At 41.4% G+C, this 110,525-nt stretch overlaps 1 protein-coding gene across 14 annotated transcripts; it reads right to left on the reverse strand.

Annotated features, from left to right (window-relative positions):
* Positions 1-3,440: 3,440 nt before the first annotated feature.
* Positions 3,441-96,813, reverse strand: NIN (ninein). Of its 14 annotated transcripts, XM_032481992.1 has the most exons (33): positions 96,374-96,813; positions 95,842-95,895; positions 87,026-87,229; positions 76,528-76,609; positions 66,842-66,931; positions 65,099-65,268; positions 52,637-52,676; positions 51,140-51,330; positions 46,971-47,117; positions 46,047-46,214; positions 45,414-45,550; positions 44,955-45,095; positions 44,546-44,720; positions 41,549-41,659; positions 41,077-41,166; positions 38,907-39,045; positions 36,973-37,094; positions 35,360-35,865; positions 32,305-34,449; positions 30,869-30,994; positions 30,688-30,757; positions 28,945-29,160; positions 26,054-26,167; positions 23,206-23,328; positions 22,153-22,266; positions 21,192-21,338; positions 19,797-19,976; positions 18,540-18,689; positions 17,970-18,017; positions 17,080-17,181; positions 12,857-13,057; positions 9,311-9,424; positions 3,441-7,297 (listed from the first exon to the last, which is right to left on the reverse strand). In XM_032481992.1, exons 3-33 carry the CDS (start codon positions 87,206-87,208, stop codon positions 7,088-7,090), a joined length of 6,552 nt encoding a protein of 2,183 aa, XP_032337883.1. In that variant the 5' UTR covers positions 87,209-87,229; positions 95,842-95,895; positions 96,374-96,813; the 3' UTR covers positions 3,441-7,087. The 14 variants fall into 14 exon arrangements, with proteins under 14 accessions (XP_032337883.1, XP_032337884.1, XP_032337894.1 ...); XM_032481993.1 differs by lacking the exon at positions 66,842-66,931 and having other exon boundaries at positions 96,374-96,450; XM_032482003.1 differs by lacking the exon at positions 32,305-34,449 and having other exon boundaries at positions 96,374-96,450.
* Between the last annotated feature and the right edge of the window lie 13,712 nt (positions 96,814-110,525).

Below are 110,525 nucleotides of genomic sequence, written 5' to 3' on the forward strand. Positions count from 1 at the left end.
TCATTTGTGTCATATTTTATTTTTTTAATGGAGGTACTGGGGATTGAACCCAGGACCTTGTGCATGCTAAGCATACACTTTACCACTGAGCTGTTATTCCCCCACCCACCTAGGTGGCATTTAAAAATGGTGCTTTGGTTTGAATAGGCAGTACACATCTATAAAAATATGAGTAAACAGGAAAATCTGTCTTTGAGATCCTACCTTTTAAAGCCATCTTTATCCACTGTTTACACATCTTTAGTCCAAATTTCCCTCACTAAATCTTCTAACCTCTTATCTGTGGGCATATTCTCTGTGTTGTAGTGGCCTGTGCAGGTTGTACCCCAAGACCCTGACCCTTGCTGGCCATAGTTGATTGGATTATGCAAAGACTCCTCCTGGACAATCAGATTCCTTAAGAATTTGGAATTGTGACTTGGAAGTAATTGTTGGATTCTATTTGGCACTTAAACAAGAAAGTGATATAAAGCAGGAAAAACAAACACCCTCCTCTACCACCCCTCACCAAGGGTGCAGAGAAGCAAAAAAAGAGACCATGTGATGAGAAATAGGGATAGAGAAGGAGGGGGAGGGTAGGGGAGCGCACCAAAGGCTTTGTTTTAATACCTCATGAACACTATATTTCCTGCCCTCTGGTTCCATGAACCAAATATGATCCCTTATGGTAATCTCCTTTTACTTAAACTAGCCAGTGTAGGTTTCTGGTTGAGTCAGATTCTTCTTAAGGCAGCAAGAAAGTAAAAGCATTTGTAGACACGGATAAAGGGTGTCTTTTACCTCAGGAAAAATAAATCCTTGTATGCTATCAAGTGTAGAGACAGAGGAGGGGGCACTATACACTAGACATATCCTGAGCCTCCACTGGATCTTTATGTGTTGCTTCATGACTGTCATTTCTGTATGTGTGTGATTCGTTTGCTTAACAGCCCTTCCTGTAACTTAATGGGTCCCCTTGGTGCTTCCTTCTGGCTTATACCTTTTCTGCCAACTGCCTCAGTCGTCTCCATTTCCCCATTTTCTGTATGCCTGGGGAAATAGGAAAAATTTCTGATTATGCTTAACTTTTCATACTAGACCACAGGCATATGGATAGGCTGCCATAAATGGATTCTAGTTAGTTTCCTCTTCTGTACCATTGAAATACTGTCTACTCTTCAGAGTTGCAATGAGGGTAAGGAAGGTAAAGTGCCTAGTACCACACTTTGTTCCTGTATAAAACATTTTAAATGTTTTATTTGGAAACGTTTCAAACTCAAGTTTGCAAGAATAATGCAAACAATGCTTTTTCTCATTATCTATTTGTTAAAACATTTTGCTTCATTGATTTCTCTTTCTTGATGTAATTTTGTATTTCTGAATCATTTGAGAATAATTTGCATACGTTATGGTTCTTTACCTCCAAATACTTCAGTGTGTATTTCCTTAGAATATATTCTTACATAAGCACAGTATTTATAAACTTCAGTAAATTCAACACTGATAAAATACTATTTTCTAATCTATCATCCATATATTATTTTTTGAAATTTATTAACAAATATTAGACTTTATCAATTTTTTTTTAAATGGAGGTACTGGGGATTGAACCCAGGACCTCATGCATGCTAAGCATGCACTCTACCACTGAGCAATACTCACCCTCCCCATATTCTAATTTTTTCAATTGACCCAGTGTCCTTAATAGCATGTTTTCTTCTCTAGTATATATAGAATCTGGTCTAGAGTTAGATATTGCATTTAGTTGTCATGTCTATTTAGTCTCCTTTAATTTAGAACATTTATACAGGCTTAAAAAAATCGTTTTATAACATTGTCACTTTTGAAGAATAGTCCCTTTTTATTGTCCATAGCCTTTTAATACTGGATAACATAATTCCTGGCATGGGATTCATGCTTATTTAAATCTTAAAGACAATCTCCAAATGGGAAAGACAAATGATTGGTAAATGCTCATCTGGGCTGCAGACTGTTCAGAGCTGTTTACTTTGCCTTAACCAGTAAAGCATATATCATGTAATCATTTCTCAGAATTAAATATTATTTTTAACATAAAGATATCTAGCTCTATTTTACATTCTTGCCTACTCTTATTTCACTGATGTACTGATTCACTTTTATAGTTCCTCTTTTGAAGTTTTAATTTTTAAACACGTCTATTTGTCAAAATTAGCCATTTTTCCTGATTTGCAAATGAGGCAAAACCAAACAATAAACACTTTTGTGACTTATAACATACTTTCTATATTAAATTTAACTTTTCAATCCACAGAATATAGACATTTTGCATTTAGGTCAAAATTCTGGTCCTCTGGACAAAATTTAACCATTATGGGAAAGTGGATATCAGTTATATATTAGAAAAATAAGACTTTTTCGTTGCAAAATGAGTAAGAGACTACAAAACAGGTTACATTAATCTCAATGAAGTACAGAATTACATTTAATACTATGTTAAGAACTTTCCGCATTTTCTGTATTAAAATACCAGAGGATACTAATCTTTCTTATTTTAGTGCACATAGCACTGAGTCCATCAACAAAACTTGATTGTCTTGTTTCAGTGTACTTTTTTCTAATTTTTTTATGCATAAATCTTACTACTATACCCCAGATTGTAAACAGAAAACCAAGAATTTTTTTGTATTTTTCTCTAGAGTACAGTGCACATGATAGGTATTCAATCAACTCAGATTAAGTGTTGTTTGCCAGAAGTAGAAATTGATACCTGTTGCAACATATTAATACAGACAAACCTGCGTGGAGTCTTGAGTCCCCTACTTAGCTGGCTGTGGCCTTGAGTAAGTCTTAACTTTCCTAATTATCAGTTTTCTCATCTGTAAAGCAGGGATAATAATAGTTCCTGCCTCATAAAAAGCAGCATGAGATTGGTATAGAAGCTTTGCAAATAGAACAAGCCTTGTGAGATGAATCTAGTTTGGCCAGTATTTCCATTCTACATTTCAGTACTCAGCATATTAACTTAATGTGCTTTTAGGTTAACTTTTTGTGCTAATAGTTGCATATATCTTATTATTCATAAGCAGCGCAAATAAAAAATTTTGAGTCACCATAAATATGACAGAGTGAAATAATGCCACCTCTGAAGCACCCAAAATCTGAAGCACAGCCTCACGTGAGGTTGTCAGGATTTTAAAAGTAAATTATGAACCATCACAGGGTACAGGGATCTCAAAATGGCTGGTGTGAAAGTCATCAATTCTGTGACAGAAGTAGAATCCTGGCACTCTAAATTGCACACAAATCATTTGGGGATTTTTTAAAACTGCAGAATCTGATTCAGTAAGTCTGGAGTGGGGCTGAGATTCTGCATTTGTAGAATGTGTTTAGTGCAATGTTTTGATGCTTTCACTTCAAAGACCAATGGTAAACATACTGAAACTGTTTATAAATGTTTAGGGTGTATAGAAAAAAAGAGCCATGTTTACAAAATTATTTATTTACATTTTAAGCTCATGGTAAAATATATCTAGGACAGAATGACTAATAGGAAATATACAAAGTTGGTATAAACACATACACATTAATCTTTACATGAAAAGAATCCTAGTGATGGCTTTAGATAAACTCAGGTTTTCCTTCACAAAATCAATGTCCCCAATGTGATAATGTCTTACCATAAGAATAGATATAACTTATTCAAAAAAAGCTAAGAAACAAAAAGCTAACTTGTATTTATTAATAAACAGCTATACATATGTCATAAAACCAAAACTATTTTAGAGTGCTGAGGTGTTCAAATAAGTCCAAACATGATACAGTGAATAAATTTTAAATAAGGAATGCTTCGGTTATTAGGCTTTGACTTAGTTTTGGCATTACTTACATATCATTCCAATGAATTATTAGGTTATCTGTTCAAAACAAAGCTTGCTTAATACTATTACAAAGCACTTAGCCTTGCCTTGAAAATGCTGACAATATCAACACATTTATTTCTCTTTTCCTTCGCTCAGAAAAAAAAAAATCACAAAAATGAAAAATTCATTTTCACATGTTAAATCCATCATAAAGTCTTATTCATTCTTCAAAAAACAGAAATCCTGCCCTGGGTATTTGTACATTATTGAAATACTAGACCTGTGAGAACTCCTCCTATACTTGGAAAGCCTATGACTTTGTGATCTATTTATGTAAAATATGTTTAAGGTTAAATACATGAACAATGCATTTGAAGCTTCTGGGAAGAATTCATATTTAAAATAGTTTTTAAAATCTGGGTTTATTAAATTTTAGAAAAATAAATAAAATACTATGTTTGGTTCTACCCCTCTCCTTCTACTTCTCTCCCTTCACAGATTTGAGCGTAAGAGTTCAGGCTTCTAAAAAGCAGAAGAAAGCAAATAGAACAATGTAGGTTTTATCTACATTTTCCTTTTCTAAGGGTAACATATTATCACAAAGGCAAACTTGATTCTCTTTCCTTGAAATGAAGATTCTATCTTCTAAGACTAAGTAACTGTTCTTAAGAAATGAAGAGAATTTAAGGAACCAGTACTTTTAATAAACAAGGAGTTAAATGCCTATGAAATAATACATAACTTGTGATTTTAAAGAGTTCTATTATAAAGTCTGAAAGCAAAATCTAAACATTTAATAGTTTAATTTCTTTAAAAGGTCTTTAAAAAGCTGTAAGCTATGTTCTAAGTTGCCAGTTAAATTCCCACTCTCAACTAGTCTACAAAAGTAATCTGCTGCACAAATGTATAAATTTAAGGTAACTATTTCTCATGTTGATCTTTTTCCCAATCTTATGAGTGCAGTAAAGCAAGAAGCAAGCACCGAGATGTTAGTTAAATTAACTTTCATTTGAGCAGCATTTTGCTTTTGGATAAAGGGACTCTAAATGTAGTCTAACTTTCCAGAAGTCATATTTACATTTATTGTACAACATCTTATATACACATAAATACAAATTTATAAGAAATAAAGAAATTAACCTACACTTTTCATAATGTAAAAAATAAAAATAAAAAATATATGATCATAGGCTAAGCCATCTATTTGAGAAATACGCTTGATGTTCAGTTCTGACGGCAAAAACCTCAAGTAACTTAAAGCATATCACATAAGTACAGTACAGATAATTTAGTTTATTTATGATCTTAACCTAGGCATATTGAGTTTTAAGTGAAAAAGATTCTCTGTTAAAGTCAATGCCACACAAGTAGTTGAGGTTACTAGTAATGTTTGCACTGGAGAAGAAAGATCAGGGAAGGCATGATAGCAGACAACAAATGTTTGGAAGTGTAATTATAGGAAAGGGTTAAAATTAGTTCTTTTCCAGGGGAAAATCTGGAATTTCTGATAATGGAACTGTCCAAAAATGAAAAAGTCTGATTCTTGATTATGATCTCCCAGTCCCACAAATGATCATGCCTTGTCAGGGCCCTGGTAGCAAGGACTCCTGTGTTGGCGGGTGGGACTAATAGATGTTTAGGCCTGAGGAATTCTAAAGTTCCTTAGTGCAAATTATTTTGTAGAGAGAGTTTTTGACATGACTTCTTAAGCAGTTTGCTTCTTTTGTTCCTGCCCATACAGCAGTGTTTGATTTTGCTGTTATACCTCTTACCAGCCGATGCGCTTGGCTTTCCTGGAATGCATCAAAGTGAAGTTTTGTGATTAATTACTCTTCCACCAAAACAAATAGGTGGCTGTGATAAGCTCTGTTTGTGTCCCACACATAGTAAGTACTCTACCAACTGCTGGCTGTGGTAGGCTAGAGGACGAGATTTTATTTGGGGGAAAAAAAAGTTATCCAAATGTTTACTGTTCTGTAACATTTTGGGAGACTGAATGGAAGATCCCATTTGGGACTCCTTTACCTCAGATGGCATGCCAGTGCTTATCACAGTTAGAAATTCTTATCAGATCTGAGGTGCAGAGGAATAGGAAGCATGGAAATCTTGACCCATATTAAACAAACAAGCAAATAATAATTCTTCTATATTTTAGAACAGCTTTTAAACTCTTTAGAGTTTAATCAAGGCTTTTTTCCAGAAGATTAAATTCACTAAAAATTTAGAAATAAAAATCCCACTATGGCTCTAAATATAAGACAAATAAATAAGGTCACATGGTTTATAGATTTCAAATTCTTTAAAGAGGCCCTACAGTATTTCAGGAAGACAGCTTAAAGTATTGTTCCCTGAGTTGTTGAGGTAACCCCAAATGTAAGTTCATGAACTCCAAGACTTTAGAGAGAGAAAAACCCACATGGTTTGCTTCTCTCTTTTCTAGGAGTAGCTGTTTACTCCAAAGCAGTTTGTTCAGTGCTTACCCTGTAGTTCAAATGCTTTAAGAATGTGGCTTTATCCATTTCTGAGAAGACAAACTCCCAAATGAAATTTCTAGGAAGGGGGGAAAAAAGGCTATGTAAAGAAAGTAAAGTTTTAACATTAGTTAACAGTGCAGCTGAGCAAATCGGTTTTATATCTGTAATACATCAAGAGTGGTAATACTGTCATTGGTGCTAGCGGGTAGAGTTCTGTGGGCTCCGGCTTTTCTGATCTCAGTGGTTATTGAGCCCAGCTTCTGTTACCAAACAGAAAGTCTACCAATTAACTCAAAAAACCAAAACTATTAGAAACAGAATGACTTTTCCATGTTTAAATACATGAGAAGACAACGTTTGGTTTTAGAATAAAGATTAAAACAACCAACTAATAATACCTCAAATTTAAAGTATCTGCAATTTGCAGATGATAAATTTGTACATAAGAGTGATTTTTTAAAAACTCATTCAAAACTAGGGTTTTAATATTCTTGAGTTCTTTTCATATCACCTTCTTGGATGGCTATTAGAATATCTTTTAAAATTCAAAGCTTGGGAATAATTCAAACAGTGAAATATGTATTTATTTGCAACTCCCATTATAGTCTATTTAGGAAAACTAATTACAGTGAATAGAGGCTTTAATTCTGTTGCTGGAAGTTTTAGGTCAGGCTTAACTTTAAGCCATCAAAGTTCTTAAAAAAAAAAAAAAAAGAAGTTTGAAAGAACATACTGAAATGTTCCATCCATTTCAGTAAAGTGCACAACTCTTGAGTATATCCTTTGGCTTGGCTATGACCTCAAGGGAGGTGTAGAAGTCAGTGGTGCTGGTGTCAGATTCCTGACTATATTACTGAGGCTGGCAATCTTCTCTTCTAGGAGGTAATTTCTCTTTTCTGCTGTTTTTTGTCGCTGTTCAGTCATTTCCAGAGCTTTCAACAACTGGGCATTTTCAACATACAGATCCTTCACCATCGCATCTGCTTTAGTATTCTTGCAGAGCTAGAAACAGAACCAGAAACATCTTGACTCCATTTCTGTAATTCTTTTAAATTTAAGTTCTGACATAAGGACAGTTGTTTATAAAGGGAAATGGCTGATATCAATTATAGTCTTTATGTTTGTAAAAGTCACTAATAAAAAGGACAGATTGATATTTGAGGGCTCAAAAATGAAGATATTTTTTGACCTAAATAAATTAGGTATTATTCATTTATTCATTTTCTAAAAATACCAAAATAAATTTCTGAGGTGTAGGATGTGAACTATGTTTTAACTCTGTTTCTTAACAACAGATGCTTGAGCCTCCCATTCATAACTGCATACAACCTACTGATTATTTTAAAATTTGGCTCATGTATTACAACAAAGAGAGAAGATTTGGGCAATTACTTTTCCTAAACTCTTCTCTTTGCATAGAACCTTCTCTAGAAAATATATTCTAATCTTCATGGTTAGATTATATAGTTTAAGTTGAGGTGGGAAAACCTGTCAGCAGTCTTGGGATAATTTTATTATTGCTCCTGTTAATATCTTCCAATCTCCCTTCCTTCTTTATACCTTTAACTCCTCATTTGACACCCAATTTCAAGCAGGGCATCTACAAGTATAAAGGTTTAAGGGAATAGAGAAAACTAAGGAGTGGATAATTAATTTACATAATAGCATTTCAGAGGGCAATGACAAAGGCTTTCAAGCTGAAGCCCAGAACCTAGATGACTGGCAAGTGTAACATAATACTAACCTACTCTCTACTGAACTGCTTTAATACAACCTTTCCTCCCTTATTAAAAAACACTTTGATGACTCAGTAATGACCAGTAATGATGACCTGTAATATATCTACTACAGAATGAAATTCAAACTCTAGCTTAGCACATAAGACCCTCTACTGTTCACTCTTCTCTCACTCTCATTTCTTTTGCTTCTCCCAGGACAGGATGAACTGTTAATGCCAAAGTGTTTATAGATGTCCACACCCCATATGTTACGCATTTTCTATATTTTTGAAAGTACTACCTGGCCAAATGCTCAGTACCTTGTAGGTGAACTACACTCCGTATAGGCAGGGGTTTTGTTTTGTTCACTGATCTGTCTCTAGTGCTTAAAACAGGAACTGGCATGTAGTAACTACATGTTGAATAAATGATTAAAGGGTTGACTCAGTAAATGCTTGTTGTATAGGACTTTCTCTCTATTCTGTGTATTACGATACAGTGCAAAGAACTGTATCTACCTCTGCATTAAGACTTTCTCTTGGGGTTATTATTCTTGGGTTTTATGAATCTAAAAAAACCAGGTTGGGCAATTTCCACCCCACCCCCACCCCTTGCCATAGTTCATCTCAATCTCAGATTCCAAAGAAGTTATAAAACTTTCCTAAAAAGTAGTCCTTTTTGCATGTCTCTTCAGTGGATACACACAAAATTTCTAAACACTGAGGCCACACCTGCTGCCAGCATGAGAAAAGGAGCAAGGTACTACTTAGTGATCCTGGAATTCAGAGTCGGATTCTAATTCAAAACACAGCGTTTTGGAGTCTGGCTGTAACCATAAGGTAGTTTTTGAGGTTGTCATAGTTGTTGCAAATAGGAAAGCTAAAGTTATATCTATTACCCCTAATTTTTTTTTTTTACTAATGTAAACTTTCTATTTATTTAAATGGGAATATTTCTTCTCTTGGGAAAAAAAAAACTATAAAAATTCAATTTGAGTTGAACCTCATTAGAAATGCTTCAGGCCCATGTGAATCACTGTTAGCAAATATACATGTTTTAAAATTGCAGACTAACATATGACTCAAAAGAGCTTTGGAAAAAATAATGTAGAATACAGAATTCTTATTTTTGAAGTGGTATGGGAGAGAGTGAATCCTAAGTTCTTCTAAACATTTATAATAGGATTTGCCCTTATTAGACAATGAAAGTTAACAAGTTAATAGCAATAAAGGAATGTAAAACTGGAGTTAAAAATGGAATGTGAGGTGGGTGGGTAGAGATGACCTGTGAGGCTCACTTGTTCTTTGAGCTGATTCACTTTCTCCTGAAGAAGTCTTTTCACCAGTTTCAACTTCTGTTCAACTTCCATCATTCGTTCCTCCATGACAGTTACCAGGTGTTCCTGGTTTTCCTGAAGGAGAGAAAGAAAAGTATATTCTTATTTGAAAATCATCGCACACAAAAACACTAGTAGATAATTTTCCCCACAAGATACCTAGAGAAAGGACAGCAAATGTTTGCCTTTGTAACAGGAAGGGTGGATTTCTGATGAAATGGGAGTTCTGAACACTGCATGGGTTGCACGTGTGAGAATAGTAACCCTATCAGAGAAAGAATCAAAATTAAAAAAAAAAAATCTTACCTGTGTTACTATCTTCCCCTGAGATAAAGCAAAATTCTTAAAACCCATAATTTAAGACCTATGTGTACTTCTTATAGTAAAACAGGTATTATCAAAAGTTAATTAAAAAATGGTTGTCAACCTTTCATCTGTGATTTGGGTATTTGCAATACTGTGGGCCTTTCAACAACAAAGTAAACAAAAATTAAGTTTATTCAGGATCACCTAACATTTTCAATCAGTAGCAGTGTGTATCTTTTTCCTTTGAAATTGCTGATTACTGTGAGGGTGTTAGTAATTTATTCTTCATAATAATGAGCCTCTTCCTGCTAGTTATTCTAGTTATGAGTTTCCCAAATTGACTTGTCAATTGAAGCAAATATCTGGATTGAAGGATGGGTTTATCATTGGAATAGATTTAAAAATGAAAATCTTCTCCCCATAAACAACTCCTAGATAAAATATAGGGAAAAAACAAAAAACAGCTTGTCCTTCTCCCCTCACACAGCAGTGCTAGATTAAGGAGTTTGTGGGTTTTGGAGAGCAGAGGGACCTAGAAGATTTAGAGTGGGACTGAATGCCCCTTCTCCCAGTCCACCAAAATGTTCATGTAAGGAATTTCAGATTTTAAAATGTTCTTCAAATGTTTAAGCAAAACTCAGGTGTTAATGGCTGATGGCATAACCTGTCCTTAAAAATACTTTCAAAAAGGTGTCCTTTAAATAAGCACATAGAATGATCAAATGTAAGTTGAAAGCTAACATTTGTTTGGATATTAAATAATAGCATTTATTCAGACATAAAAGAAACTAAACTGTGCAACTAATTTGAAGACAAAAATTGTAGTAAGCAGACTAATGCACAAAGTAAATTTCAAGAAACAGGCCTCCAGAACATCTAAAAATCCTACGTTTTAAAAGATATAATGGCTTTTTAAAGTTCAAACATAAATGGAAAATGCCCAATTTCCAGTTGCCTTAAAAAAAAAAAAGGCAAAACAAAAAATAACAGACAATTCAAAGAACACAGGGCATGGCAAGAGAGTAGAGAAAGGAAAAACAAAAGCAGTCATATATTTAAAATTTATTTTATTTCATCAAAAATTTCCTTTTTCCTGTCAAAAAAGTATTATACATCTTATAAAACAGTATAAATAACCCTGATTTTCTTCAAATTCCATATATAAAAGTAATAATTTGTTAAAAATAGTTACAACATATGGAATGAGAAAATATATAGACTACATCCTTTCAAGAATCTCAAATCCACACTCTTTAAATGGTATAAATAATTATAACAAACTGAAATTCGTGAATTTGATTCACAGAATCTCATTTCTACATAAATAAGAAACATAATACTGCAAAGGCATAATAATAATAATAAATAATAATAATAATAATAACAACAACAACAACAACAGTAATAAACTTAAAAGATCACTTGATTCCAAAATATTTCTCAGCTTATGGCTCTGTGTTTGTGTGGTGTGTGTGAGTGTGTGCATTTGAGTGTCTGCCATGGTAAGAAATGCCATCAATAACAGCCCAGTTTTCACAGGTGCCCAATCCTTCTGTAGGAATCTGCATGCACCGCTCGCTGCTCCGGTAGCAAGGCCTAGAGAAAGAAGGCAAGTGGTACACTTCACCCTGATGTCAAGATTATGTTTTTTAGGGGGGAGTCTAAATTCACACATTTATAATGCAAACAATTTTTAAAAGCACACATCAATACTACATACGCAAGCGAAGGAACACAAAGGCAGAGGAAATCACATCACACACAGACAACGTACAGATTCTAATAATGTTCCATATTCTTAAAATTAGTGTCAGCTTAGTTATCGGAATCAGGAGAGCCTGCTGTGGTCTAGTGAGAGCAATAAGCAGTCCACCCTGCCATCTCACTGCAGGAATTTTTTTTTTTAGCATAAAAGTCTTGCCAGTTTTTATCTATCAAATCCTGAAGTAATTAGAGTAAAAGGCTATTTTTTACTTTGAAACATTGGTGGGTGGTGTGGGAAAAGCACACTTTGAAAACAGTGCAGACGAGAAAGCAGTGTGTAGGATCTTAGCCTAAACATTTGGTTTAATATTCCGTTAAAAACTGAGGTCAGGTTTATAATTCAGTTCTGTAAGGAAGACTTGAAGCATCTAACACCCACCATCACAATTCCTGATTAAATCTGAGTATTTGGAAATTGAATTGAAATATAGGAAGCTTCCAAAAACATGGATTTTAAACCTCTGTTAGAAAGAAGACAGAAGTACATCATGCAAAAGCATAGATATATTAAAAGGAGAAGAAAACAGAATTGCTCCAGTATACAATTATGGTGCTAATGTGACTTGGCAAAGCCACTTTGAAGGGTTTACAGAAAGAGTTGAGAAATTCCTTGTCAAATGTCAGCTGAGAGGCAAGGTATTTGAAAAAAGAAGAATAGCCAAACTAGAACGAATTATTTTAGAATTCTACAAACTAAGGAGTATTTTTTATTTTATTCCTAATTCTGAATAGACAAAATGGGCAAGACTAAAGAGTTGAGACTTGAAAAAGGAGGATCATGAATGAAACACTAAAGAGAAAGAACTATTCGAAAACCTTGGTAATAAAAGATTGTGTCTGGTAGTGAGCTGGGATGATGCTAATTCTAAGGGAAGGGGAAGAAGATCTTTATTTTCTTTAAAAAAGTTTTTCAAGCTAGAGCATTAAAAATTAAGTTAAATAAACTATGTCAACTAAAAAAGTCACTAATCACACATTCTACTTTGTTAGTTGTGAAAAGTCCCCATTTATGCATTCCATGGAACTCAGCAGGCTGCACTCTCTCTAGTACAGGAAAACCCAGGATGCTTTGTTAGTAATACATAGCCTAGAGCTGCACTTGAATTCTGTAACGTTTTTGGCATCAGACAAGAGTGTTAGGTCAAGTGTGCAGAGCTCAAGTGATCCTGATACTTCATCATCAATTACAAATGTGCAAAGGAGACCCAGAACACTTAATTACACAGCACAGAGGCTGAGAGCTCAAAAGCAGCACTGAAGACACCAAAACCAGAGCAGCACTGCAGTTCTGTGGATTTGTAATACAGGCAAGGTGTAAAAGTCTAGAGAGAAGATTTAGCTTCTTCATCCCCACGTTTGAACTGGTATAACTTTCAAACAAACAGGTAAAATTAAACTAGGTGATCTGAGTATACTATTAGAGAAAGATCCTCATACCTGTGGTGTGTTGGTTTCAGAAGTCCTGTTTTCAAGTTCCTCCTGCAGGCATTGGTTTATCCTTTCTGCCTGCAGCAGCTGGTGTTGAAGCTGCAGAAACTGCTCCCTGGGAACCATCGGACAGACTTGCTGCTGGAGCAGCGGCAGATCCCGAGCATGAGGGGATGGGCTAAGCATCGCAGTGGACCTCAGGCGCTGCATCTGGAGGGTAAGGGCAAAGGCCTGATCAGCTGCAGTACCTTCAACCACAGAGCTGCCCTCTAAGGTGGCAAGCAGAGAGTAAGGAAGCCTATGAATTCATTAAATAACTTGAAAACAGGACAGCACGTGATCCTGAGTAAGAATAAAGAATCATTTTGTTTAGGAGACAATATATTTAATGAATAAGCAGGCCTTCTTAAAAGCTTTAGACTTAAAAAATTGTACTTCCTCACTCATGAGTGACCATAAGGACATGAGGTACACGATGTGCATATGTCTGAATTCTACTTCATTTTTTTCCTTACACTAGAACATTTAATTATGCCTCTCTTAAAAATTTTTTTTAAAAAACAGTTTGGAATAGGCTAAGGGGAGAAAGTGGTTATGCTCTAGGGTTTTGCCACTTTACTTATCATTCTTAAAGATTCTCATAAGCAAATATTCAATGGCTACATTTTTTCCAAGTTAGCTTTTTTTTTTGAAGAATCTCAAATCTAAAATTATTTTAGCCTACCTTAGTTTATCATACAGGCAATTCTAGGGTATAATGTGATACCCTAGAACATCTGGGCTTTGAAGTACATGGGATAAAAGTATTTGTTCAAGACAGTGAGGAAATGGTATATGTATCACATGCCAATCAAAGTTGGGGCGAGGGAAAGGAGAATGCGCTGCATTTGGCTGGTGCAGCATGCCACTTCCCAGCTGTCAACACATTAAGCAGACAGACGGCTCAATGGAAGTCATGCAACAAACTTGACCAAATACCAAAGTCAAGAAGAAGTACCCCCAGGCTTGTGAGAAGGGGAAAAGGCTCTCTAGGACACAACTACAATTAAAATGTTACCATGAAACTTCAGAGCCACTATTCATTTCCTTAAATCTGAATTTCTTTCTGAGGTGGGGTGTTACCCATTTTGAAATATTTCTATTTAGAGATTCAGAAAACCCACCACTTTATTTTCAAGAATAAAGAATATGGAGAATTATGATCCCTTGACTTTATATCAGTGGGATGATTTTCTTCACACATCTTTAAATACTGAGGAAAATCCTGATATAAATGTAAACAGAGACATTCCACAGTTAAAGCAAAGTGAAAATGAATATTGGCTCTTAAGTTTTTATTAACTGTTACAGTCAGTAGAAATGACTACATGAACAAGGAGTTTAATGAGATGTTGGCATGCTATGAAATTCATTGAAAGAGATTGTTCTACCTTCACACACTATCTCAGGCAGAGAACTGCACCCTTCTCTGCTAGTTCCAACCACAGAGTTCTAGGTACAGGTTAGCCACAGATAAAACAAAAAACAAAAGAAAATTACAGGAGTTACAAAAGAGGAAGAAAAGTTCGAGTTATAAAGAGAAAGAACAGTACAAATTGGGTATATTATATACCTGAACAATGTGCTCTAGTCAGTAGGCACTCATAAAGGACCAACATTTACATTTCTCTGTATATAAATTTTATAGATACTAAAATATCTTATAGCTCCAATTCTGCAGTCACTTTCTCACCTATTGCAATTTAGTTGGTTTTTGAACTTGCTACCTTTGCCTCTGCCCATCCCAATATAATTATTCAGAAGATTCCAAGTCCAGTATGGAATGGATCTGATGTTAAACAAACCTTGCCATTTGGAAATGCAGAATATAAGCTATAAAACATTTTTGTTGTTCAAGCGTCTGAACTGTTGGCTATCAGAGGTACACAACAGACTTTGAGAACTGCTGATAGTCTATAACCCCCTTTTTTTTTTTTTTGGAGTGTTCAAAATGAATTGTTTATAGAACATTTCCTCATAGAGTTGAAAAAAATCCTGGAGTAGGAGTCAAATTCTTCCATTTCCTTGTCTAGTGATTCAGTATCTTTAATTACACTGTGGTAGGAGTATTATATTACATCAGTGACTTTTAAACTGGCACATAGGGACAAGGAGAAACCCCTTCCCCCCAAGGGAATGCATACATCAGATCAGAATCACGTAGAAAGTTTTTCCTAAATTCCTTGATCCCAAAGATTCTGCTGTAGGAGCATCTCTGCCTGCCTACTGTCCCTCCCCTGAACCTGCTGAGAATCCATCCCAGAGCAAGAGGAAGGTACCTATCCCTTAGGTGAGTTGGACACAAAAAACAATGTGAAAACCATTGTTCATCACCAAATTTGGCCTAAGCTATAGATACCATGACATAAAAATGCAATTTGTAGGGCTAGTGGGAAGGAGGAAATGGAGAGTTACTGCTTAATGGTTAGAGTTTCTATTTGGGATAATGAAAAAATTTTAGAAGCAGTGGTGATGGTTGTGGAACATTATAAATGTAATTAGTGCCACTGAATGCCACCTCACAAAATTTGCCATTTTAACCATTTTTATGTTTATACTTACCACAATTTAAAAAGATAACGTTATATACCCACACTCACTGAATTAGACACTTTAAACGGGTGACCTGTGTAGTATGTGAATTACATTTAACAAAGCTGCTAAAGAATAGAATTTGTATGTCTGTACAGAGTTAATAGCTCAGTCTTATTTCCTGATGAAAGTTTCGTTAGAATAGTGTATGAGATGTTCTTTTCAGTGTTCCAATTGAAAATTCATGCTTTTTCTTTAGTTATTCAGCTCCAGTGCCAAAAACACTCAATTTCTCTCATCCATTAGTAAGTATTTACTCCTAGATCATGGAGAAAGGTCATGAGGGGAAATTGTTTTTGATGACTAATAATGTAAGAGTAGGACCTGGAGAGAAGGGGGCTTCTGAGGCCAGAGAGCAGGTGGAAGAAGAACTGGCCTGTTGGCAGAGCACGTGGAGAGGCTCTAACAGTGCTTAAGTACACCCTGCTACTTGTTACTTTGGTACCAGACATGTCACACTTAGCTTCAGATATTTTATTCATTAGAGCATATAATTATTTTATCAGAAAAGCATATCTACATCTAAACACAGCCTGCAGCTCAAGGTTTTGAACACATTTATTATATGCTGTCAGAGAAAGAAAAAAATAGTTTGGATTTCATTCTTTATAGTTCCACTAATCTCCCTATTAGCGGATAATCAGAGAACATAAAATTGACATTTAAATGTCAATGTGATGTGTTTGCCCATATTTCATATTTAAAAACTAAGCATCTACTGAAACTTACCTTTGCATGTTTCCAGCTTCATAAAAGAAAGTATTTAAATATCTCATTTCTCTCCTATAATTCTGGTTTAAAAATATTTGTATACATAATACTTTTTAAGAACACAAAAAGACATTTTCTACCCATGCCTCTCTACCTTATATAAATTTTACAGGTCACTAAACGTTGGGTTAATATTTTCACCTACCCAAAGCCAAGTAACTCAATGAAATTTTTACTTAATAAGGAGGATTTAACATAGGTTGTTTTATATCGTATATTTGTAACTCAGTATTCAGAAAGCAGTCTATTAGACGGGAAACTCAGTGTCCAAGCTGCCAAGTTTTACAAATCCATTTTCATATTTAACAGATGTCCCTCTCACAAGGTGGTGCTGAGTTACAAACGTAGTTATGAACAATGGCAACACTTGAAAATTAAACCTCTAAATGCTAATGCTCTTAATTCCCTGCATGCATTTCCTAACTAAGCAGGTTGTTAGAGGGCAATCATATCTATAAAACATGACATTATGGGAGGTATCAGGAAAACTATTACAACCACAGCAATAGAGCAAGAGCTCTCAGCCTCTTGGTCAGTACTGGACTGAGCCTTTGCCACTTGAATTTGTTGAAGTGCAGGTCCTTGCATTTTAGGATAATCAACATTATTCCTTCCTTGGTGAAACAGTATGTATTCCTATGACTGTGTAATTAGCAAAAATATCTGTCAAACTTGGTAAGACAGACCAAAGAATCCATCTTGGCAGTACACTTAGATTTTCATTGTTTTCATAATAGGAATCTAACACTATGCTAGTTTATCTCAACAAATGGCTCATTCATGGATTAAAATATTCTTCATAGCTAGAGCCATTTGCTTAAAAAACGTACCTCCATTAGCTGCTCATCCAGTTTTACTTGTTTCTTTTTCAGACCTTCATTTTCCAAATGAATTGTTTCAAATTCTCGTTCAAGGGAATTCATCTGACTAACCTGTTAAAAAAAACAACAACAAAAAACCCTTAAGAAAAAAAAAAAAACACCTGAGTTGCTCTACTTTATTTTGACAAATTTACACTAGTCAGAAATCTCAACTCATGAAAGAAAACTGAGTTCATTTATCGAGGGAAAACAGCATACAGTATAATTCAGTGCCTTGATTACATTTAAGTAGTCTAGTTTTTTATATTTAAAAAAAAATTGAAGTATAGTTGATTTACTTTTTAATCACCACTCCTCACATAGAACAGGTTCCTTAAGGCAGGTGGCTTTACTGACAATGGTCATAACTCTCACAAACTTAAAAAAAATTTATGAAATTTTTATAATGAAAGTAAATGACTGTTCATCATTCTTCCCAGATTTTTAAACAAACAATAATTTTCAGAAGAGGAAGGAAACATAGGCAGACCTTGTTTTATTGCACTTGGCTTTTACTGAGCCTCACAGATAGGGAGTTTTTTTACAAACTGAAAGTTTGTGGCAACCCTGTGTGGAACATGTCTACTGGTGCCGCTTTTCCAACAGCATCTGCTCACTTTGTGTCTCTGTGCCACACTTCATAATTCTTGCAATATATCAAACTTTTTAATTATTATATTTGTTATGGTGTTCTGTGATCTTTGATGTCACTACTACAGCTTGCTGAAGATGATGGTTATTAGTATTTTTTCAGCAATAAACATTTTTTTAAACTATTTATGTTGTTTTTTTTAGACATAATGCTATTACACACTTAATAGACTACAGCATAGTGGAAATATAACTGTCATGTGACTCACTTTATTGTGGTGGTCTGGAACTGAACCTGCGATATCTCCAAGGTATGCCTGTGGTGAAAACTTTGAGTTTTAGTTTAGAAAAAGAAAGAAAGAAAAGTAACAAACAAGAACTCCCAGAGTAATATCTGGACTGCAACCTCAGACCTGAGAAACCCTGTGCCAGAACCACTCAGTTAAGCTGCTTCCAAATTCTTGACCCACAGAAACTGAGACAATAAATTTTTGCTGTTTTAGTTTGTTACAGAGCAATAGATAACTAATATAAACCATATTAAGATATTCCTAATATTGAGGGTATATATATATTTTACTAACTTGTAAAGGCTTATGATATTAATGAAGATGATTACCATCCTCTTTATGAAAACTTAAATTAATCCTTTTCAGTGATCACCCAGTCAAAAAGAACTATGATACTGTTTTGACAAGATTACAAAAGCATAGATATAAGGAAGAACCAGAGCATGCCATTGTAATCATTTCCTTGGAAGCATGCAGGGGAAGCAACATACACTTAGGGTTGCATCATGGTCAGAACAAAGACACTGGTATAAACTCGCAAAAACTCACCTTCCTAGTAGTAGGAGATCGTTCCTTCTGAAACTGTTCACACTCTCTCTTTAAGCTCAACTTTTCCTGCTCTGTGGGCTTCACAGTACCTGATGAGTTCAGATGTTTTTGGTGCTTAGGAGGAAGAAGGTTGGACTCCAGTTGATGGACCTAAAAAGAACAAGTGTAAGAGAAAGAAGTGCTAATATATAATCACCCAGCCAGGAAAAACAAAAAGCAAACATAAGGAAAGTTTTTATTCAGTACTTGTGTTTTGTTGTGTTATAAAAAAAACTTTTTCCAGTCAAGTCTGCCAATTCTTTCTTTTTTTTTTAACTTTTAAAATTATTTATTATTATTTTTTAATTGAAGTATATAGATCTGCCAATTCCTGAAGCCTACTTTTTTGGATTTGAAAGGATCCTCTGTAGACAAATCTATCTTTCATCCACTTGGGTCTAAAATCCCAACACTGAATGGATCAGACAGGGAATTGGGGACTTCTGGCTCAGCCAAACCACTGGGAATCGCGATGTGGCTACCAAGAGAACAGACATAGTCCTAGGCACCTTTGCTCTGCTATAAGCATAACTTTTAGGAGTGAAGGGGGTGACAGTTCCAGTGACATTGGAGTCTTCACACCTGAAACAATGCGTTTACATCAACTAAGTTCCATGAGGACAGCGACCATGTTTAGTCTTGTTCAACACTGTAACTTTACTGACAGCAGAGTTTCTGGCACAGTGTAGGCGTTCTAAGTGAGTATCTGTGACTCTTAAAAAAGAGAGTTCCTCGTTCAAAGAGGTATTTAAGCGTAGGTTAAACATAGTTGGTCGACTACTTAGCAGAGGTAAAGACTTTAAATATCAGTGTAGTTATTGGAAAAGATTATCTTCAAGGACCATTCTAACCTTGAAATGCTGAGTCTTTAAAAAGGGGTACCTTTTCTCTTGCAAGGACTTAGACCCATAAGATTTGAGTCTAGTTTTGCCATTTTTGTACTACCAGTCTTGGCAGCTAGCCTAATTGAATGAGGAATATATGGTTAACATAATTTCCATTCATAAAAGCACAGATTTAAATTTACCACTGCTTATATGAAATGAAAAACATGATATAGACATATGATAAAATTATATTGCAAGTAAATGATAAATTATACATTCTGAAAATAAGTCTCCTGCAGCAGAATACTCAAATCCATACCCCAGAATCACTGCAATCATCTCAAACATTCATTTTCAAACACACACCACCATGTGCAACTTTTCAACTTACCTTCTCCCTGGAGTGTATGAGTTCTGCTTTGGTGTTCTGGACCACTGTTTGGAGTCTCTCATTCTCTTGCCAAAGCAGCTGTTGTTCCTCATTCATCAGGTGATCTAACTTGTCCCAAGACAGCATTTGCTGTTGGTTATGGAATCCTGATGGATAGGTGGCTATTTCCGGAGCCCAAATCTTAGGAGAGAATTGCAGAGTTAAGCCTTAAAATCAAGCTGATTTCTGTTTTGAATGTCTTCTAATGAGAATGAGCACATGTATATTTAGATATAAATAAAACAATATTCTTGGGTTTTGACTTTTTAAAAAAGGTTTGGAAAATCTCTGCTTAAAACAGTCTTTGATAAAATAGAAACATCAAATCTAACAGCAGATGACTGCAGGGCAATTCCTAGTTCCATACAGGACCCAAGTGCACAGAGATTGGTGGCCTTAAAAATTACCTCATTTTTATGAAGTTATTCTTTGAACCCAAATAACTACTCTTTTGGTTAACAGAGGGTACAAAGAGAACTCTGAAGTTTACTGCTAACTTGGAAGCTTTAACATGCTGAACTCTACTTTCATTTTCACACATGCAATCATAATCCTTTTTTAGAATCCAAAGCACATATCATCCATGTAATTAAGGTCTGAACTCAGGAATATGCTTTAAGTTACCACAGTGATTTTTTGGATCCTGAAAAGTGCTTTAAAAATTTTTCTTAAAGGTAACACAACTAGATAAGGCTTTGACTTTTAAGCCAAAATATGAAAAAGAAAAAAAATGTACGATATCATTTTGAGACAAATGTCAGCCCAGAAGTAATCTGGAAACAACTATTATGTTTTTGTTTTTTAATCACAGTTAAAGAAAAGGATTACCAAGAAATAAAGTAGCTGAATTTAGTGCCTCCTTTTATGTAGGACAAAATCTTAACATCTACCAAGGCTAACATCCATACATTGTTCTTAATTTGCACACAGATGAAGCAGCATTGTGATGTATTAAAATGAGACACACTTTCTACAGCATCAAAATGTTTTAGTTTTATTACTACAAAATAACTCAGTCATGGTCTTCTGACTTGAACAGTACAAAAAATAACCTTGTCATTATAGATCCATTTATGTGAAGTTCAGAAACCAGCATCCCTAACCTATGGTTGCAGAAGGTAGAGAAGTGGTTCCCTTGGGATTATCAACTGGAAGGGATACAAGAGAGCCTGCTGGGTGCTGGAAATGCTCTATATTTTGAGCTAGTTACACAAACACAAATATACATACATCTATATATAGGTAAAATATCATACATTTGTGAATACATATATGTGTATAAAATTAATCAAGTTATAGACTTAAAATTTGTGCACTTTGCTGTATAAAGTCATACCTCAACAGAGAAGAACTTACCTTGTCACCAGCATTCTGGAGTTGCTTGCGTAAAGACATCACTTCTTGTTTTAAAGCCTCCTTTTCCTGCTGAGTCACTCGCAGGTCAGATTTAATCTGGGACATTTGCAGGTTTACATTCTGCAGGGTGTCTTCTAAATTCTGAACCTGCATCATGAGAACAATCTTACACTGTGACACAAATCCTCATGGTCTCATCTATAGCACGTCCACATACAAATGAGCTAAGACAAGAGAACTCCAAGGCCCCTTCTTCTTCTACTTACTATATCCAGCTCTTTTCCACAGCTCAGTAGAAACCCAGGATATTATGTATCTTTACAGGATGTTTAATTATGTTTAGGACAGCAATGAACTATGTCTAGAACAAGGTATTGCTGATTTAGTCATCTGGTATATTACCAACTAATATCTTTCAAAACCAGTGAGTACCAACCAGCATCACAAAAGATGGTTTTACTGAATTTTTTGTGGTGTTGGTATATAAAGAAAGGACCTCTTAGTTGAAAATAAAAACTTATCTTTGTAGAACCCTACTCCATGCTAAACATCTCATATATATTTCAGTTAAAAAAAATAAGTTGGTAAAAAGAATGCTGATAGAGTTCCTTAACTATAAAAGGACGTGAACCTGCTTTATAAATCCTATTTCTAAATTAGAAACAAGCATTCATTTTTACACACTATTCTTTTTTTTTTTACACACTATTCTTAAGCTTTCGTAAGTAAGTAATCTCATAATGATGAGATAACCTCAAAATTATTTCATAATAATGAACTTTGAAGGAACTGTTGTTCAGCCATCTCACTATACTGTAAGCATGTGTCAAATATGAGTTACACTGAGTCATTCTGAGCCCTCTTCAGACACTTTCACCTGGAACGTTCTTTCCACTGGGGTTCTGTTAGAAGACTTAGGAAAATATTAACTGTGAGGATGAAACAAGAATTATTGACATACTTTTTCCTGTGAAGCCACTAGCTGTGACTTTAAGCTTTCATTTTGGTGTTCCCAAGACTTCTGTTCCTGCTCCATAGTAGCAATTCTGTGCTCTAAAACACTTGATTTTGCCAACTGTTTCAGGAAAAGAATAGAGTTAATAGGGCATTTTTGCAAACATGTCTAGTCTCAATTCATATGCCTACATTTATACTGAAAAAATCAAGTACCATCTCTTTACATGGGGGATCAGGGCAAGATAAGAGAGATGTCTTAACTCCCTTTTCAATTTGCTTTTAAATATATATATATATATATATATATGTATATATATTTTTTAAATTGAAGTATAGTCAGTTTACAATGTTGTATCAATTTCTGGTGTACAGCATAATGCTTCAGTCGTAATAGGAACATACATATATTCGTTTTCATATTCTCTTTCACCATAAGTTACTACAAGATATTGAATATAGTTCCCTGTGCTACACAGTATAAGCTTGTTGTTTAACTCCCTTTTCTACCTTTAATTTTGAGGAGTCTCTTCTCTTTGGGAATTTCCATTTTTCTTTCTCATTGCCTCGTGTTTTGTGGGTGAGATGGTGGGCTGGAAGGCAGTTAGAAACCTCAAGAGTGTGCCATAATAGGAAATATGGACTGCCTATGAAGGCAGGTGGAACAAAAGCAGTGTTTTTAGAATTGCTAGGGAACACATAATAGAAAAAAAAAAAAAGCCTATGTAATGTAATGGGTTTCAGATTATTAAATACAATAATATTTACATTATATAGGTATAATAGTGATATATTTAAATAACATTGTATATTAAGTAGCATGGTTACTTACTAAAGTGAGACAAACTTTATATTACTATATTTAATAATATAAATATTAAACAACAAATCCAGACTCTTATTAAAATCCTCATGGTCTCAGGTCACAAAATGCCAGCCGCAGTGCTGCACCAGAAGACTTTTAGGCTAACATGGCAGGCCCATGTGCCACTGTGCATTATGGAAATGCTCATCATGGTACACATTGTACAATGACGGTAAAAAGTCTTATTTTTACTACCTTATCAACACAGCTATTTAATTCTTCACTTAGAGCTTCCTTTTCTTCAAGCAGTTTTTCATTGTAGCTTAGAACACTAGAAATCTTCTGCTGGAAGTCAGAGAGATCCGGACATCTGTGCAGCTGTAAGAGATAAACAAACGAGCCCTCCCGTCACATCTCATGGCTGTGTTTATAAAGATTTATTTATAAACAGGGCATTTTCACGGCTGCTGCTATCTCCCTATCTGTAGATATTTCAGAGGACGTATAAACTCTAGGGGACTATAATTAACTTTAACAAAATGTTCCCTGCTGGTTTCTCTTGATTCTACAACTGACTGAAATGTCTGCTCAGATAAAATCAACGAGACATTGTTATCTATGGTCCTAGCTTTCTGTTTTACCTTCAGGGTAAAATAAATGACATACTGCCATTCTGTCATGAGTTTAACTTATGTACATATGGCACAAAACATTTTCCTCAATGTTTTTTTACCTAGGAAAAATCTTTTTCAAAATCTCAGCCAAGACTATAGGATTGGCATCAACCAAATTCAATGTATCAACACAAGGGCAAGTTTAAAGATAAATCAGTCAGTATTTTTAGCTTGTTCCATGTACCCTTCCCTTTGGAAGATGCCTAAACTGACTTGTTTAGTAAAATGTTGCTGGTGTGGACACACTAGCTTCCTCCTCTCTAGTTTATGGAATCAAGACAAACCAAAGGCTTGTTCCTTTTCAGCATCAGCCTTGGCACTACTGACATTCTGGGCCAGGTAATTCTTTGTTGAGGGGGGTTGTCCTGTGCGCTGTAGGGTGGTTAACAGCATCTCTGGCGTTACCTATTACATTCCAGGAGCGCCTGCCCCTCCCCATACACCGGCTGTAAAAACCAAAAATGTCCCCAGATATTGCTAAATATCCCGGGGTAAGGAAGGACTCCCCGTCTCCCCACAGTCACTGCTTTAAAGAGGCTGAGTGTTATCTTATCTTAACCCTTTCCCATAGTTCATATGTTTTTAATTTCCCTCTTCTTCATGTGGCTTTCAAATCTTTAATTATTACTATTATGATTTTATGGCCATCTTTCTACTTTCTACCTTAAGTTCTTTTACATTTAGCTTTAGGAATAGCATGACAAAACAGACTTGAAGGGTTGAATCCTGTCTTCAGCTGGCAACAAATCCAGCATACCTTAAAAATCTAACCAAGTCGGGACGTAGGAAAATGTAAAGTACCTGGGCATTGGTTTAATAAAGGACACTTCTGCTTTTCTCACTACCTCGCCTCCCCATCCCCAGATGCTCACAAAGCCTGGTGCCATTTTGGGTGTCTACTGACTGGCGTGTGACTTCTGCTGATGCTATTTGTGTTTCCCTTCAGTGCAACAGATAGTACAAGGGAAAATGTTTTGTGAACAAGGAATCCTTATGTCATACAGAGCAGCACATGTTTGCTAGGTCCAAGCTGCCTGGCAGCAACCGTGGGCTGACACCATCCTCCTCCTGTGATCCAGAAGAGTCCAGGTGCCACGAACACCTTCCTACCAGAGGCAAACAGGGCTCACTGTTTTCCCATCTCACTATTTACATCAGTGCTTCTAAAAATATGCAATAAAAATATGCCAAATGATGTTCTCATTATGCTATTTTACTCCCAACTCTGCTCCTTGTCTTCTGACCCATAGCTTGGCAGGATCACAAAGCACACACTTCCCATGCTATGAATTTGGAACCCATCATTATCATCTGAAAGACTAAACAACAGACAGAAAAAGGTAAAGGAGAAAAGTACGCCCCAGTTAATTAGGATGAATTTGGTAATAACAGCTTTGGAATACTTATACACCATAGAAGGGCCTTTTTACTTCTGGAATCTTTATGTGGACAGACAGCTTCTGCTATGGCAGAAAAGATATACTTTGCACAGCAGCATCTGACTTGAAGAGGTTCTTAAAAGCACCTATCAGGTAACAGTTCTCTATTAGGCATTATGAGAGACACAAATTTCCTGAGTCTTATAATCCTATTAGGAAATCCGGACTTACAGGAGTCAATTAAAGATCAAACATCGCACACTCTGTATTTGAGCATTCAGGGAAGGATACATTTATGCTCATAGGCTGAATAGATATGAGAGAATTTTACAGTCTAAGGGTATCATAATATTAAAGTAATCCTTTGGTGAAGCACATAAATAAAATGGAACAACTAAATTCTCCTGTTGTAAATCAGGATTGCTCAAACTCAGAGAGTCCTGTACTCATTGAAAAATTCAGAATAAAGAGTAAAATTAGACAATGTTCAGAATATAACTTTAAGGTGAACCCTCTTCTATATTTAAAAGTAGATCTTTGTTTGAAATTTGAAATATGCTCCTTAAAGCCAAATTCATAGGCGAGACTGCATCCCTGATAATCCTTTAGAATCTACTCTTCTGCCCAAGGTAGAGGCCTCAAATTCACTATGAGAAAAAGGCACCAGCTTCACCTGTGTCTCACATACCTGGGTGAATAGCTATTAAAGTTATGAGCAAGAACATGTTTTTAGATAAACTAGTATTACTTTGACACCTGGCCAGGAGCAAGTAGAACAATACATTTCTTAACCTGAAGTGGTTGTGATTCATTTATAATAACAGAATTTCAGTCTCCAACATATATAAGTTATATAACTAGAACAACATTTAAAGAATCAGCAATCGGAGCCCTGATAAATAGGTTTGAACTGCAAGCCCTCAACTTTACTAAGCAGTAAGCTAGTTAACAGGACTCAGTAAAAAGGGTATTTGGCGGCTAGGAAAGACGGACCAGCAGGCACATGTTCTGCTAGCCCCCGCGCCCCGCCTGAGCAGCACACGGTCTTACTTGTTTTATTTTCTCCAGTTCATCTTTGAGAAGGAGGTTTTCCTGTTCCACGATATGAGTCTGTATTTTAACTTCAGAAAGTTCTGCCTCCAGAGAAGACACTAAAGTGGAGGACTAAGAAAAAAAATGAAAAAGTCAAATAATACACATACTCATTTAGCCCGAGGAAACTCAATAGGTTCACAAAAGGCACCATTAAGGAAACACGAGTGCAAATTCAGTGACATACTGTTTTATGACCATTTGTCCTTATACTCATTAGAACTAACCAAAACTACCTTTTAAAAGACTTTCCACTAAAATGGCATGAACATGATTTCTAAGTTCATTTTTGCGGATTTTCCCACCATAAAGTTACTATCTTTCTCTTGGGGGAGATACTTGAGACCACGCACATTGTTTTTCCTTAAGCTTTTGCTTATACATTTTAGTGTCTGTCAGTGGATTTTGTTTACAACAATCATTACTCTGGTGTTTGCCTAATGAAGACTTTGTTTCCTTCTTTCTTTCTACATTTATTAATTGGAGTTCTGTAAGGAAGAGCTGGTACTTCTTCCCCCACCCCTTTACTTATTCAATTTTTTATAACACTACAGACCTATAGGTATTTATTTTATTCTAAATTTATTTTATAATTACATTTATGTTATGGTATACTTAACTTTGCTGATCAACTTATTGAAGCTTTGACCATTAGGAGTTTCTTGGGGTTGTGCACTGTGTCCTTTCGACATCCCCCGTCTCTTTGAGCACCTTTTTCTTTCTGGCATGAGATGTTCCAGGCTCATCTTGAACTGTCCCTGCCCCAACCTTGGAATCAATCATTTTTCCAAGGAGCCCTGGTTCTTCTTATAGGATAATAGTGTTTAGAAACCAAAATCTGGGCACTCCAGCCATATACACACATCTACACCTCTATTGTATGTATCTGTCTATGTATTAAGAAACCCAAGCTGATACTAATTGATACTCAAGTTGATACTCAAATTCCAATCCAACATCAGAGGGTTCATTTTATCCTTCCCAGTTTTCCCACTTCCAAATTCCTTCTCCAGCAGTGAGAAACTCAGTTCTTATTACCTGCAATATATTTACTTATTTGTTCAATTCGAGTATATACAGAGTAGCTCAAGAATTACTAACATACACGCCCAAGAGAAACAGATTTACTAACTAGATTATAGAGTATTTATGTGCACTTCTTTTTGTCTTAACCCTACAGTATACAGTCAAGATACTAATTTCCAAATTACTTATTTTCTTCCCCATTGTGGTTATGTTATCCATTTATAATAGAGTTAGGTTCATTTGTTAGTGTTTGTGTTCCATTTCCATACCCCCTCATCTTTTATTTTTTGGACTGGTTTAAATTGTGTGTTTATTGAGGGGGCAGGTGAAAAGTATATGAAACATTACTATGGTGCCAAGTGTCAGAGTTACATGAAACGATACTCGGAAGTGCCCCTCCCTCCCCATCCCTTCTATCACATTCCCATTCCTCTCTTTCATCCCCTTCCTATTCTCCCCCTATAGGTAACCATCTCTTTAGTTACCTGGTTCACCATCCATGTATTTCTTTTGCACAAGCACATGTGTACTGTCTAATGTCCCCTTCTTAACCTGGATGTAGTATGCATACTCTACCCACTCTTAGATACTCTTTTGTGCTTTTCTTTTTTCACTTAAGAGTATGTCCTGGAAATCATTTCATATCAATAGAGATCTTTCTCTTTCATCCATTCTTTCTTTCTCTTTTTTTAAAGCTGCGTAATACCACTCCATGGTGTGGCTACACCCACCACGTTTATCCAACCACTCTCCTATGTGTGAGCATCTAGGCTGTTTCCAATAGTTTGCAGTTACACACAATGCTGCAATGAATAATCAACACTGTGCATATGAATTTTCATATTTTTGGAGGAGCATCTTTATGGTAGATTCCTAGAAGTCAGACTGCTGAGACAAAAGGTAAGTATACATGTAATTTTGTTAGGTATTGCCAAATTTCCTTCCAGAAGGACAGTATCAGTTTCTATCCCCACCAGCAATGTATGAAAGTGCCTGTTTTCCCAAAGCCTTGCCAACAGAATACGTTGTCATATTTTTTAATTGTTGCCAATCTCATAGGTGAGAAATGATGTAGCAGTGTTGTTTTATTTGCATTTCTCTAATTCTGAGTAATTTAAACATTTTTTCATAGTTTTGAGGGCCATTTTTTATCTCTTTTTTGTGTGTGAATTGTTCATGTGTTCTTCCCATTTTGCTATCAGATTTGGGTCCTAAGTCCTTTGATTTTTAAGAGTTCTTTACATAGTAGGGATATTGGCCCCACTTTTTGTTGAATATGATGCAAATATTTTCTCCCAGTTTGTGAGGTGTCTTTTGACTTTGTTTATGGTATTTTTTTGCCATGTAAAAAATTTTAAATTTAATCAGTTTTTTTTTTTTGCCTCTAGTTTATGAGTCATAGTTACACAGCCTTTCTCTACACCAAGGCTAAAGATGAATATCCCCATTTTCTTCTAAGTACTTGTATAGTTTTATCTTTTATGTTTAGACTCCTAATCCAATTAGAGTTTACCCTTATGTGTGATACAAGATATGGATCTAATTTTATCTACTTCTAAATGTCTACCCAGTTGTCCAGGCACCACTTATTAAAAAGTCCATCTTTACCCCAGTGACTTGAGTATCTACCTTTGTTACATACTGAGTTCCCATTTGGATTTGGGTCTAATTCTAGACTCTCTATTCCACTTATCTGTCTATTCATGTGCCAGCACCACTCTGTTTTAATTATTAAGACTTTATGTGTAAGAATTTAATGCAAGCATTTCTTTTCTTTCTTAGGATTGCTTCCAAAAAGGCTGTAGAGGAGCTGCAGAACATACCTGCACTTTGCAGTGTTCCAGTTCATCTTTCAGATTAGACTTCTCTTGTTCCCACTCCTCACAGGTACTCTGACCTGGCTCTTCATCTTTCTGGCACAGCATTTCTGCCAGACGTTGATTAAGTTCTTGCAGTTCTTTCTGATTTTGAGAATTCTGTTGGCTAAGCTCTGTATTTTCCAAATCCAACTGTTGGTTTTTGGTTTTTAATTCTGAAATCTAATTAAAATTGAAATACGTTTTAAATACTGTTACCATGTTTCTGCTAAAAAACATTTTCAGAGACTAATTGTTTTTTCCCTCTCTATGCAGATAAAGTTATATCACACACGCACACACATTTAATAACAGAAATAATACATACTCATTATTACAAAGTCAGTTGATTCAGAAGTATATGAAGAAGTGCTAGACACTCTGTCTAATCCCAGTCCACAGGGGTCGCCACTGTGCACAGCCGGATATGTATCCCTCTGGATTGTTTTCCAAGCGTATACAACACCCATAGACACATAAGTTTTTTTTAACAAAAATTTGCATCATTTCTGATGTTTGGATAGTCTCTTCTTTCCACTTACAATATCTTACAGACTCTTATCTTTCCAAGTCAGTGCATTCAGAAACCACCACATGCTGTATTTTTAAGTGGCTGTAGGGTGTTTGTGTATCAAGACATTCCATACTGTATTTACCCATTCCCACACTGATAGACATATAGGTTTGTTATCATTCCTTTAATTGTAAAGAAACAAAACAATCTTTTGGAAAATTCATTTACACATAGTAGCATTTTCTATTCAGGATCCTTTTTATAGAATTGGGGCAGCTGGGTTAGAAGGTATGCATACACATTACTGTTTTGATCGATACATCCATAATGGCTTCCTCACAGTGCTACCAACTTACAGTCCTATCAGCAATGTCTGAGTACATCCATTTCCTCACTCTCTAGTACTAGATGGATAAATCTAATTTTTGCCAATCTGATAGGTGAAAAAAAGAAACTCATTTAACTTGCCCTTCCCTAATTACTAGTGAGGCTAACTAACCATCTTTTTATGTATTCTCTTCTATTTTTCTGTGACTTGACCATTCATATCAATTACCCATTTTTCAACAGAGTTTTGCCATTTGTAAGAGTACAAAATATGTTTTGGATGTTAACATCTTGTCTATTTCAAGTGCTGAAAATACTCTTTTCCCAGGATGCCCTTGTCTTTTGACTGTTTCAGACAGATTCTCTAATGGCCTTCCCCCGCACAACTGCATATTGTGAGATTATGCAAATTGGGCATTGAATGGCACAAGCTATCTAAATAAGTCATAAACCTGTGAAAATATATACCAATTAACCAGTGTTCTACATCTATAAAATTATGTTCTTAACTTTGTGCTTTCAATCATGGTGAGGAACGAGGAAGGAGCAAACATTAATCAAAACCACAGGAAGGACAGAGCTAGTATTTGGTTTTAGAGGTAACATTTCTCTACTCCCACCAATTATAAAGCTTGTTTTAAGCATTCAGAGTCTAAAAATAATATATGCATTATTATATTCACAAAAACCAGAAATATAGTTTAGAATTAGCTTGAGGTGAGTTTCTATTTGAAACTCAGATGGTAAGATTTACAAACTTACCATTATTAGCTACATCTCCAGTAGTATGTGCTATAAATTTATACATTTCAAATAAAAAAAGAGAAAATTTTAGAATCAGGAAAAGTTGGGAAATATTCTCTTCTTACCTGTTTCTTTAAATTTTCAACCATCTTCTGAACTGCAGCTTTTTCCTGTTTTACAGTTTCTATTTTTTGCCTAAACAGAGAATGAAAATGTAACTTAAGAGTTAGGCTTTAAAAGTTGAAGTAAAATAGTTTTATAGTCCTTGCAAAAATGCCTTAAGAACATTTAAAGTATACGTCTTACCACATTTCTTCCTGAGATCCACTTAATTTCCCTAATTTCAGGTTTGAAATGCTATCTTCTTCATTTAAAGTAGTAATTTCATTTCTCAAAATAGAATTTTCCTCTTGAAGCTTCTCAGATTCATATCTGAAGTACAGAGATTAAAAAAAAAAAGTTAGACACGGCAGTCATCTGGCATCTTTGGAAAATACTTTCTAGTAACTTCCAATTAAACAAGCATTCCATGCCAGTTAAAATGAAAAATCTAAATTAGTAGTCTCTTGGTACTTGGAAATCAAGCTATGACATATTGACTCATTTCTTTTGGGAAGTGAGAAATTCACTAAAAGACATTAGGTAGGTGTGGCTTAAACACTGGAGTATGGAGACAGAAATGGAGACTCAATGCCCAGCCTGGCTGCCTTTCCCCGAGGCAAGCATACGGCTTTGAGCAAATAACTTCATTTATTTCAGTCTCAAGTCCTGTCTACTCCTAAAAGACAAAAGCCATTTTACTAAGCTGCATTAGCTTTAGTTTTAAGCCCCAGGGTACCTAAAGAAAGAAAATTCACTACATAAATGAAGGGGCCACAGTGACGTGTACACTAATGTCTACTTTGTGATTTTTTTTCCACCTCATTATGATTTTTAGAACTAAAAAGGGTCTGAATAAGAGGAAAAACTTCACCCAGAATTTTTTGGGTTTTTTTTTTTCACACCATTAAGATATTTCAGACATGATGTAATATTTTACAAGTTTTTTTTTAACTGAAATTTGTTAAAATACTATTGCAATCATATATTATAAATCAAGTGAGCAGTGGTTCAAATTAGTTTCATTTTTGTCTTTGTTCTTTAAGCACATTTGTTAGAATCTGATAGCTCTTCAATAAAATTACATGTCCTAAGATAAATTTCCATTATTTACAGAATGTCAGCATGTACTTCAAGTGATGTAAGTAAAAAACTAAACGCCACAAAACACAACATTTTTCCTATATTAGTATAAGAGAGTTCTTATCTATCAAATGAGTTAATAATACACAAAAGGCATTCATTCTTATGTAACTGGTTTTATCGAAATGAGGAAAATAACCAACATTTAGCCAAAAAAACCCCAAAAAACAAAAAACCACCTATCCATCCAAATGAAGTGCCAGAAAAGAGTTAAAGACTTGACACACATTGACGGTGCACACGGTTAAACAACAAACACTCTCCATTATGAACTTTCACACCCCAAATGAATGACATTTATTTCCTAGAGAGGAAGGGAATGCCTCCTAGGCAGGGTTATTCTATTTGTTAATATGACACAGAAGCAGGAGGAAGTCTAAAGTACTGCTCTCTTCTCGAAGACTACCAGGTTAGTGTCTCTAGGCACAGCAAGCAGTGGAAGTTAGATTTGGTGAGGTGCTCTGTGGGATTCCGTGAGGTTTAGAAGGTACATACATTACCTCAGAAGCTCAACTTTTTGCTGCATCTCACTGCACGTGATTTGCAGGTCATGCATCATTGCCTTCAGCTCTTCCTCCTTTTCTCCTTGAGAAGGCATGTCTTTTTGCTTAACTAAAGTAGTGACTCTTTCCCTCAACTTTCTAGTCAGCTCCTGCAGCTTTTTTTTCTCCAGTTCTAACTCTGCAATTGTGGCCTGGCGCTGAAAATATTCGTCTTGAAGGCCTAAGAGAGCAGCATTTTCCTCGAGGATAACTTGGTCCTCTACTACAGGCTTTTCTCGATGTGTCCGGAGTGTTCCATGGAGCCAGGCAATTTTGTGTGCTTTTACTTTTTCTAGGAGCTGTGTATTCTCCTGCTCAACGTACTGGTTTTCTTGATAACGTTCTTCTATAATACGATGTACTTTCATAACCTTCGGTGCGTGCTCTCCCAGTGTCCTATTTAGCTCAAGCACCTGCTCATCAGGTTCGATGTCCAGGTTATCTAAATGGGCTTCCCATAAGGAGAAGCAATCACACTGCAGCACTGCTCTTTCTTGCAGTTTCTCAATCTTGCCTTGAAGTTTCAGAACCAGAATATGCAGTTCCTCGTTTTCTCTTTTGACTTCATTGTAACTCTTTTCCAGGCTAAGGAATGTTTCAGTCACTTCTTCAACCTTCTTTAACTCATCCTGTAATCGGAACATTTCTGAAGTGAGTTCCTGGTTATTTTCTAGAGCCTCATCATAGCGTGTCTCCATCACTCTCAGCTCTTCCTGAAGAGACTCATTTTCTCTACTAGCATCTTCATACAACAGTTTATACTTGGGAGAAGCTTCAGGGATTCTCTCAAGCACCTTTAATTTCTTCTTTAGCACAGAAACATCAAAAAGTAGGTCCTGCTTCTTTTCGGAAGCTCGCTCACAATCTGCACGTAAGATCATTAGTTGTTCCTGAAGCTGGCCAATCTGATTCTTCAGGTCCCAGGTCTCAGTCCTGGTCTCCTCACTATTTTCAAGCTCAGAAAAACTCTCTATTGATGCTTCAGACTCCTCTATTCTGACCTCTTGTTTCTGACCAGAGCTCGTCCCTGTACTTTCCAGATCCCGGACCTCATCACCTTGCAGGTCACTTAGGACACTCTGCATGGTTCCACTTTCTACTTGCTTCATTCGGTTTTGCAGTAGAAATGGTTCTGTTTGTTCCACAGAATTTCCCAAAAATCCAGTAGTTGGCTCATCTACACAAGAAGCCATTACTGACTCTGGCTCTAATTTTTGCAGCCTCTGTTGCAACCTAGAAATTTCAGTAGCCATTTTCACATTTTCTTTCACTGCTCGTTCATGAGCTCTCTGCAGGCTTAAGAGGACATCTCCATTCTCCTCCAACAGCTGCTCTCCTTGCTGGAGCAGGGACAGGGCTCCACTTCCTGCCGCCTCCACCCCTCCCATTGCCTGGCAGCCATTCTGAAGCCTGGAGGGAGGAGATGCCACCTGCTGCATTTCTTTAATTTTATTCTGGAGCCTGGAGATTTCTGTGCTCATCTCGGCCCTCTCTCGATCAGCTTTCTCACAGGTCGCTTTGTGGACACTCTCCATGGCCAGAAGCTTGGACATCATTTCTTGCCTCTCCTGGTCACGCTCCATTTCTAGCCTTTCAAGCCTTTGGCTGACCAGCTGCTCCGAGGCGCCTGCCTGGCACAGGACCTGCTCCCGGACCTTCAGCTCTCTTTCATGACTGCTCTTCAGCTCAAGTATCTGGTTGGACAGTAGGCTTTGCTGACTTTCAGACACATTTCTTAGATCTTCCAGATCTCTGAGTAGCTGCTCTCTCTCAACAACCATGCTATTCAGATGTTCTTTGTATGTTTTCTCCAGCATCTCTCTCTCTTGGGTCAGGACCAGAGAAGCTTCTTTCTCTCTTTGGAGAGTGTCCTTAAGCCGCTCCTGGGCTTCTGCACACTCCTGGGTGAGCTCGTCCTTCTCAAACTCCCACTGGGACCTCTCCTCGCGTTGCTGTTCCAGGAGCTCCTTCAGCTCTTGGCGGTAATGCCCCTCCAGACTTCGCAGAGCATTTTCACAACTCTCAGTGACTTTCTGACAGTCAGCCTGAAACTGGGCTTCTATCTGAGAGGTTCTTCTATTACACTCAGTTTCCAATTTTTCCCTAAATGTGGTCAACATACAGCATTACTGAAACTGCCATCAACTCTGGAAGCAAACAAAAAACATTTTCCCACGCATAGATGCAGCAGCCAAGCAAATAATTTAGACATTTTCTAAAAAATGATCTTCATTTATTCCTATGTGATTCACTTATACTGAGAAGGGATCTCATCTGTGAGAGCCAACACTGGCAGTCATAATCAATTTAAAAGACTTACTTACCTCTCTGCATTTAAGAAGGAAAATTTAGAAACCAAGTTCTTTGGCATAATCCCAGATGTATTTGTTTATGGATCTGTAGCCAAAAACTTAGACTGATACTTCACAAATGTTCAAGTGCGTATTAACCTAAACCCTAACTTGGGAAATACATAAAATTCTTTCATTTTAATTAAGTATCCATTGGTGGATAGTAGTCATATAAACCACACATATTAACAAATTTATTATGTTTTGCTTTTTATTTAATAAAGTAGCACTAAGTTAATCAAAGTACGAAGCACCAAAGCCCTCAAAAGTATCTCAGATTTCATGCGAGGAAAGTAAGCACAAAATGGTGTTTAATAACTCTGAGGAAATGTAATTTTGCCTAGAATCTAGCTTATAAATGACCTTTCTCAGAAAACAACAGGACTGAACTAGGAAGAAACCACATTTGCGATAATCTTGTCCTCATCTGGAACTGTAAAAGGTACACATCTGACACAAAAAAATACTTTCCTCTTAAAGAAAAAAAGTTTCAATAACCCCAAAGTAGGTTTATTAAATAATGGCAAAATAAGTTGAAAAACTAAAAAAGAACCCATGGGCTGTTATGTCTTCTGATTTTTCATAATTGCCTCAATTGACTAGACTTCTGGTGCCCCTGAGGAATAGTGCCCCAGGTTGCTCCATTTCCCCCATTTTCTTACCTTCCCTCTCGGAGCTCCCTTTGGTGTTTTTCCAAGAGCTCTTTTTGCAATTCCTCTTTCTCAAGAGTGTGCTTCTCCACCAGGCTTTTGAGCTGCTCCTGGTGAAACTGTTCTAGTTCCTGAGTCAAGCCTCTCACCTTCTCCTCTGTCCAGGCTCCACTTTGAATGAATTTTTCCCTCTCTCCGTTAAAGCTTTCCTCCACCCGTGCCAGCCTAGCCTTGAGCTCCATCTCATGCTCCAGCCTCAGCTCCTCCTGCAGGTGAGCCTTTTCCTCATCCCACTTCATTTGAAGTTGTTTCTTCTCCTCCTCAAGTGTGCAGGCAGCCGTATGTTGTGCCTCCTTGAGCACCACTGCCTGGCCCTGAAGTTCTGCGATTTCATTTTTAAGGTCACTTATTTGTTTTTCCAAGGTGCGCACTTCATTCTCATACTTTTGCTTCATGTTCTCCCGCTCCTTTTCACAGGCAACCTTGGTTTCATCTAGCTGCTTTTCATAGTGGTGCACCTGAAGCCCGAAAGTGAAATAACCAGAGTGTTACTCAACTCAACGCCATGGAAATGCGACAGGGCAGTAAGTTCTTTTTTCCTACAAGACATTCCTCAGTTTCCTCATTTTGTCTTAAAGTAACAACTCGAAATCATGTTAAATATTTTTAAGTCAGGCATGGTTTGCATTCCTTTTTAACTTGGTCGCATTTCTAGTTTCTGAACAGCTCTATTAAAACCGACTAAGCCTTCACATAGATATCATTTGTCTTCACAGGCATCCTTTCCAATTGCACACTTAGTGTCTTAACATGCTCAATTTAATTCAAATATCTCTTTAATGCCTATCAGGCCCTGTGGGGACACAAAGTTGGGTAAGACAAGCCCCTGTCATCAAGAAAAACCCACTCCAGATATGGTTATGACAAATACAAAAAAAGTATACTACAAGTCAGAATAAAACATATTAAAAGTATAGGGAAAACAGCTACAATGTAACCCAGGGACTTAAAGGAGGGGGGAAAAATCACATTTGGTTGGGAGAATCCAGGAATGCAAGAGGTAGCATTCGATATAAATTCTGAAGGGTAGGTAGACTTTTAAGAGGTAGAAGGAGATAATAACAACACATGTCACAGCATGAGCAGAAGGACAGTTTGATGGAGAACAGCAGACTACCTGGTTTGGCTGGAGGATAAGGTAACTCAGAGGACTGTGGGGAAAAAAAGAAGACTAGATATACAAGCTGAAGTGACATGGTGAAGGTTTTTGGAGACCAAGATTCAAAACTTGTACCTAATTGAGGTGGTAATGCTATATCAAAGGGCTTTTAAAATTTTTTATTGAGATGTTTTTTAATGAGTTGGGAATAATGTAATGACCTGCAAGTTCCATGGTTGCTAGGGCTGAAGATACTACATTTTTAAGAAACTCTCTCCTATGAAGAAAAGGCCTCACCCTTGGCCTATGAAACTGTCCTGAGGAGGTGAGTTCTGGCAGCCATCAAGACACAAGAGGAAGTGTAGACAGTGCTGCTCTTTGAAAAAAAAGAATTGAGAATGTTCTACATGCAAAGCCTGTCAGAGCTCAAAGACATTAGGGAGCAGGACTGATGAGAAGGACTTACTTCATCCTCAAGCTCCAGTCTGAGGCGACACAAGTCCCTGTGATGCTGCTCTTTTATCTGTTCAATGGCCAGCTCCGCCTCGAGGCTCATGTTCAGTGGATTGCATTCTTCAGAACCAAGCCCTGAAAACACATAGGATCTGTTGACCCTGCAGCAGGCTCTTTCAGTAACACAACTGGCATCTGAGGAAGGACATCCAGTTTAATTAAGGGATGATTTTTAGCCTAAATTGCTACAGATGGGATCTACTAGGAAACAACAGAAGCCAAGAGACATCTCCTGTTTTCAAGCATTAGGGAAGAACAAGAAAAAAATGAAGGTGAATAGATTCTTTCATGTACAGACAGTGTAATAAACCTTAATGGAATCTGACAGAACAGTGGAAATTGCTGCTTAAACGTGACCTCCTCCTAATGAAAATGCTGCAGAGTGAGGTAGTTCGCTCAAACCAACCAGCCATCCAGCAAATACTGAATGACAAATTAGCCGAGGAACAACGTGGCAGGAGAATGAATGGCCAGCATACTTGCTAAACACCTTGAGGTGTTAACTTCAAGGGTCAAGATATCCAAACCACCACTCCACATTACAGAAGACTGAATACTGTAATATTATTTTCCTGTAGTACAGGTGAGGCCTCATCCTAAATTACCAGCTAACATTTTTAAAGAACAGGGCATAAGTTAGGAACCTGGATATAGGCAGTTTGGGTGGAAAATTCTCAAGTCATTCATATGAGTTCACTGCCCGTGATGATGACTGAGAAGGACACTGAAATGTGAAGCACAGGCTGAGGGCTGAGCTAGGCATAACCACTTTGTCTGTGTACTAACCCCATGTAGAGATCTTTCATATGGAGGTACACAGGCAGATGCCAGAAACAGCACAAGTCTAGCATCTGGAACTGACAGTCCTGCTTCGGGCTTTCTCGTCACGTATATGACATATCCTCAACTGAGAAGTGATACCTGGGGTGTAAACCACCCCAAGATGGAACAGCCTCACGTACCCATGAGAACTCCCTTGGCCATCTGTGGAAAAGCCCAGAAAAGCTTCAGAGATTTAGCATATCAGTTGGGCTCCATCCTTATACCACAGTAAGGCTACAGAGTACAGACTCAGAATCAGAGGACAGGTGTTCAGGCCTCTTCCTGTCCCCTCCCTAATCCTTTACTTATTCTAGAATAAATAAGTGAGGAGAAGAATAAACAACGCTTGTAAGAACCTGTTCTCCTGTTCCAAGTAACAGTGGGGAGAACTATTTATAACAGAAGAATTTAGTATAAACCCTTTCTGAAATTCAAACTCAGTACAGTGGAGTCCTTCCTGCAGGACAGCAGGAGGGAGGGAAAGAGCTGATAATGAATGTAGGAGGGTTCCCAAACAACCCAGCCTGCCAACCTTGCTACTCAAAATCCTCCTCAAAGGCACAGGCAACCAACATTTATTTATCTTATTTGTTGTTTTGCAGACATTTAGCACAGCCAGCAGAAGAAAATCAAACTCTGGTTTCTGGCTGGCTCACTCTCTAAAATACTGTCACACCAGTTAGACACTCTTTTAGAAAGGGAGGATTCAGTAGTAGCTCAGCCACTGAATTCTAACACTCCCAAGGCCTGGATCCTCAGATCTGTGGCCAGTTTTTCTTTTTAATGAAGCAAATATCCTTGTGGTTTGATTTTTCCATTTCTTTGTTGATGCATTTCAAAATCAGATGGAATTATTCTCATAAAGACTTGAAGGAGAAATGAAAAAAACAGACCACAAGTGAAATAGCTCAAGAAAATAGCATTCCCAGTCTCTCTCTCTTTTTTTCTTTTCTTTTTTTTTTTTTTTTTTTTGGTTGCCAATGTTTTGCAATTTTTCATTCAACCATGGTTCTAAAAACAAAAGTCAAAGGCAGAGACTGAAAAGACAGCGCCTGAATGGTTTACCCTGGTCAGGCTCGATGCAACTACTGTTAATATCAAGTTCTTCTGACAGCGAGTTCTTCAAGGGAAGTCTGAACACTTTGCCTTGCGTACGATATTCTTCTAGTTCAGACTGGAGTTCATCTACCTGGTCTTGTAATACCTGGAGTTTAAAAACCAACACAAGTCTTAGGTGTGATGTCCAAAACACAAGCGATAAAAGAAAAAAATAGATAAACTGTACATCATCAAAATTAAAAACTTTTGTGCCTCAAATGATACCATCAAGAAAGTAAAAAGACAACCTGCAGAATGAGAGAAAAGTTTTTGCAAATTTTATATCCGATAAGGTACTTGTATGTAGAATATATAAAGAACTATTACAACTCAATAACAAAAGGACAAAGAACACATTTAAATATTAAGCAACAGACATGAATAGACACTATTCCAAAGAAGATATACCAATAGGCACATAAAAAGATACTCAATGTCATTAGCCATCAGGGAAATGCAAATCAAACCCGCCACGAGATACTACATCATACCCACTAGGACGGCTAAAATAAAGAAGACATACAATTAACAACTATTGGCAAGGATGTGGAGAAAATTGGAATTCTCATACTGGAGGGAATGTAAAATGGTGGAAAACATCTTGGAAAAAACTGAGCAGTTCCTCAAAAGATTAAACATATGGTGATCATACAACCCGGCAATTCCACTCATAGGTATAAACCCAAGAGGAGTGAAAGAATATGTCCACACAAAGCCTTGCTTACAAGTATTCACAGCAGCATTATTCGTAATACTCAAAACAACCCAAATGTCCATCAGCTAACAAATGGGTAAATAAAATGCGGTACAGCTGTACAATGGAGTATTGCTCAGCAGATGAAGGAAATGAAGTACTGATACCTGCTGCAATGTGGATGAGCCTTGAGAACATTATGCTACATGAAAGAAAGCTGGCACAAAGGACCACACACTATGTAATTCCATTTATAAGCAATGTAAAGAATAGGCAAAACCAAAGGACAGCAAATAGATTATCAGTTGCCTAGGGCTGGGGGTCCCGGGAGAGATTACAGCGTGGTGGAATGGGAGTTTTCTTTCTGGGAGATGAAAATGTTCTCCAATTTATCATGGTAATGGTTGCACAATTCTGTGGATATCCTAAAAGAGATTGACTTGTACACCTTACGTGGGTGAATTATATGGTTATGAAAAGCTGTAAAAAAAAAAAAAAAAGCAAGTGGATGAATTTGGGGGATTTTGGAGGTAGAGCTGACAGATTTTTACCGATGAAATAATTAAAGGCATATAAGAAAACACCTCTGCTCGATTAGAGCCAAGAACCAAAACTTATTTCTAAGAGTGGCATAAATGTTTCATTTCTTTTCTCAAAATGTGCATGTCTATTTCCTGAGAAGGCAGGCTCTGAGCAACCTCATAGGGAGGCGGTTGCTTCCCTCAGTTTTGCACAAGTGCAATGTTCATCTCCAGCAGTCAGAACTCAATTATGCTTACCTTGTTAAAATAGACAAGTGTTTGCGGTTTAAGAAAAAAAAAAAAAAAAAAACAAAGTTCCTGAGCTTAGAAGAGTTATTTTTTTAAAAAATCAAAGATTCCTGTTATTTTTAAGGATGCTTTTATGTCTTCTGGTAGGAATTTATAATGAGTTACTACTTAAAGACTTGACTGGTTTCTACTCTTTTTGCATTTTATAAATAAAGTAAGGAATGTATTCAGGAAAAAAACCCATAAGACAAAAGCAAATTATATCAGATTAGGTCTGCATTGTTTGCTCAGGAAAGGCTAGCCCATCATCATGACCACATTTTCCTTCTCTTGGAATAAAACTTTATTTTCCTCTAATTACTAGCAGTTTCTGACCCAGGTAAAGCAGACTCAAGTGCACTCTGCATGATATTTCAGGGTCCTAGGTAATAATATTAATAGCTAGAACTTGGGTTAAGTGTTTTTTATGTCCCAGGCTCTGTTCTAAGGACTCTACTATATTTACTCATTGACTCTCCACAACAACCCTACTCGGTGGGAACTCTTACTCTTGCCGGGAATTGAGACACCTACAGATTAGGTGATGTGCTCAGGGTCACGCACACAGTAAATGGTGAAGAAGCATTTGAACCCAGGAACCCCTCCACTGACTGAGTTCTCGTCAGGCACTCACCCTGCACTGCTGCTCATATTCGTTTCTCATCTGTGTCAGCCTTTCTTCTTGCAAAAAGAATTCAGCACTGCTGGGGTCAAGGTCACCAAACTAGAAGAGGAAAAGAGCAGAGTCGTCATTTTTCCCAAGTGTCCTTCTTTGACCTGTAACATACCAAAGGCCCCAGTTTCTGGTGTTCAACCAGTCTCCTGAGTATGAAAGGAATGTGACATTTAAGCAGAAACACCACCAGCTGGATGATGGGAGAACATTCTAGAGTGATGTACTCAACTAAAGCAGAGATTGCCTCTCAGCGCCATGCAGTGTTTCCCTCATAACCAACCTACTAAATGACGGCTGCAGAAGCGACAGCTTCCCTCAGTCACATAAATAACTCTGTAATAGAAGTTTTCTTGGTGGCCTTGCTTCCGCTTTTTTAAGTAAACTACACTTTCGGGCTACATATCAGGAAATCAAATTTAAACAGATTTACCTTTTCTGCCAAAACGTTTTCCAAATTTCGCTGAAGTTTGTTTGTCAGAGTCTCATACTCTGCCAACTTCTCAGCATTTTCCAGAAGCTCATTTTCTAGACGACTGTTTTCCTGAAGAAATTTGGGGAAATTAAGTGGGCACAATTAAAAAATAATCAAACTGTTGTACCACTGTATGTCATACATAAATCAGTGTTCTAGATTGAGATAATGTGTTCATCTTGAAAGTTTTAGTAGATTAGAGCAGACAAAAGCAAATATTAAAAAACTGATATTTATCTTATGACATTAAAGTTTTCCTTCTTTTTTTCTGATACTATAGAATCATACTGTCCAACAGTAGCCACCAGCAGTCACATGTAGATACTGAACACTTGAAATATATATAATACAAACTGAGATGTGCTGTAAGTCTAAAATACTCATCAGAATTTGAATAGTACAAAAATGTAAGATAGCTCAATAATAATTTTTGTATATTAATCACATGGCAAAATGATAATGTTTTGGTGGGAGGATATAGCTCAGTGGTAGAATGTGTGCTTAGCATGCATGAGGTCCTGGGTTCAATCCCCAGTACCTCCATTTAAATAAATAAATAAACAAACATGCCTAATTACTTCCCCCTCCCAATTTTTTTTAATGATAATGTTTTGGAGATATTAAATAAAATGATTTAAAATTAAATTCATCTGTTTCTTTTTACTTTTTAATGTGGCTATTTGAAAATTTGAGATTACGTACATGCCTTGCATTATATTTCTATTCAATAGCACTATAGTAAAAAGTTTAAAGACATGAAGAACATTCTCAATAGATGGTCAAATGAAAGAAAACTGGTTGCAGAATACCTTGTTCATCTGACAGCAGAAGAGAGTTCAAAAAGTATAAAACAGAATAGCTTTCACAATTTTCATTTAGTGGTTTATATGGTTTATAATTAATTTACAATTTTATTTTGGTTTTAAGATGTAAAAGCTACACATACAGGTTTTTATAATTTGTATGTTTAAATTATAATAAAATAACACCAACTGAAGTCCACAAAATGTGTTTTTCTACGTATACAAAATACTTTTTAGATATCTGCCCACATTTGTTAAAAATATAAAACCACACGGATGTGCCATTTGACATATTTTCTATTCCAGTGCTAAAGGCTGATTGGAAGAACATTATTTTCAAAGTACATTTTGCCAAAAGAACATAGAGCCAGTATATTTTTAATACATTCCTGTTCACACCCTCACACAGTAACATGGAGTGAAAAAGAATGTGCTTGAAGCGTTTTTTAAAAATACTACCTTCCCCCAAAATGCCAGTTCGACAGCTCTGATCTTTTAAAGTATGTCTAAATTGAGATGCTAAAACAGTCATGAGCAGTCTCCGTGTATCGGGCCTGTGTTGGTGCTTTGGAAGCTGACGGATCAGATTCTGTTGCTGACCACAGGGAACACACAGTTGGGACCATGGGAGGGAGACAGACACAGATACAGTGATCTATGATGTAATAGAAAATGTGCTGTCTTCAGGCAAGAAAAATGTAAGTGTAATGGGAACGAAAACATAATTTGGCCTGCAGAGTGGAGAACGCAGTGAAGGAGCATAAAACCCACTGAGGAACTGAGAGAGCTGACAGCAGGTGCAGCAGGACTGGGGGCATGGCGCTGGGGGTCGCTGCCAGCAGGGCCTGAGGTCAGAAAGGTATGAGGACCAGCCCCCCTCTCAGGGCCCTTCGGTGCTGCCATGTTGCACTTTTACAAAAAGCGTGACTGTCAGTGTTCTCTAGTAAGGTAAGTCTGGTGGCCAGAGGGAGGTTGGACAGATGGAAGAAAGTGTGCACAAAAGTCAGCTGAGAAATCGTGATGAATTCCAAACCTATTAGAGGCTATGGAAACGGAGAGACGGGATAAATCTGAGAAGCACTTCAGGTCATCACAGGCCCCAGAAACTGATCACTGAGGATGACCGAGGACTTTAGCTTCTGTGAATTACAGCACAGGGTGGTGATGTAGATTAGGGAGAAAATTCAGGAGAGGAAGCAGTTTAATGGTTCGGGAGTAAGAATTAGCCAAGTTTGTGATGTGTGGAGTTTCAGGAACCTTTTATAATCTCAGCAGGAGTGAATATTCTCTACGTACTGATTACCTTCCAGACACTGTGTAAGTAGCATCTCACTTAATCTCCCTATCAGTGCTATGGGTATTATGATGGTGCCTATTCTGTACATCAGGAAACAGGTTTGATCAAGGTTTTCCAGTAAACAGTGGTATCCAGACTGGAACCAGGCAGTCCTGAGTCCAAACCAGCCTCAACCCCTCTCTTCAGATGACACTGCACCATCTGGTGTCTCAGAGTCCCGTAAGGAGAAGGATTACTTCCTTTACTGAGGCACAGGAAAGGAGAGGAGGATGTACAAGGGAAAAGGTACATTTAGAAGCAGAGAAACAAAGCTGATGGCCTCTGCGTGGCAGGAAATAAAGCCATCTGCTAAGAATGAGGAGGGGAGAGGGCAGGGAAGGGAAAGAGCATCAACCAGATGCTAAACAGCCCTCGGGACCCAGTGCAGCTTCAGGGAATAAGAACACGATACAGCACTGGCAAACCAGCCTGGACACCCTGCAATCTAGATCACACTGGGGGGGCCTACCACGTCTGGGTCATGACCCAGCTGGGCAGACCTATGGGGAATCTTTGGATGGAGCCCTGTGCAGCCCTGTCTTCTTACAGAGCCACGCTTTTCCATGTGGTTCTCCCAGCAGGGACACAGACCACAGAACCAATAGGATAGTTACCTTTGTTGTTGTTTTTTTAAAGTTGTTTTTATTAAAAACAGCTACATATGGATGTGTCTCACTTATTTTTTGGGGGGAGAGGGAAGGTAATTAGGTTTATTTATTTATTTTTAGAGGAGGTCCTGGGGACTGAATCCAGCACCTTGTGCACGCTAAGCATGCTCTCTGCCACTTGAGCTGTACCCTCCCCCCCGACAGTTACCTTTAAAGAGAGGGCAAGGCGGTCCCGGATGTAGTTCTCTTCTGTTTTTGCCTTTTCAATTTCCTGCTCAAGTTCTACACGCTGCTTGCCCACCTGTTGCAGGATCTGCTCTCTCTCCTTTCGGAGCTCATTCTTCAAGGCTGCTATTCGCTCCTTGTACTCTTCATCCAGTTTCCTGTGAGGAAGGAAGACTGAGAAGCTGCCATCAAACCCCTCAGAGGTCCCCATGTGGATCCGCCAAAAATGGAAACACAGAGTCACAGAAACGGGAGGCTCCTTGAGAAAGTGTCTAGTGAGTCCTGCTTTCCTTTAGGCTTGGCCACACCTAACTCCCCCCCCCCCCCCCCCCCCCGCCACCAGGTGCGGCCAGGCTGGTAGGAGAGGAGGGGCCTGGGCCCACCAGTCGCACCTGAGGTTGTACTCGTTCCGCCGCTCTATGGCCGCGTGGTGATCGTCCACCTCGGAGGCCATTAGAGACTTGAGCTTCTCGGCTTTGTCCAGATCTGACCGTAGCTTCTCTTTTTCTCTGACCACTTGATCAACTCGCTCTCTAGAGTCAGAAATAAACTAAGTCTGAGGGAAGCTGTTTCTAAGCAACAAGCAGACCCAAAAAAGCTCTCATCTGGCTTGCTTCAGTACAAAACAAAACCAAGACAACCCAAACCCTTCCAAACCACAAAGACATTCCATGGCCCTCTTCAGAAGCCTCCATGCAAATCTCAGCTCTACCTCATTTTCACAGAAGTGAGATAACAGGAGATTAGCCATATTTGTGCACAGAATGGGAGAGTGTATGTCACAGAATGTGACTGACTCGCTGGACAAGCAGGAAAGGGAATGGAGCAGGTGAACCTTCTGCGCCACTCACAGCAGATGCCGGATCTCAGCCTTAAAGCTGGCCAGAGCCGCCTGGTGAATGCTGTTCTTCGTCACCAAAAGCTCATTTTCAAGAGCCAGCGTCAATTCTGTCAAATTGACATTTCCATCAAGGCTGAAATCCAAGGCCTAGAAATCAGAACAAGTTCAACAGTCACAAGTTCTATCCTCTGAAAGCAGACATTGTCAAAGTTATACAGACTCAGAGAGCTGACTTAATAGTCTAGAAGTTGGCTGTAATCATTTCTTGAGTGATTGCTTAGGAACAATATTCAATCCAGAGCATAACTAAGCTCTCACTAAGGAAAACATAACATGATTATTTGCACGGTTTTTTTTTAAACCTATCTGGCACTGTAAATAAACACAATGGTAAAACGCTAATCTTTATGACCAGAGATCAGTTAAGAAATCTCTTCTCAATAATTTAGGGGTTAAAAACATGGAAAGAAGTAACCAACACTCCTGTTTAAAGAGGGTAGGAGAAGTTACCTCTTCTCTCTGAAATCTTGTGACTAAAAGAATCATTAAGGAGAAATCAAATCAAATCACAGTTTCAAAAAAAACCTGGAATTTTTCAACCCTTCCCCAATTTGTCATTTTTCTCCCATTTCAGCCACCACACCTTCAGGATCTCCTGGCTGTTCTCAATGCCCTCTTCCTGCCAGATGTCAAGGATTCTCTCCACTGATGCATAGCCCATCCCATCATCCAGGCAGGAGAAGACCCGAAAGCCGATGGAGCTTGTCATCGCAGATGGGGCTGTGGTCCGTCGACCACTCTCATCGAAAGACTGGAAGAAGAAAGAGACTTGAGCGAGCTGAGGCATTCAAGATGATGTTGGTCAAGACCGAAACTGGTCAGTCCAGACCACAAGGAGCAGAAGGCATGTTTCTATAATTTATACTGGTAGAATAAAAAGTCCCGCAGCCCCTTTGATCTCCCTTTCCTAAGTGAGTCAAGAATGCAAAGCTTCCCAACAGTTGACCTGGCAGAGTTCCTTCATATGGATGAGATGTGTCTCTACTTAGCACCAGGGTTCTTCTGACCCACAGCTAACATTAAGGGCATAAGTAGTGGTCTTCCCACTCTGTAATTTATGGTCATTTCTTCAAACCCAGCTTTTCCTTCTGCAATGGTTTAGTCTTTCCTCACTACTCTTCTTTTGCTTCTCTCTTTCTCCTTAGTATTTTTCTCCAGACAGCAGGCTAATTCATTAGAAATTATTCAGGGGGGTGGGAAGGGATAAACTGAGAGTTCTAGATTTACAGATACTAATATACATAAAATAGATAAACAGCCAATTTTATACTGTATAGCACAGGGAACTATATTCAATATCTTATAGTCATCTATGGTGAAAAAGAATATGAAAACAAATATATGTATGTTCCTATATGACTGAAGCATTGTGCTGTACACTGGAAACTGACACAATATTGTAAACTGACTATATACTTCATTTAAAAAAAAAGAGGAAGAAAAAGAAATTATTTCAATGAATTTTAACTTCTACTCACAGAGAAACCACTTCCTACTTATTTTTTACCTGCATGGAGAGGTGCCTTTTCAATTGTCTATATGGGGTAGATGCTGACTGTGTAAGGGATTTTCCATTTTTGAACAAGCCATAGAAAAAATCTTCTACACTCATTGTACCATCAGGATCAAGATTATGGAAGACTTCTTCAAACATCTAGAAAAGGAAAACCATATATTTTCACTATTTCATTCAAAAAAAACACAAGGCCGGGGTGGGGAGGGTATAGCTCAAGTGTTAGAGTGCATGCTTAGCATGCATGAGGTCCTGGGTTCAATCCCCAGTACCTCCTCTAAAAATAAAAAGAAAGAAATAAACTTAATTATCCCCTCCCCACCCCCCAAAAAACCCACAAGGCCCAAAGTACACTTCCAGCCAATACAAAATGGCACCACTCTTGATCCCAGGACTCCAGAAATAAAACACATCCCTTTGTTCTCATTTCAATGCATTTATTTTCCTTTCTAATAACATGTCCTTTCCCCTCATACAAACTACATGAAAGTTCATTTTCAGCATCTTCATAATTGTATGCAATTTAGCAATTTACTGTTTTCTCTTTTGTGCATACTCTTAGAACAGGTCATCTTTCACGTTCCTACACATTATTCTTGCGAATTAAAAAAGTGCTTAAAAATATAAAGCTAGAGCTTCCCAGTGTTGTAACGACAGAAAATAGCTGGACATTCATTAAGCCATTAAATTGTGGTGACACCACATGATATTTTGCTTACACTGAATTTTGGAAATTGGTGTGTTAGCACAGCAGAAGTGGGTCTGGGCCAGACTGCAGTGATCTAAGAGTTCGGGTCTGAAACCCACGGCTTGAGGTTTAGAACATTACTTGGAACAACACGGTGTGTTTGGGGTTTTTATTTCTTTTAATGCTTTAGCACAGGAGAAATGAAGCCTGGAGAGGAAGGATTTCATGTGTGTGCAATAGAAGGGTTCCAAGAGATGTGAAGAGAATTTTGCCTGACTACTTTGTGCCCTCTGATAGTAGTCAAATAGTCCTTATCATATAACTGGGGGAGGGGAGACTAGACTACAGTCCCCTCCAGGGCTTGCCTAGGAGGTGGTTTGTTCCCTAGCTCAACAGAGGAATGGAAAAGGGAATAGAGCAGCATGAATCACAGACACCACAAAGCAGGGAGGGGCGGCAAAGACCTCTTTCATCCTCACAGATTCCTCTTTATTTCGGGGGCTAAAATTTTTCTGTAAGAACACGCCCCCAATGTACAAAACAAATCATCTTGTTAAAATGCAGGCTCTGATATAGTGAAACCTGGGGTGGAGCCTGAGATTCTGCATTTCTAACAAGCTCTCAAGTGATGCCCAATTTGCTGAGTAGCAAAGAATAGCAAAAGCAACAAACTTACTCTTGTTGCTTTAGAGCCTACAATTGGGTCCATTCTAACAAAGGCCTCTTTGTAACAAATCCTCGAATTTTCAAAATCCATTTCATAAGTCTGGACTATTGCTAGGATTCCTGTGATCTCGTAATTGTTGATTTTATCCTTCATCTAAGTGCTTGAGGCATTTCTTTATCTTGAGTGCTTTTTGTCCAATTCATATCCAATAGGAAACATCTGTCTCTATTCTTTTTACACCACTTCCTCTGGAGAGGACTCTGAAACAAGAAAACCATGCTAAAGAGTGTAAATCTTTGGAAGAAGCAGCAGTTCCTAATAGAGAGTCATATGGGGAGACAGATGGAAAGGTATTTTGGGCAAAATTCTGAGGTTACCGAGCTCCCTTAGCTTCTCTGTCTCATTCTCATCAAACAGAAGAACACTTTCTCAGAGGACCAGGCTTTCAGGACTGTCCAACCAGAAGTCACAGTAAAACCCAAGTGTGCTGACTGAAGTTAACTGGCATATTTTGGCTCTAACCTTTGCTCCACACTGGTCAGCCTTCTGACTTTGGCCAAGTCAATGCACAGCTTCCTGGCTGCCTGAACACCTATCACCTGATCCAACGTGGTGGAGCAAGAGGGTCCTGCCAGTTACTGCACAAGGGGAAGTGGGCAAGTGGTGAATAAAAGGATGTGGACTCTGAAGAGGGTAGATGGGCAGAGGCTGGGCTGGAAAGAATGAAGGTTAAATGAGCAACTGGGCGCCCCCTGCAGCCTGTGCAGGAGCCAAATCTAGAACCCTGAGGACATCCTTACTCCCCAAGACCAGCCGGATATTTAGATGGTTGATTTCCCGTGTAAGTTGGAAAATAGTGCACTGGAGTAGGGATCACAAACCCAAATACCCAGAGGGGCCAGGGAGGTGAAGTAAATAAATGAGGCAGGATGGTCTTAAGACACTGCAAAGTCGTGTCTTTTAAAGCAGTAAAAGTAAAGCAGACACCTTTTAACCGCACATATGAGTGCATGCCCTGTCCAAGGGGGCTAGCTACTTCCCACTGCCAGCAAAATGGAGCCAAATCTTATGATTTTAAGAAAAATCTCCCGTTTTTAAAAAAGTGTAGCAAAAGGTTTAGTTTTTAAACACTAGGTAGGCCAAGTAGCCTTAGGGTCATATTTGGCATCTAGGATGAGAGTGTGCCGTCCCTGCCCTACAGTTGTCATTGCTTCTAGAAAGCCGGGAACTGATTTCAGGCAAAAGATAGTGAATCCAGTTTCCCTTCCTGGTGATGGCAACAAGCAGCAGTGACTTCACTTCCTTTATCTATAAAAAGAGGGGTGACTAAATCTAAAACTGCTTTCTGTTGTACGATTCCAGGATTCCAAGTTGTATGTTGATGAGATCATCTTGAACTTGCAGCTCCGCTGTGGTCTCGAGCTAGTAATACAGAGGACTATGGTATTTCATGATTTGAGAGGGGAGGAAAAACACCAAGTAAAAGCTGCGTTCAATAAGCAATCCTTTACTCTTCGTCAGATCGGAGGGAGACAAATGTGCTGCTTCTATTCCCAGGTCTGGAAACTCCACCACAGAAGAAAATTCCACTCCCCACAAATGGCTACAGTTTATTCCAAGAATTGTCCTTAGATAAATAATCCAAGTTTGTGCAGTATTTCTTGGCAAAAACAACCCGAGGTTCTGCATACTGAACTGGTTTATAATTTAGGAGGATGAATTTAATTTTATGACTCAACAGCCACCACTGGAAAATAAATGACCACCGAGCCATTAAAAGGTAGTCAGAGGGTGTGTAATAGTCACATATATAAGGGAGAAGGGGGGGGGAGAACTTTCCTGCAAGTGAGGCTATGTAGAAGCTTTTGATAATAAATCTTTCTGGTTTACGAGAATAATACCGTTTATCCCCTGAGCAAGCAGAAAACATAGTTTCAAATATCATTATAATCAAAGATTCCCAAAGCTACAACTGTAGCCCTAACCTCTAAGTACCCCCCATCCTTATTTTCAGTTCTTTGAAAGACAGATGTTGGAATTACTTACAGGCTTACATTTCCTGGCTGTTCATTCACCCAGTCCTGCCACTCCCCTCAATTTTTCAGGAAACGTGAAGCTGAGAATTTTACCAAGCAAGAGTCTTTCGGGGGCTCCTTCAAGACTCTTCTGTTGTGTATTTTCAAAACCACCAACCTACCCTTTTCCATTTCCTCATGACCAGATGAGTGTGATGGCTCCTGGCTGGTCTCCTAATCCAGGGCTCTCTCTGCACCAGTGTATACCCCAGCTTTAGACCACCCTCAGCAAGGAAGTCTTTCCTATATATTACTTCACCTGATGAAGACACCAGAGATGATATGGAGACCTTCTCTCCAAAAAACTAAGCTTATCACCCTGGCCTTCAAAACATTACCCCAACTCAAACCTCCTAAACTCCCTGCGTAATCCTTCCTCCACACCTTTCCCACCTTTTGCTCTGTGAACACTGCATCTACAAATATACTGACATCATGGCTACACTGAGCCCGTGTCTGGTAATAATGTGGGGTAATGTGCTTAGCACAGTGAGGGGCATAGTGTGGGTTCAGTAAATGTCAGCTATTGTCAGTTTTTTCTTTTCCACAACACAACATGAGCTCCTCGGGGAAAGAATCTTCATGGCTGACTTCCCAGGAAAAAAAAAAAAAGAGAGAAAGGAGTTTCTGTAACATGCTGCAGGAAACCAAAATATGGCTGTTTCTAGCCTGTGGCCAATTTAGCTTTTACCGTGATTATTATTCCTGAATAAAAATACTATGCAAAGCTTACCTCTCCATCAACATTCTGCAAACCATACTGCTCGCAGATGGAGACTAGCTTCTTTCGGTTTAGGTGACCATCGCGGGTGATCCCCAAGTCTTCACAAACCTCCTGCAGTTTCTCTTCTATCCAGTCTTGGGGAGGGGAAGACCCACTCTGGGAGGCATTCAAATCATCTGGGTTCCAAAATCTTAACTGGCCTAAAATAAAAGCATATATTGTGTTGTCCCTAAAGGAATTGCAAAGAGAGAGAGCCTATTTGCAAAGAAAAATGTGTTTTTGAAAATAAATGCTACAGGAAAAAGACTATAAATGCTGATTTGATTTTGATTTGATTTGATCTTGAAGTTCAATGAAATGGAACCACTGGTTCTTAGTGTGCACCCAGGCCCAACAGGCACTTTTTTGCTCACCAGCAGTCATACCTGTGTAAGAACCAGCATCTCCTGTGCAGTCAGGCCAAGGTCCTAGGCTTGTTTTATTCCAAATAAAAACATGCACAGGCTTAGGTTTTGGTGTGATTGGAAGAGAAAGCTGGTTGAGAGCCACTCTAAAGAGCTTTACATGCCCCACCTCAACTACAGCTACCAGACTTTATCATCTCCACTTTCTTTCTAGTTTAAGCACTAGAACTGCTTTCACTGAAAAGGAAGTAATTTCCTGATAAATATCATAAAATAATTATAGCAGTCTCAAGATTAGCCTGTCTGCAAATCTTTACACATACAAATATTTCGACCTACAAGCAGTCCAACGTGGAAGAATAAATGGCTGCAAGCTGCCAGTTACTAATTATTTGAAGATTTAAGGATCAAACTACTTATTTAAAAATCAAAACGTATTTATCTTCTATTAAAAAGAAAAAAGAAAAAAAGTTCTCACTTCTAGTTAAAATTTCCACTTAACATATTAGAGATTCTGTGAAGTCATTACTTAAACATGAGCTGATTACTAGCACAATTTTGTGTGCCTCGAAGAACCTTGGAGGACTGAGAAGAGCAGTCAGTGCTACCCTTACTATTTATTGAAGAAATCAAGTCCGTTACTGCTGTGTTTTTACGGGATAGAGACGTAGAGAACATGTAGTTACACTTAAGTAGAGTTAAACCCAGGGTAGGCTGTGAAGCAGGCTGAGGTTTTTGTCAGCTGAACCACAGTGCCACCTGCTGGCCAAAAAGTCAAAATGGTTTGATGCTTAAATTCTATATCAAACTTGTCAAGGGATGCATTTTAATAGTAATTTAAAATTTAGTTTAGGCCTGTTCATAGATTAACGTGAAAATCTATATAAGAGAGTAATTAACCTGTAAGTTAAATCTTACATCTTAGTTGCCAGATCTTGCATGATGTTAAATGCTAGGATTTTAAAACCATGAGCTATCGATTGGGAATGAATGTTTGTTGCTGTTGTTCTTAAGGTGACTTCTGAGCTGGCCTCCCACATGCAAGGCTGTTAGGAAGACAGCTAAGAGGTCAGGAAGGGGGTCCTTCCCTGGCAGTCCCTACCTTCTGCTTCGTACTCCTCGCTGCGCGGCGCCTTCCAGTGCTGGAGGAGGCAAAAGAGGAAGATTAGTGTGCTTTACGACTAGGCCCGTTGTTCCAAAGCCAGATCACTCTCTGGCTCTCAAGTCATCATCTGAGTGAGTCACGTGATGCGGGACCCTCCAATGCTTTCATCCCGGCGGACTCTCCTCAGTCAACCAGCCCATGGAGAGAGAGGAGGCTCCTGGGAAACACCACACAGCCCCCCGCAGCATCTCACCAAGGATTTGCCTTTCACATTTGTGAGGTGACACCACTAAATCAACAGCAAAACCTATCACAATCAGTAAAACCGAGCCAACACAAATATTCAGAGTCCATCGGCCGACAAGGGTCTGTACACATGCATTTATGAATTTGTTCTTCAATAAATGTTTATTGAGTGCAAGGTATTATGCTCCATCTTTGGAATACAGTTATGAAAAGGACAAGAGTATTTCTTGCCTCAAGAAGTTTCTATGCTAATGAAGACATGCAGACAAGAAAACAGGAAGGCCAATAGTGTAGAGTATTAAGTGCTACTGTCAGGGAGTTCAAGAAAGGGTACCTAACAGGTACCTTCAGCCTGGGGAGTTCAGGGTAGATTTCCTGAGAGAAGCAAGGTCTGAGACCCGAGGGATCAGCTGCAGACAGCCAGGTGAAAACAAAAGAGCAGTTACTATCTGCTGATGCATTAGACAAGAATGAGCCTGGTGTGTCTGCGGCTCAGTGAGGAGACAGAGATGCGCCCCAAAACAGGTAGGCTGGAAAGCTGAAGTTAAATAAAATGTACATCACCAGTAAGTAACTATGTTAAAAGCAGTGAAACTGATCTGAACTGGGTCATCTTGCCCCTTTATCGTGCTGCATTACTGCTGGGTCTTTTCCAAGCCGCAGCATACAGGTGTAGACTAGGTACTGCACAAAAGCACCCAGCACAGGGCACAACCAAAATCCAGCCCTTGCTCCACGGGCCAGAAATGGCACAGACCTGCTTCCAACCAGCGGCAACAAATAGGTCCGCAGTGGCCTTTGGCCTCACCGGCGAGCCTCCTAATCAGCCCTGTTGGGACGTTCTACGACCACGGCCGGCAACACCTGTTGAGAAAAGGTGTGTCCCCCTTTCAAAACACGCTGCTGACTCAGCAGAGATCCAACTTTAGGAATGAAGCTGCCTTTGATAAATAACCAACCCATTCTCTGTGGTGGCTTGAGCTGTGCAAGATGAACTGATTCCTTAGACTCCTGAAAGGAACTCAACAGGAAAATAAGCCTAACTGACTCCCATCCCCAGAACCCGGATTCCTCACGGCAGTGTGCCCCCTAAAATTCTTAGATTCAATGTTGACTTGTTCAACTTGATGGGAACTGAAGTCCTTTCAGGCAACCTAAGTTTACATCTATTTCGTTCCTCTCCACACTCACTTTTGCTAGTCCTCTCTTCTTACCTGAAGTCTACCAGGATTTCACAACTCTGTATTTCACTCGGAAAGATACTGAAGATGGCACCAGCTCAAAGAGCTCGCCAAAATTTGCCACACTAACCTAAACCCCAAACTGACAGTGCTGAGATGAATTATTCTTGTCATAGAGAAGACATCAAAAGGCTGTAATTCAAAATATATCAGCTCAGCACAACTCATTCAGATTACAGCGGAAAGTCACCAGTGTGCCTGGTATACCTGTGAAAACTGAATCAGGGCACAGTGTGATGTTTGCTTTGTTTGTGATCATAATTTTATCAGCACGTTTTCCACATAAAGACATATCTCAAGCCTGGTGGATGGATGAGGTGTGGTCAGGGTGGGGAGGGAGCAATGGAGCAAATAGCCTTCTGTAGATTTTTTCACACTATTTTTCTGGCCAGAATTCAGTTGTTTTCATTTAAAACGTTTTAAGTCACTAAAGCCCCACTAATAAAAGCATCCTGCCTGTCTGACCCTCCACATTTATTTCCTCATCCAACAGAGCAAATGATCTAAATGCTTATACTACTTTAGCACCCAAAATGGTTATAATTCATTATTCAGCATACAAGTTGGAAACACCCTAAAATGAAATCCATTCAGTCTACCTAAAACCAATAAAATAGGCTTCTATGATCTAAGAACCACTGGCCAAAATGCAACCTACCAAATCACAAGCAGGAAGTGTTTTTTTTTTACAGCACAAACTGACAGGAGAAAGAGCAGGGACGTAAGTATCACTGGACAAGCCCCTGCTGGGGTACACAGTTGGAAAAATGCACGCACACACACACACACACACCCCTTCAAAAGGTCCTACAGCAACAAGGTGTGTATCTTGCTACATAATAGTTCTTACACTTCTTACATTTGCTCACTTCTCCATTCATTTGAAAATAGGGAGCAATTAATTAGTTCAGAGGAGCAAGGAGGCTTCAATATACTGTTTCCAACACCTCATGAATCTATGCTCCTGCATGCATATATTTGATTCACTCCTCAGGACAGTCCTTCCCTGCTTCCTCCTTCCCTGATTCTCACCCCTAATTAACAAGAGGTTGAGGGTGGGAGCCAGACTGCCTGGGTCTGAATTCTGGGTTACCTACCGGGTTGGGCTTGGAAAGGTTTCTCAACATCTTTTGCCTGAGCTTCTCCATCTATTAAACAGGAATAAAGTAATCCATGTTTCACAGAGCTGGGTAAAATACTTAGAATTGTGCCAGCACCTAATAAGCACTACAAAATTTATTACTATTTTTGGCATATGTTTATGTAGTACATATTAAATTTATATTTGCAGAGATTTTTCTGTTAACCATGTTTAAACTTACAGCATTAATTTGAGTGGCCCTGGGGAGGTATCAGTTATTTATGTAAATTTGTAAGAAAAATACCAAGTCTCCAGCAGGTAAGCAAAGAACGCAAGCAGACAATTTTTATAAGAGGCAACACGATTAAACAAATATGGGGAAAGGTTCACTTCAAAAGCAATCAAAGAAGTATCAGTTAAAACCAAGGAAGCATTTTGTTCCCATTAAATTAGCAAAGTACTTCAGATATGACTCCTATCATCAATAAGGCTGTGATTTAAAATAGACCTGGTTATGTGTTATAGGCAGCAATGTAAATGGATATTACCCTTTTACTAAAGAAAATGGCTTTATGTATCAAAAGCCATGAAAATATTCATACTTGTTAACCCAAATTCATATGATTTCTGATGGCAATAAGATCAAAGAAAGAAAAAAGCATATGTGAAAATATGTACATTTAGCATATTTTGTAGAAATAGTGAAAACAATTTAAATATTCAACAATGGGGCATAAAGTATAATGATACAACATAATGTAGCCATTAGAAGTATAATTATAAAACTATGTAGGAGCATGGAAAGACATCGTATGAAATGTTAAATGAAAGATCACAACAAAAATGCTACCTACACTATGATTACCTCTGGAAAAAAATGTTTATACAACTGGAGAAAGACTAGAAGGAAAGAGAGATAATAAAAATAGACATTATTTGGCTGGGGGAATCTGGGAAACAATTTTATTTCCTTCACTGTTATAAAAGTTGTTTATACCATATAAACAGATATGCTTCACTATTTATTTTGCCTACCTGCCCTCAAATTCTTACTCCATGAATACCCTGTGACCCCAGTGGTCCCCTTGGGATGTACCACTCTGCGAGGCGGCACTGTGGCCCGGGATGGACAAGACTGAGGGGGACGCCCAGGTGCTGTCAGGAGGGTGAGAGCTGCTGGTGCCAATGTCTCCTAACTTAGTAGAGTGTGGAAAGATCAGGGACATCTGTCCAAGACCCGCCTCGGGGACTGTGACCACGACCATCCAAAGAGGCATTCTTCAGACAGCCTAACCCAGCAGCATCAAGGACGGCACAGCCTTCCAACCCCCAGGAAGCAGAGCAGCTTGAGGGATTTCACACAGACCCTTAGGGCAAGTGGTGGCAGAGTAAGGGTTAACTTGTTTTAAAACCTGCAAGGGTAACAACTCAAGCAGTTCTCCAGGGCCCTATGTGAAGAGCACAGATTCAGGTGAGACCAGCTCTGCCAGAAGGAGAAGCAAGGCTGTGCTAATGGCTACATCTTCATTCCAAGACCACTTCAACTGGAGACTGAGTTTGCCATCCAGATACATCTCCCCAGTCTCCACCACGGGCCTGTTCCTTTAATAAGGGGAGGTACGCACATGGCGACTGAATGCTTATTACTAACTTGCAATTTCAGGGGGTGGAGAGTTGGGGGGGTGGGGGCAGATTCAATTCATTCACAGCTCATTTATTTTCATTCTCACTGCTGGGAGCCAATAGTTCCAATTAAAAAGCAGGAGGAGAAGGAGGGAGAGGCAGGTTAGGTTGGGGGGATTAGATCACTTGGCTACTGGAACACCACCAATAAAAGGAGGCATCATTCTGGAACAGGTTGTCTAACTGCGGATGGTGCCCAGCGCAGTGAAAGCCCCGCAGGTGGCCTCTAGACAGATCAGCTGTGAGCACTGGAAGGAGGCAATCACGAGCATCTCCAGAAAAGGGGGGGAGCACACAGGGGACAACTGCTGGGATGTACGCTCCATACCCATTCATGAAAAAGGATTTTCAGTTTCTTTCCTTGAAATCTTATGTAGCCTCTCACTGGAAAAAGAATAGATACTAGTATATGTTAAAAAAAATCATCCTGTGGGATGCCAGCTACTCTTGACTCTGTAGGCAAAATGGTAGCGTGCATGAGCACAAGGGTTGGGCAGAGATTGCTGGGGTTAAGTCTGGCCCTGTCACTTTGTGTGACCCCTCGGCACCTTACTTCATCCACACAGTGGGGATGACCGCCTGATGGGGCCATGGAGGTGTGTGCCGGGCTCCTAGGAAATGTTAGCTCTTGCTGTTATTTCAGCCAAGAACACTGATGCGGTTAAGACTCCAGAGCCGGACCTTCACTTACTGGCTGTGCAAGCTTGGGACTCATTCAACCCCTGTGCGCCTCAGCTTCCTCGGGGGTAGGTGAGTACCTACCAACGAGGGTGTGCCAGTATTTGGAAAGCACTTCAAAAATCACCTGCTACAAATTAAGGGCAAAGTGTCTGTTAAGTAAATAAATATTATAATAACTATTCCTATTACCTGGGTGTTCAACACTACGGTAAGGGCAGAGGAGAGAAACAGGAGACAGACCAGAGTCAGCTTTAAGAATAAACCCAGGAGGGTGGATATAGCTCAGTGGTAGATCACACGCTTAGCATGCACGAGGTCCTGGGTTCAATCCCAAGTACCTCCATTAAAAAAATAAGTAAATAAACCTAATTACCTACCCCCTATCAAAAAACAAAAACAAAACCAAAGAACAGACCCAGAGGAGACTCTGTAGAAACTAGAGCTTTGAGCATGTTAGCTGGGATGAAGCAATCAACTTTTGATTCCGCTTAGGAGCAGGGCCTCCCGGGGGCTCCCCCGCACTGTGGACAGCATCCCTTGGGTGGTCACAGCTGGCAGGGCTCGCCACACCGTGTATGCTGGCCAACAGTCCCTTTGAGAGCAGACGTGGGGGGAGAGGGTCGGAGGTTGCCCGGCCCCAAGCGGCTGCTACAGAAAGCAGCCCCCACCCGACTCAGGCAGACAAAGGGAGCCCCGCACCCAGCCTGCGGGCTGTGCGACTCGGTCCCACTGGCCCCTGTGGTCAGCTCTCAGGTTGTCCTACAGCTGGACGAGGGTGCCCCGCACACGTGGGCCGCACAGGCGGCACTGCTCTCAGGAATGCTTTCTTTGCAGGGACACCTGCTTTGCTGGCCTGCGGAGCAGATGGCCGGAGCCTCCGGGACCCCGGGGCTTCCCGCCCGGGGCCGGGCCAGCATCTGCACTGGCGCAGCCCCTGCCCACAGTGGCCCAGCCGCGGCCCCACCAGCCATCTGCTCCAGCGCAGACCTTTGTGCCCCTCAGAGTGTACGGCTAATTAAAACGATTATGGGGGCGCACACAGGGCTATTCTTTCCCAGCAGAGGTTGCTGAGCTGATCTCAGCAGCCTTAAGCAGATTTTTTTTTTTTTTTTTGGAAACGGGAAAGCCTTGCAGACTCAGAAGAGAAAGGAAAACTATTAAAGTAACACAGCTGCCCCAACAAACTGAGCCATGGTGTCCATTTTACAAGAGCAGCACACTTCAACCAGCACAGGAAGTCTTTGAAGGAAAACAGAATCAGTTTAGGAGAATACTTATGACGGAAACCTCAGGACTTTTAAAAACACAGCACCTATGGCATATTGAACTAAAGGTTCTAAATACTTATAAAGCCTGTGCTCTGGGCAGGTACTGGAAGCTAAGTGTGCCCAGCAAGGCCACTGTTCCCGCAGGGACAGGCTTCCCAGGACTTGCTCTCCGGCTCCCCTGCCTCTGAAGGCACAGGGGCGATGAAGGGGCCTGACAGCCCAGCTCCCGGTCTCTCTATTCTGAGCCCAGAGACACGCTGCTTAGCTGCAGGGCTGCGACTAGAATGCAAATCAGTTCCTTTATCTTTAAAAGCAATTAAAAGCTACAAGTGCGTGCTAGGGATAACGGGAAGTAATGTACGATTTTTAAATGCACATACATTTAGATGAGTCCTGCCATCCTGCCAGACAGCTGTCAGGACTGCCAGTGTGAAGAAATGCTGAATTTAAAAGAGTCTGAGCCTTAAGCCTCTTCTACCAAGGCTGGGGACTGGTTTTGGTTCAGTGGATTTTAGAGCCCGTAAAGGAAAGGGATTTTTTTTTAATGCATCTGCTCATGGTATCCTGCTTAGAGTCAGTCTCAAAGGACAGTGAATACTGCTTTCCTACTTGAAAAATCCTTAATGGTAGAGCTGGAAAATGTTACTGTTACTAAATTAACTTGTTAATTTTTGATGTGTTGTCTGTTTTATTTTCTAGTTAGAAAATAAATATTAGGAATTGTTGACCTGGGAAGGAGGTGGGAATGAGGGGTGGACTCCAGGGGAACTTCCTCTGGGATCCGGTCAGGAGGGCTTACCAGAACAGCAGAGCCTGGAGGTCTGAAGCGGCGTCTGTGTTAGGATGAAAGACACCTTACCGGCTGTGAAGGGGCTGCTTTACATCACTTTCAAGCGATCGACAATTGCATCTTGAATGAGTGTTTCATCTCTGAGAATAGCCAGATGATTTAATAATACTTAAGAAATATAGAGGGAAACACTGGAATTCCATTAATAAAAAAGCTATCCTGGTGATGTCATATCGTTTGATGGAAACACGGCATCAGCACTGAAATCGCTTACTTTGTCAAAGAAAAGAACAAAAAATGCAACGGGGGGGCAGCTGGAAATAGGTACAGTTCGACTCTCAGCAGAACTTCTCTCAGTTATTAAGAAGTCTGCTCCAGAATTAAATATTTAGTCTGCACAGTGTAAGTGAATAATTCATGAAGTTCCACTGCAAAGTTATGCATATATGAAAATGAACATAAGGGGAATGTAAGTCAGTGCCACACTTCTTGAAGAAGTTTGATTTTATGTAGGGTAGTAAAATCAGCTCAGGGGGTTTTGTTTCTGTTTCTGTTTTTAAACAACCACGACCCGTCACCGTCCTCCCCACAGGCCCAACACAAAGGCTTGGTTTGCTTGTCCACTCTCAGGCGAATGAAGCAGTTGCCTTTAACTTTTCTCTCAGGTCCTCACTTAAACTGCGCGGTTTTGGCTTACACTACTATTGTCCAGAGTTGAAGAAGTCATTGTTTACAGCCCCTGGCTCTTGATAAGAATCTTACGAGACCCGATTTATTCCCTGTGGAGGAAAACAGTTAACAAGGTGTCCCCTGTTTTCAATGAGGGCAGAAAGCAAAGTGACCCTGCCCTAGTTGTATTGTCAACCTTTCCTAGCACGTCTGAGTAATACAGAACAGAATCAAGAATTAGTTTTGTTTGTCTCCCCCGCCTCCACCTACCCTTAGCAGAAACGTTGAGTATAAAATTCAAGGTCAGTTCAGTAGCCATTGCCTGTATGTATATATCGGGGGTAAAAACATGCTCTCTTCGGAACCTAAAAGCTCACTTCTATCTCTTCACAAACGAAAAGCAGCAACAACCCAAACCTTCTCATTAATTATACCTTACGTTGGAATCAAGAATATGCCCTTTGTTAGTCTGGATTAATTCAGAATAGAATGTCCAACTGAATTGCCTTGAGTGAAAATGACCCCATGAACAAAGAAAAATCACCACTTTCCTTCAATACCACCCCGGACGAGAGGTCAGACTCCCAAGGGGTCCATTTGCCAGATAAACACACTAAATTGAAAGGTGAATGCGCATTTCCGCCTGATGGTGGAACCCACCTGTCACTCGTGAACTAGCACATTTTGCTTCAGGGTCTCTAAATGAAATGCTGAAATACACATTTAAATGCTGAAAATTAAGCAGGATGACAGTGGTCTCTCCCTATGGCACGGCTTTATGGCCTTGTAAAGTAACCTTGGTAGGGGAGGCATGCTTAATAGGTCAGATGTTTCCTATTCAGCAGGAAAGAATCAACTTGCCTGAGTAAAGCTGGGGGAGCATAGGATGGAGATGATTAAAATGTTTAACAATTTGCGTTAGGGCTTTAACATATGTGAACTGAAACAGAAGTCAAACACAATCAGAAACACCTCACAACAAGGTCTAGTCTCATAAGTTCTATTCAGGGGATGAGGCCGAGGTGCAGAGCACCTGTGACCCTACAGTAAAAACATGGGTTCTCACCCAAGACACCACGTCACAGGGGTGCAGCAGAGTGGTCAGGGGAGGAGCTCCAAACTGCTGTCACTAAAGGAGCCTGAAGCTTCACACAGGACTCACATTATAAATAAATTCAGGTGCTCAAAAGCAATCTCTAAATTAGCATCACTCTCGCTTGCCTGCATTTCTGTTTCCTTGGGTGGGAGTGCAGAGAATTATGACTATTGAAATGACCTATAATTTTGTTGTAGGTATGGGAGAAGGCCTTCCAAATAAGGATGCAGAAGGAACACTGTGAACCACTAACCCAGGAGCCTAGGAATGAACTGTCCACTCGAAGCAACTGTGGAACAACCCTAGAGGGAAACAGGGCAGGGCTGATTGTTTTATCCCTTCAGATGACCAGGATGAGTTCCTAGAAGGAATGTGAGCCACCCTGAGGACAGCTATGGTTGGTGGCTGGTGACACCATTGCATTCTATTCCCACCCTCACCCCTAAGCCCTCAGATAAATGAGAATTACTTGATTCATCCTAGAGCTGAAATTAGTCTCCCAATTGTTGGGTAGCAGCAGCCAGACTTCCCCTCCACTGAACTTCTGACAACAGATTTGGGTCCTTTTGATTTCATCAAAAAACTCTGAAGTTGCTTTAGGAAAAATGAGGCATCTGAGAACAGGAGAAAGCAGTCTAAGGGGATTGAGGAATCCCCACGTCCCCAGAGCCAGGACCCGGAAACCCACAACTCAACCAAGAAGGCCTGTCTCCTGCTCCCCATCTGACTTCTCCGCATGAAATATGCATGTCACGGGAGACCCACCACTCCCTCCTTCAACACTGCCCAGTGGCACTGCAATGAGGTATGAGTCAGTGGTAACAAACACACCCAAGGAATAAATTCTTAACACCCAAGGGCAGGAGACAAAAGGGCCTGAGGCAACAGAAAGGGAGAAAAAAGAAGCTAACAAGACAGAAAAGAACTCCTGACAGATTCCGAACTCTTTGTGAGTTAAGAGTAAACCCATCCCACAGTTCATGGAGGACCCTGCCCTCCTGCATAGCCCTGACCCAAGGGCCCCTCTAGACCAGGAAATGGTTCCTGGCACCTGTAGAAGGGGCAAGGGTTCCTTGAGCAAGCCTGTGCTGCCCAGAGCATGCGCCGTGCTGACCAGCGGACTGGCCCTCATCTGCTGAGGCTCCTACAGAAACTGGCCAGGACACAGGCGTGCCAGCTGGACACACTCGTACACGGGACGACTGATGCCGACCAACTGCGGCCCAGCCCGTGTGCGTCCCCGAGGGCAGCGCGGGCGCCGCACGGCCACGGTTACCGCCAAGGCCGGGACCGGCCCCTCTCACTGCCAGCGGGACATCAAACACCCACACACGAAGCTGTTAACCTTCTGCAGTGATGAATCGATTTAAAAAAAGACAGGCTCCTTTCAGCTTACAGAATCCTTCATTTTAGGCAAGAAGGCAGCTGGATGAACTTTGGTTTGAGTTAGTCCACTTTCAGAAAAAAAAAAGAAAGAAAAAGGCAGGGGGGTTAGAAACGTGTTATCTGGTTCCCCTACAGGCTTTCCGGTTGGGATGTCAGCGGAGGCCTGGGGGGAGCAGACACAGAGAGAAGCGGCTTTCTCCAGGCCTCTATTTGCTGTCCTATTGACGGTGGGTAGTCACACCAAAGCGCCTAAATACAGCACCAAAAGGTCGCACCTGAGAGGTTTCTGGAGGCGTTCAGGCTGAAGCACACCGGGGGTGAAATGACTCTCCCAACAGCCCTTTTACTAAGTCGCCAGTGGCAAGATTTTGCTCAGACTTCGGCTTTAATCCTTAACCTTATTTACACGTGAAACTAAAGTCTCACTTTTTTAAACAGTCAACCTCACTGGAAATCAGTAGATAAGATAAAACAAGGACATAAGAAATATACTGCCAGCAACAAAATCAGCTCTGCCCAAGACCTTTCTGGGCATCCCAGGTGGCAACTAGTAACTGTCTTCTCAAAAAATAAGCCATCATTTAATTTCTTAGCACCAGGTAACAATGCCTCAGGTACTGCAAATAGTTGGAAAAAGGAGACACTAGACTTAAAAAAGTGTTTTCCAGATAACAGAAGCTTATTCCCTGAAGTGTTGAGATATATTTTAGCCATTTTTTTTTTATAGAGAAAATGTCTCGGGTACATTCCATACTACTCAGGGTGATGAAACAGACTTTATGTTGTAAAATGGTACCCTCCTGATAAACATTACGAACACAGCAATAAGTAAAGTATGCAAACCACCTGCCTCCCTGAAATAGTACATGTCACGTTTCTGTGCACGTGAGTCTATGTGTTTTACTGGGGAGAGGGCCATATCTAAATTCTCAAAAAGACCCAGGAAAGGGTCTGAAACTGACTGAACCATGAAGAGAAGTAGCCTCTGCCCCAGACCCACTGGCCCCAGGCAAAGTTTTCATTCTTGCTTCTCAGGGTCTTTTCTGTTTTCAGCCATCACTTCTCGCCCACACTCCTCTCACATCATTTTCGTGGTTTCTCTCCCTCTCATCCTCTCTAGCCTGCTTTTCTTTCTCTCTTCTCGCTCATACTTCTGCAACTGCTCCTTCACTTCTAATTGTGAGGACAGGTATCACTTGATTTTAAAAAATGGTATAAACTTCTTCTGATTAGCAGACCAGTCACATGTCTTCTAAACTGCGGTACTTGTGTCCGGTTTCATTTCTGCTCAATACTGGGGCTCTTTCCAGTTGCCTGTGGGTTTGTGGGTAGTCTGGAAAGCTGAAGATGCCAGCTGTCTGACTGCTGGGGACATTATGGGAGCAAGCTTCTTGTAGATTTCAATAAGCTGAACATGGACACTTGACCATAGCACACACACATCCCCCCAGTCAACCTATAACCTACAGACGACTTTAAGGAAGTTGAGGCACTTCGTCTCTTTCCCAGCTTCTATAAGCGTCTGAACTATCTGCGCCCCCAGTCTAAGCTGGGATTTGCAAGAAATATTTAGAGCTTGCTCAGCCTGGCACGTTCAACCATGTCCTATAAATGGGATGCTGGTAAATGAGCCGGAAAGAAAGAAAAAAGAAAATGTTACTGCTTCTCCTTTATTGGCAGATTATGGCAATGTGTAAAATGAAAAGAAGGGAGGTGAGGGAGGCAGGGGAATCTCTGATCACTGGGGAGTCAGACACTCCTGAGGGTAACAGAAGCCTGGCAACTGCTGAGCCTGCGACAAGGACAAAGTTTCAAAGCTGCTTCACCCCACCACGAGAGAGGAGATGCTAGCTGCTTTTCTTTTCTTTTCTTTTCTTTTCTTTTTTTTTTGAGATGCTAGCTCTTGAAATACCTGCACACACTGCTTTCATTTCCTACCTGTCACGAACACTGCATTACAATTTGGGGGGAGGCAGTTGGTCAGCTTTTTACATAACTAAAAATGACAGTGCCATGGAGGAGAGATAGTCCCAAGAAAATCTAGAAGTGGCAGACCTCAGGAAATATAAAAATAACTGAATTCAAAAAGGTAAAAGCATACAGCATGCACAGAAAAGTCAGTTCTCCAAAAGTTCAGAGATGAAACAAACAATAGAAAAAGTAGTCACATATATCCAAAAGGCAGTAAGATTATCAAGTAGTTGGTAACTGAGAAAAGCCATAACCCCCCTCAGTCCTCCTGTCTCTGCACAATGATGTGGGTACCCATGGGTATCCACATCTGTGGTCCAGGTGGATGTGCCTGTCCAATGTCTTACCTCACTGCGGTCACTGGCTGGGACGCGTGAAAGTCTCGCTTCTTCATCTAGTGGCTCAATCACGGTCACCTCTGCAAACTCCTCCACGGATTCTTGAAATTCAGGTAAGGATCTCCGTCCATAACGCTTCCCACCTCTAACGTATTTGGGCTGAGCTTCCAGAGTACAGTCTGGGCAAGGAGACAAGAGTTGAGGCCACATTACATGACAATCTCAGCCCTTAATTGACAATCACAGCCTTCAGACACAGCCTCTTATACCAGCCCCAAAATAAACCACCACCATTTGCCAGTTGTGGCGGATGTGGGCGTGTGGGAGCCACCAGGTCAGAGGCAGAGAACAGCTTCTAATTCCGAATGATTTATAGCACCCCAGTAGGTCTCAGCATAGGATTGGAGAGATGCTAAGCCAGCAGTGAGGTATTTGCTTCAAAGTGCAGAATTCAGATCAGGACAAATTGAGGGGTCATAGCTGTTCTTCTGTTAAGCTCTGTTTTGTAGAGAAAGGGAGAGCAAGAGGGAGGGATCATATTACCAAAGAGACATGTTGAAGGAAGCCTTGGAAAATGATGATAAAATGAACACCATATCAGCACTGCAAAGTTAGCATTCACACCAATGGGTCTGGAACACACCCCTCTCGTACCTTAGTGACTCCTTTGTTAACCCTCTCATTTTCTGATCCATCGGACAAGAAGGATGACTGAACAAAGAAACTGACACACTGGGATCCTAATCAATTAATGACAGCTCATCACTTATTTGAAACCTGGCATCCAGATTTCATGATAAAATTAAAAGCTGTAGAATAAAATAGCAAATGCAAAACTGCATTAAGAAAATGGTGTACCATGTTCTTTTCTCTTCAGGAGCTTTGGTGTTGTACAAAATAAAAAGGAATCTGCAAGGAATCTCTTGACCTTGAAGGACTTCAGTAATCTGATATAACATGTCTCAGGTTCAACCTTCACCACTACCTTCACCTTCTCCACCACCACCACCGCCGCCGCCATCACCACCACCACCACCATCACCACTACCATCATCACCATCACCATCACCACATACTAACCCTTCTCTACAATGGTAGCTTTAAAGCAATTAAATAAATACTTCACTCAATGCAAATATCAGCTCAGATATATATTTATTTATTTTAGTACCTTGTGCAGAGTTAGAAGAATAAAATATTCCATTAAAATATAAGATTGGCAATGCTTTGATTTCAGTTCTTATCACCCACACAGACATGCTGTCTCTCTGGAGAACATAATATGCGTTCTGTTTGAACATGACAGTCTTAACAAGATTTGTCTGAACTCAGACGTGCAGATTTTTAGATGAGGTCTGTACACATATCATCAGAACAAGGGTAGCTGATTAGATAAGAGCTAAAAGAACAAAACCCCTCCTTTATCACCACTGAAACCGTGTTAGGGTAGCTATTATTCTGCAGTTTCCCTGGGAGGACTGGTGACCCTGTGGACTAACTCTGTCCTCCCCCCTCCCAGCCCTTCCTCTAGGATAAGCTCAGATTTCACAAATGTGGTCGGAAACATCCCGAAAATGCTCGGCGAAGCTCAGAGTGAAGTATTTATGTCTGTTCTATAATTTCTAGCGATATTTATATCCAGCTTTTTCAAAGCCCCAGCCAGGTCATTTCATTAGGTCGAGCGATTCTCTGACAGGAAGTGTCCAAGCATACAACATTTATATTGAAAGTCACATGCACATTTGAAGGTACCTTTTATCAGAAGAGAGTGTGTCAGCTTGTGAGCATTCAGGAGCGGCCCAGACACCCGAGCTACTTGTTGGCAGCTGACAGCCACAGATGCTAGTCAGATAAGAGGCAATGCAGAACCATCCTTAATTTATTACATACTCTTAAGGTTTAGTGGCAGACAACAAGATACACCATTAGTGATGATGGGGGCTTGGAAAAGATTAAAAGGAAAGTGCGTAACGTCAGACGGTGGAACGTGGGATTTTCCCAGCGTGAGAAAACAGTCACAGTCTGGGGAAGGAAGTGGCACAAGAACTCTTCCTGCATGCTGTGCTTTTTCAGAGGGAAAAAAAGTAGTGGGACAAAGCAACAGTCTTAAACAAAACAAACAAAACAACCCACAGTGATTTAATGAAAAACCCACCTGTGGATGAAGTGGTTCCCTAGTGATTTGCTACTAAATACTCGATGCCATGTAAGGAGGGGTGGTGGATCTGAAACAGCTCTTTTTATTTTTTAATTGAAGTACAGTGAGTTTACAATGTTGTGTCAATTTCCGGTGTACTGGATACAGAAGTTGTGGTATATTTATACAATGGAAACAGCTCTTTTTCTAAGCAATGAAAGGTCATACACCATGAACATTAGGGATCCTGTGGGGTTTTGGTTTATTTATATAGTTACTTATTTTTCCATTTTCATTTTTAAATTAATTTTATTTTTTAATTATAAAAACCAATTTTGAGTAAACTGTAAGTTAACTTTCACAGAATGTACATACATCACAAAGTCAATTTCTAGAGCAATCTATTAAAATGCATAATCTTTTCGGAAGATATTAGCACACGCAAAGGAAAAATGGGGTATTAAAGTCTCCTCATACGAAATTTCACAAACCATCCATGGAGCCAGTAAAGACTTAGACTAATCACACCAATTAAAAATATTCACCTTTTTGACTTAACACACTCACATATCCTTCTATTTAGAGCATCAGCCTCACCGCACTTGCAGGATAAGAAGGGGAAGAGAGCAAAATAAGGGGGTCCAGAGAGAACACTTGTGGGCCACAGCCATTGCTGTGTCAGGCACCTGAAAACTGCAAGGTTCTCCTTATCAGTCTCAAGCAGGGCTTTCGAAGTGCACAGCGGCAGGCCACCAAACAGGAGACCTCCGTGGGGCATGTAAGATGCTCTTGCACACAAATAAACGAGGCCTAACTCCTTCCTCACCCTGCCCACAAAGACTTGCCAAACCACAGCCCTGAGGCAAAGTTTCTCTCCTTTATGAGAGCATCCAGGTGTAACTTACGTATTTCAGGGTTTTATCCTGGAACAATTTTATCTATGCCAGATAATATAGGGTTATTTAATTTACTAAGAAATGAAATGACTTACATATAGCTTCCTTGACCATAAGGGTTAGTAACTGCTCCAATCATGAGCCCCAGGAGGGACATGAAAGCTGATAGGAAAAAACCAAACATCAATCAAGCAACTGCTGTACTTTCAGCGTTTTATTTCCTTGAATGTATATTTATGATTCTGCCTGGATTGTCAGGTTTTGCAGCCATTTTCCCTTCTTTCCTATTTTCCCTTTTCCCTGTTTGGCATCAGTACATCAAGATACAAATGAGCTTTGAAGGACAAGTCCAGCCTGCCCAGAGCAGTCCTGGACTCCTGCAGCCCCTGACAGCTTGCTATGAGAGGCACCAGGAGGAGAAACTCCAGAGCTGTGATAATGCTCGCTTCCCAGAATCGGGATGAACCACAGGGCACATGGATGACTTGTGAGGAGAAGGTCTTGCACTTATGATAAAAGAAAAAGTGGGATACGATGTAAATGAAAGCGACCCCTTGGAACAGGGAAACAGGGCAGCTGCAGGCAGAGAAGACCTCCAGCAGCCACTCGCCCACCCATGCCTCCCCCAGCACTCTCTCTCTCTCTCACTCTCTCTCTCTCCCCCACCCTCTCGCCAGCAGGGCAGAGCGCACTCCATACCCTTCCTAGAAATGACCCAGCCACCTGTGCGATGCAGACTGCCCTTTGAACCCTCAGTTCTCCCAATGGCAATAGGCAAAGCAGTGACGACCCAAGAGGAAGCTGAAATAGTTACCCAAAAGAAAGCCTAAATACTATTTATTCCATCAATGCTTTAAAAAAAAAAAAAAAAAAGAGCTTAGGCCTGGGGATGAGGCACATATACGGGAAGTTAAAGGGGAGATTCGAAGGTGCACCCCAGTGTTAGCTGGACTCATTTACTGTATATTGACTGAACATCTGCCATGGGAATGTATTATGTTGTACTTATTGAGAGAGAAGGTGGATATTTTGTCTTTTTTTTGACTCAAATGACCCCATTCCCAAAAATCACCTGAGAGATTTCCTGGATGAAGAAGGAAGCCCTGCCTCTGCGGTACTGATATCCTTATTTTGGAATTGCTCATGCAGACCCTTGCTTTCTACTTCCTTTCCTGCCCCATTTAGTTAGCCTGGGAGGTCGTTCCCAGAGACACCACCCGCTGCAGAGGACCTTGGCACAGCGGGAATGTCAGCCTGAGGCCCTCCATACTACTGCTCAGCTCACGAGATTCCTGAAACCCATTCGAAAATGAGAAGTCAAAAATGAAGCACATGCAAACCTCAGGACGGGCACCCCCACGAAGCCTCCCTGAGAAGAGGCGGTCAGGCAGCAAACGAGCACCGCCAGCCCCGCTGCACACCCCACCTCCTCGCCAACTCTGAGCGCACCACTGCACAGGGATCACACGTCAGAGTGCAAACCCGCGCCCAATACTAAATAAGGGAGAGGGGAAGAAAAGAATCAAAGGGAGACAGAGACAGAGAGAGAGATGGAGACAGAAAGAAGCAGAGAGAGAGACTGAGACCAACAGAGAGAGAAGGAGGTGAGGGACAGAAGATGGGCAGAGAGCTTGAGGCCTCTGGAGGGAGGAGGAGGGGAAGCAGGAGGAAGTGATGGGTTAGGGACCAGCAGGCAGGGGAGGAGCGGAGTGAGGGGCTGAGGAGGAGAGGAGGGCAGAGGTGAGCAGGAGAGGGAGAAAAAGGGATGAGGAGGGAGACGTCCTAGGGAGCGGAGAGAAGAGGCCAGGAGAGAATGAACAACATAAAAAAGACACCTGGAAAGCCTTCGGACATTATCTGCCATTTCTTCTGCCTCCCAGGGTGCCCCCCATCTCTGTGGGGGCGGGGCATCAGCAGGCAGGGGCCTCGCCCCACACTCCTGTGGGCACACAGCCCTCCCCTAGGCACCATGCTCACCCGCCATGCCTCTCTCCTCGGATCTCCACACCACATGCACATGTTCAGGGGAGGCTCATGGGTCCTCCCTGGATGCAATGACAGAATTTTAGGAGGAGCCTCCACATCCATTCTCACCAACTTGAGTGATGTCTCCTGCTGGAATACAGGGGCTTCTGCACAAAAGTAATAGGGTGGCTCTGATTAGGCCTGCCTGGAAGGGAAGATTTGAAGGGAAGGCTAGCCCTCCTCGAGGGGGTGGACGGGTGCAGCCCGGCAACCTCAGGCTGACTGGTCTGACGAGTCTACCTAAGCCCTAAAGCAGGTGAAGATCAGTTAACAGGAAGAACTCTGAGCTGATGATGATGATGTGAGAGCTGACCAGCCTCTTCCGGGAGGACCAGTCTGCCGCTCCCTGTCCGAAGGCCCTGCCTGCATCTTGAGCTATTTTGGGGAAGAAGGTAGAGAGTCACTTATCACCTAACTGAATCCCCCTCATTGTTCAAGGCTCAACTCAAAACTCAATTCTTTCAAGTAACTGCTTGGCACAACTTTCATGAAACCTTTTTTTCTGGGAATTTAGTGAAACCCATGCTGTTGAGTTTCCAATTTAATAATGATGCTGGTCATATTTTTCTAAAAGCATTTTATATGTTAGAATGACCTAGCCAGCCAGACTGAATGCTTTCCAGGGCAGCAGGGCTTCATGGAAAGAGCCTGTGGGCTGTGGATTCAAATGGACCTGGACCTCGGTCCTTATCAAGGCCAGGAGTACTTAACGTCCTCAGGCTGAGTCTCCTCATTGGGAGGAAGGGAAAACAGCAGGAGCTCCGAGGGGCAAGGTCACGGCTCTCTCAGGGAGCTCCTGCCCTGGAAGCTCCGGCCACACCCCACTGGGTCCCCCCTCCCGGACTCCTGGGGGACCAGCGGTGGCCTGGGACCAGCGGAGCAGAATCAGGGAGAGTCTCACCGCCCCCAGCCATGCAGCAGATTCCTTGACCTCGTTTGCTGCGATGGGTAAGATTACTAGCAAATGCAGTGACGCGGTCCAGCGCATCATCTCAGAAACTGCAGCTGCCTCTGTCTCACTCCTGCCCTAATCTTCTCCTCGTCATCTCCTGTCCCTTCATCAGTCAGCTGACATCAGAGGACACACCAGTTCTCTAAGACTCCCTGTAGAAAACTATCAGTTTCTTGCCCCTGGTTTGGACACCTTCTCACACACTGGAATTGAAATAAACTGACATCAGCACAACTTCCAGGCAAACAGTTTCATTATCAAAATCCTTCCCAGCCTATTTAATTTTAAATAACAGGGGTATCTCTCTCTTTTTTAAACATATACACATAATATTTTTATAAAAGAGTGCCTTCCTACTCTCTGTAAAATCATAACAGTAAGTGTCCTACAGCATAGTGGGATAGCGGCTTAGTCTCCGATTACAGATACACCATCCTTTGCGTAACCAATACGCTGCAAATACTTACGCTTTATATATACATGTATTTTTTAAATTTTACTGTTTTAAATGACTGTCCTTAATGCACATCTTTGTGCACATCCACAATTATTTCCATAGCATAAAATCAGAGAGTGGCATTGATTAGCCAAAGGCACTTATAGTTTTTGGTGCTTCCCGTTTTACATAATTCCAGGAAGGTCCTATCATCCTACGTGACCACCAGTGGGCACGAGTGTTTCCAATTCCCTCTGACCTGAGGAAATGAACCTTCACACTGTCTTTTTTTGGCAGGGGGGAGGTAACTAGGTTTATTTATTTATCTATTTATTTATTTAATTTATTTTAAATGGAGGTACTGGGGGTGAACCCAGGACTTCATGCATGCTAAGCACGTGCTTTACCACTGGGCTATACCCTCTCCCCCACCTCACATTGTCTTTTGATGGTGGTGGTGGTTAATGGTAGTGATTTTACCTTGCTTTCAACTTTTGAAGAAATTTTCTGGTCCTCACTGTTAGCATCTCATATATACCAAGGGAACAGGGAACTAAGTTCTTACTTATCTCACTCAACCAGAAAGAGGACAAGAGAACATGCCTGATGGGCCATCGGGTGTGTATCTCCTAAAAACAGGGCCCTCAGCCAGAGTTCAGGGCCTGATCCAACTCTGAATACAGTTTGAAACACAAATCTTCAATCACTGTAAAATCGGGATCTCGCCTGCTGTCTGGTCATAAGACCTGCTTCAGTGGACACTTGCTGAGCGAATGAAGAGATAGGTGTTTGTTATATTTATAGCTTCTCCAAAATATAAGGAAAATAACTCGAAGTAGGGCAGTTCCCGGAATCAGGAACATTTATGACCCAAAACCCTCAATCATCTGCACTGAAACCATGCCCTCCCTGCCTTATTTTTCTAATGATTTAGCTTTTCCAAACTTGAGTTTTCCCTCCCAGATAAACAAGGAAAGATACTCTACATGAGCCACATCAGGGAAAGAAGGGGCTTTCGGCTTTATGCTAACATCTACCACAGAGCAGAAATCTAATGCAAGATGCATCAAACAAGGACAAAAACTCTGGGGAGCAGATCCGGACAGCATGCTGATACCATGTAGCTTAGACTCTGTGCCAGTATTTCCACTACAAAAATCCTTCAGCCCAAAGCTATAGCAAATTGAATAAATAATAATAAAGTTGTTGTCCCTCCCTTAGTCTAGGAAAATAACTTAAACATTAAAGTGTACATATAGAAACAAGGAAGCTCTGCCACCAGCAATGCTGATCACTCTGGAATTGACACAGGACTCCCGACATCCCCAATCCATTTCTCTGCCCTTATCTGAATTTCAGTGTTTTTCACTGTGTTGCTGTTACTGTTGTTTTTGTTGCTTTTTAGGGGAAAATCTCTCTCCTGAGAGTCTTAGAAGCAAGAGCATCGGAGTTAAAAAGATGCTGAAAACCATCTAGTCCACACCCTTTAATTTTAAAAATAAAGAAACCGTATCTCAGAGAAGTTATAAATGGCAGAACCCAAGACTATGGAACTAATGACAATTCCATCTCCTCTCAAATCCCATGATAGCTTTGCTTTTGTATGATTTATAAAGAACTGCCTTTTATTAGAAGAATATAATGGCATAAAATACACTGGGCATTTGTCCTTAGGAAGCAGAAATTTACGGTGTCAGTTTATGTTGGGTAAAATCTTACGGAAGCACAAAGCAAGCTTTTTTCATAATGTAGATGTCATTCAGATATTTGGAGACAACACAATTGAATCTTGGAGCTAAATGGATTTTAAGCACTTTCCAGTACAATTACCTTCACATATGAGGTAACCAAAGACCACAGAGGCTGTGATTATAAGGCCACCCAATGAGAGGGGCAGAGCCAGCATTTCATAACTGCTGGCTGAAGGGTCTTTCTACCACATCAAGCTGGATTTTCTATATAGTCAGGTGCAGCATCTGATATTTTTGACTTATACAAATCTTATAAAGTATCAATTCATGACCCATTCGGTGCCTAAGGCTGTGCACTCTGACCCCCCTATTTTTGCCGTCACTTTCCATTGTTTAAGGGTAATCCTTTCTCTCCAAGTCCAGTAGGCCCGCTGATTTCAAAAGGCAAGACAAAAACGCCACAGCCCTGGCCCCTTATTGTAGAAGATGAATTAAGTACAGAACAGCCACATAATGCTGAGGACACAGGCGTCCCTGTCAGTGCTGATCAGGTGAAGCTTGCTCTTACTCCCTCCTTTCCTCTGCCTCGGGCCACTGGTCAGAACCTTTCTGGCCGGGCTGTGCTGACAGGACTAGGTTGCCCCCAGCTCACCCATCTGAGGGTCAGCATCTTTACACCAACGCCTCCTGGAGCCCAGCCCTGGGTGACACAGCATCAGCGTCTTCTCTGCTGTGATTTGTGAGACTTCAGTTAAGCAACATCCCTCTTTCGAGCCTCAGTTCGCTCATGGATAAAACGGCAGCGTCCGCGCCAGCCCAACAGCCACGCAGCCTGGGATTTAAGGGGTAGTTATCTTCTGCAAGGGGAGGAAAGGGGGGAACTCAGGGGCCTCTCAATGCACAGAACTTGAGTCCTGACCTTTCCTGCTCTGTCTCCCGCCAGCCAAGCCAGGCAGCACGTGGGGTGGAGTCACGGGGCAGCGTGAGTGGGAGAACGTTTGAGGGAAAGAGATGTGTGATCCCCAGAACAACTGGAAGGGCCAGGGAGTGACAGGCAGGAGACAGAGACGCTCAGGAACAAAGAAGGGATGACTCCCAGGCTCAGATGAGATCAAACTCTTAAAGCACAGGCTTAATCCTAGATTCTACTGGGTCAAGTCAAACCTCAGGGGAGTCCCACATATGCTGGATGAAATGATATCAATACGAACTTGGCTGCCTCATTACGCTGATTAGGGGCAGCTCTGTGACAGAGGTTCGCTGCAACCCACCCAAAGGATGGAGCACACAGCGAACTATAAAATCCTTCTGCCCGTCGCCCTGGAAGACTTGTCCAAATCATGGCCTCGGGCTAAACAACAGTAACTGTGAAACCAGCGTCTGGAGCTGGAGCTGGACTCACAAACCCACTTCCTGGCTGCCAGCAGGCTGGGCCAGCCATCATCCACCTCCTCATCCTACTCTCCTATTATTCACATCCCAACACTGCACAGTTCCAAGGGCATCCTTCGCATTTGTGGTTATCATCAATTCTTGTATTTATTATGTCAATTTTCAGGCAAGTAACAGTACAGATTTTGAAGAAAGGGCAGCAAAATGATCCCATGGACTAGTGGCAGGGCTGCCTATCCCAAACCCGCAGACACCCCATTACAGGCACAGAGACGAACACTGAACTTAAGCTTATGGTACCTACACTCATATTAACTAAAAGGGGTGGGGTGGTGTCACCAGAGCTCTAGTCAGGGTGCCTAGATCTCACACACTATTGTTATCAAGATGACAACCTTAAAAAAGGAAAACTACCAATAACATGTGAGGACCACTCCCCCGCCATAAGCACAAAAGTCCATGTTCCAGCAGTGGTCACCCACAGAAATTTTACTTTTAGTATGGAAAATCTCTAGAATGCAACAACCTCCCTCCCAGGCCCACTGGGGGCTCTTAGAGAGCTCTGGCAAACTCCAGAGTTGACAATAACCTTCCTAGTGGTGGTCACCATTAGCAAAAAGGGGGAGGTGCAATCTGGAATCCAAAGCACTGCTAAATGCAGAGTTCACACATGTGACACAAGTCTGCAGCGCTGCGGAGGGGACAGGGAAGAACTGAATGAGCGGTGAGGGTAAGAAATGAGCTCCCAGCCGGGCTTCTCCTGCACAGGTCACCCTGCACGACTCCTTGTAGTGACAGTATGTTAATGATTTCACTTCAGTCTCAAAACTGGACCATAGTTTTAGTGTCCTCTTTTTTTAAAGTCATTGAGGTTTATTGAGGTAGAGTTTACATAGAGTAAATTTCACCCTTGTGGTGAGCAATTCTGTGGGTTAGAAAAGCTCGTAAAATCTGTAGCTACCATCACAATCAAGTTATTAACAGTTTCATCACCTCCAAAATTCCCTTGTGCCATTTTATAGCCAACCTCTAACTTTAGCCCCTGATAGCCATGGATTTTTTTTTTAATAAAACCAGACTGTCTTACGATATAAATTTCAACTATTTTTAGACTTCCCCTTAAATATTTACCCTATTTAATTGACTCTAAAACATAACCTGCCCCCCTCCGCACCCCACCCTCAGATTTGAACATTCTGAAATAATGAGGTGTCTTACAATCAATGACATTATAATTAGGAAGAATTTTTCTTCTTAGAGATATATAAAACAATGATGGGTCATAATTTATGGTGCCTTTACAAAAAAAAAAAATCAGTGAAATACAATATCAAGTTTTTCATTTCATACCATTCATTGAATACTTACTATGGGCTAGGCATCCGACCGGGCCCTAAAAATACTAAAAGAGACAACATGGTCCAAAAGGAACCACCACTTGAGAGGAGGAGCTAGAAAAACAATTGCCATAAAACATGATAATCTCGATAACAGAGGGTGTCTGCCTCACTAGGACTGAATAAAATTATCTCTACGCTGGCCACCCTTCTTCTTTCAGACAAAATCCTCCCCAATTCACATTGCTCCAGGTTCACAGGAAAGGAGGACAGAGGGAGCTCCACGCTGCTCACTCCAGGAATGAGCTACGGCCACACCATCTGACACATCGCCTGGGAACAATCCAGTTATTTCTTCCATGATTCGCTCTTGTGGTGGAGAAGTCTCATCTTAGTGCATCACAGCTGCAAGGCTTTTACGACAATGTCAAAGGACAAGACACTGAAAATAACTGCTCAATCTAAGGGAGGCAGATGCCCCAAATCTTTTACAGACATGCTTCCAGGTCCCCAAATTCTTCCCTGGACAACTTTGAAAGTGGAATAAAGAGAAAAAAAGTTAATGTCCTTACCTGGTTCTTGAAAGTGTTCTTCATTTGATAGCGTTCTAGACAGGATAAGGATTAATGCTTCTTTAAACTGGTCAAAATGCACCTAAAAATAAACAATTCAAAATCAATTCAAAATAGTTTCCACAGCCTTAAGGAAGCAAACCCACCTACAAGGTTTCAGAGCCATTTGTTGGCATCCTGACAGCCTCAATGTAACCTGAGTCACATAACCTGTTTTTGTTCCATTTTTCCTTCGTTTCTCTCAAGCACTGAAGAGAAAACAGGCTGATCATTTCTGACAAACCAGTGTCACGAACACTAATATCAAATATTTATTCAACCCTGAGGGGGGAAATGACACAGCAAAACCCTCTTTATAAACTCAGAAAAAAACCCTCTTTATAAACTCAGAAAAAAACCCTCTTTATAAACTCAGAAAAAGATAGGTTTTGAACCCTTAGCTCCTTTTATTTTTCTGAACAAGACCAGAAGAAAAAGATGTTAGGTTAGATATTAGGAGAAACTTCCCAAGTAAACGATCCTTTGTTACAATGTCCCAAAGACGCTTTCATCTCTTAAGACATTCTAGAGAGGAGTAAGCTATCTTTCAGGATGACTTGAATAGCGTCTTGCCTGAGGCAGGTATGTAATATTAATCTCCCAAGGCCCCTATAAACAAGCAGAAATCAATAGCAAAGACAAAGGATAAAAGAACCCTTGGAAACATTCTCCTGAATTCTTAAAAATACAATTACCCTGACTGAAGTAGGAAGGAACGTGAGTTTTACTTAATACTCAGTTAGAATTGGGATATTATTTTGGTTAAAAAGGTAAAATCATTTTCTTTACGGCCAAGTATATTCTTCCGTAACTTAAATTTATATAATCTCACCGTGGGGCAGAAGGGAGAGATGGTTTTTCTTCCTACCATAATTCTAGTTTGATAACGTGGCACCTATTATACAGAAGCCTCTATGTAAATACAAAGTTGGTAAATTTATCATCTTTGCTGCTGTGGGTCTCTTTGGACATCATTATAAAACATTGCCTAGAGGTTTCAATATAAGGGCCAGATAAAAACCACTTTCGAATTAAATTTGAAAAAGTAGCAAACCTCATTAGTTATCTAAACAATGAAAGAAAGAAATCATATCTTATCCACGCAAATCAATGCAAAGGAAGGAATCCACTGAGATGCGTATGTCATGAAATCGTACATGCTTGCAATTTACCACACTCTCCATAATACGTGATTTCTCTACCACATTCATTTTGATTACTTGAAATTGCTTTCCAAAATCATATTCCTTTAGATCACACAGACTAAAAATCAGCATATTTATGGAGCCAGAGCAGAAGTCTGTTAAGAGAGGGAGGGTATCTGCTAAGGAGCCAAGGTGGTACAATCAGTGAAAGATTAAAAGATTGTAGAACTATAAACTGTGCTAATTAGGTTTTATGGCTGACAAATCACTGAAAAGCCTTAGGGAGGGAGGGAGGCCCAGTCCTGCCAGAGTCAGACATGGGCTTCAGGCACTGTGGCATCAAGCTTCAGATATTAGGGGCAAGGCTGTCTTCCTAATCAGCCAACCCATAAACATCACATACGCAAGCCTCTCCCACTCAGGTGCATCTCCCACCCCGGCATCAACTACTGCTTACCAGAATCATGCCTTCCTCTCAGGGTGGGCAGTTGAAGGGTTAGAGCGCAGTCTCTCTGCTGCAACCACCTGACTCAAGGTCCTGACTCTGGCTCAGCCACTCACTTCCAGCTGTGAATTGGCTAAATTACTAAACCTCACTGAGCTTTTGTTTGCTTGTCTTTAAAAATGGGGCTATCTAACAACTAAAGTTTATGATTCATACAACAGGTCTTTATCGAGCAACTGCTATGTGCCAGGCCTCACTAGGATGGAGCGCATATTCTCAGGAAGTGTCCTGGGGGTCAGGTGGGTACTGTGCTAAGAGCACAGCACGGATTTTATGCTGTTGGCACCACCACCTCCTCACAGCGGCTTGAGGAAGTTAAAATGAGAGTTGTGTAGGTGTCTAGAGCTTCCTGGGACTTGGCAGGCACTCAGGTAGGTAGTTGACATTATAATAGGAACAGTAATGGGGGTGACTGTTCTCACCACCTTTACAGAGAAACGGGGCCGTATTTTCAAGCAAAGCAATGGGGCTGTGAGAGTAACCAAGCAAGCCAAGTTGGGGACGTGGGGTGACCGCAGAGGCCCAGGAGCGACCCCCCACCCCCACCCCGGATCTGTGCAGCTGCCGGGCATCAGAGGAACTGATCCAGTCTGCCATGCTCCGGGGCCCCAGCTCTGCAGTTCTCCTCTCTCAGGGAGCCCGTGAAGCTGGAGTCTCCCATTGCCACAGTTATTGAGTCGAACAGAAGGGGGCTCCTGTTTCAGAAGGGAGGCGCTTGCCTTGAGATTTTCAAATCCTTTCCATTTGACTCTGCGGGTCTCTGCTGGGGCTTGTCAAGGTGTTAGTTTTGCTAGAGGTCATTGGAAAGAGCACTTCTGAATTTAGTCCAAACACAGTTCAGCTCAGTATTAGCCATGCAGGTCACTCGGGGGTCTCTGTGTCTCAGTTTTACTCCCCACTGAAAAAATGACACAGACACCTATACTCTGGAAGTTGATTCTAATCAACTTCCAAGACTGTATTAGTTATACCAGAATCAAGGGACACTTAGGCCTCACACAAACACACCCAGTTCTGAGACAGTATGAGCCTCCCTCACACAGGCAGCTTCTCTCGCGGCCTCAGTGATGGAGAGCATCACAGACGATCGGGAAGCAAACAGCGGTGTCCAAAGCGGAGGAAGGCGTTCTCTTCTCGTGGAAAATGCCGCTGAACCAGCTCAGGAGCTATTTCCTCTCATCCTACCTGATTTACTACAAGCGTTATTTCTCCTGCTTCCCAGCCCACTACAGAGTAGAAGCAGCAACAAAAAGACAGGGCACTTCAAGGTAAGGACAAGAAGTCACTACTGACATACTTGGGTCAAGAAAAGATATTAACTATCCTCCTTCAAACAAAAATAAGCATAATTTGTTATACTTAAAAAAAACTTTTAAAAAAAAGACATATGCACTTAAAACCTAATAGGCTGGGGTTATTGAGTGCTGAGGCAAGGAACTGCACGCTGCTCAATAAATCCTGGGGGTACTGCTCTTACAATACAGAAGAATAACTGATAGACCAGGACGATGCTAAGTGATCAAGAATAACTTTATGATGTTTATTATACTCTTTGGTAGGGTAAAACCTCTATAAAATTTTTTCAATCCCCAATGGTTAAATGGGGTAAGGGATTCAGTTATTTGAACATTGTATTAATGGGGGTTCTGGATAATGCTGGATAAATGGGGGTATTATTGTAGGTTCGTCCTTTCTCGGACAATTGGCCATTTGACTCACTCACATCCATGAGGCATCCCTCCTTAGAACTGAGGGAAAGAGACTCAGAGAAGGCCTGTGTCCCGCCCAAGGCCACACGTCTTGAAGTGACAGAGTTACTTGGAGAACCAGCCCTTCTGACTGGACTCATCAAAGTCCAGCCACCCTGCCTGCCCCAGGCCCACTCCACTCCTGGTCTGACCTCTCAGGGAACTCCCTCTGCTGTTCTAGGTCAAATCTTTGACTTTACACAAGGCCACCAGGTGCAACACTGGACAGTGGGACTTTAGGAGACACAAGAGCATGAAAAGCCATGACCTCTGCCCTCAAGTGGTTTACCAGCTACACTCCAGATTCCAGCATGTGTCAGGGGGTGAACAGGAAGGAGAGGGGGAGGTGGTTAGTAAGCATGAGGTGGAAGCTGGTAAATGCTTTGAGAGAGGAGGGGAAAAGCTGGTAGGGGTCTCTGATAAGTAAGCATGTCCTACTAGGCCAGCAGAGGGGGAAAGAGGGCCAATTCGACTTCTCCAAGATAGCCACAGGCAGAGCTTAAAGGTTTCCATGGACTTAGGCTGTATTAAATCAGCAAAACTGTAGAAGAAAAAAGGTCTATAAATGACTATGATTATTAACCAGGAGAGACTTCATAATCCAACAACGTCCATCTCAGTGCCCCCTTCTTCCCTCACAAAAAGAATCTTAAACCCCAAACAGAAACCAGGCAAGCTGATCAAAACTGGAGCAGCTTTAAGTCCTAAATTGATCTTCATTTTCCTTCTTGCCAGGGCGTAGGCACTGGACCTTCCACTTTAAGTAGCAGTAAATTCCGTATCTTTCAAGAGAGTGCTCTAACAGAGGCAGGTGATGGCTGTTTCCCACCAATGCTCAGGAATACCGATGGGCTGGAAAAGCCCCTCAGGGCACACACAGCCCAGAGCCAAACCGTGAATAAACGCCCTCTATTGTGGAGAAACGCGCGTCAGTGTGCTCACTCCGCTCAGCCCCTGTAATTTTTAAGTAGCATTTTTCTCCTCCAAGGGAGCTTTACTATTGTAGTCTGTTAAAATTGAGAAATCTTCACAAATATACAATGCAATTAAATCTCACATGGTAACTAGCTTCCGAGCCATGCCTCCCTTGGTTGGTACCCCTTCATTTGAATAATAATTGCTGCCATTCATTTTACAAGCATCCCTGTATCTCGTTTGCCTCAAAGGGCAGTTTGCAGCAACGGGAAAATTACATGACTGACTAAAAACACACATGACATTTAAACTAAATTAACAGGAAGGCCAGTCAAGTCTGATATTTTTTGACATCTGTCATCAGTGCTTAATAGAAATTTACCTCATCATTTTTCCTCTCCAGATTTCATAGGAATGCTCTATGAGAAACACAACTTGCCTTTCTGAAAAAAGAACTGAAGCACCGTATCGAAAACAAATGCTATTTCAAACCACAAGAAAGAAAAACCTGCAACAGGAAGTAGAATAAGGAACTTAACGTTGCATAAAATCATCTCATGCAATCACGGAGATCAGGTGCACACGGCTGCCCCATGTGTGCAGGCAGCACTTCACACAGACCCGAGATGAGAGGACTCAAGTCAGCGTTCAACCAAGTGAGCTTATTAGACCAGACAAAGGCCCACGTAACTATCATCACAGTTAGGAGGTTTGTGTCTATTAATACAAAGGGAAATCAAAGAAAGAACGTTAGAAACACGAAGTGTTAGTGGAAATGGGCATAGAAATACGGACTCACCAGAAGGTCAATGGAGAGAAAAGTAACGTTTACAGCGCTGGGCAAAGAGAAATGACAGAAGAACAAAGAGACGTGGTTTCATAATGAAAGACACAGTCATGAAATGTTTTCTTCTAAATACAGCATTTGCGGTATTGCAGCTCAGGACTTAATTTACTGCAGACAACGTGGAGAGAGGCAAAGGCCATTTTAAAAGGTGGATTTGTAAAATCTAAAGTGACCTTATGAGGTTATACTCCAAGACGGATGCAGGGAGTCCTGCCTATGGATAGAAACGGATACAAACCACTACCACACAAGAGAGTTTCCAGTCAGTCCATTCTCCCCTTTAATGAGCTTCCTCAGAAAATCATCCCTGGGAAGTCCACTATTTCTCAAAAACCCATGCTCGGTGTGTAAGGGATGGAGGAGGGGAGTGTACAGAAAGATGCAGAACACAGTAGTTAACTGTGTGCCTGGCTCTATGACGAGCCTTTGGCACACACAGTCTAAGTCACCCTTACCACAATCTTATAAGGAGGGCATTATTTTTCCCATTTTACTGATGAAGAAACTGAGGCTCAGCAATTTGCACACATGGCTAAAATGTGGCAAGAGTCAGTACTTGAATGCAGGTCCAACTTGAAAGACTAGGCTCCAGCAGCACATTGCATTGTCTCGACGTGGCAGGGGCTGGGGTGGGCTGCAGGGGATGGAGAATGAGATTTATTTCTGCATATGTGGAGGCTGAGGAGGCTGTGGAGAGATGCGTTCATATTCGGGGCCTGGGAAGTCTGGGTTCCCAGCCTGGTGCTGCTTTAAACAGTTTGCCTGACCTCAGACAAGTCACTGTACTTTTCCAAGCTCTGGGTTCCAGGTTTCTCTGTCATATAGATGAACTCTGAAGTCTAAAATCTGGAAGAACTATTAAGTCCCTTCCATCCAAACAAGAAGCTACTCATAAGAGTACGAGTGAAATACTGCAGAAACTGGAGCATCCTTGATCATAGTTGCTTCAGTGAGAGAGGTGGTCATTGCAAAAATAAAGTAGGTAGAAGAGAGGAGCCATTCAGCACTTGTTCCTATCTCCTGCTGAGAGCAGAAGCCTTCCAACAGCCCTCCCCCTTGCCCTCTGTCAGATTAGGGCTCGAGGTTCTGGCACATAAGACCAAAGTGAATTCTACAATGGGTTTGACGAGAAAGTGTTAAGAGCAGATGCAAGTCTTGCAGCGTCTTAATCAGAAGGTCTTCTTGCCTATAAATGTGAACTACAGGACCTTAGGAGTTCAAATCAACCCCAGGTGACACTGTGGTAAAGGAAAGGAGTGATGATTACATAGAGTCACAAGAGAAACATGGAATTAGAAACTGTCCCTCACTGTTTCAGGTTAAGCAGTAAGATACAGCAAAGGTTGAGACATTTAAGAGATGCAATGAGAAATGCTCCCACCTTTCTCTCTAACATGTTCAAAAAGCCCTGATCAATAATACAAAACAGGAGCATGAACATGAGGTAGTTATACACAGGCACCGTTTGACAATCGAGTGTAATTTTGCACACAGATTACAAGTCCAAATAATCACCGCCAGAAAGTACTTCTGTATTTCTGATTCACTTTCCAAATAGCTAAAATGTACATCAGAGAAAGAAATCTTAAAAAGTTTAGTGGGGGTTGGGGTATATCTCAGTGGTAGAGTGTATGCTTAGCATGCATGAAGTCCTGGGTTCAATTTCCAGTACCTCCATCAAAACAAACAAACAAACAAACAAAACAAAAACAAAAACAACCCCAAAAAGTCCAATTGTAACCTATTTGGCTTAAATAAATAAATAAATCCTTAAAAAAAAAAAAAAAAGCTTAATGAACTAGAAACAAACAAGCAAGCAAAGCTGCCATGTAAAATTGATTGTGACATTTATAAAAGAACCCCAAGCACTTGAAATAAAAAGTGACAAAGCTGGGTTGAATTATATATTTGTACAGTTATCAAATTATAAAACAAAAAATTACAAAGTGCCTTTGATGACTGGAGTCCACGTACCTATGGGACTCTCTGGAAGCCAATGGTAAGTTCTGCTACCATGTGGCTTGCTCTGATTCTAAAAAGTGCCAAGGGCGTGAGATGCTTCAGCATCCAGACTCATATTAAAGGGTGTAGCAAGGAAACTCAGGGGGCCGTGTTGTCTCAAATTTAGTATATTCTATAAGGAAAGGAAAATGTATTTTTAAAACTGGATCTAGCTAAAGCTTCAACAAAACCAAGGCAAATTACCATCTTTATGGTCTGATTTCTAATAAAGGAGATAGAGAGACATATGGAAACGCTCCATTTAAAAGACACAAAACCAGGAAACATCTACAATCGGAACCAAGTGCTTGGATGAAACCTTGGTTCAGTAAGTGAGCTAACATGGCTCCCTTTCTTAAATGTGTGTAGTATTTACTCCCAGCACTATTCACCTGCAAGAATGTTACCTGCCCAGATAATAAGTTCCTCCGTGTCTCGAGGAATCCCTTGTCTTGGGGTCTGACCCACCTGATAGGTGCTTAACTGATGACAAAGATATGAATGGAGCTCTTTCCATAAACTAGTAGGAAACACCTACCAGCAATGTCCTCTTTCCTTCAAATCAGTGATCCACAATCTTTGGGCATTTCAAACATTTACAGAGTAACCACCATGCTCAGGGAAAGATGATTTCAAGTTACAAAGCAAAATCAGACAGATTAATTGAAACATAATTTGAGGGTAAATGGCCTATTAGTAAAATGCATGAAAATGACAAGTGGTTTTAAGTTACTTTTCTTAACAACTGTCAAAAGAAGCATTAGGCTTCCAAAAAAAAAAAAACAACAACAAGAAGTTATGAAAGATGGATTTGGAAATAAAAAATAACTTAGTTCAGGGGGACAATGCTTTTTAGCTTATTTCTTTTTTCAAGAAAAAAATGATTAATTCAGCCCAATTCCAATGGAGGTAAAACTTGAGGTTTTATTTTATTTAAAAATTATGCTTATTAAGTTATAAAAGAAAAATTAAAACCACAAGCACCCAGGAAGCTGATGGATACTAATGTATCCAAAAGTCAATCTAATGGAAAACTTTAGTTCACAATAAACACAAGTTGCACCCATACCATAAGCCTAGGAGGATGCCTGACATACCAGTCACAGACAATACATATTTGTTGAATTTATGAATAGATGAATATATTTAAATTTGTCATGCTATTATTTCTTTCTCCTTTTTTTTATTAAACTGAACTGCTAACCCTTATATATATATTTTTCTACAAATACCATCTAAAAAAGAAGTGGCCTGCATTAGAAAGCACTTATAATTTTACAACTTATGATTGCTATTCAATATATCAAGAAGGTGAGAGAACTTAGAATTCTCCAGTAAAGTCTAAGGAATTTTTTCCTTACAATTTAAAATTGTAGACTATATAAGAGTATCTTAACAGCATATGGCCAAGTTTATGTGATCATCTGAGGAGAATAATTCAGTTTCATAAAAAATGCAAATCTAACAGTAGTGCATTAATTTTCACCAACCCTGCTCTCAAGACAGCCACCGGGGACTTCCCCCGTGATCAACATGCATACATCTATTTAACTTTTATCACTGGCTCACTATGTAAATATCACACTATAGACCACTTAGGTATCCATTATTCACAGGCAAAGAGCAAACGTAAAAGCGGGCTGCTAGTGTCAGGTAGTTAACGAATCAATCGATAACTGGCCCCCGTTTCAGTCTGCCAACGGAGGGCAAAGATGTGCAACATCTGGAGAGCAAACTGTCCATCGGCTGCCAAGGAGCAGCCTGTTTACAGTGGAGGGTTCCATGTTGATGCTGCCTCTCAAGGAAACCTGAAGCTCTATGAAGTCTTCTCAGGCTTTAATAAGCATGAAAGCAGATCCTCTCTTGGATACTATTCCTTAGCTACCCAGAGGCCTGAGACCCCCCCAGGACCACTGTGGGAAATGCTACTCTGTGAGCTCCCCAAAGTGACTGAGATGGAGACAGAACTAAGGAACATTCAAGCCCATAACATGAGAAGGAGCAAGTGGTTTAAACCTCAAAGTTCCCATGTCTCTTGCTTTCAAAGCAAGATTTTTTAGACATCACCTGTATTCTCAAGAAGCTAATCCCCTAAAGTGACTAAAAACGGTTCTCCTTTTGCAAAAATAAAACAACAACAACAAAAAAACCCCACTTTCTTTAGGCGTGAGCTCCATTAAATGCCCCCCTCCGTGGTGTGGAGCCCGAGAGAACGTGACCCTTTGTACTTCAACTTCAGGATGATTGATGCTCCTGTCCGGCTCACGTCAGAGAGCCAGGACCCTGCACTGTATCTGAGATCACTTGCCCAGCGTTGCCGCTAAGAGACAGTGAAAATGAAATAAGAAGGAGGTCTGGTCACTGGAATAAAGTTGAACTTCAGAGCCGCTTCTTCAATTTACACCACGTGATAAAAGCTCACAGCTACAACGCGTCAGCAATGGCAGCAACAGGGCTCCAGAAGCACTGCTCATTTTTTCTCATTCATTCAAAAGCCAGCAACAAGGTTCAACCCAAAGCCATATAAACGTTCCTCTTAATTTTAATTATGAGAATTGAAGGCACAATCAGGTGGTGACAGAGCCTTCCCGGTAACAGGAAGAAGGGAAAAAAAGGACCCTGTCTCACCTCTCACTCATCTGTGCAACCTGATCTACAGGGAGCACTTGACTATTTGTTGTCATTTGTAAAAGTTAACATCGGCACACACGCACATCCCTGCTGGAAGCAAGTCGTGCTGGGTTTTCAATGAAACTGCCCTGTGTTTACTTACCCTCCTGTCTTATTTCCTGGGTAAAAGGTATAATTAATACTTTACCCTAGAAACAACCCACACAAGAAATAGCTTTATGGGGAGGACAAGTCACAACAGCAAGCTGCTCTTTCTGGGAATGGCTGTTTTCTTACTGCACTTCCCTTCTCTTCCGTGGAAATCTCAGTCCCCTCCCTTCTGTCCCAAAGATGAATGTGGAGTCCAGAAAATGATCCGCAAAGAACAAGTTGAGAATTGGAAAACATCCTCTTGTTCCCTTTTCCTCTTCTCATTTAATATGCTCAGGACACACCTTCACTCAGAGCACAAATTAAAGCAGGCCCTCATCACCAGAGCTGCTATGTCACGCCCATTACTTTTTTTTTTTCTTTCTGTTTATCAGGTTGACAGGTAAAGGCACACACAGCCAGGATGTTAGAAACCAGTTGCAACACAGCGCGGTCTGCCCCCCCCCCATCCCTGCCTGCCCTGCGCGAGAGAGAAACCGCACCCACTTCCCACTGCCGGCCTCTTCCCAGGTCTTACCCTGCCCAAGAGGTTGTCCTGAAGCAGAGTCTCTTGCAGCACCGGGGCCACCTCCTCCAAGCTCAACATGTGGCAAAGGTCGGTGAGTTCCTCCTGTCCCAGGGACCCGGTGCCCGTGGTGTCAAAACTGTCAAACAGCTCCTTGAGTCGGGCCTCATGCTGGTCCTGCTCCGCCTCATCCATCCCATAGCCCACAGCGCTCACCTGTGCAGGACAGAGACAAGGTCGCGTGGTGGCAGCTGCTGGAGTCCGACTGCCACCCCTCAGCAAGCTGCCCCCACCCCTGCCGGCCACTTGGGAATGCTCTTATGTCCTGGTCCATCGGGACCACGCGAGGGTCAGCAGGAGAGGTAACACTGCACACCTCCCAGCGAAACCACAGGTCCCTCCAGGACCCAGCGCCAGCCAGCAGAGCTCCGGCACGGTGACCACACCGGGAGCACATCCACAAGATCCGGCGCCAGTGGGGTGACCAGAATGAGGGAGTCTCCCACGCAGAAGGGCGCCCTCCTATCCTGCCCGGCCCTCAGGCTGGCAGCCAGTCTGTCAAACTCAAGACTGAAAGCAATTTTCTTTCTACCAGCCTATGTGGTCCAGGAGTCACAGAAGGTGAAAAGCCACTTCTGACATCCAGTCCTTTCAAATAAACTGTTAGATACAGTAGACTGCAGGACCGGAGCTTCCACGCAAGTCAGCGAGCTCCAGAAGACCTGCCAGGTGCTGCAGTCCGCCACACTGCTTCCTTTCTCTTCGTCAGCCTGGATGCCCTCGTTGTAGTCAGACCACCAGTTACAGCAGAGGCACTGGATGAACACGTCTGATACAAACCCACCTTCCTGTTTACAGGAGACCAAATGCCTCTTACACGAGTTCCTCAAAAAGCAATGCAATTAACCTCATCCGTGCAATTACATGAGGTGTGACAGGAAGAGTATTCCCTGAAGCTCGCATTAGCACCAGGGAGTTTTAGGTAATGCTTGGTTGCCTAGAGAAAGAGGAAAATACTACTCCACCTTTTCAGACAGTGAGGTTCTAAGGAGCCACAGACCACACGTGAATCACATGGATTCTCAGGACCCTCCACTATCTCCACCATCTCATCTCTGCACTCCTGGTTAATTTGGTCTTCCATCTCTCTGACCCACCCCAACCCCAGGCTCTCCATTTTTCCACATTTCATGGGATCCATAAAAACATGGAGTCATCAAAATAACCTTTTTTGCTAAAAATAATTTTCATTAAATATATAGATATAAAAATCTATGTTCCTCATACTTGAAGATTACAATCTGGTTTTTTGCTTGCACAATAATTCACTTTTTTGTGTGTTTTTGTTTTTTATTAACAGAGGTACTGGGCATTGAACCCAGGATCTTGTACTTGCAAAGCACGCATTCTACCACTGAACTATACCTTCCCCCCATAATTCATTTTTAATGTGTTGCGTTTTCCAGTGAAAGCCTAAAATCTTCACATCTGAAGGTACCTTCACCATGACGCAATGGAAGCCAAACACTACATACACCCTCGAGAGGGTGAGCTCAGCCATCTGAAACGAGGCTCTGAGAGCTAGCCCCTTGACTATAAAAAGCAGCACCTTTAAAAAGATATTTATCTTGCCAGTATAATTTTTTATTGTGATTAAAAACACATAACATGAAATCCACCCTCTTAACATTTGAAGTGTGCAGTACTACTGTTCACTCTACGGGCATTGTTGTACAGCTGCTCCATCTTGCCTGACTGAAACTCTATACCCACTGCCCAGCAACTCCCCCATTTCCCCCCACCCCCAGTCCCTGGCAACCACCATTCTACGTTTAAAAGCACACCTTAACTAAACCAAACCCTGGATCAGAAAACTAACTCGGAGGTGATGTCACAGGGCAGATCATTACAAACGGGAAATGTACATGTTAGGATGTTGAACACTGTCAGATCTGAAAATAAACGAGCCTTCAGTAACATAGCAGTGCTGCTCTAAGCTGGGCTGCTTTCTTTCCATGGACAACTGTTCAAAACACAACAAGCTATGAAACAGAGTCAACAACCATCCCAGGGGTTTCAGCAGAACGAGGCAGACTCAGAAGATGGATCTAAACAGCTGGGCCACTCATTAAGGAGAAGTTGTAATATTCTGGTCCAGCCTCCTGGTCTCAAAGGTCTCTTCTCCTAATTATCAGTTTTTCTATTAAGGTGCTGCTGGCTCTGGCTGCCTTCCCAGGATTGGTCTGTTAGATTAACTAATCACCATATAAATGTTTACAAAATAACTTGAGAGAGTGCTACATAAACATCAAAACACAAGAAAAGAAAAACCAAGGTGTTAAGCAAAGCAACAAAAGTGAGGAATTTAGACAAGGCCGTGGCTTGGCTAATGAGATTCATGCAGAGTCTGCCCAATTAATTCCCAACCAAGGTCAGCTGAGAATCCCCAAGAAAGAAGCTCTCGGACTCACTCTCTCAGTTCTACAGTCCTGACCAATTTCATAAAAGCTAGACTATTCTGCTTCTGCTTGATTTTGTATATAAAAAAAAAAAACTTGAAAGTGAAAGAATTCTAACACTTCCCCTTTTAAAAATTATTTTTAAGGGGTGGGGATTTGCCCATCTAAACCAATGAAAGATGGCCAGAGAACCCACAATGTTAACGTGTATCTGTTAATGCCATCCTCCTAATTTACCCTTTTCCTGTTCTCCTTTGGTAACCATAAATTTGTTTTCTATGTCTGTGAGTCTGTTTCTGTTTTGTAAATAAGTTGATTTGTACTTCAATATTTTTTAAAAAAAAGAAAGAAAGGAAAGAAAAGAAACAAAACAACTCACAGTATACTGAGAAGTCCTGATCTTATCCCAGGCTTGGAATCTGATAAGCTATCACGCCCTGTTCTTTGAGAGGCACTGGCTTTTCACTAAATCAAACCTCTTTCATTTTACAGCAACTTTCCTTTTTTTCTCTCTTTATTTCATCTCCTTCCTTCCCAAGAACTGTGCTTTGTAAAATATCCTTTTGACTGAAGGGGGAAAACAGTTCCACCCTTGCAGAACAAATGATCGTATGGAAACATCCAAAAGATGTTACATATGGTGACAAGTTGTCAGTACTCTTCTGGCACAGAATGCATCTTTACTGGTTGATATTATTCTCCAAATGTTCATCAGTAATTTCATGTGCAAGAATTCTTTTTCTCCCCACGTGGCAGAAATTTCTTTAAAGGCAGGGTCCATAATTTCTGTCTTACAACTTCCCCCAAATGCACTGTCTGTTCTTTACACCAGGGACTCAGTAAACATCGCGGACTGACTTAGTGTACGGAGGTTCCCTGAGGGGAACCTTATCTTGAATAAAAGCTATAGAAACGAGCATATGAAGGCTTTGAAATGCCTATTTCTTCCATAAGCATACCTCTTTTTGCCAAGTCCACTCCCTTTTCAAAGGCATTTCCAGTCTTAGACATGACCAAGCATAAGCAGAAAGCCAGCACCCACTGCCAAACTGCACCATGTAGAGCCGCCTCAAGCTTGATTCGATGAGGTAGTAACTAAGCCAACGGATTCACACACTTCAGCTGCACTTTTGTTGTTGTTGTTATGGGATATGACTGTGGAGGAGAATCTGCACTAAAATGCTTTCCCACGTCCCTTTGTTTACAGGATGAGAATAATAATACCCATCTGGAGGGTTGTTCTGAGGGTTAAATATGGTGGCAAGAGGAGCTAATCCCAGAGAAAGTTGGCACAAGAGGGGAAGTGAGAAAACCAAGAAAATACCTGTGACTTACAAAGGAAAAGTAAACTGAAGAGGGGTAACTTGAATACAAGTCAGCCGGCCACAGATCTGCCTTCAAAAAAGCAAAACAGGAGCTGTGGAACATCATAATGCAGAAAGCAAGACTGAGCAGGGGCCACATTACACATAAAAGTAATATTATATTTATTACTAAGTGGAAATGGCAGCAGGTGATGTTCAGGGTTTCCCTGATCTTCAAAGGCAGATTGCTGATCAATTTGATGGCAAACAAAAGCAATGGCTGAAATATAGTTGAGAATTCAGAAGAAACTTTTTTTTAAACTTCTGAGCATTTACTGTAAGTCTGGCCTATGCTGAGTACTTTACATAAATGATTTCATTCAGCCCTCCTAATTCTTTAAAGTAGGTATCACGTTCCCATTTCGGATGTAGAAATTGGGGCTTGGCAAAATTAAGCTACTTGTCCGATGATACAGTGCTAATAATGGTGGTGGAGCTGGCATCTGAGCTCTGGTCTGACACTAAATTATACGTTCTCTCACGCTTGCACATGCATATAGAACACATGAATGGGGCCACTGGAATGGTATCAATGGCAAATCACTTACCTCCACTTTTATGTGGTAACCAGCTGAACAGCACCAAGCACTAGAAACCACCATGGAATACTTGGAGGCCACAAACGCCTCCAAAATGGAAGGAGGGGTGGGGTTCCTTCCTCCCTATCTCCCTTGATTCATTTATTGATAATTATAGCCTACTGGGCACTAGAGATGCACAGAATAGGCACTCTCATTTTTGCTAAAGCAGCTTTGGGGTTTAGGGCAAAGACAAAACAGATTTTAATACAAAAATGATCACGAAGAGTCCCATGTCTTCAATAATGGGCACAGTCCAGAAGTTGATAATTGTTCAAATACTTCCCCCCAAACACTTAGATATGTCTAATCTACGCAATGCAGTGCTGTCCACAGTCAGAGCCCAGCTGACCCTCACCAGCAGCAGGAATCTTCCTTCCACATGAAGGAAGTTGGGTTCTGAGTGATTAAATTGTCCTTCAAATTGCCAAGGACAAGTCCAGCTTTATAAAACCTGCCACAAACCTGGGCCTCTCGTCACCATCTACTTCTCCAATTAAATTGTCAGAAGCCTTTACAACTCCTTTGGAATAAACAGGCCAGCATTGGCAATATTTTGGAGTTCCAGCAAGGGATGGTTAACTAAGAAGCAGATGCACAGAGCCATTAATCAAAACATTCACTACCGAACAACCACCCATAATGAGAACTATTCAGAGCATCTTCCTTCCAAATAACTCAGAACAAGGATGCCAGAACGTGCAGACCCTGACAGGAATGTCCACTAGAGACCGGTGTCACTGTGCTCCCCTTGGCAACCCCAGCTGATGGAATCACAGTGCCAGCCAGGACTGGACAAGAAGGAGGTGGAGGTGCGGCCGGAATAATGAAGTCCCCAACATAAGGCCAGCATGAAGTGGATCTGTGAACTTGTGAACTTTCCAGGGACCAAGGTATAGAAAGGAGCCTGTAAAAATGGCAGACCAGCCAAAGGGGACGCCTGCTCTGGGCCACAGGGAGTGAAAAGGGGACAAAGTCTGGCAAGGCAAAACCAAATAATAAAGGAGCACAAAGCCAGCGCTGCGAGCCCAGGCCTTTGATTTCCCCTCCAGATGGTCCAGCAGCTGAACAGCTATAAGGAATGTCTGTATGCCCCTCTTGGCTCAGCCCCTTGCCCTGGGTATTATAATAGATGCTTTTGGATCTGTGTTCAGACAGAGCTGTTGGGGGTCCACAGTCCAGGCAGTGACCAGCAAGTGACTAATTTAGTTTCTTTCTAACTAAAGCAATGAACATGGACAAACTCTACTCTGGCAAAGGTTTTCATTCATGCCTTTAGCTTTCACTGTCTGGCAAGTCTCATAATGTCGATGGTCAAAATATAATGTTTCTTTTTCTCCTCTCTTTTCTGCAAGCACTTTAATTTGCTGCAAAGACGTCCAGGCTTACCATTTTGGACTAATTTCAGCATAAAATGAAATAGTGACAAGAATCAATTCAAGTTTAGCAAAAGCTTAATAGAAAAAGCAACTGTCAAAAAAAATTAAAAAAAAAAAAAAGAAAAAGCAACTGTCCCCATTTATGTGTCAATATAGAATATTTCTGCCCAAAACTGCTGCTCGTCAAACTGATTACTGTCAGACAGCCTCCTCCCTGCTCAGACAGCACCTCACTTCTAGCTGGATACTTAAAGCACAAAAGTATCAGCAAGAATAAAATCAGAGTAGAAAAATCTAACACAAAAACTTAAATAAACAAACAAACAAAAAAAACATTAAAAAACACCACACATAAAAAAACACATTAAATTTGAATGAAATAACAATCTTTGCTAATTCCCATATAAGATTGAATTTAACTAAAGGTATCCTACTAGCATGTATTCTAAAACATAAATAAGCATGAATATTTTACTAGCCTGAATGATGTAGCAAACCCAAGCTTTTGTTAAACCTAACAGCTAGGTGGGTTACCCAATCAAGTTGTTAACTCAGGATACCTGGAGAAATAAAACCATTAGCCCAGCATAAGGCAGAGTCAGTAACCTGTGATCAGCTGAAGCTGAAATCTGAGCTGTATGTTTGTTACTTTCTTAAAAGAGACAGCTTATAACAACTTTCACCTCTTGAGCCATATTTACTCAAATTAATTTATAATGCCTGCAGCTCTGACTACAGTCCCTGGGGTACAAAAGTGAAGTGCTTCTCTTCTCACAACTACAAACAATATTTTCCCAACTTTGTTTTTAAAGTGAGCATTAGCTCATAGTTTGATTACAAATAGTCTGCAGTTTTTCCATCCAAAAGCTTGAATAAATGGTTAGTTGCTGATATAAATCTCAATAAAGAAGTGTCCTAATTTCAAATAAAGTTGCTCACTTGCATATTCCCATAATCTTTTTAAAAACTCTATTTTATTTGTGAATAGGATAAAAATATCTTTTTGCAAGCTTCAGTGAAATCTCTCCACAAGCCCAACAGATGTAAGTTCAATAGCCAGAATCCAAACCACATAATTTATTGGCTTACAGATGAATCGGCATCTACAAAAATAAACCTCCTGAAAAGGCTTTACGTTGTTTGAATCCCTCTAAAATGCTCTGGCTACACTTGCCAACACTTTATCAATACAAGACTGATAAAATGTATTTTCATTATCAACATAAAATGGAATCATCAAGATTGGTGAAATGTTAGCTTAGAAAGTCATTTGCAGTGACATTTAAAACAATTTAGTTGAACAGCATTTGACTTATGATAAGAATGTTCCCTATTAAATTAAGATTGGCTGTTCAGAGTTCATTGGAGCCCTATCCTCTCCCTCTGTGACAGTTAACATGTTTTGATATTGAGGGTCATCACATATCTAAAATGAAAAAAGGACAAGAAAAAAGACATTCATGCCATTCTGAGCAAGTGCCTATTAAAATGACTGATCCTTGACATTTTGATGCAAAGACCGTGCCTGTGATGGCTGCCTTGTCACTGACCCAGTAAAGCCGCTCCTGCCTTGGCAATATCTTTGCTGATATCCAAACCATTTGGAACATCTGTCACTCCTACACTTTATCTATATTGTGGTTCAGAACGCTTTCCTCTAAGGAATCACCACAGACCAGGTGAAAATAAGCAAATCTGCAAACAAATTCCCCAGCAGTTCACTTCACTTCCCTAAGGACACTGACAACAGCTGAAGAGACCACAACAATTTTTACCAGCCAGCCTGTAATGTTAGGGTTACACACAGTCTGGAAATTTTCACAGCCCCCTTCAACTCCAGAGCAAGATCTACCAACATTTCAGGTCAGCTACCAATACGCTGGCCCCTAGAGACAACTCAAGATAAAATTAAGCTGACACAGAGAAAATACATATCCTTGCAGATTGTCAAGCCGCTGGAAACAAGTAAATAGATACAAATTCAGATTAATGTATTTAAGAGAGCCAGGCTGCGAACCTTCTGTCCTGTCTCAGAAGCTTAGCCCATGTTCCTCAGTGGACTTTGTTAGGAGTCTGACTCTAAAAAGCCACCACGTCTGTCACAAAAGATGATCATGCAATCTGTTTTGATTTCACAAATTCAGGAGTTACGCTGTATGGCAAGCCCATCTCAGGAATTCCTCAACAGGAGGGGATCTGCCCCAGTTAGGTAAAGAGAGCAGAAGATCTTATAATGGCTAAGTTGTCTGGAAACAAGGTACATGGTAGGACAATCTTTCCAGCTCCCATTTTTATTTGCATCTTAGCCCCGGTTTGTCAAGGCTAAGGCTGGGAAATCGCCTCTTCCCATCTCTATCTCTTTCAACTTCACAGAAGGAGCTTTCAGCAGGAAACTGTTTCCATCAGCTTTGTCCTTTTGTCAGGGACCGGTTTGGTAGCTGTAGAAGCCCAGCCCCTGGAACCCTGGAAGCTTCTTCCGCAACTCTCCACACTTCCCTTCTGTGGGTCTGGCGGTCAAGGCTTTCGGGCAACAACCTAGAGTCATTTAGTTCTTTTCTCTCTGTTAGTAATTGCACTAGCAAAGTCTTTCTCTATGCATCGATTCCACACACCTTAAATTCTCACTTTACCAGCTTCCAAACAGCTCTCCGCTACTCAGACAGCCCAGGCTAACACCTCGGGGATCCCCAGACCGGTTTCTCTTCAGTTGCTCAGGCACAAGCTGCCTGGGTGGCACAAGACAACAGAACAAGCACCCTTTCTGCTCCCTCCAGGACTCAAGTCCGCTCCTGGACCGGCACACAGTAGCCGCTTTCAGCTGGCGGCTGCGGGCGGGGACCACGCGGGTGGCGAAGGTGCCCAGACGCCGCTGGGCTTCCCCGCCTGGAGGCGAGGTGCGGACGCAGCGCGAGAGCACCGCCCGGCTCTCCGGCAACCTGTGATGCAGATGCGCCTCCGACCTGCCTGCCCATCGCCACCCCCGGGAAGCTCAGACACCCCATTCTGTCCCAGGCAGCACCTCTCCCGGCCCCCGCCGTCCTCGCCTACCTTATGTCGGCCTCTCCGTTGCGCCGGCACAGCCGGCCGCCTGCCTCCAGTGCTCTGCAAAGCGGGGGAGGACGCTTTGTTAGGGCTCCAGAAGCGGGACAATACTTCGCAGCCAACGCCGGGGTTCCGGGCGGGCGTCCTTCAAAAGGACGCGAATGGGGACCCGCGCGAGCATCATTTCCATATGTAAGGGGCCAGTGCTCACAAAAGCGCCGCTCCCGGGGGCTGCGGTGCGCATCCCCCCCGCCCGCCGGCCCGCCCCTCGCCCGCGCTCCGGGACCGGCCCCTCCTCCGTCTCCCACACTGCCCGCTCCCCGCCTCGTCCCCCCCACTCCGGAGCGCTCCGGCCCGAGCCTGCCGCCAGGCCACCCGCTTCCTCGCCGCCGCCCCCTGCACCCAGCCAGCGGGGACAGCCTCCGCTCGGCCCCGACCCTGGAGCGGAAGCCTCGCGGACCGCGTGGGGGCAGCGCGAGGCCTCTGCGCACCCCCAGGCCTCGGGGCTGGGGTCCCCGGGATCCGGCTCCGCGCTTACCGCGTCCCGGGGCTCAGGCACCCGCCGCCGGCGCGGGGGCCATGGCCGCGGGCGCACTCGGGGCTTGGAGGAGGCGGCGGCGGTGGCAGCGGGACGGCCGCGCCCAGCGCGCTCGGCTACCGGCTCAGCCGCGGCCACCCGAAGCTTTGGACGCGCGGGAGGAAGGGCCAGGCCCGCGCTGGGAGGAGGAGCCAGGGCGACGCCGGGCCGGGCGCGGCTCCTCCTCCGCCGCCCGCGCCGCTGGGGCCGCCGTGGGAGGAGCGCCTGGCGCCGCCCGGGCCCTCGCGGGGTCGGTCCCCTCGCTCCTCCACCGGGACCCCCGCCTCGGGTGGCTGGAGCACGGATGAGCCCGGTCCCGGCTTGGCTGCTGTGTGACGCTGGGGCGGTCGCCTCCGAGATTTGAACTTGGAAGCCCCGGGGCTCGCGGGGGCTCAGGTGAAGGAGGTCGGAGCCTCGAGGTCAACTCCCCGCCCGCTAGCGTTTCTTTCCTTCCAAAGGCGCCCGCACACGCTCCGCTGCGCCTAGGACACCCGGCCCGCGACGTCTCCGGGTCGGGGAACGGCCCCGGGCTCCAGCCAGTGGGACTTTAAAGCGGGAACTCAGGTGCCTCTCTTGCCCACGGGCGGCCGTGGATTTCTCAGCCCTAGAGCGCCCATTGGCGGTCATTGGAAGAGGGGTCCAGGAGCTGGAAGCTCCAGACTTGACTCTGAACCCTGTGGAGCGAGTGCGACTCTCCTGCCAGGTCTAGATTCTTTCTGCACCTGCCCACCATGTCCTCTTAGGCTCCTGCCCCCTATCCAGCCTTCTGCAGGAAATCCAACCCTCGGTCACAAGCCACACAGGACGGAAACTCCTTGGAGTTGGCAGTCATCAGGCCGGCGATTGCTATGAATTTACCACCTCCTCTCTCCTCCCCCTACTCCAGTCTCAGCTTCTCACTCCGTTATCCCTCCACTTCTGACCTGGTTGCAAATAAGATTCCAGTTCTGGCTGTGGGCCGGAGGTGACACCGTTGTTCTCTCTTTGGGCTGCAGAGTTAAATGTGTTGCCCTTGAAGAAGGAGCCGCCTGATTTATTGTAACCCACGAGCCTGGTAATTTCAGCAGAAAACTGGAGAACGCTCCCTTGCTACTAAAGAACAAGGGATAGACAGGAAGGAACCTAGCATTTACTGAGAATCCAGTGTGCTGGAAACAGGAGTGATCTTACCTAATCCTCACACTACCTTTAGGAGGCAGACATTATTATATCCATTTTGCAAAATAAGGAAACTGGGCCTCAGAAGGTAAGGAGCTTGTTCAGAACCACATAGCTAGTTGGCAGAGCTGGGATTCAAAAGCAGGTCACACATGTGATGAACTTGCATAGCACTAAATATACACTCACACAAATGAGTGAGCATAAAACTGGTGATATTTAAATAAGGCCCTAGAATGATATTGTCAATTTCCTGGTTGTGATATTATAGTACAATTATGCAAAATGTTATCATTGGGGAAAATTGAGTAAAAGGTCTATAAGGGATCTCTGTGTATTTTCTTACAACTTAATATGAATCTACAGTTAACTCAAAATAAAGGTTTTTTTGTTTTGTTTTTTGTTTTTTTTATGAAGCAGATCAGTTTTATTTTAGAACCCGTACTCTCTTCCATCAACACAGTGTGCCTGAAGAATAAGAAAAAGGAGAGGCTCATGCTCCTCTCTCCCCCTTTTAAACAATCTTGGGCAAGTGGGAATACACACATGTGTATATGTACTTTATGTGTGTTGTTCAGTCTAGTAATAATTACACAACACACATACATACTGTTTGTTATGGGAATAGCTAACCTGTTACCAGAATCCAGAAGACTATGTTCATTGGGGACTAAAACAACCAACAGTTTTAGAAGGTAAGAATGAAGAGATTTTATTTATTTGTTTCATCTAGTCTCTGGGAGCCTCATCCTACAAGTTCTCTGCCAAAGCATCCCTTTTCAACCTGCAAGAACCCTTAACGATGGGACTGTTTCTTAGTGTCAGGCAGTGATTCTTGGAGGCTAGGAGATGTTCCCTATGGAGGAAGATCAGAATTGGTAGGGGTTGTATAATTTTACAGAAGATACTCTTTCATGAGAGGAGTGAATGGGGGTGGAATTAATGCTGGGACTTAGAACTGGAAATTACATTCAACCTCCAGCTTTGCTACAAAGGAGGGGAAAGTGTAGAGCATGGCTACTTCATGGTACAGCTTTGCAAGAATCATCCTGCCAAGGCAGATAAGTTGACACAGTGTGCCTGCAATTAAGGTTGCACAGGGTTAAAGATGAGTCTTAGTCCAGACTGAGTCACTGGAAGAACGCAGAAGTTTACCTTAGAAGCTATCACTTGAGCTTTTCTCTGTTAAACAAAAATGTAAGATAATAACAGAAATCGTAGCCAAGCCCCAGTACTACATTGTATGCAATATAAGGGGAAAAATGAAAAGAAATGTAAACATTTACCCTGAGTTAATACCCTACACAAACCACATTTCTTATCTGTTGTAGTTTATCTGCCTCTGATATCAGTTCCTACTTTAAAAAGAGTCTTGTTCCAGGACCCAGTATCCTTAAGTATTTGTAGGTGACACTTTCAAATGGCTTTCTGCTACATTTTTCAGTATTGGGCTGGCTTTGTTAGATTGTTTAAAAGAAAGGGAAAAAAAAAAAAAAAGCTGTAAAAAAGTTAACTAAAAAGTAATCCAGGGAAAAGAAAGCTATTCTTTGTTTCTTCTTGAGGTAACTTCGTAATGTTAAGTTTAGAGTCAGGACAATAGAAGTAAATCAAAAGAGAGAGAGAGATAAAGAGGGAGGGAGGAGAATGTTCAGGCTTGTAAATTTCCTAGCATCTGCAGAGTTATCTTTTTCTAGTTAAGGAAAGGCTTTAGCTCTGACCAAACTCAGGGTACTTCCCTCAAAGTCATAGCTGGGTATATATTATTTCTTAGTCACAGAATAGTCAAAAAACAAAACAAAACAAAACAAAACAAAGCAAAACAAAACAAAGCAAAACAAAACAAAACAACTCTTTTGTCACTCTGTGGTAACTCCCAGCTCCTTCAACACTTCTTTAATAAATGTCTGTCTTATTTCTCTGACCCTTTGAACTAATCAGAACAGTGTTCATGTAAGTTGTAGAGCTGCATCAGGGAGGGCCAAGTAGATAAAGCAGATTATCAGGAATAATCCAACCCAGGGATTGATTGTCTGGGTGAAAAGGACATCATACTCTCCCCAAGGTCCTAAGCAACTGGGTGGTGAAAGGAGGAAGGAGGAAATTGGGGTTTCAGACACCCAAGTCAAAGACTAGGAGTTTCAGTGACAAAATGTTGATGCCAAAAAACCAAGAAGATGGCAGCAAGAAAGGAGAAAATCACAAGAGAGGTGGGAACAAGACAGAAGGCAAACTGATTTACACATTTGCTCCTGAAGGATCCCCACAAGGAATTAGGATTCTCTCTTAATTTCCCCTCATAAAACATGAATGAAGAAGAAACAAGGGTTCAGCACAACTTAATTTTTTTTTAAAGTAAACATTAAACACCTGCTCTGTGTCTACTACTCTTCCTGAAAGTCATGAGCTGTTCAAAAGAAAAATCAGCCTTTGTTCTTGCCCTTGAGGAAATGTTTCATTTTTCTCCTCTTGGGAAGCAAAAATACACATACATAAGAGGGAAGGAACACCGTAAAGTAGCACTGGATCCCAGTCAGGTCCTCCACATGGGGGGATCTGGGGGGAACACACATGTATATAGCGTGACAGAGAAGAGAGGGATGGTTTCCCTAAAACATGGCTTCTATGAAGTCATTCAGCCCACTGCCTTTCATCTCAGGTCCTGGATCTCCTTCCTGACATTCAAGGTCCTACTCGATCCATGCAAATATATGTATCCTCAATGTCTCCAGACAACCCACCCTCCTCCCACTGTGCTCATAAGTGCCTCTGAAGCTTCCCTCTGCTGCTCTTTCTGCCCAGATCATCAGTCTGAAGGCATATTTGATGCCCTGTCTCTGTCCACTGTTCTTTATTTGACCCAGCAGTTGATGTACAAGAGGAAGTGGTTATTGAACATGTGCTTTTGAGAGCTCATGGACTGAGGTTTTAGGTGCTTTCCAAATACTTGGCACTCACTTGGAGAAGCGAAGTTGCATGTGTGTGCATGCTGGGGTGGGGGGGAGGCTGATCTTCACTTCTGGAAATACCTTTTCTTGTGACTGGAATCTGGAAATGTTCTGCTGTTCTAAAGACTGTAAATGCCTAAAGACAGACACTTAAACAGCTTCATTCAAAGAAGAAGGAAATGAAATTCTAGTTTAAGGAACACTGATATTCTTTCACCTCAACTGTCTTAAACACTTAGCCGACATGACATGAAATCTTCACCTTTTTTTTTTAAAGACCTTTGAATGGAAAGTGATGTTACATTTTTTTTCGCAAAGCTACTTTAAGCTTTGTAGAGTTTGATGCACACACAAAAGAAATGGGAGCCCAGGAAACTTGTATTTTAAAATAGGTCTTGGGGGGAAGGTACAGCTCAATTGGCAGAGTGCATGCTTAGCATGCATGAGGTCCTGGGTTCAACCCCAGTACTCCCTTCAAGAATAAATAAATAAACCTAATTACCTCCCCCAACGAAAAAAAGTAATAATAAGAAAATAAAATAGTTCTTTAAGAAAGAAAATAATCCTGTCCAATAGAAATATCATATGAGCCACATGTGCAATTCAAAATTTTCCTTTACATATAGATTTAAATATAATTTTATTCAATATAATTTTTTAAAGTAGTCACATTTTAAAAACTATAGACAGACAAGTAAAACACGTATATTTTATTTAAACCAATATACTCCCAAATATTATCATTTCAACATGTAATCAATATAAAAATTATTAATGATACAATTTACATTACTGGTTGTACTAAGTCTGGTATCTGGTGTGTATTTTTAGACTTGCATATCATCTCAGTTCAGACTAGCCACCTATGACCGGTGGCTGCTGTATCAGGCAGTGCAAGGTTGGAACAAGACAAGAGTTCTTCATCTAACCCAGTTCTCTGTTGTGACAAGGAACCTGGGTTCAGGAGCATTTGGTGCTTTGTTTAAGACCACACATCAGTCCCCTGGGCTGGGCTCGTCACGCCAGCACTCACCTCCCGTGCAGGTTCATAGGTGATGCAAACAGCCTTCTTGGAATGAAACCAGTGTTTTAAAATACTTTTTTAAACCATCACCCTCTAAAACCCTTGGACCCCCAAGAGCATTTTAAAAAATAAAATCTCAGAATAGCCCACTGTATACAATTTTAATACTTAGATATGACAACCTTGTAGGCCATTTGTTAATAACTGCCCCACAGTCTACCTGTTTTCTGCTCAGTTGTATCTGCACCTGCAGGGGACCCAGAGAGACGGGGCTGGAGGCCAAGAAGACAGTCACTGCTGTGCATGCCTGTCCTGCAGGGATGAGTGGGAGGGGTGCTTCTCCATCCTCCATCCTTCATCCTGCCCACATCAGCTACTGCCAGCCCCCAAAGGAGCTGTGTTGTTTTCCCATGATTAATCTCAAAGGCCTTGAAAGAACCAGGTGAACGTTTGTCTTCCATTCTGCAGTTTTACAGTGCTTTATGTTCTGAACCAAGCCAAAGCTGAATGCAGGGAAAATGACCATTTCAAAAACAGAAAACAAGACCAATAGGAAGACAGCATTGCTTCCAATAATGAGAACATGTGGGAGTAAACTGAATGAGGGAACCTTGCACCTGGATTGATGAGAAAGCAACTAGATCCTTCATTACAAAAAGCAACATAAAACTTTGATTTGCATTTTGTTTTCAATTTGGAGAGAATGGGCATGGTTCTCTAAGGACACAATTTAGACCTCTTTGCTCCATAATTGAGGTCAAAGTTATGATAAATCTTATGGCAGTGAGCTCTGTGAGTCATATTTCAATCTGCAAAAAATGCCATCTTAGAGATGAGGTTTGGAGGCTAGGCTGAGATGCCCAGATGCCAGGCTCAGATTTTAACATAAAGCATTTTGTCTGGTTCTTGGTTTTTGAGGTCCCTTCCCCCATGTCACGCAGTGTATCTCTGGATCCCCTGAAGTACAAATAAGATAAAAGGGGGAAAAGTCAGCAGGGAGAAAAATTAGTGCCTCTTTTTTTGTATAGCTGGTCACAGAGCAAAGTCAAGAACAGGCCAAATGTGTGTGGGTGGGTGGGTGGGTGCACGCGCGGGTGTGTGCATGCATGTGAGGATAGGTAGATAGGTGTGCTTGTTTGTCCCTCCAGATACCCTCTCTGTCCTCCTCTGCTCTATGCCCTAAGAGGCCAACCTAGATGTACTGCATTCAGGGGCTCCTTTGCACTTGGCATCCATTAGGTTTGGCTGATGGGGTCACTGGCAAAAGACTGGAAGCAGGAAGGAGTGTGAGGCGGGGGTGCTTATGCAGCCAGCTCACCCCTACAGGGCCTTGTAAGCTCGCTGCATCCCTTACGGTCACAGCTCGGAGGCACAGCCCTCTCCACACAACCTGTCACCTCTGTTCTTGCCAGTGAGGCCTAGGGTTGGTAATGACATCCCCCGTTATCAGCTCCCTGGCAAGAACCATCTTTGCTTCTCCGGACCCTGCCCACCCCTTTGTAATTAGGTCCTTTACTAACTAGTCAACTGTTTATTTAATTTGAATGCATCCACCATTTCCTTCAGAGACCTTGATTGATAAAGGAGGTAGCCATACATTTCTTGTTCCAGAAAAACCTGTCTCCTCGCTATTAGTGTGAAGTGCCTTCAGGTTTCCTACCGCCTAGAATTCTAGGTCAGTTCCCCCAAAGCAGACCCCGAGACGAGGATTTGTGTGCAAGAGTTTTATTGAAGAGATGGCCCAGGAGAAACCTGTAGGGGAGTGTGGTGGAGGGGCGGGGGAGAGCAAGACAGGGAGAGCAGAAGAGAAGCAGCCAGCCAAGGGTGCAACGTCAGGCAAAGTCCCAGCCCCAGCATAATCTTGAGCAGAGCTCTGGAGAACAAACTACATCCCAGAGTTTACCTCAGCTTGAGTCTAAGGAGCTGGACTTTCACATTCCTACACCAGTAAGACAGGGACCCAAGGGCATCCAGGCGGAGCACCACCAATTCACACTTCACAGTATCTCCCTTGTAATCTGACAGTATTCAGGGAAAGGTGACATGCTGATTATCAACTGGCTTCATCGTGGACATATTGGTGGAGAGGAAAGAATTACCTCCAGATGCCAAAAAAAGCTCACAGCAGGTGCTAAAGGGGCATACCTCTTGTAAAAACACTGTGCATAGACAAATAATATTTTCTTTTAATAGATTTGGTTAACATACTTTCATGTTGGTAAAAATTGTCTCAGGGCTGACAGTCTTCTTAAAAAGCAAAGGCATCTTTGTAAGAATCTTAGCTACCAGATGCAAGTAGTGGTTCTATGGTATGTGTGCATGTGGTTGGTGGGGGAGAGGGCTGTATCAACACTTGCCATTTCCCTCTGAAGTTTCTAACACTTGGAAATTTGTCATAGAAGCTTTTCTCATCTGCAGTTCAAACACTTTTTTTTTTTCCAGCAGGAATTTAGCTGAAGTTGAAATCACCATCTGGCATCTCAGATTGAACCAGGTTCTTTGTGTGCCAAGAACTTCTTCTCTTGGCAGTGATGTTGACTGTGATCTTTCAAAAATGTTTCTTGGGTTGGCAGCCTTGACTGTGCAGAGCAAGCAAGCAGCCTGTCTTGGAATTTAGAAAGAGATCTGCTGAGGCAAGTTGTTGCCCCAGGAAGAAAAGCGTAAGGTGAAAAGTTGAACCTGAGGTTTTGAAACCCCAGACGCCACGTCTTCTATTACTGAGCTAAAACCAGCTTGGGAAAAATATCTCAGCAATATGATTAGTAGCAGCAAAATGCTGCATTAAGACCTAGGAAAGGAGTATTCAATTCGAACCAATAAATGCTATTTAAGCACTTTCTAAGTGCAAAGTGATCGCCTCCCTTCTGTGGGGACACAAAGGATGACTAATTAGGGGTCTCTGCTCCCAGGTGGCTCACCATCCAGGCTCTGGGAGACGCTCAGGGGGAACAAGGTAGACTACACTAAGGAGCGTAGCTGATACGGGCCGCCTCCTCCCAGCTGTTCAGGGACCCCCTTTACCATTTCTGTGTGTCCTTCCATCAGCCGATGGGCTTCTGCTTCTGCTGGCCTGCACCTGTGGCTCTTCTTCAGTGGCTGCCCTTGGGTACTATGTACATTTTTGGAGAGCAGGAAGTGCTTGGGAGCTAAATTCCTAGCCAGTGACTGCTCAGTGTGGGAGTAAAAAAGCCAGCTCCGTTTGCCTCAGAACAGGACACAAGTGAATGCCCAGGCCTTCTCAACCAGATCCGCCAGAGCCACCCCTGCTGGGACTCTGCCTGATCTCACCCTCATGCTGTCTCTTTTCCTTCCCTGTCCTACTTTCCTCATTCACTTGCCAGTCTCTTCTGGGAACATCTCCTTAATAAAACACTTCCCTACAAATCCTCCTCTCCGGATTGCCTTCTGCGAACCTGGCCTAAGACAGGGAGCATAATAAGAATATAAACAAAATGCTGTGGGAGTGGAGAAGTGAGTCATTCTGCCTGGAGATCAAGGACCTTTCCATGAGAGGACAGGTATTTGAACGAGGCCTTGAAGGGCTGTTTGGATTATGCCAGACAGATGGAATTGAGGAATATCACAATAAACCTGGGGGACATACATATATGTGTCTGGATCACAAAGGTAATAGTGGGGAGTGAAGGTGATGGGACTGCCAGGGTAGGCTGGAAATAACTGAAGAAGAGTCTTGAATGTCGTTAAAGAGTTGGACTTTTTAAAATCTGCAACAGTGAGCCAATTTCGATTTCTGAGCAGGGGAGAAATGATACATTTCTCTTTTAGAAAATAATTGAATGGAAATATAAAGGATGGGTTGGAGGGATAAGAAATAAACAATGGAAGCCTCTTTGGGGATCACTGCAATATTCCACATCAGGATGATGAGGGACTGACCTTGGGCAGCGGGTGTGAGAATGAAAAGGAAAGATGGATCTAGAGACTGAACGAATGGACCTGTCAACTAACGGGATGTACGTGGGGAAATGAGAACGATCAAAAGTTCGCAAAATGTTGGATTGGATCAGAGAGTAAAGGATGGTGCCATCAACCAAGAAACAAAATCCAGAGGAGAAAGCCAGATGGGGGAGAAATCAATGAGTTCATTTTTGGTTATGTTGAAATTGAAGGAGACACCAAAAAAAAAAAAACAAAACAACAAAAAAAAAAACTTTAATAATGCAAAGAAATTTGAGTGAGATCTGAAAGTAATTTGAGAATAAAGAACAAACAAATTTTGGGACATTCAGAGACTCGTGAAGTTCTAGTTCAAGGTTAGACCAAAGAGACACTTCTGAAAATTAGCTCTCTGGATAAGAATCAAAACAAGATCAACAACAGAAACTTGGACACCCTTGAGGAATAAGAACACTTAAAATTCACTTATGACACAAGTTCAATGCTTCAGTTCCAGTATGATTTTACTTTGTAGATTAAAACTAGAGTGAGGAGTCTATACAATCTAATGATTAGATCTGACATATTAAATTTGTATGGCTGTTTCTATGGACTGTGAAATTTTATGCACTATGAAAGCAGAGTCCGATGACAATGGTGCTGAAATAAGAAAAACAGTGCTTTTAGCATTTATAGCCTATTACCAAATGTAACACATTGCTGGTGGAGGGATTGCTGGAGGAATAGTTCCATCAAATGACAGTGGCCATTTCCTGGCCCTTAATCATTGCTGTTCATTTGCTTATGGCCTTGTATTGACTTTTTAAAATAAATCAGTATGTCCATGTGGGAACTGGCATCCCTGCATTGCACTGACATTTCAAACAGCACACAATTAGAAAAAGCGCAAGTCCAAATTCTTTAAAAATGTTTCAGTTTGGGAAAAGTCTACTCTATACAAGATACATTGTTTCAAAAGCCAAATGAATTAATAGGGCCCCAGAGAGGCCTCAGTATTCTAACACAATGTTATATTTAAACTCTCCTCTTTGAGAACCCTTAACACTGGAGCAATAACACTTTCTCCTATCCTAGGTGAGATGTTGGAGGTTTCAGAAGCCAAGTTACCCATGGAAATAATAGAGGAAGAGAAGGTAGAAAATACAACGGAGCGAGGATACCAGCTGTGTTTATTGGTTCAGTCTCTCTCCCTTCCTCCTTCCCTCCATGCCTTCCTCTCTGGCTCAGTCCCTTTCTTCCTCCCTCCTCCACTTCCAGGAATACTTGAGGACCTACTGTGTGCTGGGACTGTACTAGGAGTTAGAGATACCATAGCAAACAAGGGAAACATACATGATATCCACCTGCAGGGAATTTACATATATCATTTTTGATTTTAGATTCTACGTGGAATTTAAAAATAATATCACTTGTTCTTCACTCCTGTTCTCTCTCACCTTCACTTTGCATATTAAAGCATCTGAGGTTTACCCATTTGTGAACCCGGCTAGGCTGCCTACATTTGAAATCCAACTCTCTCACTTAATAGTTATGTACATTTGGTCAAGTGTCTTAACCTTTTGACCATCCGCCTCTTCATCTATAAAACATAGACAATGATAGCACATGCCTCATAAGGCAGTTGTGAACATCACATGAATTAATTTGTTTAGAACTTAGAATGGGCTCTGGTACACAGTGAGCACCCAGTTGATGTTATCCATTATTACTTTTAGCACACACAGGAAAAAACAGATGAAACAGACTTTATCTTTCAAAGAGCTTACAGTCTTGAAGGGGGAGACAGACAGGGACATAGCTAAAGGCAATAATGCATGGTGAGTGAACTGATGAAGAAGTAAGTTTAGGCTATAGTGGGGGCATCAGAAAGAAGGGAGTGGTGAATTCTTTTGGTCAACTCTTTTGAGGCGGATGTAATATCAGTCCAAAGTAGTTTCTTATTTCCCTGACCCTTAGATAAACGATCCTTCCCTATTAAATGCCTGTTTTGCTTGCTTTATTTGCCCATAGTTATTCCAGTGTGGCTAATAAGCTTTTCAGGAAGGGACAGTGTGGCCCCTCTTTACTTACACTCTGAATAGAGGAGGTTGGTAAAACTGGGTTAAATTTTCCTGATTTCTTATGTTCAGCAACATATTTCTTATAGAAATCAGAGTTGTTTGTGCAAAGGGAAAATAGGTCTTTTCTCATGCCAGGAAGCAGTCCAATTCTTTTTGCCAGTGACTGGCTAAATCACAGTCATATGATTTAATTCTGGCCAATGGGACCCAAGGTAAGATGGGGGATCTGGGAAAGATTTTCTCAATAATATGAGGCTAATGGAAGGAAGCACCACTATTCTCCCTGAGATATTGTTGATATGCATGTGATGGCTGGTATTGCTGCAGTCATTTTGTGACCGTGAAGGGAGATACTGCTGACATTCTAAGGAAGTAGAAAGACAGACAGACAGACCTCTTCTGAAGGTCTTCTGAAGACCTCCTTGAACTGCTGGTTTTACCTACTTGGGCCTTGATCCACCTCCAGATTTCCAGTTGTGTGAGAAAATACCCAACCCCTTTTATTGTTTCAGCTACTTTTAGATGGGTTTTCTGCTTTCAGTTAACTCCTTATGGTAGCTTGTCTCCAAGTCCTCAGGGGCACCTCCCTGCAGGAAGACTGTCCATGCTGTCCCTTTTAAGCTCAGGTATGGTCATATGACTTGCTTTAACCAATGAAATGTGAGCAGCATTTGCAAAACATCCCAGTTTTCTCAACTGTAAGATCTCGCTGCTGGTAGTTCTGTCCTCTGGGAGGTAACTGAGCAGAAGCTCCAAAAGCCAACATGTGGCTTGCTGTGCTCCCTGCCCCATGCCCCCATGATCAGGGAAGCATGTTGAGATGGAGCCTCTGCCAGCCTGGTTCCTCAATGACTACAGTAAGTGGACCTTCTTACCCCTTTCATGACGGACGTGTGGCATGAACAAGAAATAAACCTTATCACTGAACTACTGAAATGTGTTGTTATTGCTGTTACCACAGATAAATCTAGTCTACTTTGACTGGTAAGCATCGTAAACACTGCAGTGACTAAGACAATGAAGTGAAGCAAGAGCTTAAGATGCAGACCCTTAACTCCCAGTAACTCAGCAGTTACTGGAAAGAGCAGGCTCCCTGTGCCTACTCCACACACTTTCTGGTTAGTGAGATGAGTTTTGGAATGGTAAGTAATTTAATCCAAGTAATGCTTTAAAAACGTCTTCGCTGCAATGCATTATTCAGAGTAAATTAATCACAACTTATTAAGTGTCTCTTTAGCATCCCTGACAATTCCCTCATCACTTTGCCCTCCAAGCTTTTTTTTTTTTTTTTGAATAATGACCTTGCTATGTACTCCCCTAACAACCCCATACCTAGGGGGCTCTTGGTAATAGCTTGATGATCATATAGCTGAAGTTTCATTGCACAAATATGAAATGAAGGTGACCTGTCAGTGGGAGACAGGAGAATGATGATGAGATAGTTCGTATTTACGGAGCACTTGTTCTACACCAGATGTCATTCTAAGCACTTCATACACAGTAACTAACTTAATCCTCACCTTATGAGGCAGGTGTTGTCATTATTTCTCCTTTACAGAAGAGGAAACAGAGGCACAGAGAAGTTCAGTGTCTTGTCCAAGGTCATGCAACTAAAACATAATGACACTCGGATCTGATTCCAGGCAATCTGGCTCCAGAGTTGTGTTCTAACCAAGAGTGGGTGCGGGTGGAGGTGGGGGTGGTGTTGTCCTTGGGGCAGCAGTTCTTGGAGAAGTTCAAGGTTAAAAGCCCAGCTGAGCCCCACCTGACAAACCCTAGCTGAGTGTTGTTTCACAATTTCCCAAACAACCCAGTTTTCTCAACTGTAAGATCTCACTGCTGGTAGTTCTGTCCTCTGGGAGGTAACTGAGACATGCAAAGACCCTAGTTTTGAGCTTGCCTGGAAAACCACCCACTGACCCTGGTTGGGGCTGCTGTCACACTCTAGGACAGATCCCCAGAGGGTGTAGAAGTGTTGGCTATGTGGAGAGACATGTAAAAATGTGAAATGACCCTTTGGGGATTTCTCTAGGAGTCCGTAGGAGGGTATGGATTGTCAGGTGATAGGACCTGGGGAAGGCTGTCTGGAGAGTTGTTTCCAGGATCTGCAGCTGAGATGCCCTTGGAGCACTGAGGAATGGATGGCTGGAAAAGCCATTTGCACCAAATGTGATTTAAGAGGATTGAGGGGCCATTCTTCTGAGACCTGAAAGGGGTGCACAGATATGCAGAGGAGTAGGGAGGTGAAGACAAGGGGCTGGGATCTAAAATTGTTCCAGAAAAGCTTTGGAAATGTAGTTCAAGAAAAAGAAGTTAGTTTGGGGAGCTACAATTAACTACCAGAGAGTCCGTTAGTTGTATCCCTAAAATATATTTCAAATTTGAACACTTGTCGCCATCCCCGTGGCCACTGCTAGCACCCTACTAAAGGCCACCTAGCTGTGCCTCCCCTGGACTCCTGTCAGTCTAACATGGCTCCCCACCTCCATTCTAGTCCCCGCCCTACCATTTGCCTCGCAGGAGACAGAGTGATCGTTTCAAAAGTGTAATCAGTTCCTGTGGCTTCTTCTCATTCTCACTATAAACCCCCAATCTTTACTCTATAATCTGGCCCTGCCTGACACCTGGATCTCATCTCTCACCACCACCCCCACACCCCATCCCCACTGGCTGCATTTCTGATATACAAACACACCCAGCTCCCTCCCGCACTAGCTGTTCCCTTTGCCTGCAATGCTTGCCCCAGCTCTTTGCACAGCTGGCTCCTTCAGCTCCTCTGGTCTTGATCTAAACATCATCTTCTCTGATTGCCCGACCGCCCTGTCCCCCCACCCTCACCCTCTCTCAGCCACCCTCCATGTCGTTAGCAGATTCCCCCTCCCTCACAGCACCCATCACTATCTGAAACGGTCTTGTTTGTTCATTTGCTTGTTTATAGGGCTGGTGCCAGTCTCCCCTATTAGCCTGAAAGGGCTTTCCTCACCTCATTTGTGACTGTATCCTCAGCA

Source organism: Camelus ferus, chromosome 6 (genome assembly GCF_009834535.1).
Source record: "Camelus ferus isolate YT-003-E chromosome 6, BCGSAC_Cfer_1.0, whole genome shotgun sequence".
In the NCBI taxonomy this organism is placed as follows: Eukaryota; Metazoa; Chordata; class Mammalia; order Artiodactyla; family Camelidae; genus Camelus; species Camelus ferus.

Coding starts and splice junctions, on each gene's coding strand:
- NIN (XM_032481992.1), bottom strand. CDS start 87,208: ATGGATGAGGCGGAGCAGGACCAGCATGAGGCCCGACTCAAGGAGCTG. Junction 18,018..18,539: donor GATCTCCTACTACTAGGAAG/GTGAGTTTTTGC, acceptor TTTTCACCACAG/GCATACCTTGGAGATATCGC. Junction 13,058..17,079: donor TGGATGAGCAGCTAATGGAG/GTACGTTTTTTA, acceptor CTTACCCTCCAG/ATGCAGCGCCTGAGGTCCAC.